General features: G+C 44.9%; 1 protein-coding gene, 2 long non-coding RNA genes and 1 pseudogene across 5 annotated transcripts; 3 read left to right on the top strand and 1 right to left on the bottom strand.

Annotated features, from left to right (window-relative positions):
* Positions 1 to 15190: 15190 nt before the first annotated feature.
* On the top strand, positions 15191 to 16411 carry LOC311588944. Its single transcript, XR_014776371.1, has 3 exons — positions 15191 to 15336; positions 15644 to 15766; positions 16335 to 16411. It is a non-coding gene; the product is annotated as an uncharacterized lncRNA (long non-coding RNA).
* A 20767-nt stretch (positions 16412 to 37178) lies between these two features.
* LOC311589507 lies at positions 37179 to 40048 on the top strand. Its single transcript, XR_014776572.1, has 3 exons — positions 37179 to 37283; positions 38329 to 38409; positions 39965 to 40048. It is a non-coding gene; the product is annotated as an uncharacterized lncRNA (long non-coding RNA).
* Positions 39771 to 77127, bottom strand: CYSLTR2 (cysteinyl leukotriene receptor 2). Of its 2 annotated transcripts, XM_084768005.1 has the most exons (7): positions 76964 to 77127; positions 76296 to 76514; positions 68472 to 68638; positions 51191 to 51316; positions 45778 to 45941; positions 43993 to 44060; positions 39771 to 41141 (listed from the first exon to the last, which is right to left on the bottom strand). In XM_084768005.1, the coding sequence occupies exon 7, from the start codon at positions 40925 to 40927 to the stop codon at positions 39959 to 39961; it is 969 nt and encodes a 322-aa protein (XP_084624131.1). In that variant the 5' UTR covers positions 40928 to 41141; positions 43993 to 44060; positions 45778 to 45941; positions 51191 to 51316; positions 68472 to 68638; positions 76296 to 76514; positions 76964 to 77127; the 3' UTR covers positions 39771 to 39958. The 2 variants fall into 2 exon arrangements, with proteins under 2 accessions (XP_084624131.1, XP_084624132.1); XM_084768006.1 differs by lacking the exons at positions 68472 to 68638; positions 76296 to 76514.
* A 13313-nt stretch (positions 77128 to 90440) lies between these two features.
* Positions 90441 to 91053, top strand: LOC311589661 (28 kDa heat- and acid-stable phosphoprotein-like; annotated as a pseudogene). The gene has a single exon. The product of its transcript is annotated as a 28 kDa heat- and acid-stable phosphoprotein-like (transcript).
* Positions 91054 to 144179: the final 53126 nt, after the last annotated feature.

Raw genomic sequence — 144179 nt, 5'->3', positions numbered from 1 at the left:
TCTCTATCTAAACATCGAAAAGAATTGCCTGCTGTTAGACTGGTTTCTTTCATCCATTTCCCGGGGGGGGGGGGGGGATTTATAAGATGTGATAATTACAAAGCATGTTACCATAATATTGTACACCTGCTTTCTACTAGAGTGACATTATATTTTGGGCTATTATTTTGTAGCTTGGGTATGTTATAAGTTTAATGTGATTTCCCTCTTTAAAGATATAACCTAAAATTTGTCTTCAGTTTTCCAGTCAAAAGAATAATCTTGCGGCTAAGTCTTCTGCAGACATAGTCAAGTGTTTTTCTTGAGCTAATATATAACGGAATGGGTGGTTTTCAGGGTGTGCATATTTAAGTTCTCCAGGTGACAATTGTGTCTTTTACTACGGAGCCCAGAATGGCTTAAGAACTCATTATATCCCTAATCTGGTCTAAAATTCACTATCCTCCTATCTCTTCCTCCCAAGTACTGGGACCACAGACTCTGGTCTGCCATACTTGGCTGCTGACCCTATCTTCTAAGAATCTGTTGCTCTGTCCAGAAAGTATGTGATTCCAATTCTCAGTAAGGTATCAGGGTAACTCAGGTTGTCACAAAATGGAAAGAGAATGTGATTAGCAGCCAGAAGCCCCATTAAGATTGCCAAACCTACCTCTCATTGGCATGGAAGACTTAATATTTTCAAAGCATAGCATCATATTTATTATTTGCCTCATAAGATGTTTTTTAATCACTAAAAATATTTATAAGGTCTGGTCACATAGGATCACAATAATGCTTACCCCTGTCTAGTCTTCTGATGTGACTTACACGCCCTCTGAATACACCATTTAGTGGTAACTAATTGGCGATAGGTGTTTGTATAGGTGAGGCAGTAGAAAGGCAGGTAAAGACATAGTCTTGGCTCCAAAGATTTTTATCCTAGTAATAGAGATGATGTTTGGTGATGATTTAATCTGTTTTTCTGTCGTCAAAGCAGAAGACCTCAAACTGGGTAGTTTGTAAAAGAAAAGAGGTGTGTTGAGCTCAAGGTTCTGGAGATTTGAAGCCTAGGATTGGGTAGCTGAATCGGGTGGGGCCTCGTCCTTCTCAGGAGACGGCAGAAAAGCAGTTGGCAAGCAACCGTGTGGAAGGTGAAATACGAGCGTGCTATGTCCTTTGTAAACCTTTCAGAAGGGACAGAGAACTAAGGGTATTTCCAGACAAGCAAAAACTAAGCAGTTCATGAGCCACAGAAGAGTAGTCCAGAAGATACGTAAAAGAATTACACACATGGGGTGGGGGAGACTGTCACAGTCCCAAAGGCAAAAGAATCACGTCCAACACAGCTATCCGTCACACTCCTGATAATAATATGGATGAACGTAAAGAGCACAATAAGCCACCAACCAGAAAACAACCAAAATTATAAGAATTAATAAATATGTCTCAATAAAACCTTAAGTATAAGTGGCCCCAACTCATAAAAACATACAGATAGGCTGAAGGGTTTTTTTTTTAATTCGATTCAATTATGTTGCTTCTAAGAGACTTGTTGTACTGGTGAAAACAACCATGGGCTGGGAATCAAAGCGTGCAAAACAATCTGTCCATCAAACAGAAATGTAAAATAAGCTGCCATGGGGATTCTGGTATTTGATAAAAATAACCATTAAGTGAAAATTATTCTCAAGAAATAAGGAAGTCAACATATTAATAAAAGTAAAAATATATCAAAAGGATATAACAAGAATAAATATATATGCATCAAATATTTGAGCTCCTAATTTTACAACACAAATATTGATGAGCAGATAAAATGTGTCATGATAAAATAGTAGTAGATGATCTTAATAGTCCATTTGCATCACTAGGTGCTTTATAGAAACTAAAAAAAATATCAGAGTTAATCACACCATGGATTAAATGTAATTAATGGATATCTGCAGAATATTCAAACCAACAGAAATAGAATACATATTTTAAAACAACCTATAAAACCTTCTCTAAAAGTAGACTACATTTTAAGTCAAAAATAAGCTCTTGCAAATATAAAAGAATCAAAATAATCTCTGTTAACATCAGGTCAAGGTACAATAAAACTAGAAGTCAATATTAAAATCTATAGAAAACACACAAATACAAGAAGACTGAACAATATACTCTTAAATGATCAATCAGTATGTTATTGAAGAAACAAAAAAGGAAGTTAAGATAAACCTATATTCAGATGAAAATGAAAGTGCAAGTTTCCAGCCTTTGAAATACAGCTATGAGAGTTCTAAGAAGAAAGTTTAAAGTTATGAATAGTTAAAAAATTAAAAAGATATAAAATAAATAATCTACCATGCACATCAAAATCCTGGGAAAGGGAGAGTAATCCACACTACAAAGCAGTAAATGACAATTAACAAATATCAGGGCAAAATTTTTAAAAATAAATATGACTGACAACCCCTTAGTCCAACCAACCAACAGAAAGATAAAGAAGATCCAAATGAACAAAACTGGAGATAAAAGGAGGGGGGTACTGCAGGTCCACATGAAATACAGGCAGTCATTAGGGAGGACTTTGAAAACTTAGATTCCACAAAACTGAGGAAATGAATAAATTCTTGGATGCATATGTCCTGCTGAAATTAAATCCAGAAGATATAAACAACTTCAGCAGAGTTATGGCAGTTATGAGATTAAAGCAGTAATAAAATGCATCCCAGCAAAGAAAAGTCCATATCCAGATGGACTTACTGCCAAATTCAATCAATCCTTTGAAGGAGAGTTATCGATGCATCTGAAGTTGTTCCAAAAAATTGAAAGAAACAAGATACTACCAAAGTCACCGTTAAAAGGCCAATATTACCCTGGCACCAAAACCAGATAAGAATGCAACAAAGGAAAAAAAAAACAGCTATAAGCCAGTTTCACTAATGAACATAGATGCAATGATTCTCATAAAATTCTTGTAAGTCCAAGTCAAGAAGATATACTCTCCAAAAGGGCTACCTTCCATGGGTGTGAAAGTGGCTCAGACATTCTGAAACCAATAAATGTAATACAACAGTGAGACTCAAGGACAGAAATCATATGATCATTTTAATTAATACAGAAGACGCCTTTGAGAAAATCTAACATCCTTTCATGATAAAAGCCATGGAGCGGCGGAGGCTCAAAGGACCATACCTCACATAATGAAAAACAACAACAAACTTGCAGCCAACATCACACTAAATAAGGGAAAATGTGAAGTGTTCCCACTAAGACCAGGAACAAGACAAGGGTGTCCTCTCTTGTTCAGTATGGTGCTTGAAATCTTAACTAGAGCAATAACATAACAGAAGAAAATAAAAGGATGCAAATAGGAGATGCAACTGTCAAAGTCTCCCTACTGGCAGATGATATGATTCTACACATAAGTGGCCCCAAAGACACTACCAAAAAACCTCTTAGAGCTCATAAATACTTTGAACAAAGTGACAGGAACCAAAATTAGCGCACATAACTTAGTAGCCTTCTTATATACCCATGACACCAGTCCAAAAAAGAAATCAAGGAAACAATCCCATTTACATAGATACCTTCATATTTACATAAATACTTGCATACAAATCTAATCAAGGACGTGAAAAGGAAAACACTGAAGGAAAAAAACTGAAGGAAACGCTAGAAGATGGAAAGATTCCATGCTCATTGATCAGAAGAATCAACGTTGCAAAGCCAGCCATCCTACCAAAAGTGACCTACAGACTCAATAAACCTCAAGTTTACATACGTGCATGATTTTAAATTTCAGTTCCACGTCTAAGAAAAAACACAGTGTGTTCATTTTTCTGAGCCTGGCTTATTTTGCTTAACGCAATGACTCCCAGTTGCAAATGTCTTTATAAGTGCATAAAATTCCACCGTGTATACGCATCACCTGTTCTTTACCCATTCATCTGTTGATGGACATCTCAGCCGCTTCCATCTCTTGTTATTGTGAACAGTATAGCTATAGACATGACATGCAGATATGTATGTTGACTTAGGATCCTTTGGTTTATACTGGGGTGATACAGTTGGATCATTTGGATCCTGTGGTAGTTTGATTTCCATTTTATCTTGAGGAACCTCCATACTGATTTCCACAGGGTCCACAAAGGTTACAGTCTCACCAGCAGTGAATAACGGTTCCCAGCTCTGCACATCTTCACCAGCACTTCTTGATGACAGCCACTCTGAGTGGGATGAGATGACTTCTTGAGGCAATTTTCATTGCATTTACCTGATATACATTAATATATAATATTATATATCATATACTAACATTCTATAAAATGTAAAATGTTTATATGTAATACTTTGTTACTTGTGTTTGTAGGTCACAAAACTAGAAAGGTGGTCACGAGTGGGGAGAAGAGATCTCTAGGGGATGTGGTCAAAATGGGGCACTAGAGTTCCTGTGAAAGTCAGACTCCACTCTCCACTCAACTATGAAGAATGTCCTGTCCATTGGCAAGATCTCAGAAGGGATTCGAAGTTTATTGCATGTATTGTCCTTGACTGGTGCCATAGTTTGAGCAGGACCCCTGGGCCCAAATCTGCCTATCATAATGTTCTTCTTGTAGGTTTCTAGGACCCTCTGGATCCTTCTACTTTGCCATTCTCCCATGCTTCTCTCATCTAAAGTCCCAATAGGATGTCCTCCCCTCTGTCCCAGTTTCCTGGTAAGTGAAGATTTTCATGGGACATGCCCCTTGGGCTAGTGTGAGACCTGGTGGCACTCAGAGGAAGGATAGCAGGCTACCAAGAAGAGACTTGATACCCTATGAGCATATACAAGGGGAGGAAGTCCCCCTCAGTCACAGTCATAGGGGAGGGGAATAAGGGGAAAATGGGAGGGAGGGAGGAATGGGAGGATACAAGGGATGGGATAACCATTGAGATGTAATATGAATAAATTAATTTAAAAAACTCAAGTGACAGCAAAAAAAAAAGAGATCTCAAGGGGCATGGAAAACAGACATGGGGTACATGTAATAAGAAAACAGAAAGGACAAAGTTGGGTAAGAAAGGGAACCATCTGGAGTAGGAAAGGAGAGATCCATGAAGAAGAACAAATAAGACCAAACCATAGTGACACAGAGGTGTGAGGATTCAGTGGTGACACCATTACCTCTAAAAAAAGAACCAAGGACCAGACCAGGCTCAAAAGACCAATGCAAACAAGAATAACAAACATCACATCCAGAACCCACCCTTATCAACCTGGGAACATCTTAGGAGTACCACTGTGTTTCCAAGGATGCGACTGAGTTCTCCAGGCAGGAAGAAGAGCAGGTGAACAAGACAGGAGGTGAGCTGCAGTTTAGTGCCATGAGCTCATCTCATTTCCTTTCAGATGCCGAACAGGGCAGCTCACAGCATCTCTTTCAGCTGACATCTGCATTCAATGTTGAGGGTACTGGCCCATCAAAGAAGCCAGGGGCTATCAGTGCTTTTAGTATAGTGGAAATCAGAGAACCAGAAATGAGCTGGATATGCAAGTCTACCCACCAAAAATATTTAGCTTCTACTTTTTTTCAGGGAGTACTATGCAAATTATCGCGATGCTCTCTGGCTGAGAATGAGCACCACCTGTCGCTCTTGTTCATAAGAGATTTTCCTCTCTAGAGTCACATCATTTGACTTGATTTCAAAAAGCTGTGCTCAGGTGCTGGCTGGGTAGATGTTACTGGCAATAATAAATAATAATTCTTCTTTTAAATAGAGGAAATGGCCTTGTGAGCACAAAAATCTGCCTTTTGTGTCCATTTAACTAAAGAAAATTTCAGCTGGGTCTGGTAGCTAGCAATACTAACTACTTAGGAAGCAAAAGGCAGAAATGCTTCAGATTTTAAAACCTGCCTAGATCCCAGACCGAGTTCAAAGCCACACTGGGTAAGTTAGTGAGACTCTATCTTAAAATAATAAGTAAACTGGGGGTTGGGAATACAGGTACACGACACACCCACATGGCACACGTGAAGTGCTAGTTCAATCCCAGCACTGAAGAAAGAAAATTCCAGGGTATGAGGCAGCTTTGTCATTAGAAGTGGTCATTCCCAAATACAGTTCTTCTTTCTTTTGTACTCTTTTATAAATCACAGGCATCTGCAGCTGCTGCTGCTGCTGCTGGAACTGGAGTGTTTATATACAGGGAGAGGGGCGAGAGCATGAGAGAAAAAAAGCAGGCTGAACCATTTAAAAGAAAACCACAAGATGGAAAAAAGGCACAATCACAACCCACTCCCGCACCATCTTTTAAAGTACTTCAGTCCAGTTGGTACTAGGCATGCCCGGGGCTGCATATGAAAACACCAAGAGAAATTATACAGAAGTGGTGGGCAGCAAGACTGTTTTACATAATTCTCATCCTCATGCCAAGGGCTATTCAAAAGCTCATGAAATTAGCCAGTGATAGAAGTACCCCAGTTTTCAGATGTCAGGCAAGGTGCAGGAAGCTTTTCCAGATAAGCACAGTGACAGCTGGGGAATTAGGAAGATATCGTAGACCATATCCTCCTATCCAGAGCTCGAGGAGCCGGGCTCAGCCACGTGTGGAGATAGGTGGTATCTAAGGATGCTCTGATCACATCACTGGGATGACTTCAAAAGAGCAATGTGGAGATTGAGAGCGACTCTCCACCTGGAGTTACAGACAGTTGTTAGCTGCCCTAGGCACGTGCGCGTGCTGGGAATTGAACACGGATCCTCTGCAAGAACAATACGCACTTCTAACCACTGAGCCACTCCTCCAGTCCCTGGAATCAAGTTTTTTAAAAATGTCTTTTATTAATTTATTCATATTACATCCCAATTGTTATCCCATCCCTTGTATCCTCCCATTCCCCCCTCCCTCCCATTTTCCCCTTACTCTTCTCTCCTATGACTAAGACTGAGGGGGACCTCCTCCCCCTGTATGTGCTCATAGGGTATCAAGTCTCTTCTTGGTAGCCTGCTATCCTTCCTCTGAGTGTCCCCAGAGGTCCTGCTCAAACTATGGCACCAGCCAAGGACAATACGTGCAGTAAACTTCAAACCCCTACCCAGATCTAGCCAATGGACAGGACATTCTCCACAGTTTTGTGGAGAGTAGGGAACTCTGGTGCCCCCAAATTTGACTACGTCCCCTGGATGGAATCAAGTTTTAAGAAAAGCCCATCCTCCCTTTGTAAATGCTAATGGTTTGCAAAGTTTGACAAACACTGATGGACACCTATAGGTATTAGAATTGGAACACAAAGAGCTCAGAGTGCAAGACAATCAGGGCTGCCACACAGCTCGGCTCAGGAGCTCCTGTCCAAAGGTGGTCCATGGGAACGGTGCTTGCAAGACCATAAATCAAAGTGTAGGCACCTGTGAGGGATCTGCTGTGCTCTCCATCCCCTCCGTGGGGGACTTGTGGGTTGTTGTTCAAGTCCTGAACGTTAACTCATGTTCTTTTATTATGGTTGTATATCCCTAACCATCTAAGCCTACAAATCACCCAGAGAAGAGTAAGATGGACGAAGGTCATCTGCTAGAAACACATGTCAGAAACCATTTGCTACTGACCAGTCTGTGAGTAAGCCAAGTAGCCACCCCAGGCCACCATAAAAGGAACATGTGGCCTTGGCCATTGAGGAAGCAGAGCTCTGGATATGCAGCGTACCCCCTCCCCCAGGAAGACACCTCAAACACTGTGCTTGGCAGCCAACAAATCCTATCAGCAAGAGTGACCATGGGATTAATTGTCTTAAGCTAGAACCCTTCTGATAGCAAGAGGGTAATAGTCACAATGACATGGAGACAGGAGGCGTGCACCGGAACAGTGCAGACCAAGTGTTACCAAGTGTCACTTAAAGCCACCTGGTTAGGATTGACATTTAGTAAAAGAAAGAGAAAGGCGCTGAGCTAAAACTTTCAAAACCTGATAGCTTGGCTTTTATTGCTAGGGTAAACACCAGGACCAAAAGCCACTTGAGAAGGAAGTGGTTTGTTCCCCCCCCCCCCCTTGCAGCTCACAGTCCATTATAAAGGGAAGTGAGCACAGGAACTCAAGCAGGGCAAGAAGCTGGGAGCCAGAACTAACACAGGAGCCCCATTGGAAATCGACCTCAACGGTGCAGCAAACGGGCTCATGGGGAGCCAAGACCCAGGTTATCTTCAGGTTCCGCTTGAGTGAAGCTGAAAAGAGAATCAGCTCAATTCCAAACCTCCGTATTGCCCCACACGAAGCTCTTTCCTGTGTAGTGCTGCTTCATGCACCGTCTCACAGTGGCAGCCTGCAGCACTGTTGTTCTCAGGCTAGATGGAAGGAAAGTCCCTATGCCTAAATAGACCAAGGAACTAGACATGACCAGTGTCTTAAATGAACTGAGACTCATCCCTTGTAGCTGAGATGGGGCCAATCCAATCTAGACTGCATGCCTGGTGCTCAAGATGCTGTTGAGAGGAAATGTGGTGAGGATGCTGAACACACAGCCAGCACAGCAGAACCACTGAGGGTAGCATGAAGAACGAAAATGCGATGCTGACAGCTAAAAGAAATGTTCATACCGCTATGCACTGTACACTAAGTATGTTTGCAACCACTCTGAAAAATACTATCACTAGTTTCATTTTTCAGAATGGAAAACAGTGATGGCTTATCTAAAGACACACCTAGTGTCTTAGTTAAGGTTACTATCACTATGATGAAACGCTATGACCAAAAGCAACTCGGGGAGGAAAGGGTTTATTAACCTATGCCTCCACATCACTTTTCAGCATCGAAGGAAGTCAGGACATGAACTCAAACAGGGCTGGAACCGGGAGGCAGGAGTGGATGAGGCCATGGAAGGGTGCTGCTTACTGGCTTGCTCCCCAGGGCTTGCTCAGCCTGCTTTCTTAGAACCCAGGACTATCAGGCCAAAGTTGACACCACCCTCAATGAACTGGGCCTTCCCCCATAAATAACTAATTAAGAAAAATGCCCTACAGGTCTGTCTACAACCCAGTCTTATGGAGATATTTTCATAACTGAGGCTCCCTCCTCTCTGATGACTATAGCTTGTGTTAAGTTGACATAAAAACTAGCCAGTCCACCTATGAAGTGGGAATGTGGAGTTTAACGTCTGATGTTGTCTTTTGGTTTAACATGGAATCTTATCATGTAATCCTTGAGCCCAGCCTCCCAAGTGTTTTTATGACAGGCATGAACTTTCTTATCTAGCTTACTTTCAGCTATGTTTCTGGGGCAATTATGTGCACGTGTATGTGTGCGTGTGTGCATGAGCGTGTGTGTGTGTGTGTGTGTGTGTGTGTGTGTGTGTGTGTGTGTGTGTGTGTGTGTGTGTTGGAGAATAAGGTGGGTGCAGAGGAATGAGGAGGGGAGGAACACAGTTCACGGTAGCAGTGAATAGACAGCTCAATATGTTCAGAGTAAAGAAAGTGAGAAGCTGAACTCAAAGCGGCAGAGATGGGCTATGACTGGGTCAAAAAGAACAAACATGCCTTGGAGAGAGCATGTGCAGGGACCGAAAAGGAATCCATGATGAGCTCCAGGTTTCTGACTTGAATGACTCCGCCTACTAACGGCCATTAGCTGAAACTGTGACAAGAGCCTGCGTTCATCAAGTACTTAATTCACACCATGCACTTCGCAAGGACTTGCTCATTTAAGTGTTGCATTGTCCCTGATCATGGTACATAATAAACAGCCACAAAAATCCAAAAAGCACTTAGCAACATTCATTTATTTGGGCAACGATGGGGCGGTGGGGCTGGAGGAGGTGAGGGTTGATGGAGGCACAGCTGAGCAGGCCTGGCTCTGTCTATTACCTCCTTCTTTGGATTAGCAGATGGGAGGGATCTCTCTTATCAGATAACACTTAGTGCAAAGGTGTTTCTGATCTAAGGTAAAGACATTAGCTCAAGGTTAGATGAGCCAACCGATGAAATTTTAAAAAGCTAGAGAGGGTATGAAGAGATAGAAACACTGTCATTGGTAGTGACAAAATAAATCAATACAAGAAATTGAGAGGGCAAATTGGCACTATTTAGTAAAATTTCAAAAGTCTATGGCCTATGACAAACCAAGTCCACTTGATTTTGCAGTGAGGAGGATACTAGAGATGGCAACTCCATCTAAGAGAAAGATGTCTTTGTGAACCATGGAAGAATAACTGTCACCAGCAAATGGCAGTAGGGATAATGACATTAGGCTATGACCATGTGCTGGCAGGAAATACAGATTACAGGTAGGTCAAAAAGATTTCAGGGAGATTGATTCTAAGGATTATTTTTATGATAATCTCTCATGGCCTTGGCGATAGATTCCTCACAAAGCTCCTAAGTCACTTTGCATATTAAAATTCAAGGCACTGCTCAAGAACAAAGTGAAACCTTACAGTTCAAACTCAAAGATATATTAATTTTACCATGAGCAGTTTGGTCACAATTGAAAAGTCTGATACTATCAAGTTGGCAAGGATCAAAACTCTTGATCTTAAAGTTAGTGAGATGGAGAGCCAGGCACGAGGCAGGCAAAGTCTTTGTACCCGTGCTGAAGTCACCAGGCAATGAGCCCAGCATGGTTGAAGAGACACCAGGCTCTGAGGTGATTGACAGCAGAAAGGCAATGAGTTGTTATTGGCCAAGAGAGAAATGAAATTTTAGAAAATTGAACAGAATGAGAGAGTACAGTGTTTGTTCCAGAGGGCTCGGGTCCAAGTGTGCAGTGAGTACAGCTGCAGAGGGAGAGAGCCATGGCTTAAAAATTAAGAGAGAACTTCAGGAAAAATACACTGCACACTCTTGTTTTAGTATCTTAGACATATGTACACAGCAAAGAAAAGGAGGAGAGAGGAGAAGAGAAAAGAGGGAGAGGGAAAGAGAGAGAGAGCATCATACTACAGAGTGGTAGGGGAGGAAAATAGAGGGCATGCAAAGATTCAAAAATACAATTAATACTGGACCTATCGGTGAGCAGAATCACAGTCCAATAGACAGGACTCTTGAGGTCCTCAAAATACACAGGTGCTAAGAAAATCCTCTCTCCCCATCATTCAACAGCAACAGTAATGAGAAGCCATTTTTAAAAGCCCTTTACTGAGTCAACTACTACATGGCACTACTAAGCCAGAGACAGGCAAAGGCCCCTGGGAGCCCTGGATATGTATGGCTTAGTTCCTGTTCTGTTGCTCTGAAGAGACCCCCATCACCAAGATGGCTCTTAAAAAATAAAGCGCTTTAACTGGGACTTGCTTACAGTTTTAGAGGGCCAGTCCAGGAATACCATGGCAGCATGCAGGCAAACATGGTGCTGGAGCAGTCACTGGGAGCTACATCCTGATTATCAGGCAGCAGGCAGAAAGAGAGAGACACTGGGCCTGGCATGGCCTTTTGAAACCTCAAAGCCTACCCTCAGTAACACACCTAACACTGCCACACCTGCTCCAACAAGGCAACAGCTCCTAATCCTCCCTAAACAATGCCACTAACAGGGGGCCAAGCATCCTAGCAGGTGAACCTATGGGGGTTATTTTCCTTTAAACCACCACATTGTGTGTGTGTTGGGGTGGGAGGAAGGCTGTACTTTTAAGAGCTAGCTTGTGGAATCCCCTTTCTTTCTAGCTAAAGGTGGGGCCTTTGAGTCAGAAATGGCAGTATTCCATGTGTTAGGATTTAGTATGAGCCACAGACTGGAGCAACACTCATTTTCTGGAGAGGGACAGGCAGTGTCTAAAAATTTAAGATGCCAGTGGAAAGTGTGCCTACTGAGTCCTTGGGGACATAAAGACAACCAAGCAAAAGAGCTAACACCGATCCTTCTCATGCCATTCCATAAATTTGAAGAAAAAGTGAAAATTACCAAAGTCAGTTGGCACTGCCACTGTTACCATGGAGACAAAACTAGACAAGGATACAACAGAATTAAGACAAAAGAATAGGCTGTATTAGTTACTTTTCTGTTACTGTAATAAAAACACCATGACCAAGGCAACTTACAGACAGCGGGGGAGGGGGGAAAGAGTTCATTTTGGGCTTATGGTTCTAAAGAAATGAGAGTCCGTTACGGTAGAGAGGCATGGCAGTGGACCAGGAAGCTGAGACCTCACATTTTCAAATTCAAACACAAATCAGACAGAAGGAACTACAAGGGGCACAAAGCTTTTAACCTCAAAGCCCACCTGCCACGACACACTCTTCCACAAAGCCAAACCTTCTCAAGCAGTGCTGCCGACTAGAAGCCAAGTGCTCAAATGTCTGCGCCTATGGGGTAGAGACAGGGAGCAGTCCCATTCAAGGCACTACATAGGCCACTGACCCTAAGGAATGTGGATGCTAAAAGTCTTCATAAAATACTTGCAAACCAAACTCAACAACATGTTGGGACCATTTGCCACAAAGAGAGAGGGGAGGGGGCTTCATGCTGGGCATAAAAATAGGTTTTGACACTTGAAAAACAACAAGAGTTATACATAGTATATAAAGAGAGGACAGAAACCACATGATCATCTCCACGGATGCAGAGAGGCACCGTTGCTGAAATCCGCACCCTGTCATGATGAAAGCCCTGAAGAAATTGCAGAGAAAACAATGGCAGATAATCAAATGTCACTAACCACACTGGGCAGATGAGATCTCATTTGTTCCAGTTTTGTAGAGTGAACAAATCCTGTCCCTGCCTCTCTGTGCTGGTATTAAAGGTGTGCACACAGCAGCTGGCTTCTTCTGCTGTTCTGTGGGGTCTGAGCCCATGTCCCCAGGGTTCATGGTAGACATATTACCCACAGAGGCACGTCCCGAGTCCTCATCAATATTTTCAATTCCCCAAAGTAATATTACTAAGTGAACAAAATGTACAGAGTTACAAGTGTAGGAGGATTTATTTCTATATCAGATTAGTTAAATGAAAAGTTGTATCTATTTATAATTCCATATCAAGGTAGCCAACGTTTTAAAACACTGGGGACAGCAGAAATCAACATTTAAATAGTAGATAGAAGCTTCTGGAAGTTAATTATAATAAAATAGAGAGAGGGAGGGAGGGAGGGAGGGAGGGAGGGAAGGAGGGAGGGAGCGTGACAGAGAGAGGGGAATTGTGGATCTTGCTTTCCTTATAGAAATCCTCTAGTGTGTCTCTCTAATTTTTATCTTTGAAAAATAATTTGGGACACTATACTGAAAGATTAACATGTGACAAAACTGGATGGTAGGGAGGAGGCCTTCACTGTGCTATTCCCTCTGGTCTCCCAGAAGCAGAAAATTTATCCTCAGTATTCATTTGAGACCTCTAGAGACACAGGACTGAAAACGTGCATTTCGTTTTGCCATTGTAGGAGACTTGATAGTAACTAGCGCTGAGCTTGCGGGGAGGAGCTCTCGGTAGAGGGCAATGGCTGATTGAGATGAGCTTGCTGCTGCTGTGGTGGTGGTTTGTTCCTATAGAGAACTCTAGACTGATACTCCGAGCGAGCATCGTGGTGACACTGGAATGCTGTATCAGTATAGGTTTGGAAATGTGCAGGCTTAGAAGAGCTGGGGCGAGCTTGAACCGTGCCGCTACAGGAAAACAAATGGCCTGAGAGCCATCTGTGACCAATACAAACCTGTGTTGGCTGCCCCTCTCTTAGGAGGAATTGTACCTATTGCTTAGCACTAGAGGAAGTAGTGCAATGGCAGCTGGGGTGGGGGTGGGGTCTGTATTCATGTCAGCTTGATATTAACAGGGACCTTCAGGTGAACAGCCACAGGTTCCCAAGGAAGCTGAGAGGGTCCTCTCTCTCTCTCTCTCTCTCTCTCTCTCTCTCTCTCTCTCTCTCTCTCTCTCTCTCTCTCTCTCTCTCTTCTCTCTTTCTTCCCTTCTTGTTTGTTTGTTTTCAAGACAAGGTTTCCCTGTGCAGCCTTGGCTGTCCTGGACTCAATCTGTAGACCAGGCTGCCCTTGAACTCACAGAGATCCTCCTGCCTCTGTCTCCCCAAGTGCTGGGATTAAAGTCATGAGCCACCACGCCTGGCTCCCACACTTTCTTTTTAACAGCTGAAGCAATGGTTAAGTGTATCCCAGACTGCTGTTCTGTCTCAGTTGTAGCTGCTTATGAGTCGGTTCCCAAAGCGTGGGTGAGACCGGAAGCCAATACTGCAAGCGCCTGCTCCTGCTGTAAATACAAATCCGGTGGCTTGGGGCATTCCTCCCTCTACCCTGCAAGTAAACAAGGTATCTAAGAATCTTTTCACTCAGTAGAAAGGTCCTGAGTACCCTTTTGCACCTGGCACTGGGCAGGACTGGAAAGGGCCAGCTCAGATCCTTGGGGAACGCCAGGCCAACAAACAGGAAGAGAAGTTATTTGGTGATGTTTTCAGCATCCTCTGGGATACTGAAGCGAACGTATAAACGTCTGGTGGTGACCAGAATGGTTCTGCAAAGGAGCCAATGTCTAGGCTAACTTCAAAAGGCGTATGCGTCATGGTGACTAGTGGCTAAGGGGATATCCCCCAAATCCTTGGGGTGCAGGAAGCCATGAAGGCCCCCCAGGAGGCTCCCTCAAAATAATGAAATGAGGCTACTGTTTATCCTTTGGTGGCCCCATCTTCAGTGCAAGCTTAGGGGGCACCTCAGCACCTGCAGCCCCCAGGCCAGCCCACAATGCCGCTCCACTGCAGCCTAGTTAGGACATCAAGAGGCCTAGGTGAGTCAAAGAAGGCTCCAAAACACGTGCCGAGTCCTACTGACCGCTTCGGGTTTCTTCCTGCTCCCGTAGGTCTGAGTCAGACTGCAGAGATTTGAATCCTGGCTAGGGAACCGCGCCTCGAATTTCCTAGTCGTCAAATATGAATTACTGCTGCCTCGCAGTGGGGTTGGAAGAGCGAATGAGGGAGGCAGCGTCTAAGGCAGACAGTGCTATGCTCAGTCAATGTTCAGTAAACGTCGCTATCACGGCCATTGCGGCAACGGCCCTGTTTCTGTTACCTGTGTGGAAAAGAAAAATGACCTTGAATACTTTGCCTTCTGTCCTCTGTAGCTCTCCAAAAGCCAAATTCCACTGAGAGTCACTTTCCTGCGTTGGTATTACAAACAGGCCGGGTGTGGTGGCTCATGCCTTTAATACCAGCACTCGGGAGGCAGAGGCAGGAAGATCGCTGTGAGTTCGAGGCCAGCCTGGTCTAAAAAGTGAGTCCAGGACAGCCAAAGGCTAACACAGAGAAACCCTATCTCAAAAACAAAACAAAACCAAAATAGAGAGGGAGAGAGAGAGAGAGAGAGAGAGAGAGAGAGAGAGAGAGAGAGAAGAGAAGAGAAGAGAAGAGAAGAGAAGAGAAGAGAAGAGAAGAAAGAAACAAGGAGGAAGTGTGCGGAATGGATTGGTCCTCCCTAGAGGTATCTGGCACCAGATTGCCCTCCCCTCCTGCCTGCCCACCCCCATACTAATTGAGAAACCCGTGGTGCTCATTGCAGGCCTTTGTGCAAAGGAGAAGCGTGACGATATGAGACTTCTTTATCTTGGGACTTGATTTATCATAAAGACTTAAGTAGTTTATAAGCTTGTGTGTCTTCATTTGTCAGCAGCCCTAATTCTCTTATTTCTGTGGAAATTGCTCTCGGGCTTCCAGCTATGTCTCGCTGCTCAGGCTCCAGGGATGTTATATTTCAGTTGCTGTTGAAATCAGTGCTTGTCATTTTCCAGGCTGACACTCACTGGGTGAGTCAGATGTTTGGGTACAACAGCAAAGCCTCCCTCCGGGTGCAGCTGCCAAAAGGGTGTGTTTGCTTTCACTTCCGGGGACCCGCTCTCGGCTGCCACCTAGCGGTGAGTTTTATGGCGGTAAAAGCCATTCATAGGCACTGCTCCTGGTAAAGGGACTCTCTGACTCGGGGAGTCACGCCAGTGGCGGTGTGAAAAATATGTAGTCATCTGTGTAAACGTCTCTGCATGCTTCGGGGATATTAGAGTCTGCTTTTTAAAAGAAAAAAATTCCACTTTATAGTTATCAAATAAGAACTGTAGGATTTTCTAAATGTAGTAATAACTTGTTTCTTCAAAATGTACCTCAGAGGAGAAAGAATTAGGCTGGCAACCAAGGGGGCAGTGAGAATATTTTTAATATTAGCTCAGCCTTTAGAACGTGCCCAATTCTAGTTTAAATAATTACACTGTCTCACTTCTCTATTTCAGATACTCTATGACATATCTATAATAATATCAAATTATCTTTCAAGGTTGTTATTTCGCAAGTGGGGTAATTAAGGTCTACAATAGTCTAATTCCATTTAACTGACAAGTGACAGGACCGGAATTATAGCCCAGCTCCCTGACACCGGCCATGTCCTTGACCAGTCCTTCCTAAAGGATTCTCTTTACTTCTGTGTTCCTTCAGGATCCCAGCATCTGCTCAGTTTTCACACATCTGTGAAGGCCCAGGATTTGCCCCATTGGCCAGCAAGGATCTGTGCAGGCTGCCTTCCCCTGTGAGGTACGTGGATACTCTAGGGGAGGCCAAAGGAAAGCAAAACAAGAACGTGTGTGTTCATCGATCTGCACAGGGTTGAGTTCGTGGTGCTAAGGGTCATACAGGAGCAAACAGGCTTGATTCCCTGGAGAGAGGAGCAGTTATCTCTATGAGATGGATGGGTATTAGGCAGGCCCAAGGGAGAAGGGGCTGTGTCAAGACCTTCCATGTACGATAAGCAGCAGACACAAGACACTCCAGGTCCCAGAGTGGTCCAGAATCTTGGGACACTATTCAGTCACTAGTTTTAAGTAGGAACCAAGACGATACTTTGTTTGGGCACCAACTTCGCCACTGTGCCTAGAAGGCTGCTGAGTGACTAACATCTGAAGAGCACTGCTTTGCCGAGGAGACTCCTGAAGAAGACTCCTGAGAAAAAGAGAAGCCTTTCTTCCCTTGGAGACCTGGAGTACACATGGAATGCTGTCTGTCTGTCCTGGGCTCGGGTGGGAAGGAGATCTGGATGGTCGCACGTCCTCGCTCTAGGCTCAGCTATCCCTCAGAGCCTCACAGCATCACCCGCGTAACTTGATGAATCTGAAAAGCGTAGGGCAGCAGGTGCCAGCCTATAGGTCGTGACCCCACAGGAGTTGGGTATCAGATATCCTGCATATCAGATATTTATATTACAGTGTACAACAGTAGCAGAATTACAGTTATAAAATAGCAATGGATAATTGTATGGCTGGGTGGGGGGGGGCGGGGTCGCCACAACATGTATTTAAGGACTACGGCATTTAGAAGGATGAGAGCCACTGATCTGGAGCGTGAATCTTACTGCCCCATTAATGACAGAGGCAGAAACAAAGGCATAGATGAAGGGCAGTGGCTGTTATGCCTTCCCGTTAAGTGCCGGTGGTATCTTCTAAACACAGTGCAAAGGGAATCAGGGCCTCTTCTCTAAAGTGTATGTGGCCCTGGGAAGGCCACTTTTTTCGTTCTCCCATGTACCTCCCAAAGCCACCGCTTCTCTACTTGAAAAGGCTTCATTGAAAAAGCCATTTCACCAAATTATGAGACCCATGCAGACGGGGCACGCAGCACACACCTCGCATGATGCTGGATGGCTGCTTGGTGGTTTTCATCTCCTCCGCTGGGTACCAGCCTAATTGTACCACGCACCCCCTGGGAGCTGAGGGTGCTTTAGACTTTCTTGTTAGCCTTCCCAGTACTTACCCCTTCGGTTTGGGTTGTAACGGTTGTTCTAGAAGTGGGTCCCAGACTGGTGATTCTTCAGCAGTTCGTTCTGTCTTTTCATCAGATTTCCCTGTAGCTCCTCAAGGGGAAATTCTCCCTCAGCGGTTGTGGCATTCCTCTCTTTATGCATTTCTTGTAAGTTGCTAAAATGGGGATTGTTCTGTCTTGGTGTCAGGGGTCACAGGCAGGCCATGGAATCTGGAGGGACTTGGCACCTGTCTTTTTATCTTCTCCTGGAGTGTTCCATCCTCTTAAGCTTCCTTTAAAGTATAGTAGTGACTAGGATCTTAAAGATTCTGCACTGGCCATTGAATAACACTGGATAATTTCCTTAGCCATCTTGTGCCTCATCTTCTTTGCCTATACAATGTTATCAATACAGAATAGGCTCATTAGGTTGTCCTTGGGATTGGTAAGACAGAGGTCACATGACACCAAGAACAAGACCTAGCCATCTACACGACTTTGCTTTCTTTGAACAACAACTACTATCCCTATTCTTAACTGCTCTTTGAAGTCTTTTCGACCATGATTAAATAACTATTTATTCACGCCCCCGCCCCCGTGTCATGTTTGAATAATATTTTCCTATAGAAATGCTTTGTAGCATCAGGTGGATATTTTTGTTTTTGTTTTTGTTTTGTTTGTTTGCTGGTTGGTTGCTTGCTTGTTTGTTTACTTGCTTTTGTGGTTTGTTTGGTCTGTTTAGGGTTTTGGGGGGAGAGTTGGTTTTTGTTTTTCAAGACAGGGTTTCTCTGTGTAGCTCTGGCTATCCTGGAACTCATTCTGTAGACCAGGCTGGCATTGAGCTCACAGAGACCCCCTGCCTCTGCCTTCCAAGTGCTGGTATTAAAGGCATGCGCCACCACCACCACCCAGCTGGACATCCAGTGGAGGGAGGGGGACACCAACCCCCCCCATAAACTCTTCAACCTAAAATTTGTCCTGCCTACAAGAAGTGTAGGAATAAAGATGGAGCAGAGATTGAGGGAATGGTGAACCAATGACTAGCCCAACTTGAGATCCACCCCATGGGAGAGAGCCAACCCCTGACACTATTAACGATATTCTGTTATACTTGCAGATAGGAGCCTAGCATAACTGTCTTCTAAAAGGTTTCATTCAGCAGCTGATGAAAAAAAAAAAAAAAGATGGAGAGACCCACAGTCAAATAGTAGGTGGAGCTTAAGGAGTTTTCTAGAAGAGTGGAAAGAAGGATTGAGTGAGCCAGAGGGGTCAAGGACACCACAAAAAGACCTACAGAGGAAACTAACTTGAGCTCATGGGGTCTCATAGAGACTGAACCACCAACCAGAAAACAAGCATGGGCTGGACCTAGACCCCGCCCCCCCATACATGTGCAGCAGATTTGCAGCTTGGTCATCACATGGATCCCCTAACAATGGGAGTAGGACTATCACTGACTCTATTGCCTGCCTTTGGATCCATTTCTCCTAACTAGGCTGCCTTATCTGGCCTCAGTGAGAAAGGATACACTTAGTCCTACTGAGACTTGAGGTGCCAGCGTGGATTGGTACCACTGGGGCCTTCCCTTCTCTGAGGAAAAAGGGGAGAGTGCGTGAGGGTGGGACTGAGAGAAGAGGGTCAGGCTGTAAAGTGATTAAATAAATAAATAGGAAAATTCATAGTACTAGTTTGAGGAGTAGCATTCCTTCACAGTAACTTTTGAAAGGGTTGAGAATGTACACACAGGAAGGAACTGAGGACACCTCCCCCACCCCCACCCCATTCCCCGCTACCCCACCTCCCGCTACACCCCCCCCCACCTTGCTCCTCCTACTCCAAACAGCATTCTGAGTTTTTCTCAGGGTCTTTATGCCAATCACCCAGCTGAGGACAGTTCTAGCTCCCGAGCCACTTCCTCCCACATGAGTCACGAATCCTCTTCACTCGTCCTCAGCTGTAGGTGTAACTGCTTACATGAGGTAGCTTCCTTTTAAAATGTATAGCTTGTGCTAATGGAAGGCAATGTTCTGCTGTGTCCCCGCTTATGCTCTGGGGTCTTGAAGTTTGCTTTGGGGTTTCTGAGTTGCGTGTGGGTAACTGTCTGCCTCGGTGTCTTTCGGCACGTGCCGCAAGCCTGGATGAACACCTGACGCAGCAATCACAGGCACCTCTTTCTCTTCTCATTAGGAACAGCTCTGCGCAGCGATAAAGCTCTGCTGCTTCAGTCATTTGCCTGTGATGGAAGAGACAAATGTTTACCCTGCTGGAGAAAGAGCTTGTTTGCCTTTAAAACAAAAGTCATTTCTTATAAGCGTAATAAAATTCTATTTGTTTTATTCTTCATGGGTGTTACACTTTCATCTTTGTTTTTCTGAGTTCTGATACAGCTTTATCATGGGAAAGGTGGGAAGCCAATATGAAATATGTCAGTTCAGCTCTGCTTTTACATATGCAAAAACTGTAAGAGAGGGAATGACTTGCAAACTGAATCCAAGAACACATCAAAATAATTGGCCAAGCGGTGGTGGTGCATGCCTTTAATCCCAGCACTCAGGAGGCAGAGGCAGGAGATCGCTGTGAGTTTGAGGCCAGCCTGGTCCACAAAGCGCATCCAGGATGGCCGACGCTACACAGAGAAACCCTGTTTTGAAAAACAAAAAAACAAAACAAAACCTCTCCACCATGGTCAAGTAGGTTTCATTCCAGAACTTGCTGTACAGGCAAATGAGGAAGAAAGACAGCAATGGTCTTTTCTCAGGTTTACCTGCTACAACATCAACTTACCAGGCAAGAAGGCCTCACCGGTGCAATAGTGGCATAGCTACTATGAGGACAACCAACTGATTTATGATTGGGTCTGAAGCACACGCTATTGGAGGGAGTTATGTCTGCTCATGACTGGGGCATTCATGGGTAATTTGGGGGTGACCTACTACTTTTGCAGGACATGTTGTCAAACTTCCTCTTAAATATTTATGCTTATTATAGACCTGTACTGTGCTCATCCTGGATCAAACTTCTCTTTTCAGCAAATGGTACTTAATTCATGGACTGGAGGCTGAGAACAATCGACAGTTAGGTACCCAGCATTAAACAGAACACCAACATCACCCCCTCCAAGAGAACATCACGGAAGAGAGGGCGGAAGGAATGTTAGAACTGAATGTGGGCAGTGAAACGCTGTCTCCTCGGCGCGGCACTCATGACATCCGCAGTTGCCTGCAGAGGGCCTACACAGGCTGATCAGTGAACATTTCATCATAGATGAGGATGGGGGGCCCCACCCTCCCCAGGGGACTAAGGGCGGTCAAGGGCTTCGGGAGGAGATGCAGCCAGGGGATAGCTTCACACCCATGGCCACAAGAGCAGCCCTAGTGAAACCAGTGAGTCACGAAGACAAAACATAAACAAAACAAAAAGTCAGGAAAGCAGGATATGGGTGATGGAAGCAGGGCAGGGAGTTAGTAGGGATGTGTAAAGGGACCAGTGTGACTAGAATATATTAAATACACATGTGATATCGTAAAAGAATACATTCATTTTTAAGGACAGCCCAGAGGACATGAAGCACACATTTCACCAAGGTGATACACAAATGACAAAATAAAAAATGAATTTGAAAATTTGTCCTAATTGTGAGCCATTAGAGAAATACAAATTAAATATCACCATGTAGCTGTTAAAACGGAAGCTAATGTTAATGCCAAATCTTGATATGAATGTTAAGAACTTTGACTACGGTATAGTGCTGGTGAGCAGATGAAGTAGTTCAGACACTCTGGAAAAGAACTTGCCAGCCTATACAAGGGATATGATGAAAAATATTGTATGGAATCCTCAGAGAATAACTAAAAACATTATTAAAATGAACAAAGCACGCAGTCCTAACTCAGCAGTGTAATTCTTGGCCATCTGTACCAGAGAAATGAAAAATTATGTGCGCATTTAAATGTGCACACAAGTGTTCCTAGCAGCATGATTAGTAAGAACGAAAGCTTCCCCATATGAGCATAACCTATATGTCCCTCATGCTTAAACAAACAGCTACAGAATGAAATGAGTTGTTGATGCATGCAATAACTTGAACAAATTGAAAATTAGCCATGCTGAATGAGATCAAGAGCTGTTCAGAAGGCCTTACCTACTGATTCCACTCATGAATCAGTCTCAAAATGGCATGCTGATAGAGACGGACAAGAGGGTACTGGTTGCCAGAAACACAGCAGATGGGCTCAGGGGCCTAGCCCAGGCTGGACCAATGTACAATCCTCTTGCCTCAGCCTCCTTGAGCGCTGAGATGACTAGCATGTCTCACTACATGTGGTGGGGTCTAATCTTCTGAATACAGTGTCCTAACCCTACTGGCCTGCTTGGATGCCCAAAGCAATGTCATTCCAAACCAGTGTTGACAATGTCAAATCAACCTTCTCGGAAGGCCAGCCTCACAGACAAAAGACTACTCAGCCATCTTTTCCAGCCATAACTACCTTCCCCTCCCTGTACCCCTAACTCCATCCTGACACTAGAGGTCCAGTGTTCCTCACTACAGAACCCTCTTTCCATACCAAGGCCCCTCCTATTTTTTCAGCTTTGCTCCTTTAATACCCCTTGGTCCACTTAGAGTTTCCCATAGGCCCTAAAGCACCTCTCTCTCTCTCTCTCTCTCTCTCTCTCTCTCTCTCTCTCTCTCTCACACACACACACACACACACACACACACACACACACACACACACACACATACACACACACACAAAAAGAGGACCTGAAGAAAAGCCACTTCAGATGTTTGTCCTATGCAAAAGCTATCCAGACCATCTTTGTTGTCTTATTCAGCCCCTTCTGTTGGCTGTCCCGCAGCTCCCCAGCCATCACTTGCTGGCCTCTTGCTAGCCTTCATGCTTGACATGTTTGACTTGCAAACGAGCTCCATTGTTCCTCCAGCAGCCAGCACTGGGCATCCACGTCTGCTTGCTCTCCACTCACGTATTGTCTCTTCCACTCTACCAATATCCTAGCTCAGGTCCTTAGGATTCTGTGTGGAGTCATGGCAACAGTCCTAGAGGAACTCTTTCTCCCTCTGGCCCTTCTGTTGCTTCTTGCTGAGTTCCCTGCATATGCCAATGGTCATCATCATTTCCCACCATCACCCCCTTCTATGCACCCTTTGTTTGTTCAAAAGCTTCCCAAGGACTGTTCTGTCTAAAGGATGAAGCCCAAACTCCCATCATACCTTCCCAACCAAGCCTACTCTTCAGAAGGCAATTACAGAATAAAATACAGAACCCAAACAGGTTGCCTGGTGCTCATGCACCTAAACACATACACCAGGCCAACTCCCACCTTTAGATGAGTTATTCCTTCTGCCTAAAGGTCTTTCTGTTGAATTTCCTGTTTCCCCCATTTCTATAGATCCTCCAATGACTCTCACTTAATTCAGCTGTGAGTAACCTCCCTGCAGCTGCATATCCACTGATTTACCTCATGTTTTGTTTGTTTCTAAGGCTGTCCAAATTTGCTTTCTGTGTGTGTGTGTGTGTGTGTGTGTGTGTGTGTGTGTGTGTGTATCTTCTTGTGGGGCAGGTGAGTCATGTGACCAGGAAGGCTGGTCAAGATATGTCCACACCCAGAAAATCTTGTTTTGAGACTGGCAGAAGTAGGACTGCTTCCTCCCTGCTCTCTTGGGCCTACATGTCACAGAGCATGTAGCCTTGCAATACTCACCTCTGCCGCCACCCTTGAGGTAGGCTACGTGACCTGGTGGCCAGGTTGCAGGCTAAACTTCCTCTCTCCTTAGGAGGACATGTCCAACAGGAACCTGGAATTCCTCTTTATGCAAATGAAGCATTTCCAGCACCTCAGCCCCGGCCAATGATGTTCACTCACCCCCCCCCAAAGCCCCTATGCACTCCCCAAAGTTTATATAGCTCTTGCCTGTCCCCGCCGCCCACCCCACCCACCCCCAATAAAGAAAACTGTTTCACTGAAAACTGTCTCCAGAGAAGACTGCTTCTCCTGCACTCACACCAATGGACCTGTCTGCGCCCACCTGCTCCAGCTAAGCCTCCCTCCCTCCAGTCCAGCCTGGGGCACAATGTGCTTGGATACCCCAGCGGGGAGAGGCAGACCCAGGGCAGCAGCTCCTTGCATTCTGTCTCTTCTAACACCGGATCCAAAGTAGCCCATATTGAAAACCACAGAAAACTGGGTAGTAAGTGATGAGTACTCCTGCTTGCTGGCTGCTGCTTCCCGGCATCATTTAGAAGGAAGTGTGAGGGTTCGGCTGAGTGGGGGCCTTTTCTGTCTAGACTGAGAAGCCAGCAGCTGGAGCTCACATTGCCAGGGGATGCCAAGCCTTTTATGGAAATCACTCTGATAACAAAACAAGACTTTAATGGTGCAGTCAGTGGCTGAAGAAAGGAAGACAAAGAAGACAGTACTCTTGGTTTGGGAGCAAGGAGACATTTCAGTAAAGACAGTAAGAGGGAACCTACCAGAGTAGAGGTCCACAGAATGTGACAGACACACACTCTGCTGGGACCTCATGTGGGGACAACTCCCTGGTCCCCTGTAGGGAGAAATGGGAGTTTGCTGGCAGAATCCTGCAGAGCTCACTTCACAAGTGTCTGAGTACCACATGCATGTGGCTTTGGCCATTCCTTCCTACAACACCTGCCTTTGCCATCTTTAATGGCATAAATGCCCAGGTGGGAGAGGCTGCCTGGGCAGCATCTGATGAAGGACCCAGAGGAGCCTGCAAAGCTGTCAAGGTTTCTCTATCCAGAGCCTGCTGCTGATAGGATTCACTTTTGCCTGCGCAGCTGTGATACATCCCTCACCAAATGTAAGCCTGAGACAGGGAAGAAAACAGACAGGCATCAAATGCGTGGATCCCATGAGGTGTTCCCTGGGCATTGTCTACTGTCCTCACAACCCCCTCACACAATAAGGACACTGAGGCTTGCAGGGGAGCCACGTTGACTGACAGGAGAGTGGGGAAGCTATGAAGCTTCATTCCATATGCTGCCAATCCTGCGCTCAGTTCCCAGGGACAAGCAGCAGCTCACTGCTCACACTCACCTCCCCAGGGGCCTGCCGCTTGCACCCACTCTAAAGAGGTTTTTCAGTGAGGAGACTCCTGCAGGAGGGGCCCAGAAAAGCACTCTGGAGGTAGCTTACCATTCCTAGTAGTAACCCAGCTCTCCCCAGATGAACCCCCCTCCCCCCTGGGATACTGAAGCTGTGTTCCTGCGATCTATCTTTCATAGATACTCAGAAGGCTGCTCCTCTCTCTCTCTCTCTCTCTCTCTCTCTCTCTCTCTCTCTCTCTCTCTCTCTTTCTCTCTCTCTCTCTCTCTCTCTCTCTCTCTCTCTCTCTCTCTCTCAGCTCTGTCCCATCTGGTCCTCATGACTGGACATGTTTTAGAACTGGAGCAAGTCCCTTCATTCTATAGTACCGTTGTCTTAAATGTTGACTAAAGGGGACGTGACTAAGAGGCAGCCCCACTGAGTGAAGGACCATGAGCTTAGAAGTCAGATAGAGCTGAGTTAAAGCTTGACTTCAGCAGATGTGAGACCGTGCGAGTTTACTGAGTAGCTATGATGAGCACAGATTCCTCGTCAACAAAATGAGCATTAGGTCGTTTACCACGAAAAGAGCCCATAGAGGATGTGCGAGAAGCACCTAGTTCAGCGATAGGCACTTCTTTTATAATCATCACAGCGCGTCAATGTTTTCACTCCTAAAATACAATGCACAGAAGACACAGCAATGTCCCTTGGAAAGATCTGCTTGGCCTGAGCACCATCTACTTAGGAGCTCTGTAGTCTTGGGCACTATGTTGGCTGTTCTTCCTGTTGCTGTAAGGAAATATCTAACAAATGTAATTAAAGGACCAGAGGGAGGGGAGAGGGGAGGAGTTCTCTGGGCTCATGGTTTGAAGATGACAGGAAGGTGCGGTGAAGAGAAGGAGACCGGCTCCCTCGGGCCGCTGGTCACGCTGCATCCGGTCCCCAAGGAGGTGAGTGAATCTGCTCAGCCTTTCTCCTTCTTAGCAGTCCAGGGCCCCCAGCCAGTGGAGATGGTACCGCCCACATTCAAAGGGGCCCTTTCTTCTTCAGTAAAACCTGTCTGGAAACCCCCTTGGAGGTGTTTCCATGGTGATTCTAAATCCAGTCAACTTGACAATGATGATTAACCTTTACAGACCCCCTGAGCCCGGGACTTCTCAGTCTGAAGCTGCGCCATTGTAAGGAGTAAGCCAAGTGTTAATTCATGAGAATGCCTTATGAACTGTGCAGCTTATATCAACATGCTGGGCCATAGATACTGGGGAGCAGAACGCTACCGTATGATTAGAATGACAGCATCATTGATCTGATCATAGGTTGTGGAGTGTTAATTGAACAAAGTACAAAGATATTCACACCTGATGCCTTGCCTGGGCTAGTGTGTATGTGTAAATAAATTCTGAAGTGCGTGTATATGTTTGCATGTGTGTATGTGTTTGTACATGTGTATATTTGTTTTTGTGCTTGTGTATGTTTGTATATTTATGTGTGTGTCTTGGTGTGTGTGCACATGTGTGTGCTCATGTCCATGTGTGTTTGTGTATGTGCCTTTATATGTGTTTGTGCTTATGTATAGGATGTATATTTGTGTATATGCATGTTCATGTGTGTTTGTATGTGGTGTGTGTGTGTGTATGCATGTTTGAGTGTATGTGTCTTTTGCTGGGAGTTGAAAGCCGGAATCTGGCACACACTGGGCACATGCAAGCTCTCTGTAGTGAGCGTCGGTTTTGAACACTTTATAGCACTACTCTTCTGCCAATCCAGGAAGAAATGCTACTTGTTGACATAATGATGTATGAACAATAAACTATAAACCCTTGGGCCAGGGCCCAAACATCCAGATACAGCCTGAGGTCCCAGCTAGTCCCCCAAAAAGGTGCAAGCGAGGCCTGGAGGTTTGAAGTGGCCAGAATTGATATAAAAAGAACCTCAGACACATGCTTCCCTTAAGACACTGGAAAACGAACATGGAAAATTCATTTGCGAGGTTGCCTAGACACTGAAGGGACTCTAGCCTGCTGGAGCATGTGGCTCTGGCAGGCCTTGCCCTGCTCCTGTTTCCTCTGCCTTGCTAAAAGCCATTAGGTTGCAACCCTAAAGCCAGCCACCAAGGTCTATCCCCTTATTTGGCCACTTTCTTCTCCTGAAGCTGCCTACCAAGGTCTGGCTATCAAAGTATTGAAATCCAGCAATCAAAAGGCCCCTTGGGCTCACGAATTAACATACCCAGTTAAAATTAAACACCTCATCCTAACACATGCTTTCCCCCTTTACCTTTATAATCTGCCATTTTCCTATGTGCCATGTCTGCTCCTCTCTATCCAGAGGCTGTCCTTTGTCCTCCAGGACCCCTTCCCCTCTTCCCTCTCCCCTTCCCTTCCCCTTCTCCCTCTTCCTCTGTCTGCTGTCTTTGTCTCTTATTCCCTGCTCTCTGTCTCTTGAGGGGGGGGGCAAATAAATCTACTTCCGGGGTTCCTGTGATCTCGAAAAGACACGTAAGCAAGACGATGGCTAGACGCCATACAAAGGGCCTTCTAACGTGATGAGACTGCTGGAAAGGTATCTACTTGTGCTCTAGGGTCCAGCCCAGACCACTTTCCAGAACGTGAGGACAAGAAAGACGCCTCCTGCCTGAAACACCGTCTCCCTTCCGTCTTCCTCAACCTGTTCTCGGTGCTCATCTGTGAGCCACAAATCCTTGCCTTGTGTTTTACTGACAGACTCTCCTTCGGCCAGAGGATTCCTCAGCGTGGCCTGGCATACGTATCAATTTACTCCAGAGGAATACGTGCGGCCTTTCAGGATATCAGAGGAAAGACGCTGATTTTTTTTTTTCCTCTCCAGAAGCTGCTGGCAAAGTAGATATGGTTAACAGCTATCGAGCTCTTGAAATATGAAAATCAATTAAATTCAATTTGGTGAATGAGAATCATCACTTCAAATAAGGATAATGGTGTAAATAATCCCTTGAGTAAGGAAAACAATCCTCACCAAGCCTCCAGGGCCTCATTTAGAGGATTGCTGAAATGCAAACAAACAAACAAAAAGTTTATGAAGCAAACAGTATTAGTGTCAGTGACAAACCAGTCTCTGGCTCTAACACAACCCAGCAAGGGATGGAGGCCAAGATCTACGGAGTTTGTCTCAGGAGCCTCTGCCCAAAGCCTCTCTGAGTGAAATGAGAAGAGCCTGAATACCCCACAGCTCCCCCTGGCGCTAGTTTCTGGTATACCACCTGAACCCAGCCTTCTCCTGTAATTAGCAAACTTGTGATTCTTTCTCTTTCAGCGCCAGTATCCAAACACTGCATTATCCAGCCTCAGGATCCTCTAACTCCTCTTCGCTGAGAGTCTTTTTATTCCACGACAGTTGTCTTAAAACAAAAGAGGAGGAGGAGACGATGAATAGACGGACCAGCCCAAGAAACCAAGATCTGGGGAAGGGACTGTGATTAAGAACCCCTTATTTAAGGAAAACAATCCTCTCCGCGCCTCAGGTGCCTCATTTTTTGAGGATTGCTGTAATGCAAACAACAACAAGCTGTCGGTAGAGCACTTGTCTAACAAGGCGCAACATAAACCAGGTGGTGGTGGCACATGCCTAAAATCCCGCGGCCGGGTGGTGAAAGCCAGGACGGTCAGGAAGGACGTCATCCTCAGCCACATACTGAATTTGAAGACAGCCTAAGCTGGACAAGACTCTGCCATAAACTACTGAGTGAATGAATGAATTAATTAATCAATTAAATGTCTTATTTGCTAGTTTTTGTGGATGGGGGCAAATTAACCTCCGGAAACTTTAGCATCTGGAGTAAGACCCCTGCGGCTGCCTCATAGACCCAGGAAGATTCAATACGATCCGATCCGCCAGCGGTGCAGCACACAATGGGGAACCTTGGCCACTGTTTCTGGCTCCTTCAACTCCTGTAGTAGCCAGTGGAATCCTCTCTCTTCTTGTGAACTTACTGACACTCTCTGCCCCTCCCAGAGGACTCCGGGGTCCCTCTACTCTTTGCTTTTCTTGTTTCTACACTCCATCCCACTACTGCTCAGTAGAAAGGCTTCACCTGGCCCACGGTTGCTGGCACTGTGTTTCCTCCTATGTGGCCACCAAGCTAACCAAAGTGGCGCCAAATGTGTCATCCCACAGTCTAAGTAATGGTGAGGAGGCCTTCAGCGGCCTAGGTGCAGCTCAGCTGACACACTTTCTGCTGCCCAGAAGGTGTACCAGCAGGGTTCCTGGGTCTCAACCCCTGCTCCAGGTGTGTTCCTTAATGCATACCACTTACCAAAGTTAAATCAAGGCCAGATAAACAATTTAAGCAGACTAATAGCGCCTATGGAAATAAATCAGTCATTAAAAAGTCTCCCAATTAAAAAAAAAAAAGCCGAGGGCCTGATGGGTTTAGCATAGAATTCTACCAGACCTTCAAAGAAGAGCTAGTACCAATACTCCTCAAAGTATTCCACAAAATAGAAACAGAAACAGAAGGAACATTGCCAAACTCATTCTATGAGGCCACTGTCACCCTAATACCTATACCTCACAAAGACTCAAAAGGGGGAGAGAGAGAGAGAGAGAGAGAGAGAGAGAGAGAGAGAGAGAGAGAGAGAGAGAGAGAGAGAGAGGAAGGGAGGGAGGGAGAATTTCAGGCCAATTTCCTTTATGAGCATTGATGGAAATATACTCAAAATACTCTGTTGTCTTCCTTTGGACTGCTTTCCCCTAACTGGGCCGCCTTGTCTAGGCTCAGTGGGAGAAGATGTGCGTAGTCCTACTGCAACTCGGTAAGCCAAGGCAGGTTGATATCTACTGAGGCATCTCTTTCTCTGAGAAAAAGGGGAGGGGGAGAGAGAGGGGAGACTGGGAAGAGAGGAAGGAGAGAAGCTGTGATCCGGATGTAAAGTAAATAAATACATTAATAAAATAAATACTTAAAAAATTAAGTGAAGGAAAGGGGAGTTAAAGAAAGAATGAATGAATGAAGAAAGAAAGGTTTTGGAGACCACACCTGCACTGAGGGAGCCGAAAAACCAGGGCTGTGATGAGGACTCTTGTAGTCCAAGACTGAGGGCAGTAGCAATGACTTCTTGAAGCCCAAGGCCCACAGGTAGCAGCTTCTTGGCAGAACAGAAAGAGAGAAGGAAAACAACAACAACAACATAAGCCAGCACCTAAGTGATTCTGTGACATCTCATTTCTCTCCTGATAACCCAGGAGACAAATATTAATATTTCCATTTTAAAACACACAGAAGAACGGGACCCTTGAGGTTAACCAAACTCTCAATTTGTAGGTCCAATGGCCTGGATCCATATTTAGATTTTTTTTCCCTCCTCTGATAATAGGAGCAAGGAAGGGTGAGTCTTAATGTGAGTACCAAACTCTAGAAGTGAAAAAGTGTGACGGAGGGTGGTGGAAGCGTACTGGGTGGGTGGGAATAGAGCTGCAAACCAGGTGAAGCCCCCAGGGAGGGCTGGCTGTTGAAAGCGACCTTGTGTAGTTATTTAAAAGCCTAGCTGCCACCTGAGGAATTCCCCAAAGCCTGGTAAGATGGAGGCGGCACTGGAGCGCCCTCAGTCTAAAGGTCAGGCTGGACCAATCAGAGACCAGCAAAGAGGCGAGCAGTAGATGGCACTGTGCAGACGTGACTGGCCCAGTTTTCCCCATCCCCACCCACTTGCTGATGCTCACTGCAACCAGGATGCCCAGGACTGAATCGGGAGACCCAAAAGTCTCTCTTTTTTTTTTTTTTTTTTTTTTTTTTTTTAGCTAAGTCGCTTTCCTTCCATGTTAGCATGTCTATTCTCCAGGACTTATGTAGGCAGCCATGTTGTTGAGAATTCACAGGTGTAGCTTCCCTGTTATTTCTGGGAGACACAATCTCACAACAGACTTCATGATCCTCTACCTCTTAAAATCTTTCCACTCCCCAATTCTACAAAGTTTCCTAAGGCTTCGGTGTAGGAGTTGTGTTGTAGATGAATCGGTTGGGACTGGCACCACGTGATCACTTGCTCTCTGCATTTTGATAAAGCTGTGGGGTTTTTATCTCTATCTCTTGCAAAAAGATATTCTTTGTTGAGGGGGTGAGATCTACACATGTCTGTGGGCATAATGATTAATGCTTAGAGTGAGGAGTTATGCTGGTTTAGTAAAATGGAGACTGTAGGCTGCCCTCCAAGATCCATGACCTCCGTAGCCCCAGGTATTTTGCTAGGGTTTCAGTACCAGGAGTGAGCTGCCTCTTGTTCAGCAGGCCTTAACTTTAATAGAGAGCGGTTGGTTACCACCAAGGTATGCGCGCCACTACTGCATCCTTAGGGTTATCATGCCATGGTGGTCACTGCTGTAGTTCATAAGGCATCATAGCTAGGTCCTCCCCCTTGGAAATGGGCATGACTTTCTGGTGCCAGAAAAGCTGCTGGTCCTTAGGGAGGAAACTTCCAGGTCAGACCCAGATGGAATACTCCAGGTCCTGTGTCTGAAGTGCATAGTATCTTTAGCAATAGGAACTTATCTAAAACCCATGGGAGAAGACTGAGGGCAATGGTGGTAGCCTACAATGTCTGAGGAGTCTCCTCAACTCCCCTGCCTACAGTTCATAAGGGACTTCTAATGCCTGGTTTGGGGTGGGGTTGATAGATAGTCTATGGCTCTTAGGGGGAGCATTGCCATCCCTGGTGGAAAAATTCCACCTCAGCTGTATATGTATAGTAAGGATGTCTGAAAAACACATTTTAAGGGGGGAAAAAAATCTGTCTTCAATGTTAAAAATGCATAAGTGACAGTGTTTCATTTTTGCATGTTAATGTTTACCTCTATGTCAAATATTTGGCGAGATGGCTCAGCAGGTAAAAGCAACTGCCTCCAAGTCTGACGACCTGAGTTCGAGTCCCAGTACCCACACAGTGGCAGGAAAGAACCCACTCATGTAAGTTATCCTTTGATACCCCCACATGCATACACACAGTGACGAGTGTTCACTCACATACAAATAAATACGGAAACACAAATGCAATTAGTGTTTGGCTGCATGCAGGAATTGTGCATGTGTCACGGCTCGCAGCCTGCGATGACCCCACACATCACAGAGGCCCCAGAAAACCCCAGCACGCGTACAGGAAGGGGTGGGAGTAAACGATGCAAATAGCATTCTACTACGTTATGAAAATAGTTGTGACCCAGATATGCAGTACGTGGTAGTGATTCCACAGTTTCCTGTGGGCATGTGGGAGATGCTGGGGTCTGATGGCGGCTGCGTCTCATCCTGATTTCCTAGGCAGCAATTACAGCCTGTAACACAGGAAGATGGCCCACAGAGGAGGCAGCTCATGCTCACGGAAAGCATCCACTCACGGAAAGTATCACAGAAAGACTCTGCTTGGCATTCAAGTCGTCAACAAAGGGAATCAGACACCGCACAGCTGGAGTGAGGCTGACATATAAAACCCTATGCCAAGGTGGTACCAATCCCCAACATCCAAAATCAGCTAAGAGAACAGTTGTTTAATTAAACACTTCATTTTGAATTAACATAAAATCTGCCTTTCAGTGGCTCCCCGACTGTTTTCATTTCTTTTCCTCGTTTCAGATGACGGGAAGTGTTTGCTACGCTTCCATCTCCTACCCAGCAGGTATCCGCATCCAAACCTGATGAGTCCTGTGTTGACAAACAGTTGCATCTTGCTGGGACCCGGGCATCTTCCTTGGGGCTGAGCTATCCTGAGCCTGCCCAGCACAGCTGCAGGTATCAGGACATATAAGAGCATCCCTAGGCCTTCTGTGGAGCAATAAGTCCACCCACTGAGCCAGCCTTTCAGCCACAGTGTCTGGGCCTTTGTCAAGGTCTATCACAGGCCTCTGTTGTGTGCAGTTCTCCTTCTGTGCTGTGCATCCCCCCACCGTCCCCTGTTACAAAGCCTCTTCTCCTGTTAATCCTCATTTCTCCACTCGTTTCAGCTTCAACCGGGAAGCAGAAAGGAAGGAGTGCTGCTACTTATCTCACACCTTTTTATTCGGTCCAGGACTCCAGGCCACAGGATGGTATCACACACGTTTAAGATGGACCATCCCACCTGTAGACTCCCTCACAGAAATCCACAGAGGTTTATTCATGCTGCCTCTAAGTCCCATCAAGTAGACCATCAAGATTAGGCATTGCACCCACCTCTCCGCCTAAGTCATCATCATCATCATCATCATCATCATCATCATCATCATCATCACCATCACCACCACCACCACCACCATCATCATCATCACCATCACCACCACCACCATCATCATCATCACCACCATCATCATCATCATCACCATCACCACCACCACCACCATCATCATCATCATCACCATCACCACCACCACCATCATCATCATCACCATCACCACCACCACCATCATCATCATCACCATCACCACCACCATCATCATCATCACCATCACCACCATCATCATCATCATCATCATCACCATCCATCCTCTCTCCTCTGCACACTATGTCATATCCCAGGGCCATACATGTTACTGAAATGTAATTTTAAAAAGTCAGTAGCATTCTATGCACTTTTCTCAGGTGAGAAGAATAAGACACAGAGGAATACACACTTGTCCTGGGACCCCCTGGCCGTTCCACGGAACCAGGGCCTGACCCCACAGCTGTCTGTCTTCTTACCCTGCTAATAACATCTCTTTTTACATAGATTCTTCACTTGACACTGTGCTGTCCACTGGCTTCCCTTTGATTGGTCTTGTCGTGGGTTAGTCACTTGAGAAGACTGCTCCGACATAGGCTTAAGGCAATAGAAAGTCTTTATTAGCCAGCCTGTGGCTACACTGGGTGTATCCCCGAGTCTTTCTCGGGGTGAAATTTTAAGCATCGAAACCATGTTCTGGGTTGACATACTTCAGTTAACAAGAACAGTTATCCAGAAGCAAAACTACAGGAGCCAAAAAAAACAAAAAACAAACAAACAAAAAAAACAAAGTTAGTGCATTTAGAGATGCTCCCACAACTGTAGACTTCGATGGATTAGGTCTTTGTTTTCGTTTCGGCTGGTGGTGCTGTCCATGTGCTGAGTTTTATGACCTGAATGGTACTTCCATCATGGAGTCAATTGTGTTAAGGTCTGGGGGCCTACAAAGTCTGGGGCGCTGTTACAGGTCTCACCTAACCACCCTCTCCACCCCACCCCACCCCCCGACAGTGTGTCTGAAATGTGCCTTCTGGCTGACTGGGTACCTGTAACACACCAGGAGCCTCACCGCAGCACTAGGGAAAGCCAGCCTTATCTCAGAGAGCTCTCAATCCCCTCCCATCCACACCGACAATGGCCTTGTTCAGACTCCTTCGCGTCGTCTGCTGCCTTCTGTCTTTACCCCAGGAACACTTTTATCTTGAGCAGATGGGGGCTAGACAACGCTTTCCTTTGTTGTGTTGTCGTGTGCCCCGCTCCCAGCCTCTCCTCCCGCAGGGTCATGCCCCTGCCGTTCTTCATTGTGTTCTGAGCCATTAGAATGTTATCTGGCCAGGAGCCACTCTGTCCTTCCATCCTTGTCACCACCTGAGAAAGCCATGCGGATGTGGAAGAAGCTGCCTTTCTGGCATCTCACACACGCCGGACCTTTCCCCACCCCACCCCCAGTGTCAACGGTCTGCGAAAAGCTAAGAATACAGGAGAGGGCATCCAACTGCGTACCTGGCTAAGGCCTCTCCAGAAATTAACCCTGACGATGCTTGGATCTTGGCCTTCTGGCCATCAAAATTAGAAGAAAATAAGCACCTATTGTTAAAACTCTGCATCTGTGGTGGTGGTAGTGATGATAGCGGGGGTGGAGGTGGGGGTGTCCCAATCCAAGAAGACTAATCTACAATCCAGCAAGGACCTTCTGTTTCCTGTTGCTTACAGCATCACTGGGCCTCTTGCAAGCTTGGCAAGCTTGCACTAGACTAGACTAGAAGGGGGGTTCCCTCTGACTTCCAAAATGTTTCAGAGGCATTGAGCGAGGCGCCTTAAATGGTGTTCTCTGATTCTTTGTACTAAACATGGGAGAGATGACACCAGCATTTGGGCTAAAGTTCTAAATTTTAAAAAATCAACTCAATAAATAATTGCTGACATCATATGCATATGATATGGGGGAGGAGAACCAAAATGTGAATGTGTACATATCCCATATGGGAAGGAAATATTTGTATAATATTGACAATCACGTTATCTAATTGGTGAAAATGTACTAATATTGTTAAAATATTCTAGTTAGTGTGTCTTTTTTATTTGGGATTTTGCAGTTTCGGTGGTTGTAAATTTGGGAGGTTTGTTTTGGTTTTGGTTTTGGGTTTGGGTTTTTCGAGACAGGATTTCTCTGTGTAGCCCTTGCTGTCCTGGCGTCACTCTATAGACCAGGCTGGTTTGAACTCAGGGATCTTCCTTGTCTCTGCCTCCTGAATGCTCAGATTAAGACCTGTACCACCAGTGCAAAGCAAGGGAGTTTAATTTTTAGCCAGGCTGACTCTAATTATCTATGTAGCTGAAGATAACTCCAAGGTGGGATTACAGGCATGCACTCTTATACCCAGTTATAGAATGCTGGTAACCTACCTAGGGTTTTCTTGAATGTTGGGTAAGCGGTTTATCAGCTGAACAACAGCCCCAGTTCATTTATAATTTCTCTTAAGACCCTTAAACTTTTATAATAAGACAATACATTTATGAATGTAATGGGACATTTAGAAGTGGTGAGTTAAGACAAAAATATTAAATACCGACACATTTTCTATAGAGATGTATTATGTGTGGTGGTTTGATTAAGACTGGCCCCAAACTCAGGGATCCCGCTCAAACTAAGGCACCAGCCAAGGACAATACAGGTGGTAAACCTTAAACCCCTATCCAGATCTAGCCAATGGACAGAACACTCTCCACAGTTGAGTGGAGAGTAAGGTATGACTTTCTCACGTACTCTGGTGCCTCATATTTGACCATGTCCCCTGGAGGGGGAGCCCTGGTGGCACTCAGAGGAAGGATAGCAGGTTACCAGGAAGAGACTTGATACCCTATGAACATATACAGGGGGAGGTAATCCCCCTCAGGAACAGTCATAGGGGAGGGGAATAAGGGGAAAATGGGAGGGAGGGAAGAATGGGAGGATACAAGGGATGGGATAACCATTGAGATGTAACAAGAATAAATTAATAAAGGAGAAAAATCAAAAAAAAAAAAAAAAAAAAGACTGGCCCCAGCAATAGGAGTGACTTTACCTGAGACTCCGAGTAGCGATAGTCATGGAGACAGAAGAGGCCACCCTCTAACTAGGCAGGACTCCTAGAGAATGGAGGGAAATACCAGCCCACCCACAAAAACTTCAACCCAAAATCAATCCTGCCTACAAGATGCACAGGAATAAAGATAGAGCAGAGATTGAAGGAATGTCCAACCAATGCCTGGCCCAACCTGAGACCCACCCCATGGGAGAGAGCCGACCCCTGACACTAGTAAGATACTCTGCTATGCTTACAGACAGGAGCCTAGAACAGCTGTCCTCTGAGAGGCCCCACCCAGCACTGCATCAAAACAGATGCTGAGATCCACAGCCAAACATCGGGCAGAGCGCAGGGAGTCTTGAGGAAGAGTTGAGGGGAGGATAGAAGGACCTGGAGGGGACAGGAACTCCACAAGAAGACCAACAGGGCAACTAACCAGGGCACAGGGGGTTTTACAGAAACTGAAGCACCAACCAAGGACCATGCATGGACTGGACCTAGGTCTCCTACACAGATGTAGCCAATGGAAGCTTAGTTTTCATGTGGGTCCTCCAGTAAGGGGAGCAGAGGCTGTCTCTGACATGGACTCTGCTGCCTGCTTTTCGATTACTTCCCCCTGGCGGGGCTGCCTTGCCAGGCCACAGGGAAAGAGGATGCAGGCAGTCTTGATGTGACTTGAAGTGGTGAGGTAGACTGTTGGTGGAGGCTTCCCTTTTCGGAGGACCAGGAGTGCAGATAGGAGGAAGAGAGACAAGGTAGAGAGCTACAGTCAGGATGTAAACTGAATGAATGAATGAATGAATGAATGATAAATAAATAAATGGCTCCCGTAGGCCATTCATATATTTGAAGGTTTGGTTCCCAGTTGGTGCGCTGTTTAGGAAAGATTAAGATGTGGCCTTGCTGCAGGAGGTGTGTCACTGGAGGGTGGGCTTTGAAGTTTCAAAAGTCCGTGCCAGGCCTAGTCTCTCACTCTGTTCCCATCTTTCCGATCAAATGCGAGCTCTCAGCTACTGCTCCAGAGCCAAGCCTGCCTGGCTGCCACCAGCACCCTCCCCAGCGTGGTTGTGGACTCACCACCTGGAACTGTAAACAAGCCCCAATTAAACGTTTCCTGTTATACACTGCCTTTGTCTCGGTGCCTCTTCACAGCCATAAAACGGGACATTGTGTAAGCAGTTTGAGGATGTTGGTAATCATTTCGTACAGAGCAGACTGGGAGCCAGGAGGCCAGGTCCTACCAGGGACCTGAATGTGGAACAGAGGTCAGGACTGGGAGTGCCAAGGAGGGAGAGAGACCCTGGGACAGCCACTGGGTAAGTAGGAGATAACGACAAAGAGGACTGGGGCAAGTCCCTCTTCTGGTCTATGTTGAGAGAATTATTCTCAACGCACAGTGGTGGTGTACACCTTTAATCCCAGCACTTAAGGGGGAGAGGGAAGAGGCAAGGGGACCTCTGTGAGCAGCCATGGTTGCACAGAGAAAGGAGACGGAGAGGGGGGGGGCAGGGAGAGAGGGAGGGAAGGAGGGAGGGAGGGAGGGGGAGGGGGAGAGGGAGAGGCCTTTTATGTGAAAGACTGTAGTAAGATATTCTAACTGCTGGTAACCAGTCTTTGGCTCCTGAGCTACGTTTCTTTTAATGAGAAGCCATATTATGACTGGACCACAAAACTGCCCGTCTTTATAGAAATAAATGTGCAAAGGAATCCATGAAGTTATTAAAAATGAATCATTTATCTTATATCATCCCAATAGACCCAAAGGCTTCCCTCCTCAAACATTTCTTCTTACCTTTTCTTTTCTTTTATTTTGAAAATAGATTCTTTTCTCAGCCAGCTTGCTTCTTAGGTCCGTTTTCTTGGAATATCTTTTTCTAACCCTTTATCCTGAGGTAACGTCTATCCTTGATGTTGAGGTGTGTCTAAGCTTGCTTCCCTAGGATGATGTAACTGTCCCACAGAAGACACTAAAAAAGGGACACTTCAATTGACCTTAAAAAAAAAAATTGGGATTTCCCTGGGAGTCTCATGCCAGGAAGGAAAGGGCTGGAGTTCTGATAACAGCCTGAAGGGGACTTTGTCTCTAAGAAGGAGATTTCATACAGAACAGACTGAGAGCCAGGAGGTCAGACAATAATAGTGCATCGGCTCTCAGCAGGATGACTGTCCGGATCTGCTTACTCATACACACGCTGACCTTTGTTTAACCCCAAATCTTAAGTTAGACAGCCTCGACATGGCTCAGTAGGCCTCCTTGTTTGTCCCTCTTCCCAGTGTGGGCAAACTGAATTCCTTTTTTTTTTTTTTTCTTTCTGTACTTTTCACTATTGCATGTGTCGTTAATTGGACTGTGGAGAACAGGTGGTGGCAACTAGCTTGCTGGGCCTGCCAGAACCCAACACTATGACAACAATTATGGCTTTCCTCTCATATTTCTAGAAGGTACGTAAATGTGTTGAGGTAAGAAGCTGTTTATAGCCTTCTGCATTTAAGGGCAAGCTAAGAAAGCCCAGAGAGCTTTGAGTCATGGAGACCTTGACTTCCATGACGTCACTCCTTTACACAGGATGGTTGAAGTCATTTGTTCCAGAAGCCCCGAGGATCACCTGTAGCAGTTCCAACAGGCCTGCTTCCCTCATGCCCAGATGAACGCAGACCTCTGAGCTCCTTTCCATCACGGTCTGCATCACAGTCAGTGCAATCACTGTGGCCTCTTAAGTGAGAACACTGGCACGGGCTATTTTTAGAACACTAAAAACTGCAAAATTCAAGGAAGCAGCAATCAGGAAAGGTCTCTAAGCACAAAATGACTGTTTGCTTTAGGTAAAATTTCTCTAATGATTTCATTTTATGTGGCAATGTCCCCAAAGCCATTTAAAATGTAGTGTGGATAATAAAATCCTAATGTTTTCTTTTACAAAGTATCATCGAGTAATGTTTACTAGTTTGCATTCTTTAGATTTTTTCCAATATATGTTAATATGTGCTTTGTCTTCATAACTACTTTTTGAGAGGGGGCCGTGCACTATTATTTCCCCTTATGAATTAGACATACAGGTTTGGGAAAGGACCAGACAAGTAGCCTTTAGAAATGTTCCTTCTTAGGAAAGACAGCCCTAAAACCATGGGGTTCATGACTAAACCCTAAAGTGAGAGAGCAGAAGAATGGACAGCTCATCAAAGCAGAAGGGTCATGACTGAGCCACCAGAAAAGGGAGCAGAAAGGACATCAGGAGGACATTAGGAGAGACCACTTAAGGCAAAAGAGGAGGAGAGGTGGCCGTCACAGATAGCATGGTGGGACACCAGTCTATTAGAAAAGGCTCCTGGAAAAGTATTCTGACTCTTACATCTTGAAGGGGCCTGGTTTCTAGTAACTGAGCCCTAGAAGTATGTAACCCAGCACCCAGGAGGCTGAGGCGGGAACATTCAAAGTTCAAGGGCAGCCTCAGCTGCACTGCACAAATCTGCCTCAGACAAACAAAACACACAGACAATCTCTGGGTTCTGTCTCAGGGGAGCGCATAAGTCTGAACAAGCCACTTTCTTTTAAGAAAAATGTCGTTTGAAGTGAAGTCAAGTGAGTTGACAGCCTGACTCAGCCCTCTGTCACTTAGCAGCTACGTGACCTCAGCAAGGACTATTTTCCCTTCTGTCCTAGTTTTCTGTCACTGAAGGACGTTAGAGCATGGGTCTGTAGCCTGAAGGCGTCAGTCAGTCAGTCGAAGAGACCAGATCTGCAGCCCAGAGAAACCAGGGCATAGCCCCTCTACAGTTTGTTCAACCACTAAAAGTAGATCTAGTGAAATTTCTGAAATAGGCTTTATTGGCAAAAGTTACAGTCAATTAGATGTTGGGAACCAAGACTTGTTGGTCACTGATGCAAATACAAATTAATTTGGAGAAGGTCATGGGTGAGAGAGGGTGGGACTTCAAGATTCATGAGCAAGCCTACGTAACAGCTCTCTCTACTCTCAATTCTGTTCCTCCGCTACAGACAAAAAGGAAGATTGCACTTTGCCTTTACTTTCCGCAGACGATCTTGGCTGAATATATCCCGTAATCGATCTTTAAAATTCTCCCCAGCAAAATAATAGAGAAAAGGATTGAAGCAGCTGTTGGCTGCAGCCAAGGCCAGTGTGATGACCATGGCCTTATGTAACTCATCTCCGCACGAATCCGGACTCCATGTGAGCAAGTGGAGGGTCCGCAGCGCGTGGTAAGGCAGGAAACAGAGGAGGAAGATGATCATGGTAATGATGATGGTGGTCAGCGCCTTCCTATGAGAAACCCGCAGACCCGATTCCGGAATCTCCACCTTTACCAAGGCCCGGATGATCAGCAGGTAGCAGACGGTGAGTGTGAGAAACGGAAGCAGGAAGCCTGCCACTAACGCAACGTGGTTCATGATCAGAAGGCTGTTCACCTTCTGGGTATTGAGCTCCAAGCACGATGTAATGTTGTTCTTCGTCTCGCAACCATGCCTCAGAAGCATCACTGAGGAAGCCATGATAAAAACCCATATCATCCCACAGAGGATCCAGGCGCTCCTGACGCTGGTGACGTGGAGCAGCTGGAAGGGGTGGACCGTGGCCAGGAAACGCACAACGCTCAGCACGGTTAGGAAATAAATGCTGGTGTACATGTTGACATACAAGGAATAAGACATAATTCTGCAGGCCAGGTCCCCAAAGATCCAGTTGGAGCCCCTGAAGTAATAGTCTGCCCTGAAGGGCAGGGTGCTTATGAACAGGAAATCTGAAATGGCCAGGTTGAGCATGAAAACATTCACAGATGTGGACTTCTTGTAAGTCTGTAGGAAAACATATATGGAAAAGCCATTTCCCAAGGCTCCCCAGACAAATATTATCAGGTATATGATAGGATAAAATTCCTTCTTGAAGTTTTCTATTGTGCAGTTTCCGCCACTGTTATTGGTTAAGGCCCCCGTTGCTTCCATTTCTTCTATGGAGTTGGGCAGAGGCTATGACATAAGTTTTCTGTCTAGATTGGGTTAAAAAAAATAAATACAAAAAAATTTACTTTGCACAATTCCACGTCTCTTCCTGATTACTGAACAAACAGTTGCCATGTTCAGCCTCACGTGGAGCTAATCAAGTTTCTCCAACACCCTCTTCTGGCCTCTGTTGGCGTCAGGCATACATATAGTGGACCTGCAGGCATGCAGACAGAACATCCACAAATAAAAGCAACCTTAGAATATCAGAAAAGCAGAAAGGAGAAAAGCTAAAGGGTACAAGGACGGCAGGTTCCTGCCAGGGATTGATCTGGTGCTATGCATTCAAGTGGTAAAATACTGGCCCCCAAGATCTGACTGCAGTCCAGAGACATACTCACATACGCCAAGTGATGGTGTGCAAACTTTGCTCACCAGTATTTTCTGACTGGTTAAATAATGTTGTTGACAGCCTGTCGTGGGGCAGAAGAGAAGTAGGCGGAGCATAGGTGCCCAGCCTTGGCTTCAGTTAGGGACCACAAGGCAGGAGAAGCAGGAAAAGAAGCCAGAGAGAAGGAAGTTGCCATGGGGCAGTATGGACCACCAGCATGGGGCCATGAGGGCCGGCCTGATGGATCCGAAGCAGCCCAGACAGGAACGGTTTTGGCAAGTAACTTGTGGTGTGTAGCTAGAAAAGAGCAAAATCACTTAAAGAATTGATATCTGCCCAGTTACTGTGCCTTAAAGCTTTTATAATTCTAAAAGGTCTCTCTCTTGGTTATTTGGGAACTAATTGGGGTAGAGAAGCCCTCCAGAGTATAATATCCTTTCCACAACAGATTCCCTTTTCCTTTTCAAGTCTAAGTTATAGTTGATGCTTGAAACAAACCTATATCACGGTCTGATGTGGTTTTAAATGGATGTAGAGAAGGTACTAACTAGTGCATTATACATGAAGGGAAATAAAAGTACATAAAGGGGATAAGATCCTATAGCATATTTGAACTGACAAAATGCTAAGAGATTGTAATAAGAATTTTTATATAATATAACAGCATAAACTGAAAAAACTATACAAAAATATATACTTAAAAACTAACCAAATGTGAACCAATGTGAAGGCAGGGAAAAGGAAACAAATAATATAACCAGGGTGTGGGGGGGGCGGAAGGATTTATAACCCCAATATATTAATAAGTGCACTAAAATTTAATGGTCTAAATACACAAATAAAAACATGGATTAGACAATTGAAATGTAAAAACAAAAGACCTACGTATATGCTGCCCACAAGAAACTCACTTCTCTTGGGGTACATCGTGTGAAGGTGTGTCTCTGTATATTCAACTAAACCAGCAAAGAGCTAAGTACTAGCTAGATCTTGGTATTGTTGTTTCTGTGGTCCATCACCGGTCTTATATTTTGTAAACACTCAGTCTTCCTCACCTGCCTATTGGTTGTAATGAAGAATCTGAATGCCAACATCTGGGCAGGAAGTGGAAGGTAGAAGTTCCGAGAGAGGGATGAGGTGCAGAAGACTCGCCAGTGGAGACAGAGGTGAATGGATGGACCGCAGCATAGCAGAGAGGAAGAGCAGGCACATGGTGGGACTGTTGGTCAGGCTAAGCAAGAAAGCTAGCTGGAGACTGCCCAGCAAATGTCCCAAGCTTTAAACTATATTAAAAGACTCCCTGACATTATTTTACCGCTGCTGCGTCAGAGAAAGTCTGACTCTACACCTCAGATAGCATCACTGGCTACAAAGTTAAGTTACTCAAATCAAAACAAGTTACAAATGGCTCCAGAGTTAAGATCAAAGAAAATTACCAGAAAACAGAAAATAAAAGAAATAGTCTCTACCAATAACTTCTCCACTCTGAAGACATACAAGTTCCAAGAGAGAGGCACCAAGCAACAGAGCTGTAAATATGTGCAGCAAAACTGACAGAACTAGGGAGACAAACCCGTTAGTGGTCATATGGTCCCCTCTCAGGGACCGATAAACAGCAAGTATACAGACACTTAGGAAGGATGCTAAGAAACTAAAAGCCACAACTGGAGCTGGCATCTAGAGAACAGTTCACTGGGCAGTAGCAGAATATACACTCTTCTCAAGTACCCACAGAGCACACACATCACCCCCGCACCTGCTCTGCCTGCATTAACGTCTTGTCTTTTGTTTTGATAACCACTGGTTTTAACTGGGATGTTTGTATGACCACTGGTTTTAAATGATCCATTAAAACCTGGTGGGTACACAACTGGCAACAACTACCTCACCTCGAGAATGCATCTGTTCATCAGAGAGGCTAGGGCCAGGAGCCCCTGCAGGACCTGTGGCTGGCTGTTGACAAAGCCGGCCTCATGTAGGCCCTGTGCACCCAACCACAGCTGCTTTGAGCTGGTGTTCCCATCATGAACATGGCCCCAGGCCCCGAGCTCTTTCTTCTCCCTAGTTCTCCCCCTGAGCTTTAAGCAGGATGCTACAGTATCCTATTTGGGGCTGAACACTCAGCTGGGACTTACTCCCAGTACGTTAAATAGCCATGGATCTCTGTTTTCACTGCAAAGAGACTCAACATAAGGATGAGATTAGCATCTCTGTCCAGCTCAGGTGGCTGGCAGGGCAGGGGAAGCATGCCAAAGACTTTTAAAATACTAGCTATTTCCATATATGTATACATTTGATATATTTAATACAGGCATACTAATAAAAGACCTATTAGAGATTGTTATACAAGCGTTACACAAAACAAGTAAAATTAAAATTTGGGGTTTTGTCTAAAATAATTATTATTTCATGCCCATGAGTAATTTTTGTCAACAAAATATAGTTATTTTTGTCTTCTTAAATATCCTTTTAAGCCATTTTTAGAAAAATCCCCTGCTTTCCCAAAAATCAAAGGTATGCTCCTAGTAACTATTGGTTGTTGTGGTTTTTACAATACTGCCAATAGCTATTTCTTGACTGTAGATATGTAGGGCTTAGATCTTGTCTTTTGAACAACTATTCTTTATTCTTCCTTTTCCAAATTCAGTCCCCCAAGTCAGAATTAAAGGCCCTTTACCTGTCTTTTGGAGCTCAAATTGTGTTCATGTTGCTACCAGTGGCTTCTAACAGATCATCTTCCTCACCCTGTGACAAGAAAGACAACACGGATAATCAGACTGCTAAATATTCTGTAAATTGTAATTAACTTAAAACTCATATGAGCACTCTTTTATTTATTGAACTTAGTCATAAAATGTTGATAAATGAAAATAAAACTTTTTGCATAGTTAACTATAATTAAGTAAAACATGCTATTAAAAATACATTCCAAGGGTTATGGTTTTGTGTTTGGTTCTTAAAAGCATGCTTATTGGGTAGAGAAAAAGCTCACAAGGCCCGACCCCCTAGCTAAGAGTTATTGGCAGCTGATGGATTGGAAAAGAGTGCCCAGCTTTCTTTCTAGGCTCCTCCTAAGTTGCCCAAACCCCAATGATTGTCCTTACCCACATGCACATGCAGACGGTACTAACTACACTTAATGGGCTGTAAAAAAAAAAAAACAGAATATGAGCTTGGGTGGGAGATGGGAAACTTCTGGGAGGAGCTGACAAGGAATGGCGGGTCTGTATATGTCCATAAAACTCTAAAAGAGCAGATAATTAAAGTTAAATACCAAAAGAACTAATAGAAGCAGGCTTATGTTTAAACACCAAACTTACTGTAACGCCTATGTGCCAGAAGATTTTTTTTTTCTTGTAAGAGTCTAGGCTCACAACATCACTTTTCTTTTCATCCAGACAAAGTCTGAACAAGCCTGCAAGAGTGCCAACTAAGCTACAGACAACACATCAGAGACCCATTTTGGTATTCTGGTCTTTCCTTAGGTCTACTGGCCCCTGTGTTCCTGTCTTGGCTAAGTCATATGGGGCAGCAGAGCTTTTAGAAGCCTTAAGCCAACTTGACAGTGTTAGCTCTAGGGCCCTAACTAAACTTAGTAATTTCCCTGCTTCTTCTATTGGTCACGGGAGGGAACACTCAGTCACTTTCCTCCAGGCATATCTACAACACTGTACACTCTGTAAGCATGCCACCTCAGGGTTAGAAAAAGATCTGGTACCTCTATTAGGAAATTACTATACCCTCATGGGCCTTCTAGTGTCTCCTCTGGTACACTCCTAACTTAAATTGATTTGTTACTGGCCCATGAGTAAAAAAGAAAAACAAGAAATTGCTAGGGTTATACTGTCACTGACTTGAATTTGTTCTTGATATATAAATTTCTTCTAGAAATAAAATGTCAGGAGGGCTGAATAAACTGTCCTCAGATAGACCTTCAAGCTGAGAAAAAAATAAAAGATATTTATGCTGATACAAACTGTGTGAATTTGGATGAGTTCATGAATTAAAAATGTTTAGGAATAAGATCTTTTAGGGTAAAATGGGCTGTACATCCAACCCTACACTCAGGAGGCTGAAATGGGATAATTTCAAGTTTGAGGCTGACCAGGGCTACATAGTGAGGTAGTAGAAAGAGCTATAGGGAGAGGAAAGAAGCTCTTCAGACATTCTATGTACCACTATAAAACAGTCAACGAACTGAAGAGCCAGGAGTTAGCTTGCTATTACAGAAGGAGCTATAATAAAAGTTACATTTGGCAAAACTCATCCACGAAATTTCCACAACAGCATTGGGGAGTTAGCATGATGTTAAGCCAGGACTGATGGGGTAATTTGAAGGATTTCCTATGAATGCCCCATGCCTGTAGCAACACCTCTCTCATACAGCCATAAGAGCAGACCACGGACAGCCAAAGCCTTGACATCTTCTGAGCATCTGTCTCCTAAAGATCTGTACACTTACCCTGATCTTTGTTTCTATCCAGATTGCAATAATCCTTGTCTTTGCTGGAGAGATCAGTCTGTAACAATGGAGGGGCGCGCCGAGGAGTTGCTTACTTTTATCTTTCCAATTCAGGGAGTTCCAAGTCTTCTCTGTAGCCAGAGACACATCCTACCCCGGTACCACTGTTTAAGAAACAACACAGTTTTGTCTGTCACACAGGAAACTTCTTTTTCATCATCATCCACAACATCAGCAAAGACGGTAATAAGAAGAAGCAAGGGAAGTCCAAACCCCTCAACCTGCCACTATCCCCTGCTGCTGTGAACGGAAATGTCCCTCACCCGCACTCACCACGGGATGACACTATTAGGAGGTGTGGCCTTGTCGGAGGAAGTGTGTCACTGCGGATGGGCTTTCAGGTTTCAGACGCTCAAGCCAGGCCCAGTGGCTCAACCCTCTCTTCCTGTTGCGTTTGGTTCCAGATGTAGACCCCTCAGTTTCTCTCCAGCACCGTGTCTGCCTACATGCTGTCATGTTTCCCGCCATGATGATAACGGACTAAACCTCTGAATTAAATGTTTTCCTTTATAAGAGTTGCCATGGCCACGGAGTCTCTTCCCAGCAATAGAGCACTGACTAAGACACCTGCCCTGCCACTGACTGGCTTTCTCGCATCACCAATCACCTCCCTATGAGTTTCTAAGCAGGGGTGCTTGGGGGTTGCTTCTGGTCCTGCATTCTATTCCTTTATGCCCCAATGGGAGAACTAAAAAGAAAAAAAACAAAAAAATAAAATAAAAACTGGCACCTTTAAAAAGATCCTCAGGGCAGCCTCCATGTGGTGTGAATGCTAGATATTTCGTCTTTTGGAAATGATGGTATCGGAGAAAAATTCATGAGCCTCCATGGAAAAGACCTCAGGAGGGCCTTGAGAAATAAATACTACCAAAATTCATCGATATTTTAACTTTGCATCATGATCAACAACTAAAAAGACACTTGTAGCCAAATTCTAGGAGTGTGTTACTTGAATCCTCACTCTGAATGTTTATGGAAATTCCCCAGCTTTTGGGTGTCAGAAGTGGGGCGGCCTCTGGTGCAATCTGTGGGACGGGCTGCTGACTGTAGAAACAGGCAGATTTACACAAGACAGAACAGAACGCACGCTCTGACCTTCCTCAGTCTCTCTTGTCTTATGCACTGCTGCATTGCAGCCACCTCTATTTCCTGACACAATGTCCCTTCTTTCCCTCTGTCGTTTTTGAACTAACCATGGTCTTTTGATGGTCAAAGGGAAGAAAGCAAATTTTTTTTTTGTAATTTTTAAAAATATGGCTCATAGATACTGTTTTGAATTTTACTAATTGCTCACAAAGTTTAATAGCTTTTAGGGGGGAAAGCACTCCAAAATCAAATTTTCTTCCCATATCCCAACAATGCTTAAGTTTGTGTTGCATAATTAATTCCAGACATCGGTCTTTTAATTTTTTCATTATATTAATTCCTTGCATGTGCACGCAAGTGTACATGAGTGAAGACATGTACAACTGTCCATACACACACACACATTCACACACACACACACACACACACACACACACATGCACACGCACACGCACACACACACACACACACACATACACACACAAAGGTCATACTGCATGTGTGTAAGTCAAAAGACATCCTGAGGGAGTTTGCTCTATCTTTCTACCATGTGGATCCCAGGGATCAAACTTGGGTGCTTGGAATTTGCTGGAATCACCTATACCTACTGAGCCATATTACCAGCCATAGACATCATCTTATTGATTGATTGATTGATTCTGCAATCTGACTGCAATTTCCCTTCCCTTTTCTCCTCCCAGTCTCTCCCCATACCTCCCTTTTTCCCAAGATCCACTTGTCTTCCATTGCCCTTTAGAAAAGAGCAGGCCTCCCAGGGATATCAACCAAACATGGCACAACGATAACTCTAGGCATATACTTCATATCAAGGCTGGATGAAGCAACCCAGTAGGAAGAAAAGAGTTCCAGAAGCAGGCAAAAAATTCAGAGACACCCCTTCCCACTGTTGGGAGTCCCACAAGAACATAAACATAGGTCAGACTTATATAAGCTCCCTGATTGGGACTTCAGTCTCTGTGAGCCCCTATGAGCTCTGCTTAGTTGATTCTGAAGACCTTGCTCTTGTGGTGTCCTTGACCGCTCTGGCTCCTATAATTATTCCTCTCCCTTTTCCACAGGATTCCCCAAGCTCCATCTAGTGCTTGGTTATGGCAGACACCATCTCATAAACATCATACATTGGCTTCTCATCAACACGCTTCTGCTGAGGTCTTTATACATACCAGAAAAAAAAAACCTAGCTCTTTAGAAATGACAACAAAAAAATTAATCCTTTATAGCATTAAAAAAAGTCATTTTATTTCAACAATTACCCCACAAGGCTCACTCCTGTCATAATCAATGATTGTTACATTTCCATAATAATGCGGTCTGCCCCACTGGGACAGTCCTTATGATGCACATGAACTTGTCCTGTGAGTTAGAAAAGTACAGATGCTCTAACTACAACCCCTTTCATGAATCAAATTCCCTCCTCATCCCCAAAAGGAGTCAGAGGAATCTCCCAAGCCAGCAAGCACAGGACACTTGAGCAAAGCCATGGAGGAAGACTCAGAGCCCTTATATTATATGTGCCAGGAGCAGCGGTTAGCTTTGCCAGGGTGCTAGAATTAGGGATGACTTTCCAAAATTTGTGTCTAACCCCAGAAAAAGGTTAGATTGTTTTTGTTCTGGTTTTAATTTTGAGTTCATTAAGTGGAGCTGTCACAAGTAATCATGTTGTCCTTAGCTTTTTCTTAGCTAAGAGTAAAAACTTTTGGCTGCACCTGCATAAATACCACAGAGCAGTCCCTGAGTGTGGAAAGGCCCCCTGAATAACTAGAAAGAACACACACACACACACACAGAGAGAGAGAGAGAGAGAGAGAGAGAGAGAGAGAGAGAGAGAGAGAGAGAGAATTTGAGCAATGTATTCTTAGGTATTAGTTTCCCTGTTTCCAGAATCTAGTACAGAACTAATGACCACGTTTATTTCTGCAAACTCTGTCTTCTTTTAAATCTGTTCTCAGATGACTTCACAGCAGCGTGAAGCCTATAATAATTCCTTTCTAACACTTCCTTGCCGAGATACTCATATTCCAGCTGTTTAAATGGAAGATGGAAGCACCCCTTCTACAATTAGGAGAGACACAAGATAGAAGTAAAAAGATGTTACTTACAGTTCCTGGCAGGTACAGAGCTTGGCTAGAAGCCACACACACCCAAGTCAGAAGGTAAGGGTAGGGAGAGAGAGGAACTCAACAGCGGAGCTAAGGAAAGCAGACACAAGACCCATAAGTAGCACTGTCTATCTTCACAGTGCACATGGGATACAGTGGCCGGTGAGGACAGCCAAGTAGGGTGTATTAACTGCCCTACAGGAAGCCGTCATCAGGAGATGGGAGGCTGCGGCAGCCATTGGGTCAATCACACTGAAGACCTCTCTGTGAGGTGAAAGAATCAAACTCTCAAGAGTTATTGAGTCCTTAGTCTGATATGAAAAAAATTAAATATGTATATTTATTTTTACTAGTTTATGTATTGGGGGCAGTGGGGGGGGGGGTGTGCACATGAGTGCTCAAAGAAACCAGAGGCATCAGATCACCCAAAGTTGGAGTTACTAGCAATCGTAAGCCAGCATGGGTGCTATGAACCTAACTCTGATCCTACTGTTTTTTATAAACAGTAGATACTTTTAACCATTGAGTCATCTCTCTAACCTTTACAATTAAATTTAAAATAAACTCTTAGGCAACATAAAATTATAGAAATTCACCTTGCCAATAATGTACACTCTCTTAATATAAATCCATTAACAATTTTATTCAATTATAGGCATTTTCATAATGACTTTTGACTGAGAGTCCCTGAGAGCCCACATAATAATCCAAAGAATAAAATAACATATAGGAAAAGCATGAGTTTAAACTACCCAGAGATATCAAAACTAATTTCAGATGTAGCAAGAATGTTTTCCAATTTCCCTTCAGACACTCATGTAAAAATGTGACTCACAAAAATAGTTGGTTTATTATTTTTTTAGAAGCATACAATATGCTTGAAATAAATTATATTTATGAAACTCGTCACCATGTGCAATGAATAAACACCATTAAAGTTGTTACATCCTAAGAAAATTATGTGGTATGAATACAATGTAAAAAAATGGTTTTGATTATTTAATTCTGCACTTCCCAAAGGACTTTTGACAGAACACGAATCCCATGAGATGCTTTGTCAAAGGAAAGACTCCCATGGTCAAGTCAGCCTGAGAAATACAGCAATCTCTAGCCACCATCCCTTTTGGGAATTCACTCCCAATTCACAATGCTCCACAAGGCCCAGTAGAAGCAGAAACCTGATCTAGACAGTTTCTCTTCTATTTTGTTTTGTTTTGACTTTTCCTATGAAATATTTTTTAAACATTTACACATTCTTCTATCCCACAGAACTGCTTGTGTTATTGTACAACTTATCTAGAGTTTGACTTTCCCTGCTGGAAGCACTCACTATCAGGTAAATTAGCATTTCTAAGCCTTGAGACTGAGTTGGCTTTTTAGGGTTATTCTAGCAAAGTACCATAAGCTTGGTGTCTCAAAACACCAGAACTTATTCTTATTCTCTTTTATTCCTGGAGGTATTCAAGTTGTCAAAGGGGCTATGCATTCTTCAAATACTGGAAGGAGAAATTTTTTTTGTGTGTGGCTATCTAACCTCTGGTGGATACCAACAATCTTTGGCAATTCTTGATTCACAGATGTCATTCCAATCTGTGTGGTCAGGGGCTTTGTTTGTTACTGTTTTTCTGTGTCTTTGCATCATCTTTCTGTATGTGTCTGTGCCTCTGACTCTTCTCTTCGTTGAGAGGCCTTGGTCATATTGAGCTTAGGACCTAGTATGACTTTGTCCTAACATATATTGACAGTGGCTCTATCTCCAAATAAGGTCCATTTATAGATAAAGGGAATTAAATATTTATGAGTGCTGTTTTGCAGGAAATAACTCACCCACAATGGACATTTATTCCATCTACCTCAAGAAATGATTTAAGGAATATACAAGAGACAGAAACAATGTGCTGCAAATGGCTCTTGGCCCTAGGTTAAGTTCCATCCCTGTCATCATTGGTCACACGGATGAAATGATCTACTCTCACAATGGCTTGAGGTGTTTAGAGTTGGGTTTTCTTGGTGTTTTTTTTTTAGAAAGGTGTACATCATAAAAACACTGATTATTCTCAGGGTTTGGAACAATACATTGGAACAAACTTTCACTACACTGTCAATAAAAATAAAGAGGAGAAAAAAATGAGTGTGAGGGGACTTGCCTGATAGATGTGACTGTAGATGATGACGATGATGATGATGGTGGTGGTGATGATGATGATGATGATGATGATGATGATGATGATGATGGAGAGGAGGAGAAGGCAGTCCAACAAAGTGACAGGAAGCTGGGAAATACATGAAGAAGTAAATGGAAGAGAACTTGGGGGATCACTTGGCAACATAATTTCCACTGTGTCACTGAAGAAGAGGAGGGAGAGCAGGACTAACATACTCTACTGAGAGACGAACTGAGAACTAAGAAAGAGTAAGTCTGCCTCCCACGGCCTTATTGCTAATTTAAGAACAAAGAGAAACTGGACACAAGGGCAGCAGATGGTGATGCCGTCTATGAGTCAGGAAAGCAATCGGACATTGTGGGTGGCCAGTTAAATGCTGAAGGGATGGGTAGCTTACAGAGGCGATAAGGGCATTCCTATAATTCTAGCAAAGCTGCAACTGTTCAAATGCTCATAGAAATTACTTTTGTTTATAGTTAGTATTGTAAAATGTCCAGAAAAAAAGCCACATCTCTATTAAAGATTCTACAGAGTGAATTGGGCTGATTGGAACTTAGTGATTGGAAGGAATTGGAGTATCACAGATCTAGAGTCAAGATTGCCTTGGGCAGTCTTTACTCCCTTTATTAGCTTCATTGTTCACCCCTGTGTCTGACATAAAATCCTTTTGAGGATCAGGTAAAATTTTCTTGACTATGTTAAATTTACAGACCACAGCATCCCACCTACCCAGACTCAAGAATGTCATCAGATAGCATCCGAGGCCAGCAGCGGAGACTCTCTCACTCTGCTGTATCCGCCTACAGACTTGGACTATCCCTCGAATTGTGACTTCTTCTCTTCTATAGCTACCAAATTTCACGAAAGCATTTTCATGTTGGAATACGTTGCTTGAGGCAACATGAGCCCATGTTCTTGGCCATGGTTACCCAAATTTACCTCATAAAATTACTCTACTTCTCTAAGGTGAGATCTGTGAGTTTTGTCAGCAATTTGAGAAAATTTTACTTTGATGCATGTAACTAGAATATGAAAAAGCTTGGAACTTTGCCTTAGGAAAGCCATTGAGTGGCCAAAGTAGAACTTAAATGGGCCATTCAGATGGAAGTGTTTGGAGACAGTGTTTGGAGACACTGGAACAGGGGTCATGTGATACTTCAGTGAAGAAGTGTTTCATTAAAGGTGATGGACTGGTTTATTTGTTTATTTTGCAGAAAACATTTCAAGACAGTAGAGCATTCAGCCTGGTGCTGAAGAAGCAGCTAAAACCAGCAGAGAAATCAACATGACTAGAGAGGCCTCCTGCATTACACTGGGGCAACAAAGGAGTGTTTCCTCAGGGTCAGTATGTGTGTAGGTCTGTGTGTGTGTGTGTGTGTGTGTGTGTGTGTGTGTGTGTGTGTGTGTGTAAGTCTGTCTGTCTGTGTGCATGCATATGTGTATATGTATGTGTGCTCACACATATGTGCATGTGTGCATACAGCTATATAATACAAACATTTTTAGGATAATTTTTTGACTGATTACAAACTGTTGGGCAGGAGGGGGGTAGTCAGGATCTTTTCTTAGCCAATCCAAAATAAGATAAGTTTAAAACTTATTTGGCTCTAAGAAGAAAAACTGTTATTTTAAAACCTTCTTAGTCTTCTTAAAGGCTTATAAAAAAAAACTTTAGGTTTATAGGTAATCCCAATAGACATTAGATCATTTTGTTTTTACAATGTATTTAAGACAATAATGTATCTCTACCCCTTCAGCTTTAAATAGGGGTAAAATAACTTTGGAAAGTATTCCCTAAACAATTCCCATGGTTACTACCAAGGCAAGGAGGTCATTCAAAAGTAAAGGAAAGATTTGTGAAAGGTAGGACAGGAATATGTGATTCTCATCCTGATTGTAGTTGTCTTCTAAAACCCTATTTCAGAAAAGCAACTGATGGGTGTCTCTTATAATAAACACATGATTAACTTAAATTTGTTAAAAGAATACCTGTCACTGTGTTTTGATTATATTTATAATTATACAATGTTAAAGATATAATGTGCTACTTTCAGCTTCCTGAGTTTTAATTTTGGAGTGCAGTTATCTTGTCAAGACTGAAAAACAAAACAAAACAAAAAACAAAAAAACAAAAAAACAAAACAAAAAAAACACTGTCTCCTGGAAATTTTCTGCAAAAATAAGACAAGAGACCTCAATCAAGGAAAGCAACAGAGAGGGTACAGATAGAAAGTATGTTTTCAGTTACAGACAGCTAATGAAAAATGCAATGCTTTTCAATGAGAAAGAATTTTTGTGTGAAAAAATAAAATTCTGTTCCAAGATAAAGGATTGTTCTAAAATGAAAAATAAAAGATGATGACAAGACAAGAAGGCTATAGTATGCCACCAAAGGTGTGTGAAAGTTGAAATATAAAGAAAAAATGGCACATGTGTCACTAAGTTGCTATGACAGGTTAGTAAAAATTTCCATGGTCACAGTTTGACATTCTGAGGTAAAATTGTTTACAATGAGAAAGTTCTTTCCCAAAAAATAGTTGTATTAATTATTTTGGAATTTCATACAATGCACACAGATCACACTTGCTTCCCATTCCTCCCAAGTTCACCCTCCCACCCATGTGCCCTCTTCCACCAAAAGTCTAATTTGTGTTGCCCCTGCACTCACTGGAGTATGGTTAAACACCCAGTGGCCAGCCCCTTAAAGAAAACTAAGACATCCCCCACCCAACACACACACACACACACACACACACACACACACACACACACACACACACACCTGCCCGGAGCCATCAACTATAAAGAGAAAGCTACATTTCACCATCTTTATCACAATTTTTAAGGGCTTTCTTCAACTCCTGTCCAGGCCATTTATTAGAGGAGGGGCACAGGGGCAGTTGTCACAGAAGCCTTCAATGTCTCTCATTATCAATTATGAGTCTTCACTCATCGATATCACTACAAAACAAGCTTCCTTGACCATAGCAGTCGGCAGCAGCATAGGTCACAGACATCTATAATGGCCTCCTGTGTCAGCACAAACCACGGACATCAACATAGCTTTTGGCAGAAGCATGAATCATAGACATCAATCAACATGGCTTCTGGTGGCTGCAGGGACCAGGGAAGTCCTTCGAGGAGACTTAATTCAGAAAGTGAATCATTCTTCATCTCAGATATTTTGTTGTTGCTCAGAGTTATCATGTCCAGAGGCAGGACCTATGAGTGCTCCAGACTGCTATACGTCACCTGTCCCTGGGCACTGGCTGCCCTGCCAGCACTCTGTGCTTGACCACTGTGCTTACAGCCTCTGGGCACTTCCACACCCCTGCACTCTCCTCCCAGCAGCAAGTTGAGCAACATAAACAACAGCATCGGTGTCCCAGCAGGTAGTGACAAGGCAGGGTGGGCCTGGTGAGGACCCATGCCTTCCAGGGGCCAGAGGGCCAGCCCCTCTAGTTAACAACGTGCTCCTTTCCGAATGTTTTCTTAAATATTGATTTTTCTCTTAGTAATATTTATTTAAAAAAACTAGATCAGAGAATAAGATATTATGTTTTATCTTTTTACCAAATAAGCAGTTAGAACCTGATGATGAAAGTCAATGAAAAGCCAGACTTGTGTGGTTTTTGCACTGGGTACAGCTTCATTTACTGGGTAGCTACTGCCTGAATATACAGTGGGGGGAAATCCTACTGAAAGAATTGTCACTATTTGTGGCATTCTTGCTATATTAAATAATATTTATAAGCATAATTTAGTGTAGATAGTAACATCTATTTGCAAAATACATCCCATTGTAGAAACTGTCTGCTGTGCCAAGGTCATCCGTTCTATGCTGGTTAAGCAAACAAATGACACTGACTGTCAAAGTTGACTGAAGCTTAGACCTGGGACACTTCCGTCAGTTCTTCTAAGTCTATGACTTGTCCCTTTTGGCACACATCAAGTGCCTCCCTATAAAATAAACATGAGGCTTCCTATTAAAATGGACAGAGGAGAGCTAAAGAGATGGCTCAGCGGTTGAGAGCACTTGCTGCTCTTGCAGAAGACACCTACCTGGTGACTCCCAACCATCTATAACTCCAGTTCCAGAGGGTGCAATGCCCTCTTTTGGGTGCATGGACATATAAATATGTAGGCAAAACACTCATATGCCAGGGACCAAAAGGCCTGAGGCCGACTCCCACCCATTCAGTATTTGCAGCAAACATCCTGCTGGGCCACTCATTAGGTATGCAAGGCATCCGGCTTAGTCCTGAGAAGACAGCGATCTGATCCTAAGATATTCACAGAGACATCCTGCTTTGTCTCACCTGGAAGACCCCTCCCCTTGCAAATGTTCCCGGGGCTCAACCCAGAAGATTTTGTACTTTTCCACTACTCCCTTGCGTACCCCGCCCGCCCTAAAGCAGGTTTTAAAAAGCCTGCCCTTACCTTTAATAAACGAGCTCTTGACAAGCAATTGTTCGCTTGAGCTACTGTCTCTCTCCCGCCCATGTCTTTATGTACAGGTTGCGACCCCCCTCGATCCCCCAATAACTGACCAGCTGGACTGGTTGGTGGACTAATTATCGTTACATGGATTAATTTCATCTGGCGACCACGAAGGGACTCGAGGTGCGGGTTTCTCCCCGAACGGATTAAGGGACCGGTCCACAGGAGTTTTCATGACCAGCCGAGCTCGCCCGGCCGGCTTCGTCATTAGGTGAGTCATCCGTTCGCATATCTCAAGAATGGGCCATTCGCTGTCCAAGGAAGCAAAGTTCATAAAAGGCTTAAAGGACGTACTCAGAGAGAGAGGTATTAGGGTAAAAAAGAAACATTTGATTGAGTTTTTTGTTTTTATTGACCAGACCTGTCCCTGGTTCATGATTGATGGACCTACTATTCATTCTGAAAAGTGGCAGAAGGTGGGGCGTGAGCTTAATGCACTTATTAAAAAAGATGGTAATACAGCGGTGTCGAACAGTATTTTTTCTTATTGGGGCCTTATACGGGACATAATTGAGTCCGGCGAAAACGAAAGCGGAGAGAGGCAGCTCCTCTCCGTGGCTGAACTCTGCCTGCGCGAATCTCTCCCTCCTTCTCGTGTTCCTTCCTGTTCCTCTTTGCAGGGTTCCTCTCTTCCTACATCCTCAGAGCCCTTAAAAAATCTTTCCCCTGCGCCTGCGTCCAAGCCTTCCCCTTCCTCCCGCCGTCTCTATCCGTCGCTTCCTCCCACCCATGAGGACCCCATTTCCGCTATGGAACGCGGGTGTTCACCACTTTGTGCCCCTGTTTTTCCCCCAAAAAGGGCACCCTCTGTCCGATCCGGTCCGCCAGCCTCTCCTGTTCCTTCTCCGTCGGCCGCCCCTTCACGCGCCTCCCGCCATTCCGCCATTCTCCTTTCTCAGGCCCCAGATGAGCCCTTGGATCCGGATGCTGCTGCCACCCTTGAGGAGGAGGCTGCTCGACATCATTCCGATGATGGCCTCCTCCGCGCGGCGCCAACCTTTCCCTCCTCTACCTTGCTCACTCTTCCCCCTCCCCTTACTAAGCCCTACCCTGCCTCCCGGCTCCCGCCACCTTGTTCCCTCCCAAACTGCTTTTGCCAGACGGAGGCTCATCTCCAACACCAGATCTCCCATGCGACGAAGATTCTTCAGCTTCAACAACGGCTTTCGCTTTTAACAACGCGCATTTCCTCCACAGCTCCGTTTATTTTCCCTGTCACCCGTTCCCAGAGCCAGCCCGCCCTGAGCGGGGCGAAAACTGAGGCCATTGATTCAGGCGCTGCTTTGGGAGACCCACCTGCCCCTACACCCTCCCAGTCGTCCGCGGCCCTTGTAGATTCTGATAGTGAGCATGATTCCTCAGGTTCGGAGGGAGAACAGAAAGGTGGTGGAACGGCTCCTGACCCTACCCCCACTGCTTATCATAAACTCAAATTTAAAAAGCTAGAAAAACTTAACACGGCTGTCCGTAGTTACGGACCTAATGCGCCGTTCACACTCTCCCTCCTTGATGATTTGGCAGATGGAGGTCATCTAACGCCCAACGAGTGGATCACCACTGCACAGACTGTCCTCACTCGAGGACAGTTCCTTTCTTGGAGGGCGGACTGGGCTGATCGTTGCCGTGACCTTATCCGAAAAAACGTACAGCAGGGACATCGCGAGACCCGTGAATGGTCTCTTGACAAACTCCTTGGCCAGGGCAAATATGCCACTGACGAAAAACAGCGTGCACTCCCCTTTTCCTTACTTTCACATTCTAGTTCTGCCGCTCTCGCTGCTTGGAGAACTATTGCTTCCACGGGCTCCGCCCTGTCCCCTATTACCAAGATTCTTCAGGGACCTCAGGAGCCCTTCAGCGACTTCGCTGCGCGCCTCCTGGAGGCTTCAGAAAGATCCCTTGGTCCTGGCCAGACAGACAGTAAATTTCTTACACAATTGGCCTTTGAAAATGCCAACTCAGCCTGTAAGGCAGTTCTTAGACACAAATATAAGGGCAGGGATCTTGATGAGATGATTCAGCTTTGCCGAGAGGTTGATCCCCTAACTGATAAGTTTACCAAGGCCATTATGGCCGTCGGAGCCCTCCCTAGCGGGGCCTCCTGTTACCGGTGCGGCCAACCGGGACATTTTGCCCGCGCCTGCCCAAATGAGCGTAACCGCCCACCCTCACAGGCTGGACAGCCGCCGGTCGTTCCGCCACCCACTGGATCCCGGGGACCTGTGGCCCGGCCCCCCCCTACTACGCTCTGCCCTCGTTGCCGTAGAGGTCGTCATTGGGCGAACACCTGCCGTTCCACTGTTGATGCCATGGGTAACCCTCTCCCCCCGCGTTCGGGAAACTCCTCTGGGGGCCAGTCCCGGGCCCCTCACCCTATCCAATTCCAGCCTGCGTCGGGACCGGTGTCACAGGCTCCCCCCAATTTACAGACCCGCTTCCATCCACAGACCTCCTACCCCACCTCCCAAACCCAACCTCCTCCCATTCCAGCGGCGGCCCCTTGCCCTCCCCCACAGGATTGGACTTCCGTGCCACCACCTCTACAATACTGACGCCCGAGGATGGAACCTTGTCCTTGCCTGTCGCCCTCTTTGGAAACCCTCCCCCTCTTCCCCTCCTGGTCCTCGGCCGTGCCTCTTCTGCCCTTATCGGGCTACTCATCTATCCCCTCGTTTTAAAACACCCGCTCCCTTCTCCTACGCTCCTCCTTGCCGCCGCTACCCAGGGCCCTCTCTCCATCTCTCCTGGTCAGATTCTGGCCTGGGCCCTTCCGTTAACCCTGGCTGACTCTGTTGTCTCTCCTCCCGCCACCCCGACTCCCTCCCTGCCCCCCTCCGCTTTTTGGGTCCAACGCTTAACTTCTGATAGACCCCATCTTACACTAAGGCTTGATGGCCGCCCCTTTGAAGGCATCATTGATTCCGGGGCAGATTCGACGGTCCTGTCCCAATCTTCTTGGCCCTCGTCTTGGCCCTGTCAGCCCTCCCTTACTCACCTTCAGGGCATCGGAATATCTACCAATACCCTTCAAAGTTCTAAGGTCCTTCGCTGGACTGACCCTGATGGCCAGACAGGGACGGTGCAACCGTTCATTGTCCCAGGGTTACCCGTTAATCTGTGGGGCCGGGACATACTCTCTCAGATGGGGGTCTTTATCTATAGCCCCTCCTCTCCTGTCACGCATCAGCTTTTGGATCAAGGCTATTTGCCAGGCCAGGGCCTCGGCAAGCTGGGACAGGGGCGTCTCGAGCCCATTGTCCCTATGCCTAGGATTAGTCGCCAAGGGCTGGGATATGAACAAAATTTTTTATAAGGGCCACTTCTCCCCCTGCACTCCAGGCCGATAAAATTACTTGGAGAACTGATTCTCCTGTCTGGATCGATCAGTGGCCCCTTCCTTCCCGTAAACTGGCCGCAGCCTCAAGGCTGGTGCAGGAGCAACTTGATGCAGGCCATGTTGAGCCCTCTACTTCCCCCTGGAACACCCCCATTTTTGTCATCCAAAAAAAGAATGGTGCCTGGCGACTCCTCCAGGACCTCAGGGAAATTAACAAGACCATGATGCCCATGGGAGCTCTGCAGCCTGGTCTCCCCTCTCCTGTAGCTATCCCTAAAGGATTTCATAAACTTGTTCTCGACCTTAAAGATTGCTTCTTTTGCATTCCCCTACACCCTGACGATTCCAAACGTTTTGCCTTTAGCCTCCCTGTTGTTAATCATGTTGGGCCCTCACCCAGATTTCAATGGCGGGTACTTCCTCAGGGCATGGCCAACAGTCCCACTCTTTGTCAAAAATATGTAGCCCAGGCCATCGACCCGCTACGCCTTAGGTACCCACATTTATATATTATTCATTATATGGATGACATCTTACTTGCTGGCCCTAACACGGCTGAGCTCTCTCTCGTCACCCAGGAACTTGTTAAGAGTTTGGGTCATCTGGGACTTAAAATTGCCCCAGACAAAATACAACTACACCCCCCTTTTCTTTTTCTGGGCTATGAACTTGGGACCTCTTCAGTCAGGACCCAAAAGGTCCAGCTCCGCCGAGACACCCTTAAAACACTTCATGACTTCCAGCAGCTTTTGGGGGACATAAACTGGCTGCGCCCCTACCTTAAGCTCACTACTGGAGAGCTTAAACCCCTTTTTGATATTTTAAAAGGCAACTCTGACCCTTCTTCACCACGCAGTCTCACTGCTGAAGCTTCAGTGGCCCTACAAAAGGTCGAAGACGCCATCTTCCACCAGTCCATCTCCTATTATGACCCTACCCAGCCTTTCGCGCTCATAATTTTTCCTTCCCTCTTTGCCCCCACAGGACTGCTCTGGCAACGGACCCCTCTCTTTTGGCTTCATCTCCCCTCCTCCTCCACTAAGGTCCTTCCTACCTATCCTACTCTGGTTGCGTCTCTCATTCGACAGGGGCGGGAAGCGGCCACCAGGCTTTTCGGAAGGGACCCTCACTCTATTATCACGCCTTACTCGGCCACACAAATAAGGTGGCTTTTTCAAAATTCAGATGATTGGGCGGTCTCCTGTATTTCTTTTTGCGGCCTATTAGATAATCATTATCCCCCAGATAAACTAATTCAATTCCTGCAGCGACAACCTGTCATCTTCCCGAGAGTCACCCGCTCCAGACCCCTCCCCCAAGCTTCCCTGGTTTTTACTGATGGCTCCTCTACCGGGGTTGCTGCCCTTTCTGTGGACGGAGCTATCCTGCAAAAACAAACCCCCCATACCTCTGCTCAGCTTGTTGAGCTGGAAGCTGTTGCACACGCCTTTACATTGCTTCCCCATACTCCCTTTAATCTATATACTGATAGTGCCTATGTAGCATCCTCTGTTCCACTCCTCGAGACGGTTCCTCGTATTAAGCCTGCTACTAATGCCTCTCCTCTCTTCTCCCGTATCCAACAGCTTATTCTTTTGCGCTCTCAGCCTTTTTTCGTTGGTCATATTCGCGCTCACTCTACCCTGCCAGGGCCTCTGACTACACTTAATGCCCAGGTGGACTCAGCCACGCGCCCCCTGCATTCAGGGCTGGCCGTTCCATCCGCCAGTGACCCCGTTGCTATGGCCAGGGAGGCTCACGCCCTCCACCACCTTAATTCCCAAAGCCTCCGCCACATGTTCTCCATCACTCGGGAACAAGCCCGGGCTATTGTTAAAGAATGCCAGGCATGTGTCACCTTTCTTCCCGAGCCACATACGGGAGTCAACCCTCGTGGCCTCATGCCTGGACAGGTCTGGCAAATGGATGTTACTCATTTCTCCTCTTTTAAGAAACTTAAGTATATTCATGTGTCTATAGATACTTTTAGTGGATTTATTTGCGCCTCTCCGCACGCTGGAGAGGCTACTAGAGATGTTATTGATCATGTTTTATATTGCCTTACTGTTGCCCCCAAACCCTATACCTTAAAGACTGATAACGGCCCTGGGTATACAAGCTCTGCCTTCAAGTCCTTCTGTGCCCAACTACAGATTAAACATGTTACGGGGATACCTTACAATCCCCAAGGACAAGGAATTGTCGAGAGGGCCCATCAGACACTTAAAGCAATGCTTAATAAATTACAGTTTTCCAAAGGAATCCTATATCCCTCTACAGCAGGGCCTCGCCTGCTTCTCAATCATGCATTGTTCATCCTAAATTTTCTACAAAAGGATGATCTTGGCCATTCGGCGGCCGATCGCCTTTGGCACTCCTCCACCTCCTCCACCTATGCCAAGGCTCTGTGGAAGGATCCACTGACCCACCGATGGCATGGACCCGACCCAGTCCTTATTTGGGGCAAAGGTCATGCCTGCATTTATGATCAGAAAGAACAAAATGCGCGCTGGTTACCTGAGCGCCTAGTCAAACCTTTTAACCCCCCTCTCCCAGGGAACTCCCCTGAGGAAAAGATGTAATTGTGCTCTTTTTTAGGATAAAAAAGATACCGCCGATGCATCACGTTGCTACTCACCACGTCGCTCCTTTGCCTCTGCCTCCCTGAAGTGATTCTCGCCGCATTTCTGCGCCAACCTCAGCCTTATACAATCTATAATTTTATCTGGGTCATTATTAACCAAGCGGGAGATATTGTTAGTTCCTCCTCCTCTCAGGGCATTAATCCCCAGTGGCTCGATTTACAGGTTGACCTCTGTGCCCTGGCCCTGGGAGGCCCCTCTTCTTGGGGCGTGGAAGACATTTTTTTTCTCTCGCTCGGTTGGTGGTCCCAGTCCCGGCTGCTGTAATGACCTGGAGTGCATCATGCTCCACAAAACCTTACACCAAGATGGGATTGCTTGGGCCGGAGGGCTCTATGTTTTCCCGGGACCCTCTCATCGCTGTGGTGGGGCCCAAGATTTTTACTGTGCCTCTTGGGGGTGTGAGACCACTCATATACATAAAATATGACATTTCTATCCTCCCTACCCCCCAAAAGGACTGTATAAGCAATCTCTGCTAAAGAATAGCATTATGCACAATCATAAGGAACTTTTAAACATGATGTTTACAAAATCAGCTTTGCTTATGCCCATTACAGTCTTCCTGTGAGTTCCCAGGTGATAAGGAAATAGAGGAGCCACAACTAAATGCAGATGATTTCACCAGCTAGAAAATGAGTCTTTCATTGGAAAGACTCAGCCCAGCTTGGAGGGGAAGGCCCCAGGCGGTGCCACTAACCACTACCTGCCTTACAGAACCTCAGAAGACAAACTTGAATCAACACTTCTTATCTCACATTTAGTAACTTCTAAGAACACAGTACACAGACCCCCGGAAAACCAGATGGTGCTCATCTCAGCTACATCAACCATGGAACATACCAAGTAACAAAACTTAGGACCCCTCTCACACGTGTCCACTAGCTCTTACTTTTTATATTAGATTTTTTAAAAAAAAATCACTTAAGATATCAGGAACTCTCTTTGTCATATTTTTAAATGATAAGAATAATGCTAGTCTTGGGCTTAATGAGGCATAAATATAGATGATAATACGCACTTTCACGAACCGTGTTTTTGTTTATTGAGACCACCTACTTCACTTGAGTCTTCATATTTTAAAAGATTCAAGCATCTTACCTGTATTTGTTATTCACTACAGTTTGGATTGCTAGAAAGACAGCTTCTAAATTGACATAGATTTGTTTTAAATCTTCAAAGAAACTGTTTTGAGGACATTTCTATTTTAAGCACAAAACAAAATTTTTCCTACTTAAAAAAAAAGAAGAAGAATATTAACTGAGTTTAACTGATAATGTTATCATGTTTCTTTTCTCCTCCTCCTCTTCCTCTTCCTCCTCCTCCTCCTCCTCCTCCTCCTCCTCCTCCTTCTCTCCTCCCCTTTTTGGTAGTGTTGGTATCTAACTTGAGGCATCCTGAATACTGGGTCTTCTATCCTGCCACTGAGCTACTTCCCATCTGGATTACTAGTTCTTGTTTATATTTAAAATGCTAATACAAAACTAATCAAATCTCTAACAAGCCCTGTAGCATACTCAAATGTTGACGATCTTAAAATGATTTTAACTGAGCCTAGTATAGTGGTGCACACCTTTAACCCTAGCACTTGGGAAATAGAGGCAGGCGGATCTCTGTGAGTTTGAGGCCAGCCTGGTCTACATAGCAAACTATGGGACAGCCAGAACTACATTGCCGGGAAACCAAGCCTGATTTTCCATCCCTCTCCTGCCTGGGTCAAGGGCACAATTGGCACACTGTCCAGGTGACCTTGGTTAGCTCTTCCTGAGGGACGGTGCATCTGAAGAGGTATCTTAGAGGCAGATGGACAGTAGCTGCTTCTAGGAGAGAAGCGGGTACCCCGGGGGGAGGCAAGCTCTTCAAGGTGATCAAGGAAAATCAGAGGAAAGAAGTCCCAGTCCTACATCACCATGTCCAGCATGACTTACCGTCTCTACTACTGATAGTATCTGTGGTTCCCTCCACCACTACCTCAGAATTGTTGGCATCCTCCCCTCCAGGATGGCGATGCTGGAAGATGAGGTTATGGAAGATGATCAGTTCATATGAGCCAAGCCTTCATGCACAGAATTGGAGCCTTATTTAAAAAAAAAAGCCCCAGGGACCTCCTATGCCCCTTCCCCATGTGAGGACACCATGGGAGGTCTGTTGTCTACAAACCAGCAAGCAAATCTGCAAACCTGTACTGAATCAACCACCTCCAGAACTGTGAGGCTAAACTTACATTATTTTTAATCTACCAGTCTGTGGGTATTTTATAGTAATAGCCAAGACAGAGTATGACTTTCTGGGCCCCTGTGATCCCTGTGAAATAATGATAACATCTGACACCAGGTCACCTGCCTCACCCACGGAAGGGTTCCCTGATCCCCACAGGTGAGGGGTCTCAATCTATAGCCACTCACCTACAAGCCTCTCTCAACGGCCAGTGAAGGATACCAGAAACCACCATACAGAGCTAAACAGAGAATTCTCAACCGAGGAATAGCGAATGGCCAAGACACACTTAAAGAAATGCTCAATGCCTTGCTGGTGGGAGTGCAAACTTGCACAACCACTTTGGAAATCAATCTGGTGCTTTCTCAGAGCGTTGGGAATAGTGCTACCTTAAGGCCCAGCTATACCACTCCTGGGCATATATGCAAAAGACGCTCCACATACAACAAGGACATCTGCTCAACTATGTTCTTAGTAGCTTTAGCTGTAGTAGCCACAATCTAGAAACAACCTAGATGTCCCTCAACCGAAGAATGGATAAAGAAACTGTGGTGCATTTACACAACGGAATACTATTCAGCTATTAAAAGCAAAGAAATCTTGAAATTTTCAGGCAAATGGATGGAATCAGAGTGAGGTAAGCCAGATCTAGAAAGACACTCATGGTAGTATATAATCACTTATAAGTGGATATTAGCCCATCATAGATGTCTCCTAGCCAGGGATTGGGACAGATGCTGGGACTCACAACCAGGCTCTAGGAGGAGCTGCATGGAAGAATGGGGACCTGGAAAGACCCAGAGGAGTCAGCCCAATAGATCCAGGGGGACCTGTACAAGCTCATGCACCAACCAAGGACAATGCATGCAGAAAACCTAGACGCCCTGATCAGGGACAGCCAATGAACAGCTCATTCTCCGTGGTTTGGGGGCGAGGAGACTGCCTCTGACATGAACACTGTTGCTCAGGATTCAATCCACTTGGCAGGGAGGCCCTGCAGGTACACAGAGAAAGGGGGGTGCAGGCTATCCAGTGGGACCTGGTAGGCTGTGGTCGGATGGTGGCGGAGGAGCCCCCTCCCCTGGTCATAGGTCTAGGGGAGGGGAAATAGGGCAAAAGAGGGAGGGAGGGTGGGAACAGGAAGATACAAGTAAGGGCATAATTAGGATGTAATATTTTAAAAATTATAATAAATTTTTTAAAAATGGGGGAAAAGAGGAAAAAAAACAGATCTAGATCATGAGGCTGAGGAGTTTTTAGTGATCCAGGGATATTTATTCCTTACTGGTCTTACCAATTATTTCTCTGTCCTAAAGGCTCATTTGCTATCTACTTGGCTTCATCTTTATCAGATTCCAAAAAAAGGCAAAGGATGTACAGCATCATGGCCTCCACGTGCACATGATGCGCTGTCTGGCCAACAGCAGAACTATAAACCAGAAGCTATTCCTGCTGTCTTGGCTACCTTTCCTGTTGCTATGACAGAACATCCTCGCAAGAGCAATTACAGAGTGAAAGGGTTTGTTTTAGCTAATAGTTCGAGGGGACATCCTGATGGCGAGAGTTTATGCAGCTGGTCACAACTGCATCTGCAGTCGGGAAGCAGAGAGCAAGAAACACCCCTGCTCAGTAACATCTATATTCAGTCCAGGGTCCAGCCCGTGAAATGGCCCTGCCCATCTTTCTACCTCAGTTACACTAATCAAGGAAATCCTTCACAGGCATCCCCAGAAAGCAACCTTACCAACATAATTCCTCACTGACACAGGCACAGAGAGGCTCCTTTCCTAGTTGAGTCTAGGACCTGGCAAATTGAAAATAAATAGATCATAGCCATGTTTTAGACTCTGTAAGACTGGTTAACTGCATGTAACCCAACCTGTTGTTTTCACAAATATATTTTAAGTGCCTTGAATTATGACTCTGTTTTGTTCTCTTACTATAAAAATCTTCACCAAACACATTGAAATATGGTATTTGGGGGGGGGGGTGCGTAAAACCTGGATCTATGTTTCCCAGGCTCTGGTCACTCACACTTGGCTCCAGAATAAACTGCCTCATAGTCTCTTTGAAGTGGGAGCTGTGATTCTTTGTTAATGCCAAAAAACCCCAAAAACAAAAGACCTGGACAGCCTGAATGTGTCAGCCATTCTTACGGCTTCTCGCTTCCAACCAAGCAGGATTCCCTGCCCAGGGGGCTCTGGCAAATTGCATTTCCTCTACAAGTCATTTCTATGCCTCAGCCCCAGACTCATCATGTAACGGGGAAGTGGGGGGGGGGGAGGGAGATGGGGGGGGAGCTGTACCATGCTTACCACACGTCTGGACCTCGGCCAAGCTTTGCCAAGCTCCACGTAGTATAAACTCAACCCCTAGTAGCCACTGGTAGTCTTACTTGATAGCAGTTCTGGATGCTCTGGTTTGGTCATTTTATAGATAAGATCATAACCCAGAGACATAGACTAGCTAAGAGGCTCACGTTCACTCTCCAGTTAATGACAGGATGAGGGTTTGACCCAGCTACCGGTCTCAACCACACCCTCATCCCGTCCCACTCTGAACTGTATATTCTATGCACTGTGCACACTACAGTAAAGAAAATGCCTTCTCTAACCTGTAGGCGCCTCCGGAGCGGTGAATGAGTCAGACACGTTAACCGACAGAGCTGTGAAGTGAGAAGAGGCAGAGGAAGGAAATGTTGAGTGCCTTGATAGCGTGTCAGAAGAGAGGCAGCCAGCCTGGGTGTGAGGGGCTGATGACGGAGTGTTTCTCTGATATCCAACACATTGGCTAGGAAGAAAGGGTCAAGGATTCCAGACAGAAGGACAGTATGAAATTCCAAAGCCAAAAACACAAGGTGATTGTGGGGGAAATGTGAGCCATATACTCCCATCCAGGAGAGGCATAGGAAGACAAGGTAGACAGCGAACCAACCATTCAAGAGGAATCTGTGCCCATAATAGGAAGTCTGGGTTTTATCGTCTGGGCAATGAGAGCCCTCCAGTAGGTGGGAGCAGATGTATACTTTAGAGAGATGCTCCTGGTCGTAGACAGAGGAAAGTGTTGGGGATGGGTGGAAGGCTGAGTCAGAGAGCTGACAGAGGAGCAGCCACTGAAAATGTGACTAGAGTAAGCGGAGCAGGTCCTCTTTAGTTCTGCAAAGGCTGCCAAGGATTTTCTGCTGACAGCAGCTGAGTCATGGAGGGCAGGCCATACCCTCTTTCTGAAGACACCTAGACCGGTAATCTCATGGCGCTCAGTGACTAGCAGGAAGGTAGCTTATATAGCATGCGCTCAACCGAGGGAAGATTCAAGGGAGAGGTCATCATCTTGCTCAAAACATTTTAGTATTTGAAACTTGGGGATCGTTTCTGAATTTTCCAATTCATGTTTTTGAGCGACAGTTGAGTACAAATGATTTCAAGCCATGGATAAGAAAAGACTTCCATACCTCTTCCTTGAAATTCAGTAGGGCTGGTTTGACTCCCAGCCCTATGTATTCTGTTCATATAGTCTTTACCCTCTAAGTTTGGGTTTCTACTTTTAAAATGAAGCTAATTAAGTCAGCTGTGTAGGACTGTTTGGGGTTTAAAAAATAATGTGTTAGTTCTACATTGCGGGTACCTAACCAAATGTTAGTTTCTCTCTTTCAACAGTTCTGTGACCTGTTGTACACAACACACACACACACACACACACACACACACACACACACACACACTCCCAAAGCTCAAGGTTAGCTTTCCACATGCGTTATTAGACATCTTAGGCAGATGCATCACGCTGGCCTTAGAAAAACAGCCCCCTGCAGGCTGCACACTCAGTTCTGCCAGGTGCTGCTTGAGAGATCTTGTTTAACCCCATCATTAACCAATGGATGTTGCCATCCTACATCCTTAAGGCATGTGTGTAGGATTCGATGGTCCAGGAGAATCTGCAGCCCCTGTTGGGTCTCTCCTTCCCCCTCCCTTACACCTAATCAGCTTGGATTTGATTCCTCTGCAGTAAGAGGCATTGGCTCTAATAGTGCCCTTCAGTTCAAAACTCACCTCACAACTTTGCTTTTCATTTTTCTCCCCAAACTGCAGAACATAACTGGCTAAGCTCCCACAGGCACTGCACCCTGAGGATCCTCCCATTTCACGGTCCTTACAAGCTGTATCACTTACTGTTCTTGCTGTGACAAAAACGCTTGACACAAAGCAACGTAAGCATGGGAGGGTGTGTTGGGGCCACGATTTAAAGACATCTAGTCCATCATGGCAAGGAAAGCATGACAGCATGAACACAGGTGACTGCTGACATTCAGTCAACCCAGTCAGAAAGCAGAGAGCAAGCAAGAAATGAAGCCCATATGAAGGCTCTGCCCCAGTGACCCAATCCCTCTAGCAAGACTCTAGCCACAAAAGTTTTTATGAACCTCCCAAGCAAGTCCACTAGCAGGAACCCAAATGCAAACACATGAGCCCATAGAGGACGTTTTATACTGAGCCTACAGCTGGAATATTCAAAAGAAAAGGCTTTTGAAAGTAACAGAGCCAAGGCAGCACCTTAGTGGGTGAGGTACCTTGAACAAGTGGCTTGTCTTCTCTGGGTCTTGGTTTCTGTATCTGCAAACGTCGTAGTGGGTGTCACAATTGGCAGGAGGCGGAGGCTTCAGTGGCATTCGCTAACATTTTCCGTTTCCGATGTATGACTTAGGAAAAGTATTCAGTGCCCTCTAAGTAAACAGGTCTGAAACACAGAGGGCAAGAACACACTCACCCCACCGCCACCTGGAGGATGGACCCATCCTGACTACTATCGAATTGCATGGCTACATATTAGCCAAGACCAAGCCCCTACCCAGAGAAAAAGTGACCACTGTGACGTGGCCTACGTCATGTATGCTCCGCTCCCATATCTATTAGGGTAGCATGAACTAAACCTGTTTCCTCAAAATGCAAGACTTCCTCTTTCCTCTGAAGCCCCTAAGAGGAAACTCTTGCTTAATCTGGCAGGGCTGAAGTTATGGGCACCAGACTCCCACCGTACTTTTTTCTTCAGCATTACTAAATCTCTTGCCTGAGGAATGAGTCAACTCTGCGCAGCTGGCTAGCTAGCCCAAAACTCTTTCCTATCCCTCTCCCCAGGTCTAATATTAACGAGGCAAATTTTTCTCACGCATTGCTATAAATATAAAAGCAAAGACAGACAGGTTACACGATGATTTAGATTGTGGAAGCTGTGCTATTTGTTGCCCTATGCAGTTAGATGCAGCTAGAGGCAGTTAAAGAGACAGAGAGGAAAGCGCACACTCAGGCTTGAATTTTGCCCTTTCATTTACCAGTTCTATGGCATGGGGCAGGTAGTTTTATCTCTTGCCTCAGTTTCTCATCAATGAAATGGGAGTGGTGACAATAGTCTGTACATCATGTATTTGCTAAAAGGCTGCATATGAGTGACACTTAGGCCAGCACTTGGGTCATAGGAAACACCAGAGAAAGGTTCAATGTGGCTGTAGTCTCTGTAGTCGCTGCACAGGCTCCCAAAAGTAGTCCCCTGTTATGCAGAGGGAATGTGGCCCTCCTCCAGAGAAGAAAAATCCACAAACATATCCGTCTCTCCAAACTCCAAACTGCAGAGTACTGAACTAATATGCCCTTCAAAGCCAGAAAGTAGCACTGCGACTCTCCCTGAAGTCTAAGCTGTTAGGTACAGCTGAGCTGCAGAAGACACAAACGTCATCGTGGAGAAAAAACACAAAGTTCCATAGACCCTTCAGATTTTCTTTTTCAAAGTATTGAAGTGAATTAAGCTTTTGGAGACTGCCACGGACCGTCTCAGTCGTGTATAGGTCCTTGGGAATGGGAGTTCTCGAAGCGTCGGCGGACAATGATAGGGGAAGTGAAAAACAGAGTCAAACACAGGGAAGTGTTATTGCTCCCACAGGCCAATGTCCCTGTGTGGCTTCAAATGCCCCGGGCAATTTCTTTCTTTCTTATGGTTGCCATATGTAAGCAGTTGCTCGTATGTAAATTTCTATCCACCTTTCTCAAGAAGGGACTCCTCAGGAATCCATCAGGTTTGATGGAAAGGATACTCTGAAGGTTGCGAGAGATGTTGGGTCAGCTGACCATCATTCGGAGCACAGTCCAGTATGATGGTGACCTAAGAGAACTCAAAAACCCACCCAAAATAATGTCCGAGTTTCACCATCTTGGCTTCATATTTTAGTTCTAATGACCAGGAATGTCAACTTGTATAGCATTACGCTTCCTACTTCAAGTGGTTTCTAAAGTCATAGTAGTTGGGTGGTTAAGGTCGGTGAGCTCTTCCAGCTACTGACCTGCGTTTGCCCTTCAGCTCTGTCTGCCTCTCTCTGCCTTTCTCTAACCCACGAGAACGTGTAGCTGCCAGCAGACCCTTCCTTGCCTAAGATGGTCTTCTTGACTACAGCCACTAGGCTCAGGTTGTGTGGAAGGCTTTGACTCATACACTGCAGGGTGTCTGTCTTCCACTAAAAGGAAAAGTTAAGTCACAGAACTCGTACATGACACCCACTGCAGGATATAAAGCAGATACAGACAGAAGAGGAGACACCCCAAGGAGATGCATATTGCCAGAGCTACCTTTGAGTCAAAGGTCCATGAGTGGGGCCTTTGAGATGCTCAGCGAGTAAAGACACTTTCAGCCTAGCCTTAAGAACCCGACTTGGACCCCTAAGATGCATATTGTGGAAGAAGAGAACCAGCTAGCGTCCCTCCAGCTTCTACACACATGCTATGGCATACACACACATATACACACACATATGAAATAAATGTAATAAAAAGTTTAACTTTAAAAAAACATGCATGGGTGAAAGAATACACTTAGAATATATTGGCCCAAAATGTAATATCCCATAATTATCCACCTTGTATTGGTACTGTAACAGTAGCTGCTCTTACAGTAGCAAGGGAATGGGACCAGGAGGGAGTGGAGGTGGGAAGGAACCAGGAGGAGTAGAAGGAGGGAAAGCCATAATCAGGGTAGAGGTGTGAGAAAAGAATCCATTTTCAATAAAAGAAAAAGAAACAGCGGTTCTTTTCGCTTCTTTTACAGAATACACACACGCATGTGCACACACACACTAAGAGTACATTTTTGAAACCTGAACTTCCTTGTTTTCTGATGCACTTCAGTGCATTAAGGGAGACTGGAGCTAGCTATTAGCATCCAGCCTAAGTAAGGCTGTGGAGTTATTCTGCAGTAATGGTCTGACTCCCGAGGAGGCCGAAGGCAGAAGATCAGCAAACGCTCTCTGAGAGGAGAATGCTGTGCTTAGCTGGATTAGATGAGTGCTTAGCTGGAATGAGAAGGGGACTGGTGAAGAGGAGGATGGGGGGCAGGGGAAGAGAGAGGAGGAGAGGAGACAGATAGGCAGGCAGGCAGAGGGATTTCTTGCTTTTGAAGTTATCCCAAAGGGTCCCAGTGGCCTCTGTGGTGTCCAGTGACCAGAATGCCTGCTGTATGCCCTCTGTAGGCCTAGGACAGCACCTGACACACAAATGTGCCGAGGCAGATGACCTCTGAGCCATTGCTTCCTTGTCTTGTCTCCTAATGAATATTTGGGGAGAGCAGATTCCAAGTTTCTTTTTGCAATGAAATTCTGCTGGTGTGTTTTTCCTTATTAAAAACAAAAACAATATTTTTCTTCCAAATTCGCGTTGAAGATCTGTGAATAAGAATGCGAAGTCAGTGACAAGCTTTGGTGTGTGTTCTAGAAGTAAGAGCTGCTTTTCTTCATGCATTTTCTTTAAAATGTCTTACTGCGTTGGAAAGCAGTTGGTCAAACACCTTAAAATCTATTTTTTTTTTTTTTAGTGAGATGGTGGTGGCAGGTGGATCTCTGTGAGTTCAAGGCCAGCCTGGTCTATGGAATTACAAACAAACAAACAAACTGAAATCTCCCTAGTAAGGTTAGCTTTGCTTTTCTCCTTAAATCTGAGTGCTTCTCATGTCACCGAGTGGGACCACTACAGATGTGTTTAAAAGATGTGCCTAGACCATATAAGAAATCACCTTCTTAATGATGCATACAACAGAACTCACTGTGGATAGATATGTGTGTCAAGTTAGAGTACTGCAGTTTTACATCCATTATTTGGAGGCTTTATTGTAATCTCATGTACAGATTAAGTGAAGTTTTAAAATGTAACTGATGAGTCTGTATTTGATCAATGGTTGTCTTGATATTTTATTTTCGATTTTTTATTTGGGGGAGTTTATTAAATTGTATATTTTGAATCATTTTTTAAAGCTGGGAGAACTGGTTGGATGTTTTTTCCTGAAGGGATTTTTAAGGTAAAGCTTCACCACCGTCTGTAAACTTGGCACGTATGTAGGTTTTATACTTCTTGTTGCATTTGAAAACTTTGTATTTTGTAAAAAATGGTTTTATACTAAATAGTAGAAATTGTATAATTTACAATCATAATTAAAATGTCAAAAAAAAAAAAGAACGCAAAGTCAGGAGGCTGGAACCTGGCTCAGTGTAGAACTAGCCTAGCATGTGTGAGGTCATGCATTCAGTTCCTAACACCATCAAAGGGTAAGCAGGACTCTAAGGCCGCTGACGTAGGGCCCAGGGCAGAGGTTCTGTAGGAAATGATGCCATTGCACCCAGGCCAGCAAATGATCTGTCTGACTCTGTACCAACCGGATCCCAGACAGAGATCAGTGCCTATGTGAATTAACAAGGTGAGCCACTTCCAAATCTTAGGATCTTCCAGGCAGCAGAGTTCCTGTCAAGGCAGTAGTGGCTTACTGTGACGAGACTGTCCTCTGTAACAGGGTGCAGGAGAGGTGGCCTCTACAGGCTCACTGGAGAAGACTTAGGTGGGAAAGTCTTCTTTTTTTCTTTCAAGAAAAAAAACTATAGAAATAATAGTAACAATAGAAAAATAATTCTGTAATAAACTCTTACATTTTCTCAGTTTAATTAGTATTTAAGTTTCCAGAATGGACAGCCTCCCTCTTGTGTATCCTCCCTTCTTTTTATCCTCTGGTTGGCTCCCAACCCGTTTACTTATCTACCTATTTTTGAGTCAGTGTTTCAAGTTGCCCAGGCCAAAGATAACCTAGAACTCCTGGTCCTCCCCCTGAGGAGTGGAATTGGGCTTGTACCACCATAACCCAGTTTATGCGGCACTGTGGATCAAACTCCCAGCTTCCCGCATCCTAGGCAAGCACTCTACAAGCCAAAGTACACACACACACACACACACCAGCCCACTATACCCACTTCAGTCTCCTTCAGAGACCTGAGATTTTATACCAAAGATAGAAAAGGTTCTGCTGTCTGGGCTGCCTCTTCCTATGAACTTTCCAGTTTTGGGGTTCATTAATCCACTGCTCACGCTCCTCATGGACCCCTTGGGTCAAAGAAGCAAGTCGTCAATTCAATGAGAATTTTCCTCTAGCTATTGTCAAATATGATATTTTCTCCATGGGTCAATTAACAGAAGTTAATAAGTTAAGGTCAACGGTGATGAGCATAAGCTGTGAATTACTTTATGTATACCTTCCCATTTTTTCTCAGTGGAGTCCCACAACTGAGCACAATGCCAAGACTCCATCTTCAGATTCTTCATGCAGTACAAAGGACTAGAACACATGTGACTCACTCCTGTACAAGGAGGCGGGTAGTACATGTGCTCAGGTAGGCATGCACAGTACAGCGGGTCTCACAGGCTCTCTAGCAAGGATGAGCAATCACAGCAAAGTGCATCTCTTCCTTTGTGTTATCCAGCCTACCGCTGCTGCTGCACTAGCCAAGGTTCTGAGTAGCTGCATGATCCTTTCTGAGTCTTTTCTCTCCTATAAACTTAGTTTTGGGGACCAGCATGTCTTTGACGCCTGTTGTTCAGGACAAACGAGAAAAGCAGAAGGGGTCCTTGAGTCTGGAGTACACAGGGGATACTAGGCATTAACAGTTTTTGAGGGGAAGGAGTCCCCATCATCCTTTGTCCACAAAAGTGGCTTAGTGGAGGGAGTTCGCCTTAGGGCTCAGGTAGACAGGGTCAGAAGAGACCCAAGTTCAAGTCTCGGCTCTGTTTCCCAATCACATTATTCCATCCCTCTGCGTTCCAAATCCCTCATCTGCTGAGAGGGAATGAGATAAATAAAGAAATTAGGAGTGGCCTGATCAGCTTGGTTCCTGACATGCTCAGTGCTTAGTCTACACTAGCCACAACCACAGCACAACCTGTGACAGCCGTGGACAAATATCACAACTGAATACAAGGTTTCTTTCTGGCCAACTAGAAAAAAAACAAAAAAGAGTTGGGCCATTTTTGCTGGAGAATGAACCAGACAGGCACAGCCAATTCTATTCAGTTCTATGTAATTTATGTTTTGTTTGGTGGGAGGAAAAAGATAATAAGCTAACTCATGCATGGATGACAAATCTGATCAGCCAGACAAGTCTGTACATATTTTTTCCTTTTCTCTGTCTCCAAATACAGATAACTGTTTTGAACAAAAGAGGCCGCTTATTACACCACTGTTTTGTATCCTGCTTCTCCTTGCCACTGAGACATGGTGACCTCTTTTTTTCCAAGTAATACCAGCGCCATCGTTTAACTAGCTAATAACATACAGTTATAACAAAGTTCACGTATTTACTGTCATAAAAGAGTGGTTGTTTGGGTTGTAAGTACATAGCCCCAGACTCTGGGCTCACCAATGTGGTCCTACCTTGAGAAATAGCATGTGATCCAAGGGCTTCATGTTTGCCATCTCTACCTTGAGAACCATACTCACTATAAAGGCTGCTGTATAGGTCAAATGAGCAGATATATGAAAACGCGTTTCTATATAGTAAAGTGCTACATAAATGCTTATGCTCATCAAGGATGCTAAAGAGACACTCTTTTCCAGGGAATGAAAACAAGAGGAAATTTGTCTGTTTTGCTGTTGACCAAAGTAAGTTCAAGCATATTCCTGCTGGAAGCTCAGAATAAAGCCGGGACTGACTCACCTGGGCTAAGTTGCCTTTATCTGTCTACTCTTTCGGAGGGAAGAAACCAGAAACAGTTCTGATATAAATTCAGTACGTGTTTTCCTTAGAGGGACATGAGATCCAGAGAAAGTAATTTCTCTTGGAAAACAGAGTGAGCCATTAGGTTCAGCCTTAGCCATCTGCTGTACCTGTGCTATAACGGAGTAAGACATTCGTTTCAGCCTTAGCCATCCTCTGTACCTGTGGTAGGTTTGTGAGAGCCAGACATTAAATGTCCATTTCTTGAATGACCTTGAAAGGTTATAAAAGAAAGGAAATATGGCAGCCTTGGCAGGTGCTAGCATACCCTGAGCTTAATGTTAATGTATTTAGAACCTTCTAGAGTCTCATCTCCTCTAGCTCCTACCTTCCCAAGCCACGGAAACAAATCTACTTCCTTCAAGCACTAACGAATTGAAGCTTTCAAGGAGGGTCTCATCTTAGGAGTTGAAGTGGTTGATTTGAGATAGATGACAGAAATTTTCTAAAGTTTTTATAGGACCCACAAATTAACTCTATAACTTAAATTATTTACATAGTTAAAGAGAGATTTGTCTTTAATGGCATCTTCTTACTTCTTCATTCATATTACTCTCGGGTATGTGTTAGAGACTAGAAAGTATTTCAAACAATTTGTTTGTTTGTTTGTTTGTTTGTTTTTAACTGGCCATTCATTAACATCACCTGGGAAATAACAGCAAACAAAACACATTAAAGTCTAGTTAACACCACAAAATCAGTTTTTAGTTATTTGAGGGGTTATTTTCTAGTCTCCTGAGATGCAAGTGGTTCTGACTCCAATGGGTGCTCCAAAACTAACTGGTTCTGGGCGACAGCCCAGCACACAGGGTCACTCTCACCGCAGCTCTCGGCCACACCACTGAACTACACCTTCTCAGATAGAACCTTCTCTCTTGTCTGAGTACGAAAATAAAAAGCCTTATGGAATAAAATGCCCTGATGGGTGCAAAATAGGTAAGATTCTATATGGCTCAGAGCAGGGCAAAATTTAATGCCTTATACAGCGTGGATAAAGCACAAGATCTAAAGGAAGGAATGAATAAAAAATTGACCTTATTTTATAGAAACAACTATGACAGAAAGCTAACATGATAGGTACAAACAACAGCTACAAAAGAAGGAAGGAAATGCCCCAACTGCCAATCAAGTCTGTCTTTTCTTCTACATTTTTTTTTTTTACATATTTTGGTACTTTTTCTTCTTCTTTTTTTAGTTTACCACAAAATGTGGCGGGACCAATATGCTGCTGGTTGAACAAATTAAGCTTGCTTTCCACTGTTCCATTCCTCTAGGGACAGTCAAAGCAGAACTCTCAACAACGAATGAACAAACATGAAAACTTACCTGTGTGTGTGTGCGTCTGCCTTCAGCTGCCCCGGCGTATTACTCTGCACTGACTCCTGCCTTTCTCCCCCACCTCACACAGCTTGCTCATTAAGAACAAAAGTGAAACAGCCTACTCTGTTTTATGAACAGTGTGAGCCAATAGGAAGAAAAGAAGGAACTTGGGTCATCAAGTCCTCGGCTTCGTAGCGCTGTCGTGGGGTGGGTGCTGGCTTCTGGCTTTAGAAGGCAGAGAATTTCCAGTTAGTGACTGTCTCTGTCTTACCAAGTGACTAATGACTGGTTTTTTTTGTTGGGACTTTTCTTTTCTTTCTTTCTTTCTTTCTTTCTTTCTTTCTTTCTCTCAGCATCTTCACAAGACATGATGGGCAAGGAGCTGAGGGGAGGGGCTTAAGTGGCTTTTATTTCCCTGAAAGCTTGTTTCCGTGCCAAGCCCATGAGTGCAGCCCTTCACACCCAGCTCTGCAGGCTGCTCTAGAACACTCTCATGCCCTCTGACTTTCTCAGGCTCTCAGGCTCTCAGGCAAAAAAGCCTTACTCGCTCTGCTGAAAAGTCTCTCTGAAGATCACCGCTGGTCTCACTGCTCACGGAACATGTTCTTTCTCTGATTTCCTTTTCCTCTCCCTCTTCTTGAATGGTTACCTGTGGACATTTGTTTGCAACCTACCTGGCTCTTTTTCCAACTTTGAGATCAACTCTTCCATGCCTCCTGTGACTGCTTGAATGAGAAATGTGGCCCCAAGCCTCGGGGTATTTGTACACTGGGTCTCCAGTCAGTGGTGCAGCCTCTCAGGAGGAAGCATGACACCGGAGATGAGCTCTGAGGGTTTATAGCCTCACTCCAGTTGTAATTTGCTCTCTCTGCTTCGCATCTGTACTTAAAGATGGGATCTCTCAGCCTCCTGCTCTGGCCACCAGCCACCATGCCTCCCTGGTCATATTCTCCGCCCCCCCCCTCCCCCCTTCCCCCCCCCCTCCTTCCCCCTCCTCTTTCTCCCTCCCCCTTCTCTTCTCTCTTCTCTCTCTTCTCTCTCTCTCTCTCTCTCTTTCTCTCTCTCTCTCTTTCTCTCTCTCTCTCTCCCTCTCTCTCTCTCTCTCTCTCTCTCTCTCTCTCTCTCTCTCTCTCTCTCTCTCTCTCCCTTCTCCTCCTCCTCCTCTTCCTCCTCCTCTCCTCTCCTCTCTTCTCCCTGGAATCATAAAATCCCAACAAACTCCTTCTACCTTAAATTGCCTTTGGTCATGACACTTTATTATAGCAACAGAATTGTACCTAAGACACTTTCTTTTCAGATTTCTCTTTTCCTATTAATTTTCCAGGTGTGAGCTTTTCCTAAGATTTGTCTTCTGACCTCTTTGTTTCCTCTTGCCCATGTATAACTTATCCTCAGCCAAATCCATTTCAGAATCCATGAAGTATCTAAAGTGGCCTCTGAATGCCCAATAAAATCTTGCAACAAAGCAATCAAACTAGAAGTCTCAAACTTCCTAATCTCAAAACAATACAATACTATAGCAATTATAACATTGTAGTCAATATAGTTGCAAATACATAGACCAATGAAATAGAATACAGTGTCCCCAAATTAACCCTCCCATGCATAGTTAAATCATTTTAATCAAGGTGTCATAACCATCTAATGGGAGAGGACAGTATTTTAAATTCTAGGTATAATCCATATACCAAACAATGAAGTGAGGGCCATTACTCAGCACTGTATACCCATATACAAAATATAACTCAAATTGGACAAAAGGCCTAACTGTAAGAGCTAAAACTATAAAGATCTTAGAAAATTTTTAAAAGAAAAATTTATGATTTGGAATTTGACAGTGATTTCTTGGTTATGACACTGAAGTCACAGTCAAGGAAATACATATGCAAATTCAGTATTATCTCAAAGAAAACCGTATGGATTAATAGTTACTAATAAGCTGGGGTGGGCATGTAGTTCATGGTACACTGCTTGTTCAAGCATGTGAAAAGGCCTGGGTTCGATGCCACAACACACATCTAACATCATAGACACTAACATCATAGAAAAAAAGATAGTCCACAAAAGGGAGAAAATATTTGCAACTTATATTTTATAAGGAAGTATTATACAGTATGTATAGAAAACTCCTCCAATTTTTCTCACGTCTAAGTGTGAAAACACTTAAATAGCTAATCCCCCCCCAAAATCATATAAATATAGCCTATAAAAAGGATGCCATTCAGTCCAGATTATGGTCCAGCTAGTTCAACAATGGCTACCAACCAACCCCAGGTCCAAGAATCCAGTAGTTATCAATCCACAAGGCTGGGTGTCTCAGCTGGTCTTCAGTATATGCCAGAACCCTGAAGAAGTAGGCTCTAATGCTAATGAAGAAATGAAGTTAGTAGCAACAGTAAGATCAAGAAAGCAAAAAGAGAGCAAGATTCTGTCCTCGATGTCCTTTATATAGGCTTTCCAGTAGGCAGTATGGTCCAGGTTAAAGGTGAGTCTTCCTTTACTCCTGATGTTTTGAAAGAATCTGGACTAGCCAGGTATAGTCATGCAGGCTCTAATCCTGGAACTTGGGAGACAGAGGCAGGTACAGCTCTGGGAGTTCAAAGTCAGCCTGGACCACATAGTGAGTTCTAGGACAGCTAGGACTATGTAGAGAAGCTCAGTCAAAATAATCAATAAATAAAAATTTAAAAGTCTGGAGTAAAGATATACCTTACCACTTTAAAGATCTAGGACTCCACACTTCAAATGATTTAATTTTTTTAAAAAAATCCATCACAGGTGTATACAGCCATTTGGATTTCAATTCATTCCAACTAGACATTGCTTGTCACCAAATGAAACTTCCAATACTGGGAATGGGTTACATCTAATGGAGTTGTCTGTCAAAGGGGTCCAATGGGAGCTCCTAAACCACCCAAGCTATTGTCAATATTATAGGTTGCTCTCCAAAAACTGATTACAAGGCCCTACTAATGAAAACAACACCTACGCAACTCATTGAACATGGCAGAGTTGATATGGTGCCTACATACAGACTTCACCCCTACGAGCTAGAATCTTTGATACGGGAAGGTACTCTGCACATTACCAAAAGAGAAAGGTAAACACCAACCCACCTATAAACTCTTTGATCTACTCTGGTGTCCTGCCTGAGAGATATACTAACTCAGTGGTGGCACCAGCTTATGGGAGCAACCACCAATGTCTGATTTGACTTAAGGCCCACTTCATGGATTAGAACCTATACTTGACACTGCTTGGATGAAGAACCTGAGACTAGATAGCCCAGGGGCCTAGGGTAAAACCAAATACTACTGTTCTACTAAAATAACATAACAATAGAATGATCATTGCTTTATTCTGCCACCACCAGAGATGATTCCTCCTGTAGCAGATGGGAACAAATAAGGAACCCCACACTCCGACAGTATCCAGAGAGCGGGAGGCATTGGTACATTCAGCCCTAAATGGGTTGTCTCCATCAATTCCCTACCCACAGGGCTCAGAAAATTATCCAGAAGAAAAGGCAGAAAAAGTGTAAGAGACAGAGGGGATGTAGGACACAAAGGAAACAAGACCCTCCAAATCAACAGAATAGATACACATACAAACTCAACAGAGACTGAGGCAACACGCACAAGGTCTGTACACATCTGCACCAAACAGGTCCCTAGAGCTGAAAGGAGAAGTGGACACATGTCCACATCCCCAACCAAGAATCAGTCTACAATTGATAATCACTTGCAAATGAAATTTTAGTTTCCTTCAAGACAGTCTCACTAGGGAAACAAACTACTCTCAAGGGTAGGCTGCATACACACCAGTAGATGTTAACAGCAAACAGACTCAGTGGCATCATTGGAGGTTCCTTAGCTCATAATGTTTTACTGGGGTTTATTTTATTTTATTTATATCTTTTTCCCTCTTTTTACCCTACAGATTCTATGTATATAGATTATGGCTTCCAGTCTTGGGGTTTTTGTTGGTGGGTTTTGTTGTTGTTTCTTTGTTTGGGGGGGTTGTTATTGTTGTTGTTATTGTTGTTGTTTTTCTAGAGATAGGGTTTCTCTGTGTAGCCCTGGCTGTCCTGAAAGTCAGCCTGTAGACCAGGCTGGCCTTGAACTCACAGATTTGCTTATTTCTGCCTCCCCGAGTGCTGGGATTAAAGGTGTGTGCCACCACCATTGTCCAACACATTTACTGTTTTTATAGGATTCTCGAGTGATGGAACAAGTGGTTCTCTGCATCTATATGTTTCTTGTTTCTTTTCTTGAGCTCTTTCCCTTCTGTTGACATGTTTTGCCCTAATCGCAATGTGTTTGTCTTTGTCTTATCATAATGTATTATGCTTTATTATTATTCCTTACAAATCTATCTGATTTCAAATGAGAGAGCAGAAAGCAAGTAGATCACAGTAGGAGGGAAGGTGGGGAAGAACTGGGAGGAGTAAAGGGAAAAGAAACCAGAATCAGGGTATCATATCTGAGGGAAAAAAATCTATTTTTCAATAGAAGAGGTTACCATTGTCAGTTACTTCCTTGTCACTGATTACCAGGGAACTGCAAACCAAACTACAAAGAGGTACAACTACCTTCTACCCACTGACTATTACTTTAAAAATATCAAAATACCAAGTGTTGGCAAGTAAAAGAACTGGAGCTTTTTCTCACTGGTACATCATAAGGCAGCTTACTGAGCACAGGACAGTGATTTCTTTTTTTTTAAAATTAATTTATTCGTATTACATCTCGATTGTTAGCTCTTCCCCTGTTTCCTCCCATTCTTCCCTCCCTCCCACTTCCCCCCTTCTCCCCTCCCTTATGTCTGTGTTTGAGGGAGACCTTCTCCCCCTATATATGCTCTTAGAATATTGAGTCTCTTCTTGGTAACTTGCTATCCCTCCTCTGAGTGCTGCCAGGCCTCCCCATCCAGGGGACGTGGTCAGAAAAGGGGCACCAGAGTTTGTGTGAGAGTCAGATCTCACTCTCCACTCAACGGTGGAGAATATCATGTTCGTCGGCTAGGTCTTGGTAGGGGTTCGAAGTTTACTGCCTATATTCTCCTTGGCTGGTGCCTTAGTTTGAGGAGGACCCCAGGACCCAGATCTGCCTGTCATAAAGTTCTTCTTGTAGGTTTCCAGGACCCTGTGGGTCCTACTATTTCCCCATTCTTCCATGCTACTCTCGCCTAAAGTCTCAATAGGATGTCCTCTCCTCTGACCCATTTTCCTGGTAAGTAAAGTTTTTCATGGTATGTCTCCCTTGGACTAGTGTTTTGATATAAGTGAGTATATACCGTTTGCAGGACAGTAATTTCTTACATGGAAAATAAGTAACTGTATTATCTCTGTGGACTGTTAAGACCCATGGACAGAAGGGGGACAGATGAGAACCCCCACAGGGCCCCCCAAAGGCTTTGCTCCAGATTAGGCCCAAGTCTGAGAGCAGCTCTGTGCCAAGTGAGACTATTAATTTCTTTCCAAAAAAACTAAAAACACTATTTTTAGGCCTGAGAGAGGACAAAAACAGAACATCAAAGAGTTCGGCTGTATTGAGTAGACCTTAGCAAGCGCTTACTTAGAAAATAAACCTAAAAGACTTTGTTTGCTTTGCTTCTTGCAGCTTCCTCATGAGAACCAGACCAGGACAGCAACATCAAGGCCCCCAACCTCTCTTCACAGGAAGTCTAACAAAATGGTCATGCAACCACCGGACCAGTTCATGCAAATGCGATGTCACTGCAGGCCTAGAACTCAGGGCAGTGACTGAAAGGCTCTCTCTCTCCCACAGGCTACCAATACTGCCACTTGCCCCCACTGTCCTCAACTTCAGCTCTGGCTCCACCCTGACCAGCCCCATCCATTCCCAGTGAGGGCTGCCAAGAATGGAAGGAAAGAAGCCTTACTCACCCCACCTGTAGCTCCCTCGACTGCTCGGAGTCTTGAAAGTTGGGAAAATGAAAAGACATCTCTTTGAAAGTTGAGGGATGCTACTGCCATAATGGTGGAGAATGAGGAGGTTCCTGGAAACATAACGAACATGTCTCAATGGTGTCTGGTGATGGTTATGGCATGACAAGGCAGGGGCTTCCCAGAACCATGTACCTACCTAGTGCAGCCTCTGTCAAGGGACTGGAGCCAAGGCTGCCGCTCAGGGAACAAAGTCCTCCATGGACCTAGGGACTCTAACAGCTATTTATCTCATTAGGAAACTCATAGTGCATGCATTTACAACATTAGGAGGCTTACCAGTAAGAGGGAGCAGGAATGGGATGGCAACCAATTTTTTAAAGAAATATTTAATTCTGTAATAATCACTAGGCTAGATAGAGGCTTTTATTCCTGTAATAAAAGTCCAGTAAACTGACTGGTGCTCATCAGAGCAGAATAAAGTAGGGGGAAAATTGCAGCTCTCACTCCCCAGACCTCCCTCCTGTACAAGAGGTCATATGTGCTGCCTGTGTGAGAATGTGGTAGGCCTAGTTATGCACACCTGTGATCCCAGATTCACAGAAGCCTGAGGCAGGAGAATCAAGAGTTTTGGTCTCTGGGCCACATAGTAAGACCCTATTCAAACAAGAAAAAAAAAGGTTTATAAGAAAGATAAAGAGGGAAATATCCCCTTTCCCTTCCCTCTGCTGTAAGGCCAGGACAAGGTGAAGTCCTTCTTGCATAGATGACCACTGACCTCTGACTCATGGTTGTTTACTTTTTTAAATTTTTATTTTATTTTATTAATTTATTCAGATTACAACTCAATTGTTATCCCATCACTTGTATCCTCCCATTCCTCCCTCCCTCCCGCTTTCACCCTATTCCCCTCCCCTAGGTCTAAGACTGAGGGAGACCTCCTCCCCCACTATATAGTCATAGGCTATCTTGGTAACTTGCTTATTCTTTCTTTGAGTGCCATCAGGCCTCCCCACCACAGGGAAGTGGTCAAATATGGAGCACCAGAGCTCATGTCAGTGTCAGTCCCCACTCTCCACATAACTGTGGAGAACGTCCTGTCCATTGGCTACATCAGAGTAAGGGTTTGATGTTTACTACTTGTATTATCCTTGGTTAGCACAATACTTTGAGCAGACCCCCTGGGCCCTGATCCACCCTTCACGATGTTCTTTTTTCTTTTCTTCTTTTGTTTTTTTTTTCTTCCCCCCCTCCAAGACAGGGTTTTTCTGTGTAGTCCTGGATGTCCTAGACTTCGCTCTGTAGACCAGGCTGGCCTGGAACTCAAGAGATCCACCTGCCTCTGCCTCTAAGAGTGCCAGCATGCCTGGCTGTTAATGCTGGTCTACAATGATGCAAATGGGAGATGTATTCGCTAGAAGCTGAAATTGGAATTTTGAATTTTGTCTTCCTTGACCTATTCATCCGCTGGGAACCTTCCCTTCTCTAGAAATGGGGAGGAAACATGAGCACAGGGATAATTAAGACCAGTTCCTGGAGTCAAGGGATTTCTAGGACAAACTTCCTTTCTTTGCATGAAAACTAATCATAGTAGAATGCCCTGAAGGACAACACGAGGGTTCATCTCCCTGTAGATGCTTTGATGTGCTGACACTCGTTCATTTATTGCTTCCTCTGTTTGACATAAATTTTCATGCCGCTTTTCCCTCCTACATTGTAACACAAACATTTCCCATGTCATCATAAATATTTTAATGAATTACATATTCGAACAAAGACATGCTGAAGTTAGGAAAATAAACTGCTTTCATTGTTAAATTTTCCCCATACATAAAGCTTACCCCGAATTCAGGGTAATGGGGTGTGTGGATGGCTCTGGGCTGCCTTTACTAATAGAAAGCAAGCAGTATTGCGGAACATGGCAGCTGAAAGAAGAGCTCAGGAGGAATAATAGCAAATGAGCTGTGCCTCAAACCCGAAAGTCACCTCTCATCACTACGGCCAAGTTCCCAATGTAAACTCACAGGAGGAAAGACACTGATGATCTGAGTTTTCAGTTCCTCACGCCCCACCCCTGTGTCCAGACCACAGCCCATGAGATGTGCCACCCACACCCAGGACGAGTCCTTCCTCCTGTGAACCCATTCACACACCCAGAGATGCGCTTCAATCTAGGTGGTTCAAAAATCCGGTCAAGCTGAAGGTGGAGCTTAACAACCCAGGATTCTTCATGCTCTGCTTTCTCTCCGTTAGGATTGAGTTTGGAACCGGGGTTTTAAGGATGAGTGGCCCAACATTCGGGAGTCAGAGGCAGGCAGATCTCGGTGAGTTCAAGGCCAGCCTGGCTTTTGCCTTGTGGCAAGTCCAGGACAGCCAGGGCTACACAGAGAAACCCTGTCTCTAAACAAACAAAAAGGATGCATACAGGTGACACAGGAAGAGGTCCCTTTCCAAAACATACCCAATAGCCAATCTTGACCCCAAAGCACTCCAGGTCTCTCAAAACAGCCTTCCAGGGACTTCCTCCCAGCCATGGGCAGAGAACGTGTGGGCCACATTGCCAACAGGCTCCCCCTGGGTTCCAGTCTGCTAATATGAATGGACACAATCATCACAGTGGCAGCAGGGATGATGGCAGGGGCACTGCACTTCCTGTGCCATCCCCTGATATCTATAGGCAGGGTGAGCCGAAAATCTGGGCACTGGGAAACATAGGGAGGCATGGGGAAAATTAGGGACATGGGCAAACGGGGGATGGACTGGAAACAAAATGCCACCCTGAATGAAGACTTTCCACCCCAAAAGGACTTCATTTGGTACTTCTCCCCAAAAGAGGGGAGGGGCCCAGAGCCTGGGTCTGCTTGCTATCAGCTTCCTTCTGCACCTCTCCCTCTCCTTTATCTCTCTCTCTCTCCATCCCCGCCCCCCAGATAAGGTAGGGGACACCCCTGAAGGTCACACTCTCATATTGACTCAGACTCTCTAGATGTACTGAGCATAGGTGGGAGGAGAGAAGTAAAAGGGAAAAAATGAGCAAAACACAGAGCATTTCTCTCCATTGGCTCTGATGACAACATTGCTGGGGACATTTGTGTGTCCTCTGTGGCTCCGAGTCCTGCCTAGATGGTCACCGTGGTCGTGGTGACCAATCATCTCCTGGGGGGAAAAGCTGTATCCCCTTTCAGTCTCCCTGTGGCCCAAGCACAGTAATGGCTTCTGCTTTGCTCATCTCTGGCCCTGGCTGCTCTCTCGGCTCTTCTATCATTTGTGTGAGCCACCGCCATTTAAATTTGCTGAGTGAATCTATGATCTGCGGGAGCCGAGGAGCAGGATGCTCTGATGTGTTCCCAGTCATGCTCAACACAGTCAAACACTCCAGCAACCACCGGGTGCCTATGTGTACCAGCCCCATGCTGAGCACTTTCTGCGTACCTTGTTATGTGTGTTATCATGCCATGGGCACTATATAGTGTCCTGTTTGGCAATGTGTAAATAATGAAGAGCCTTCACATGTTTGTCACAAGAGTATACATCTTAGGTGCAACAGATAGATATGATTCTATAGAAAGATAAGGTAGGATAGTTAGATAAGGTCTTCAAAAACCTCAGAGACATGCAGAATATGGCATTTAAAAATGCTTTATTTTAAAGATTCACTGACAATGAGACAGGTTAACTTCTGCAACACCCAGCCTACCTCAAGGAGGATGATGAGCATCAAAGAACCTCCTTATGGAGATGGCTTCATGTGGCAAACAAGCCACTGGACAAAATGTCCTCATTTCTACCACAAACAGAATTCTGCCTAAAAAAGGGCAAGCTTGGATGCAGGCAGACTCAAGGACCAAACTCTTCCAAGACAGGGTAAGCAAGTCCTCAATAGTTCCTGCCTCACAAATATGTCTGTCAGATATATTGGGCCAGAAAGCTGAAGATTTTCCAATATAATAGAGAGTTTTGGGTGACTATTCAGGTAGAAAACTGTTTCTGTCATCTTCTCATTTGGAAAGCTACTAACCTGCACTCCCAGCGTACTCAGGTAACAAAGTTTATGCCTTCTCAAGTCTCTGATGGAATTGAAGACCAGGTAGCTTAGTTTTACAATGAAGCTTAGTTGTTTAGGGGTTAAGATGTTTTTAGGTCTTGATAGATGTTTTAAGTTGATAATGACAAGATGTGATGGAGATTGACTTACATTCAGAATTTTAGATGCACCAAGATAGGACAGATGTTTTCTTCAAGGCTGTCAAATACAAATAGCCAAAACACTAAGAATGTAACATTTATATAATTCCTGATTGTGTTGTGGTTCTTCTTGCTGTAGGTAGTTAATTGTATATACGTGTAATAATATAAATGTATCTGTGAAAAATAAAAATGTTTAATTATTTTAAAAAAGCACCTACATATGTGAAATGGCTTCTGTCATTAGAAAACACTAATGGCATAAACCGTAGATCCCAATAGCATTAAGTACTCCATCTCACTGCATTAGGAAATTTCTCCTTACTGGAAAAGAGAAAACAAAACTATGGCTCCTCTCAGCATTTCTGAGCATTTATATAATGTTTGGCACCAATTTGACACTCTCCATTGTGCCATAGCCAAGTTAATCTCTGAAACAGCGACGGTGGATCCTTCTTAAACTGGGTGTGTGCAATACAACGCCCCCACCCCTACAATCCAAGAAAACAATATCAGAAAATATATCATGCATTTGAGGTTTAAACATTTTTTTTTTTTTTGGTATTGGCCTTAATAGCTGGAAGACTCACCTATCCATAGAAGTCAGGAAATTGCATTATTGCTCCCAAGTCACTAGGGAGGTCCAAGCACCAAACCACTTAGGGACCATGCAGGCAAACCAGTTCGCTGTGCTCTTCAGAGATGAGCCATGAGACTCCGGCTAGGTGCGGAGCAGGGTGCACTTAGTGCCGCCATGTGCTCCAGAGGGGAGGGGGACAGGTGCTGCAGGTGAAGGGGGCTTTGTCTGGTAGGCCAGGCTGGGCTCTGTTTGGTGGGGTACAGCAAGTGCTACACACAAAACAGCGATTGTCATGTTGCAGCTCCGTCACCCTGACATCTTGGTTTCCCATACTACTCCAGGGATGACAGTGCTTCTCACTTCTTTCCTCTGGTGCACACCAAAACGCCCTTCTGTTTTCAGCACGCTGACTCATTAGGGGCCTAGAAGCACTAAACCCCAGAGAACTCGAAGGTGTTTCAAGAAGCTAGCTTAGTGTAGTTTTATATAGTTTTTGAATCATGTATCTTCCTTTTCTGTATAAAGTGATAGGAAAATTTTTTTTCCTTAAGTGCCAGAACTAAAACATCTTGTGTGTCTTTTTTTTTTTCAAGATAGGGTTTCTCTGTGTAGCCTTGACTGTCCTGGACTCAATTTGTAGACCAGGCTGGCCTCGAACTCACAAAGATCCACCTGCCTCTGCCTCCTGAGTGCTGGGATTAATGGCATGCGCCACCACTGCCCAGTTATCACTGTGACTTATGCATAGTACGTGCTCAGTAAATATTATTGTGAATAAATAAGAGAATGAAATAATTTTTCAACCTCAAGAGATACACAGAGGGTCCTCTCTTCCTTCATTCCTCCTTCTACGCATTTGCTTGACAGACATAAAGTAGAGGTGTACTGGTACCACACTAGACAAGGGTAGACATTAACACTGAAGACCCTTAGAAGGTCACTACCTGGTAGAGAGAGGCAGAAGGTGGTCCTTCCTAAACTCTTGTTACAGAGGATACTGGAAGGATGGTCATTCTCAGGACACAGAATAACCTGCAGGTGCCTTGTGGGAAAAGTCCCTGTAATCATTAGAATCACAGCCACCTGGTCCTTGGCCCCTAGCAGCCCTTGGCAGGCCTCATCGATTGCCAGGAAATTAGGGCTGATTTTCCATCCCTCTCCTGCCTGGGTCAAGGGCACAATTGGCACACTGTCCAGGTGACCTTGGTTAGCTCTTCCTGAGGGACGGTGCATCTGAAGAGGTATCTTAGAGGCAGATGGACAGTAGCTGCTTCTAGGAGAGAAGCGGGTACCCCGGGTGGAGGCAAGCTCTTCAAGGTGATCAAGGAAAAATCAGAGGAAAGAAGTCCTAGTCCTACATCACCATGTCCAGCATGACTTACCCTCTCTACTACTGATAGTATCTGTGGTTTCCTCCACCACTACCCCAGAGCTGTTGGCATCCTCCCCTCCAGGATGGCGATGCTAGAAGATGAGGTTATGGAAGATGATCAGCTCATACGAGTCAAGCCTTCATGCACAGAATTGGAGCCTTATTTTAAAAAAAAGCCCCAGGGACCTCCTATGCCCCTTCCCCATGTGAGGACACCATGGGAGGTCTGTTGTCTACAAACCAGTAAGCAAATCTGCAACCTGTACTGAATCAACCACCTCCAGAACTGTGAGGCTAAACTTCCATTGTATTTTTTAATATTTTATTTAATCTTTAATTTATGTGAATTGGTGTGAGGATATCAGATCTTAGAGTTACAGACAGTTGTGAGTTGCCATGTGGGTGTTGGGAATTGAACCTGGGTCCTTTGGAAGAGTAGGCATTGCCCTTAACCACTGAGCCATCCTCCAACCCCAACTTCCATTATTTTTAATCTACCGGTCTGTGGGTATTTTGTGGTAATAGCCAAGACGGAGTATGACTTTCCGGGCCCCTTTGATCCCTGTGAAATGATGATAACAATTATACCATGTGATAATCATTACAGCACAACAAGCAACGAGGCTGCCCTGAAGGTCAAGCAAATTTGCTCGTGAACTGCTCAGCACCTGCCTCATAATATAAATTGTAAGATTGGAGGTAGAAGACGAAGAGAAATTCGAAGTAAAGTTTCCCCCCAAAAAAAGCTATAATCCTTTTTATAAAAAGTATTGTTGTTCCCATTTTATATCTAGAGAATTGTCAAATATTTGTTTAAAGTTATTTTAAGGGGTGGGTCATGGCGGAGGTCAAGCTTGGTAAGTAAGCCCTGAGCACACACGCCCTGGCCTGCCCTGCTCTGCTTCAGCAAAACACAGCTTCCAAGTTAGTGGCCTGTAGCTGTCCTTCCTGGGTAATTTTCAGAGAGCGGGATTCAAAACACTTTAAGACAATGAAATTGCTTAGAAGTTTGAGCAGAGAAACCTCAGGAGTGAGGACAGCTGAAGCAGAGAAAGCCGCCTATGGCTTCAGCCAGTCTGATGAATGGAAAAAAAAAAAAAAAGAGGTGGCCTGCGGCATCAGCCTGGGCCTCCTGAAAGCAGCCCTGAGCACAGGCCGCAGGCCCAGCTCCTGCCTGGTCTGCACCGCACTGAACAGTGGACCCTGGCAGGGAAAGACAAGCAACTGCCCTGTGTCCGCACATCCCTTTTTAATTTAAGACCTTGCAGGCTAACCAACGTGTAGCCAACACAGTGGAGAGGCTCGAGGGGTCAAATTGAGCCCGGAGAAGAGGCAGAAAGGCCATGACTACACAAGCCTTAGAGAGAAAAGCCCTCTCCTCTGTGGTGAGGTCAGAGGCCTTGCTGGCTTTCTGGGCAGTCTCGGGGACACTGTAGTCACTACAAGTTCCTCACAGAGGAGGTTGCCCGAGAGTGTAGAGAAAAGCTACGTGGAGTTTGGGGGAAAGCTGATGCAGGGTGAAGAAGAAGCTGAGAAGTAGAGAGCTGACATCCAAGAAGAGAGAACGCCCCGCAAGAGGCAACCACAGCATGTTTGAATAGTGCTTGACCGCTGCGAGGCATGGAGGACTCTGAGCGGGGGAAACGAGCTGCGAAAGCCGAAGGGACGAAGGCGCTCTGAAGAGCTTGGTAGAATCTGAACACAGGACTCAGCTCGGATCTACAGAATGAGTTGCCAGAGTGGGTGAAGAAAGGGTAGCAGATGTGGGGTTCGTGCCATGGGAAAGAGCCAGATCTGAACACTGAAGAAGCCAAAAAGCTTCCCCCCACGGAGTGCTGGAGAGCGTTTTGAGATCCTGATCTGAGGGGTGCCAGAGTTTTAAGATGCCTGACGCTCCTGACGTCCCGTGACACTGCCTCCAAGAAACAAGCCAAGTATTGTCGTTTCTCAGGAGCAGAGAAAAAGAAGAGATGCATATAAATGGATAACGAATTATGCACAGCAGCTCGAGAATTGCCATGAGGGTGTCCCCGGGGAAGCTAGTTGTCATCACATCAGGGAAACACTGGCAGAAAGTGGTGATAAGAAAACGGCCTGGGAATCCGAGATGCCTAAAGGAGGCAGGAAGGGAGGCCACGGAGGCCGGGTGAGGCAGTACACAAGCCCTGAGGAGATCGGTGGCCGGCTGCAGGCTGAGAAGCAGAAGGCCAACGAAGAAGATGAACAAGAAGAAGATGGAGACCCGGCTTCAGGTGACCCCCAAAAGGAGAAGTCTCTAGATTCAGATGAGAGTGAAGATGAAGATGAAGACTACCAGCAAACGCGAAAAGGTGTTGAAGGGCTCGTTGACACTGAGAACCCCAACCGGGTGGCACAGACAACCTAGGTCACACAACTGGATATGGAGGGGCCAAAGGATCTTTCAAGGAGAGAACGAGAAGAAATAGAGAGACAGAAAGTAAAAGAGCGCTACATGAAGATGCATCTGGCTGGGAAGACAGAGCAGGCCAAGGCTGATCTTACCCAGCTAGCAATCACCCGGAAACAGCGGGAGGAGGCAGCAAGAAAGAAAGAAGAAGAGAGGAAAGCAAAAGATGACGCAACCTAGTCAGGAAAACGATTGCAATCGCTCTCCCTGAATAAGTAAGCTGGCCTGTGGGAGGAGATGCTGAGGAAGTGAACCCTGCCGCCAAGACCTCTGGCATGTCTCACCTACCCTGTACCCGGCGCCGCTGCAGCAGTCCCTTATGGCCCCTAATGCCTGGGGACTCCTCTTCATTTTGGCACAGAAGTCGTTCAGGGGATGTGCGGGGTAGCGGGGGGTGGGGGGAGAGGGACAGCTGCTATCTTTGAGACAGAAATATGCAGGACAGCATTTCATATGTAACCATTTGAATGTTTTTGCTGTTTTTAGAATTTGAAACCCTGGTTGTGGGGGCGTGCCTGGAAAGTGAGAGATTCCACTTATCCAGTAGATTGCACATTAGTAGGGAGCCAGGTAGTGTGAGCAGGCAGCTGCTATGGGGGTCAATGACAACTAGCCCAGATTGTCATCTGGGGGCTCACTCAGAGGGGCTGTCCGGGAGTCTGTGCCACTAAGGGTCCAAGATCTGTGCCTGGCCAGTTCTGTGTGATGAGACCTCTCCTCTCTGACCTTCTCTGCCCCCTTCTCACCCACCTGGTCAGGGCTAGTGCCCATTTTTAACCCTACCCATTGGTCATTTCAAGAAACCTCCGGTTACTCTGCATCACCCAGACAAGACGTGCTCCTCAAATCCAACTTGTATATTTGGCAGATTAAACAACATTATCACAAAAAAAAAAAAAAAAAAGAAAAGAAAAGAAAAAGAAAGAAAGAAAAAAATTTTCCTGACTTCCCGGGTTAAGTACCAGAAGGTGCTTCAAGTCCAAGGCTACCACTGGAGTTAGAAGACACACAACTCACCAGCCTGGATAAGGCTGCTAGTCTCTAGAGCTGTGGAGTAAACTTGAATACAGTGCTTTATGGGTGGTTCCTGCCATCTATATTCCCTTGCTGTTGACATCATCATCATCAGTATTCCTCTCTGTCACATTTGGGGTTTTCCTGGACTGTGTCACTAGAGTGATCACACCTTACATTTCAAACCACAGTAGCTCATCTATAAATCCTCCCCATGTTCCTTTCCACATTTGAATTCTCTATAGCGTTCAGAGCCCAAGGTACCATGTTGGCCAAGCCCTTAAACTCTTCCCACTTGTGTGCAGGTCCTCTGGCCACGGGGAGCCTGCCCCATACCTGACCTGGGTGCTAACTGAATGATGTTTTCCCTGTTGTCGCTAGCCTTTGCATCTGAACATCCTTCGCTTGTAACCACAACATACGCATCTCCCCGTGCTACCTTTTTGGCTCTGTTTATTAACAATTAAACTTTATTATACAACCCAACTAGCATATACAAGAAGGAAAAAAAGGTTAAAGGGACAGAAGAGTAAACCTCTTGGAATCCGTCTGCAGGACGGGTCCTTAGGTGTCTCTGTCCCACGAGCTGGTCCGGTCCCTTCCTCTCTCTGCGCCTTGCTCGCCTTCCCCTTCTCTACCTCTTGTTTTTCTCCTCACTACCTTCCCAGTCATATGCAAAGGGCGGTCTCCTTCTCCCTTCGAGGGTCAATTAGGAAAACAATAGCCACGGTGGGGTTCCCAGGTCGGCTTCCTGAATTCCAAGCCCAGGAAGGCTCCATACAGTCTCTCACAAAGTATTCATGGTGTGCCCCAAGGGTAAAGCCTGCCAAGACTGCTTCCACCTGTGACAAAGCTTAATCTTTCCCACATACCTTCTTCCCAATGTCTTGCTTTCTCAGGGGAGAATATTAATTCATCACTTCTGATCCCCCCCAGTGGCTGATTTCTAGTTAAGAGACTATGCTGAGTTAGTACCCACATCTCCCCCAAACCTTTTTTCCCCTCTCCCTCTTTCCCTTTCTCTCTGGTACTTGAGTCGTGGTCTCTTATCTGTGAGACCATGCCCAGCCTGTGAGGTGGTGGCTGGGATCTGAACCCAGGTCCTCATGGTTAGTCAGCAACCACTCTTAGTCCTTGAGCCATCTTTCTACCCACTCCTTTACTTTAAGAAATGAAATTACTAGATTGAAAGATCACAGATCTGGGGCTGTTGTTATTGTTGTTGTTGTTGTTTTTAAGCCAAATAATGAACCAATATTGCTGTTTAGTAAAAAGTGTGCTTCTTCAAAATGTAGACAAGTAACTAAAATGGCCTCTCAGAATCTGTTCTGAAGCTTGTGCTGTTTTCTATTCCTACCTTCATCTCACCCCCTGGCATGTTAGGATCCAGGTTTGACTCTGGCAGATATAAAGGCAAAGAGCCCGCATCTTCTTCTTATATGTGTTCTGAGGAAAAGAAAAAAGAAAAAAGAAACAGAGCTTAGTATCAAGAAGCTTCAAGTCTACAGTTCAGGAAGACATGTGCATAACTGCCGTGCTTCTGGCACAGCCAAAGTTCCACAGAGTTTTTCATGTTGATGGCCTTACAAGCAGGAAGGATGCTTAGTTTTTATATGTCAATTAAGGAATGGGGCCCAGCTCCTTGCCCCAACAGCAATAGCAATTGAAAACATGTCAGCCAGACATGGCAGTGCATAGCTTTAGTCCCAGCATTCAGAAGCAGAGGCAGGCAGATCTCTGTGAGTTCGAGGCCAGTCTGGTTTACAAAGTGAGTCCAGGACAGCCAAGGCTACACAGAGAAACCTATTCAGGTGAGGGGGAAAAAAACAAAACAACCAAAAGAAAGTGCATGTCAAATATCTAAGCCAGAGGCTTTACACAGCAGAGATCCCTCTCTAATGGGCATGAGCGTCATCCAACTGGTCAAAGGTCTTGAGAACAATGGCTGAGGTTTTCCAACGTAGGAGTTGGCAAGACTATGGCTCAAAGATGGAGTCTAGTGCCCATGGGATTTGAACTCAAGAGAGCAGCATCCACTTTCACCAGAATGTTCAACTCGCCAGTATGCCTTATGCTTGTTTGCCTGTTTAACTTGCCAGCTTCCATGTTGCATGAATAGTTCCTTAAAGAAATCTGTCTGGAAGGTTGGGGACAGAGATACTGAGGCTAATTATCAAATGATGCCACTTCAGAAATGCTTGCCCTGAGCAGGCCGTAGCCAACTGCAGTTACTTTGTGGCGGTTGGAAGCTGCCTGGGGTTGTTATGTTGCTTTTCGTTTTCTCTCTAGCCTCATCGTATGCTTCCCCTCATGGCTCTCAGCACCTAGCCTTGCCATTTGAGATGCAGTAAGTGCCCAATAGTTAAACTGGCATGAGTTGCCCTATGTTCACATTGCTCCATTAGAAGATGCTAAGCCACACCCACAAAAAAGGAGCATCCTTGGCTGACCCCAGGGACAGAGATGATAGAGAGACTGCTCACACCCTTTCTACTTCTTCCTTCCTCTCCTTCCATTAAATCTTATTCCTGTTTCTTGTTCTCTCTGCAGCTGGCCTGGATTGACATTTACCAACAATTATAAAGGACAAACTGCATGAAGAGCCCTGTGTTCAGTGCTGGGTGGAGAAAAAAGAAACCTCCAGGCCCTTGGTTGCTTTGTCTCCAGCTCCAGTGACCACTTTCTCTACCCACCTCAGTCATCTGTCCTTGTGTCTGTCTTCACGGACACCCACACCATCTCTGGGATTTCTCTTCCCATCAGCCACTTGTTCTCAGCCACCACTTCCTCACTTGGAGCCCAGTGTCCTTTGCTCTAGGCCTTTTCTGTACCTTGAGTCTTCTGTCATGTCTTTTCTGCCATTAAACTTACCTGGGACTTTTCCCAGGAACTCACAACGCCACATCTGCCTCCTTAGTGCTTGTTTCAGTGCAGTCACTGAAACGAGATGAAAATCAAATGTTTCTCCCATGGGTTACTTTAAATTCATGACATTTCCTAAACCAGCACGATATTTTCCTGGCAAACCTAATCCTTCTCCCTAGGGTAACTGTTTAGGCCACTTCTCCTCCTTCCTCATTCCTCCAACAGCTTTCTTTCCTTGCTTTCAAGATCTCATGTATAATTTCCAGGAAGAAAAAATCACTTGTAAGTAGATACGCACTTTTATGACCACCGCCTGTGTCTTGACAGGACTTCAGAGTAAAGAACCTTGCTCCTTGCCAAAGCCAACCTCTCTCCACCCAGCCATCTTTCTCAAGTCAAGTTCTTGCCCACCCCCCAGCATAATGTCTCCATTGCTGGATCATCAATTAGTATAGTCATATGTCTGCACGTGACACTTAAGTGCATTCCTTGTCCTCATGACCCTTTTCAGCAAGTTTGTCCATTTCTCTGTCCCTCCTTGACTCTCTTCTTCTTTTCTGCCACTTCTGTTCTCTTCACAATATCTCTACCTTGTCAACCAACCAAGTGATCTTAATAACATCACCAATAACTCATTCCCAGCCCTGTAGAAGACCACTCATGGGGGAGGCGGCCTTCCTTCTCTGTCTCCACTCCCTAGGGATGCCCCACACCGTAACAGGACCCAGCCTCCCTCACCCCACCACTTTGTGTCAGCTGCCAGTACCTGAAGGCACTCTCTACCTGGGAAGCCGATGGGTCATCTTCACTCTCCTTCCTCTCCTCCATCTCAAACTTCCTCGTCTCATCCCAGCCCTCTCTGGCTCCACTCTCCACGAAATCCATAGAGTCTTGTCGCAGATCTAGCTTTCTGCCTTCCTATGGGCCCTCACAGCCCTTGCCTTCCAGCCATGTTGCTTTTTGTCAGGCCCTATAACCAAGAAACACATTCTTCCTGGACCACTAGAGGTCGGACTTTGTAGCAATGCAGAAGCACTTCCTGTCAGGAAACCTACACCCAACACACACTCCTAAAATCCAGAAAAGACTATAGAAATCAAGAAACAGAAAACTCACCCAACAAGGAAAAAAACAGACATAAACACCTAAAATTATATCATCATCCCAAGGCCAGATGACTAAATGCCAGCATAAAAACACAATCAATTACAGCCAGAACAATATGTCTCCACTAGTGTCCAACAACCTTACCATAGTAGGCCCTGAGAATTCCAACATAGCTGAAGAACAGGACAAAGATCTTAAAATGGCCATTATGAATATGATACAGGTCCTTAAAGGGAAAAATTAATAATTCCCTTAAAGAAATCTATGAAAACAAAAACAAACAGTGGAATGAAATAAAGAAAATGGTTCAGAACTTGCAAATGGAAATTGAATTAATAAAGAACATTCTAACTGAGAGAAAATTAGAAATGAAAAATTTAGAAACTCAAACAGAAACCTCAGGGGCAACCCTCACTAACAGAGCACACACACACACACACACACACACACACACACACACACACACACACACACGGAAGAGTTACTCTCAAGCATTGAAAAAAAGAGGAAATGCTCAGTCGAATAAATTATTAAATCTAAAAATATCCAGGCACAAAATATCCAAGAAATTGGGGACACTACAAAAAGACCAATTCTGTGAATAATAGGAACAGAGAAAGGAGAAGAATCCAGGTTAAAGGCACAGAAAATATTTTCAACAAAATCATAGAAGAAAATTTCTGTAACCTGACAAAGGAGATGCCTATCAACATATAAGAAGTATACACAATGCCAAACATACTGGACCAGAAAAACAAATTCCATTCAGCACATAATATTCAAAACACTAAACATACAGAACAAAGAAAGAATATTAAAAACTGCAAGGGGAAAAGGAAATACTTTAAAACCCTGTACACCACAAAACTGAAAAGCATAAAAGAAATATATGCCACCTACTAAAGTTAAATCAAGATAAGATAAGCAATTTAAACAGACTTATGCTCCCTAGTGAAATAGAAGCAGACATTAAGTTTCCCAACCATAAAAAAAACTCAAGCCCAGACTGTTTTAGTGCAAAATTCTATCAGATTTTCAAATGGAAGGAACTTTGCCCTTCATTTTACAGGCTACAGTTATCCTGATAGCCAGCAGAAAAAGAGAATTGCAGGCCAACCTCCCTTCCAAACATAGATGTAAAATTGCTCAATAAATACTTGCAAACTTTCAACGTTTAAACAGTGTTGAGACTATGAAAAACTATAGGGACTTTTGAAGTTAAACTAAATGTGTTTTGTGTTTGATATGACTATAAGCCTATAGGGGCCAGGGAGTGAAAGGTGGTGGTTTTGAATAAGCATGGCCCCCATAGGCTTATACACTTGAATGCTTAGTCACCAGGGAGTGATACTATTTGAAAAGAACTAGGAGGTGGCCTTGTTGGAGTAGGTGTGGCCTTGTTGGAGTAGGTGTGGCCTTGTTGGAGTAGGTGTGGCCTTGTTGGAGTAGGTGTGGCCTTGTTGGAGGAAGTGTGTCACTGGCTGAGCTTTGAGGTGTCAAGATTCCATGTAAGGCCCAGTCTGTCTCTGTCTTTTTCTCTTTCTCTATCTCTGTCCCCACCCCCCTCACCCCCACCCCCACTCCTCTCCCCTCCCCCACCCTTCACCTACCCCTCACACCTCACTCCTGCCTTATCTTTCTGCCAAATCTAATACCTTTCTTCCCCGAGATAACTACTGTATTTGGTGGATAGTTTGGGTCCCTGTCAACCTCCAGACTTCCCCAACAATACAAGTTACTAAATTCCATAGTGTTCAAGCCACTTTGGATTGTCTGCTACTCAGTGTTGAATGACATAAACATTCTTGGATATGTCCAGCTCTTTTGGGACTAGTCACTAAGCACTAGAGGCGTTGGGTACTGAACTTTGTGGGTTCGAGCAGAGACCCGGAGAATAGTGCATCTAATTGTATATTCTATCAGAACAGCACCCCCAAAATGCTGTTTGTACCTCCAGTACTTTAAGTTCTACAATAAAGTCATTGTTTCTGGCGGTATTTAGAGTCCACTTCATTTCCACCTCTCACCTCTCCCTCTGTCCCTCCGTTAGACCAGGACATGGAAGATGAATTTCCAGGACAGACACACAGTGTACATCCTCATGACTGTAGCTGGCCTTGCCAGGCCTTTAGCACAGGTCAATGTGAAGGAGTTTGTCAAGGCCCTGGGGGATCAAACTTACAGTGCACCTGTCCTACCAGGCCTCTGAACTTGACCTGCAGTGGTAGGTAAGACTTAGGATCCTGCTAAGTGCTGAGCCCTGTGGTGTGAGAGCATTATTCGCTCTATCATCATAAATACAGAGGCCAAAGCTTGGAAATTTTGAGAGATTTGCTCAAAGGTTCATAGTGATGCCTTGATAACTTTAAATGGTACATATTCCAGTTTGGTGGCTATATGGAAGAGAAACACATGACTGATGACACTTTGCATTGCTCTGCTTTCTTCTCTTCTACTTGTGTCCTGGATGAATGGGGTAGCGTGTCTACAGTCACATATGTATGAGCCAGAGGAAGTTGAAGAAGATGGCCACAAAGCCAAGGTGAGGAACACTTCAGCCTTTGCCCGTTGGGATGTGCCTGGATTGGGGAGTCTTCACGGTGAGAGAAAACTCTGCCTCTCCAAAAATAGTTTGTGTCCTGTTTATCCAGTACAATCTGTAATTTTAGGTTACCAAGGAAATGACAAGGCAAATTCCCAATGTCTCAGTGTCTTCTCTGGAACTTGCAATGCGTGCCTCCTGCTTAGTCTGGTGGTTTGTTTTGCTTTTTATTGCTTTTCTTGGAAACCTGCCTTCTTGTCCAAAATGGGGCAAAATTCCCCATTTGAAAAAAAGGACGAGGACCAGGACCAGCAGTTGATGCTACAACATGGATTCCACCAAGAGAACAGCCACTCTTCCCATTTGTTCATTACTGATTTTGAAGGTAGGCAAGAAGAAGAACAATCAAGTTAAGGGTCAGTCACACTGGAATGTTCTTTTCCCAACTCCTTGAAGTGTGGACTTGTTTGTTTGTGTGTGTGTGTGTGTGTGTGTGTGTGTGTTTGTGTGTTGTTTTGTTTGTTTGTTTGTTTTTTGTTCTTTATATCTCAGTTCAAGTGTCACCTGCTTGGAGCAGCCTGTCCCATCTGCTCTGACCCGCTGTGACAATTTTCTACCAACACCTGCCTGAGCCCAGATATTCGGTCAACTGTTACACTGGATCTTGCTGTGAGAATCTTTGTGGGAAAGGTTTTCATTTAAACCTGTAGACTTTTAAGTAATGCACACTAAGTAATTCCTTAGTGTGCATGAGCTGCATCCAGTCAGGTATAAACACTAAATAAATGTCTGGCCTCCCTCTGAGCAAGGCAAAATTCCCCAAAAGATGCTCTTCAAACTCCATCTGAGACACAGGCTTCTCCTTTTTCCACAATAGAATGCCTTTGCCAACTGTGCCTCTTCCCCAGCCCTCAGCCTCCAGCCTTTCCCAGGAGACTGCGGGTCCCCAGAGCCTCCATAATCACTGCACTAATTCATATATGTATGTACAGGCCACTGAGCCCACGTCTCTGGAAACACCCATTAGCATCATTCCTTATCTTTGCCCTTGTTCTTCAGAGACTCACTCGTTCCCACGCACCAGCATTTTACTCACGTTTCCTCTGTGATCAGACATAACGTCTATAAGGCCAGGTGTCTGACTTGCTCTTTCTGCTTCGTCTCTGCTGGTATAGTTTCCATCCTAAATGTTAAAAGCTTGGTCTCCGGCTTGGCACTAGTGGAAGATGATGGAAAGTTCAAAGTGGGCGCTGGCGGGATATCTTTAGGTCATCTGTGGTATGTCCTATGTCCTCAAAGGGATCTATGAACCTCTGGTCTCTTCCGCTGTCTCTCTTTAGCGTGAGCAGCTTTAGTGTGTGTACTGTACTGATGCACTCCCACCAAGGCCACAGGGTCAACTGTGAACCAAAATATGTCTTTCGCCCCTTTTATTGTTATTGTGTTTGTTGTTGTGTTTGTGGCTGTTGTTGGAGACACGGTGTCTTAGCCACCTCCCACAAGAACTTAGAGTGTGTCCTCATGCTCAGGTAACCTTTCTCTTAATAAGCTGGTTGCATTTGTCTGTAATAGTAATGAAAAGGCAGCTAATACCCCAGCCCATCCTAGAAGTGTCGGGCACCTAGAAAAGCTGGTGGAGCTTAGTGGAGTGGCAAAAGTTCTCCAAGAGTCTATGAAGTGGGGGGTTCCTATGTGCAAACGCGTGTTCTGGTGAGCGTGAGAACACAGCGTTAAACATTCATAGCCCAGTCAGTGAGATTGGCTCAGTGGGTAAGCAAGCTGGTTGCCAAGCCTGACAGCCTAAGAGCCTGAGTCCAATGCCCAGGATGGTAACAGATGTGATACAGATGTAGGTAGAAGGAACAAACCAACTACCTTAAGCTGTCCTCTGATCTCTACACGGCATGCAGCTCCCCCACATACATACATATACACAGTACATAAATGTAATAAGAAAATTGTTTCTTCACAGTCATCATGAGATACTACTTACATCCAGTAACAGGGCTGGAATCACATACAGGAACACACACTGGCACATTAACACAAAGCGAGGCAAAAATAATGAACAAAAGTAACAAGTGTTGGTAAGGATGTAGAGAAATTGGAAGCTCACATGTTGCTGATGGGAACCATAAAATGCTACAGCTACAATGGAATACAACTTCATAGTTTCTTTTTTAAAAATGTACCTTATATAATCAACCTATGATCCAGCAATTCTACCAGTAAATATGGACTCAAAATGAATACATCTGTCCTCATGAAACTATAACTGAATGCTCATAACAGCTCCTTTTATAGTGCCCAAACGCCAGTCACAGTCTAAATGGTAATGAACTGATGAACAAAAAAGACAGAATGCGGCATTTCCATACCATGGCATGTTATCCAATAAGCAAAGGGGAAAATAGTGATATGTGCTACAGTGTGGCTAACCCTTGAAAGGACAGTGCTAAGTGAAAGAAGCCAAACACACAAGGCTACATGCTACATGATTCTGTTTATACAAAATGCAAATCCATTTAGATCAAGTAGATTGGTGGCTCCCAAGAGCTGAGGGGCTGCTCACAGGTTAGGGTCACTGAGGGCGGGGGTGGGGGGAGTGAAAAAATGTTTTAGAATTATATATTAGCAATGGTTACATAACTTTGTAAACATGCTAAAGCCATGGAACTGTATACTCCACTGAAGAGACTCCACCACTTGTATGGAGTGTGGTCATTGTCACAGGCTTCTGGTATGCTTTTTGGCATGTAAGCACATTCTCAGAAGACTGGAACCACGGAATGTTTTATGATTTTTATGGGACTTGCCCTTTCCACATGTCACAGACCTCAACTGAGAAATCACGGTCCCAAGACACCCACCCACCCCTCCACTTCCTTGTGAAAGTTTTATCCATGTCTGGTTGCAAAATGGCACACATCGCTGCTACAAAAGTTTAAACCGCCTACTCTTCCGTCTGCTGGGGCAGCACTAAGGACAGCCCTCAACCACAAAAGCTCCTCTTTCCTCGGCCTTTACAGACATGCGCACTGGCTCATAGTTTCACTTCTGTCTCTGACACCGGCTCCAGGCATCTCTCAAAGATAGCTGAGTAAAAACCAATCCCTAGACATCTTGGGCAGTCCCAAGCAAAGCCGTTGGCATGTCTCTCTCTAAGGACACCCTCTACACTCTCTACACTTGAGGAAGAGAGAACAGAAATTCCTTGGCAGGTTTTCCACTTGAGACTGTGTTTTATTTTTTCCCAGGCCAAGAGACCTTGAACTCTGAGACCTGCTGTGGAGTTGTGAAGTCCCTGGAGGTTAGGCGGGGTGGCCAGGCTGGAGTCTTGTTTGAGTCAGAGCTGCCCAAAGCACTTGGCCCACCTAAAGAATGATGAACCTTGGTGTGATGGGAAGAAGGTGTCTACTCTTTCAAGTAAGAACTTTTCAAAGAAAAGAAGTAAAGGATGACCTGGCTTCCATCTCACAGGCCCTATGTGAGATCACTAGGAGCCCCCAGAGCCCCCTCACAGAGGAAGGTCACAGTAGTGTGATATAGGAGAAGTCCCCAGGTGCCAGGGTAGGCACAGACCACTGAAGCCCACCACACGAATAGGGTCATGAGTCCCAGATATCTATGTCAGAAAGATAGCATATTCTTTTGAAATGGATAAAGATCAGTAACTGCTGTTTATCACTCCTTACCAAGGAATGAAATGGTGAGTCCTAAATACCCATTTTGGATATTATTTGGAGCAGGCAGCAGAAGCCCTGGATTTTGTGAGCAAATTAATCTTACGTCAACGTCTGAAGTATGAATGGGGCAGTGCATTACCAGAACGGTGTGCGGGAGGGTGGCCAGACGCATCAGAAATATTCCTGAAAAACCAGGGAACGTCAATAGACCTCCAATCCCACCAGACGCCGTTAGCAGTTTCTTCTCTTTGAGGTTGCGGTCCTTCCAGTCCAGAGAGCCATTCTGAGCTCGGCATTAGGTGCAGCACTCCCTCTCCCCAGCAGGGCCTCCTCATCTCTGCCTGACTCCATCTGGAGAGTGTCTTTAGACATAGATGCTCCTAAATATATATGGCCTTTGACACAGCTTTCTCCTCCCTGGACCTATAGGATAATTAGGTACTGTGTTCCTGTTCATATGATAGGAGCGTGCTGCCTAGTGCAAATCAAGCATGATTAAAGTGCCTAATTTCAATTATGTATAGCTATACTGAAAGCCCCCCACCCACTCCCCAAGAGCTATACAGCCTTTGTTCTCCAAGACTAAAGTTGAGCCAGCTCCCTGAAGTGGTTCCAGAGTGGTCAATCTCTGCCATGCTCACAGCCTTCTAAGCTCTGCACCTCACCTTCTGCTCCTCCTGCCTTTGTGCACTGGTGGCCAACAGCCCCCCAGGGAGAAGGAGAACCACAAATGACCAGCCAAACTCAGGCTTAGGGACAGTCAACAAACACACTGGCCTACACTCCTCAAACAAATGAACACACAAGTAGGTCTTTATCACAACGTACAAAAGCAAACCCAGCAGAGACTGGATTAGTGGCCAAAGAGACAACAGAGGCCAACACCTGGTCTTAATTTCCTTTTGCTACAAACTCTACTACAGTGTCCACTACAAATACACATCCATAAAATACTTGTAGGTTAGAAAATAATGTAGTACCAATGTGACTATCCTGATTGCAGTAATTGTGTAAGAAAAATTACTTGGTTTTAGACAGCACATGCTGAAATACTTAAAAGTTAAGGATAGCATACCAATACCTTACTCTAAGGATGGAGGATGGAGTCTGCCATGAAATAAAATCAAGACTGAGCTACTGAGGAGAGAGGGAAGGATACCAGACCACAAAGAAAGCACAGAGACATTCATAAAAACATCTCAATAAACACTCCTTTCCCAACATAAAATGGCTTAAAGTCGCCCATGGAAAATGTAGGTATGTTAGTGGCAATGAGGGCCAGAGGGGAACTGAAAGTTAAGGACAACAAACAGAGCGGAGTTTGCAGGAGTGAAGGGCAGACATGGGGGGACAGAATGATGAGCAGGGCTGGGGTACATGATGCGAAATTTACAAAGAATCAATAAAAAGTTTTTTTTAACAGAACAAGCAGCTCTATGATGGTTGGTTCTAGAAGGGCTGTAGGAATCTTGGGGGTGATTATAGCAATGCCCCCTCCAGAATGAGAAATATTTTTCTTGGATGGATAGAACTTATTAATAAGGACATTTTGGGCTTAGATCACACACTGGCTAATGTCTCTGACCCTGCTGCCGGAGGAGCACAGGACGGACTCTCCTCTGTAGAAGTTGGATGTCTCTAGACCTGACGGCTTCAAAATGAGGTTTTGCTCTTTGTGATGTCGGGACAACCATAGTCCCAACCTCAGGAGCTTTTGTAAGTAGGAAGTGAAAGAACGCGTTAGATGGGCCTAGCAGGCAGCTGGCTGTTGGCTGCTGTCCTGGGGGACCAAGTTTCATTATCGTGTCCACTTCCTGTGAAAAGGAAGGTGACTTTGGGGCTTATGCTAAGAACAGTGACAGACTTTTTAAAAAGTCTTTTTCAAGGTCAGAATTCTTTCCAGATGCCCATATGTTCATGTAAATCTCTTTGTGATGACGTGTCTATAGCAAAACCGCAAATACACGCACCATTTATATACCCAGGACTCCCAGTTGTACAATCAAAGAACCTTGCCCTTAGCTTACTCAGACATCAGAGCGGGTCAGGGTACAGCTAATGTTCTCTATCTATCTATCTATCTATCTATCTATCTATCCATCTATCTTTTTCTGTGTCCAATCACCTCTCTCCTTTCATCCATGGATAAATCCTGAGCAAACTCTACCTTCACTTGCTCTCAGTTGACGAAAAGACCACAAGTTTGGAAGTCTCCCACTGGGCAGTACATTACTAATTTCCCCCCTACTGGACAGAGTGCACAAGGGCTGGCATGAGAGTTGCCAAGATTACTTTTTGGGGACCTGAAGGCTGCTTTTGCTAAAAGCATCAACTCTCCCCCCTGGGCCCGCAGACATTTCATGGGTGAGTGAAATGAGGAGACTTCACATATCTCTACCTGCAAGTTGTGTCTGCCCCCTTTGAGCTTGAACCTTTGCTGAGCATGTAGACGTGTTGAACATAATAAAGGGGTTAACTTCACCCAAACTTGCTCAACATCTCTCTCAAGCCAGGGATAAAGATACCTACCAACTCCCATGACTGAAAACACCAGATGGTAAAAACGTTGAGAAGATGTTCTACCTGAACTTCTAGATCTCCAAAAACATACAAATGCCTCGCCCACTAATCACACTACTTTTTCCTTCCTTGTTCCTACCCTGTATCAGTAAGCCCTCAGTCTGCCCTCCTGGAGGTAAAGAGGCTGATTTATAATCGAAACTCCCAATTGTTCCATCATTTGACCTGAGTAAGGCTTTTCCTTCTTCCCCACATTCATTTCTTGGAAGTGGATATTTCTAGAGGATGAAGCTATCTTCCTAACCTGGATCCAGTGATGCAGCATCTACATGCCAGACAATCCCTCGAAATGTCACACGTTGCTCTAAGTTTCTCTCCATTTAATTTGATGTTGGCTATAGGCTTGATGCTAGCTATCGGCTTGCTGTATACTGCCTTTGGCTTGCTGTATACTGCCTTTACTGTGTTTAGGTATGTGTCTTGTATCCCTGATCTCTCTAAGACTTTTAACATGAAGGGGTGTTGGATTTTGTCAAAGGCCTTCTCAACATCTAATGAGATAATCATATGGGATTTTTTCCTTCAGTTTTTTATATGCTAGATTACATTGATAGATTTTCATATATTGAACCATCCCTGCATCCCTGGAGGAAGTCTACTTGATCATGGTGGATGATGCTTTTGATGTGCTCTTGGATTCAGTTTGTAAATGTTTTATTGAGTATTTTTGCATCAATGTTCGTAAGGGAAATTAGTCTGAAATTCTTTTTTTTGTTGTTGAGTCTTTGTTCGGTTTAGTTATCAGAGTGACAGTGGCCTTATAGAATTAGTTTAGCAATGTTCTTTCTGTTTTTATTTTGTGGAATAGTTTGGAGAGTATTGGTATTAACTCTTCTTTGAAAGTCTGGTAGAATTCTGTACTAAAACCATCTGGCCCTGGGTTATGTGTGTGTGTGTGTGTGTGTGTGTGTGTGTGTGTGTGTGTGTGTGTGTGTGTGTGTTTTGTTGTTTTGTTTTGTTTTGTTTTTTCTTGTTTTGTTTGTTTGGTTGGTTGGTTGTTTTGGTTGGGAGACTTTTAATGACTGCATCTATTTCCTTAGGTGTTATAGGTCTATTTAAATTGTTTACCTGACCTTGATTTAACAATGCTAGTGGTATCTATCAAGAAAGTAATTCATTTTATTTAGATTTTCCAATTTTGTCGAGTCCAGGCTTTTGAAGTAAGATCTAATGATTCTTTGGATTTCTTCAATGTCTGTTGTTATGTCCCCCTTTTCATTTCTGATTTTGTTAATTAGAATACTGTGTATCTGCTTTTAGTTAGTTTGGCTAAGGGTTTGTCCATCTTACTGATTTTCTCAAAGAACCAGCTCTTGGCTTTGTTGATTCTTTTATTGTTCTCTTTGTTTCTAATTTAATGATTTCATCCCTGAGTTGGATTGTTTCCTGCCATCTACTCCTCTTGGGTGTGTTTGCTTCTTTTTGTTCTAGAGCTTTCAGGTGTACTTTTAAATTGCTAGTATGAGATCTCTCCAAGTTCTTTATGAAGGCACTTAGTGCTAGGAGCTTTCCTCTCAGCACTGCTTTCAGTGTGTCCCATAAGTTTGGGTATGTTGTGCCTTCATTTTCACTGAATTATAGAAAGTCTTTAATTTCTTTCTTTATTTCTTCCTTAATCCATTTGTTATTGAGTAGAGAGTTGTTCAGTTTCCATGAGTTTATAGGATTTCTGTTATTTCTGTTGTTTTTGTTGAAGTCCAGCTTAAATCCACAGCGGTCTGATAAGATACAAAAGGTTATTTCAGTTTTCTTTTATCTGTTAAGTCTTGCTTCATGTTTGAATATATGGTCAATTTTAGAGAAGGTTCCATGTGGTGCTGAAAAGAAGGTATATTCTTTTGTGTTTAGGTGAAAAGTTCTGTAGATATCTGTTAGGTCCATTTGATTCATAACATCTGTTAGATTCTTTATTTCTCTGTTTAGTTTCTCTCTCTTTGACCTATCCATTGGTGGGAGTAGGGTGTTGAAGTCTCCCACTATTAAAGTGTGTGGGTTCAATGTATGATTTAAGCTTTAGTAATGTTTCTTTTACAAATGTGGGTACCCTTGCATTTGGGGCATAGATATGCAGAATTGAGACGTACTTTGGTGGATTTTTCCTTTGATGAGTATAAGGTGTCCTTCTCCATCTCTTCTAGTTTTAGTTAAAAAGTCTATTTTCTTAGATATTAGAATGGCTACTCCACCTTGCTTCTTGGGTCTGTTGGCTTGTAAAATCTTTTTCCAGCCCTTTACTCTGAGGTAATGTATGTCTTTGTTGCTGAGGTGTGTTTCTTATATGCAGCAGAATGATAGATTCTGGTTTTGCATCCATTCTGTTAGCCTATGTCTTTTTATTAGGAAATTGAGTCCATTGATGTTGAGAGATATTAATGACCAATGACTGTTAATTCCTGTTTTTTGATGGTGGTGGTGGTAGTGTGTGTGTGTGTGTGTGTGTGTGTGTAGGGTTTATTTTCTGTGTTTTCTTGGGAGTAGTTAAACCTCCTTGTGTTGGAGTTTATTTTCTAGCATCCTCTGTGGGACTGCATTTGTGGAAAGATGTTGTTTAAATTTTGTTTTGTCATGTATACATGGATTGTTTCACACCTGTCATCACCATGTAAATATCTTTTTTAAGTGTCTGGAACATGTTCAAAATCAAACTCCTAAATAATTCCCAGGCATGGTCTTCCTGCAGCCTTCCCCACCCCAGTCAGTGGGATCTATAACTTCCAATGCCCAGGTAAACAACAATGAGATGTCTGTGATGCCTCCTTTTCTCTCACACACCCCGTCTGGTGAGAGCTGTTACTGATGCAGATCTGAAAACACACACACACACAGCGAGACTATATCTCATTGCTCTTTGGCTACAATTTAGGTCTAAGCTGCCAATTTCTCTCACCTGATATCCCCGCTTCTATTTTTGCTCCTTATTATAAGCTGGAATGTGTCCCCCAAAATATTTGGGTACCGTCTCTCTGCCTTTTAGCTAGTTTGGCTAAGGGTTTGCCTCTCTTGTTGATTTTTTTCTCAAAGAACCAGCTCTTGGTTTTGTTGGTTATTTTTTTTTTAATTTTTAATTTTTTAAATTTTTACTTATACTTTACTTACACTTTACACTTACACTTACACTTTACTTACACTTTACATCCCAGTTGTAATGCCCTCCCTCCCTCATACCCTCTCCCTCCCTCCTCAAGTCCTCATAAAGGGGAGCACTCCGAAGCTTATCAAGTCTCATCTGTACTACCTGTATCCTCTTTCTCCGTGGCCTGTCAAGGCCGCCACACCAGTGGCAAGTGATCAACATGGGGGCGGGGGGACCAGAGTCCATGTCAGAAGTAGTCCCTACTCCCCATATTATGGGACCCACATGGAGACTCGCTGCCTATCTACTACATCTGAGCAGAGGAGCTAGATCCACATCATACATGGTCCTTGGTTGTTGCATCAGCCTCTGTATTGCAGTGTGGTTATCCTGGAATATGTGGCTAACATCCACTTATGAGGGAATATATACCGTGTTGTTCTCCTTGTTTCTAAATGCATTGATGTCAACCCTGAGTTTGAGTATTTCCTGCTGTCTACTCCTCCTGGGTATTGAAGACCTGAAAAACAAGATCTCATTTGAAAATAGAGTATCTGCAGGTACAATTGAGATGAAAAGGTAAACTGAGAGGCAAAGCCTGCTAGCCAGTGCCTGGTGTCTTTCCACAGAAGGAGAGCGTTAGAGACACTGGGGAAAGACTATGTGGGGATGGAGACTTATCTGACCATGAACCAGGGATTACCTAGTGAAGCTGTAAGTGGCCAGTGGAGTCTCTTCCAGAGTCTTCAGAGAGAGCATAGCGCTACCAACACATGGATTTAAAAATTATAACCCCCAGGATAAAGAACACACTTCTAACATTTTAAGCTCCTTATTAGTGATCATATGTTACAATAGCCATAGACAATCACTATACCTGTCTATAATCTGTGCCATGTCATCAAACCAAGAGTAATCTTTTTTTTCTTTTGTAGACAAGAGTTTCATGTATCTCAAGCTACCTCAAACTCTTTGTAGCTGAAGGTGCCCTTGAACTCTTGATCTTTTTATTTCCACCTCTTAAGTGCTGCCGTTACAGGCATACACTGCCATGCCCAATTTATATGGTGCTGAGAAATGAATCCAGGGCTTCGTGCATGCTAGACAAGACCTCTATCAAGAGAGCACATCCCAGCCTCACAAGAGCAGTCTTTTTTTTCTTTTTTTTCTCCTTTATTAATTTATTCTTGTTACATCTCAATGGTTATCCCATCCCTTGTATCCTCCCATTCCTCCCTCCCTCCCATTTTCCCCTTATTCCCCTCCCCTATGACTGTTCCTGAGGGGGATTACCTCCCCCTGTATATGCTCATAGGGTATCAAGTCTCTTCTTGGTAACCTAAGAGCAGTCTTTTTACAATGTAATTCTGGTCTTGTTTATGGTCCAGAACCTACCAATATCAAAGCCCTTCCAGCGGCTAATGAACTTCCTTTGATCTCTTTCTGTCTTCCCTTCACCTATTTCTTAGTAGTCACCCCATGTCTTTGCTGCCCCTTGAGCAAGCTAAGCAGTCTCTTACAGTGAATCTTTGCCTCTACCTGGAAGGCTCTTTCTCTGCTGTTCATGTGAGCTCTCCCTCAGCTGCTTCTGCTTTTTCTCACTGTCACCTTCTACGTGAGGTCTACCTTGACACCGTCACCTTCTATGTGAGGTCTACCTTGACACTGTCACCTTCTATGTGAGGTCTACCTTGACACCGTCACCTTCTACGTGAGGTCTACCTTGACACCGTCACCTTCTACGTGAGGTCTACCTTGACACTGTCACCTTCTACGTGAGGTCTACCTTGACACTGTCACCTTCTACGTGAGGTCTACCTTGACACTGTCACCTTCTACGTGAGGTCTACCTTGACACTGTCACCTTCTACGTGAGGTCTACCTTGACACTGCCACCTTCTATGTGAGGTCTACCTTGACACTGTCACCTTCTATGTGAGGTCTACCTTGACACTGTCACCTTCTATGTGAGGTCTACCTTGACACTGTCACCTTCTATGTGAGGTCTACCTTGACACTGTCACCTTCTATGTGAGGTCTACCTTGACACTGTCACCTTCTATGTGAGGTCTACCTTGACACTGTCACCTTCTATGTGAGGTCTACCTTGACACTGTCACCTTCTATGTGAGGTCTACCTTGACACTGTCACCTTCTATGTGAGGTCTACCTTGACACTGTCACCTTCTACGTGAGGTCTACCTTGACACTGTCACCTTCTACGTGAGGTCTACCTTGACACTGTCACCTTCTACGTGAGGTCTACCTTGACACTGCCACCTTCTATGTGAGGTCTACCTTGACACTGTCACCTTCTATGTGAGGTCTACCTTGACACTGTCACCTTCTATGTGAGGTCTACCTTGACACTGTCACCTTCTATGTGAGGTCTACCTTGACACTGTCACCTTCTATGTGAGGTCTACCTTGACACTGTCACCTTCTATGTGAGGTCTACCTTGACACTTTCCTAAGATCACAATCATTCTCTGCACTATTAAAACCTTTCACCCAGCTGTAGTTTTCACACACATTGGTGCCCAGTCTTAGACCAAACAGCTTACCAATCACTTATGCCTTTTCACAAAGCTAAAACATAACCTGTACACAGTAGAAATTTCTTTCTTGGCCATTAAAAAGGGCCAATAGGAGGCACCCAGGAAATATCTGTTGACTGAAGAGATGACAGTGAGTGAAAAGGATTCTGTCAAAGCAAAACTGGTTTCTTAGCATTAGGCATCTTTTAGGGGGAAATAATTCTCTTTCCAGTGGCTTGTGAATTCTGAATTCCATGGTCAATTTATTTTCAGACCATAGTCTCCAAATCCAATTTAAGCTGGGATCTTCCCAAGTCAATTAGATGAGGCTTAAATTAGAAAATGTATGTAAATTCAGCTGACACTGCTGCTGGCACAGCCCAGGTGCCTGATAAATTATTTCTCCTCTTCTTTGCAATAAGTAGAAGATTGACTATCCTGAAAGAGTGGGTTGAAGAGTTCTCTCATGTGAGTTTACATATATATATATATATATATGTGTGTGTGTGTGTGTGTGTGTGTGTGTGTGTGTGTGTGTGTGTCAAAGACAAGTGGTCTAGGGCTCCATGCACCTACACAAGAAGCTGCTCTTTCAGACTTGTGGGTAAGTAATGACATAGCAACACGGTGACCTTATGGAGTGGCAGTGTTATAGCAATGAGTGACAATTTTCTGCCTTCTGCAGCCAACAATCCTCTCTCCGTTTGAGCAATATTTGTAACTATTGATGTCTTTGTGCTTGCTTCTCAGCATCCTCTGGAAATCTGTATCACTAAACCACATCAGAAGACCCAGAGGAAATCAAAACTAGACTGTGTTCGCCATCACTTACTGGCGCCACCGCGTACTCACAGGTTGACTCAATCTTATCATAGGAGCTTAGCTTTCTAGATTCCAATGACGTTGCTCGGCAGTGTCTACCCTTAGCGCAAAGGCACATATATTTCTTAAAGCAGAACCTGGGTGCTGACATTTGCTCCTACTCAGACTTCCCTTCTCTTACTATTTTCCATTGAAATCATAACACATTTCTCTGCAGGGCACCTTCCAGTAAGCACGTGGCTGCAATGTCAGTAAAATACAAGCCACACCCTGGAGCCTGTAGGAGAAGTAAGAGCACATTTGACATTGTCTGGAAGTGGGAATGGAGATGGCTCAGGGTATAAACTGCTGCCAGAGCAAGCATGCAGACCTGGGTTTGGATCACCAGTACCCATAGAAAAGCTGACAACAGGAGGGCACCCACTGCACAGGCAGGTTCCAGGAGTCTCTGGCCCAGTAAAGCCAAAACAGCGAGGTCCAGGTTCAATGCACCCACCCACCCACCCTGTGTCTTTGTCATGTGGAAGACACCCTAACATCAAACTCTGGCCTCATGAGCACCTGTGCAGGCAAGCATCCTGACACACACACACACACACACACACACACACACACACACACACGAGGTGGACACACACATACATGCACACATAAAAAGATATTGCAAGCGAGAGGTCTCCTACTCTTCTGTACACATTATCTCATCTTATCCCCTTGGGATGTGGGTATCACAATGCTGTAGATGAGAAAACTATGGACAACATCCATTCAGAAAGTAAAGCTAAATCACTGTGTCCGCCATGGCAAATTCCCACAAACCTGCCTTAAAGAGACAGAAAGTCATCCTCTTGCCCTTCTAGAAAACAGAAGTCTGAAGTCACAGGACAGGTCTAAGTCCTAGCATCAAAGTTTTGTCTCAACAGAATCATTCATTTATTTAACAAATATTTACTGAACACCTTCCATGCATCATGGGGACTGGAAGCTTCTGGGGACTCCTGAAAGAGTCTTCCCTTACTAGTCACTAGCCAGCAATCTGTGTCCTGTGGCTTATAGATTTATAGTCACCCCAATCTCAGCCTTCCTTTGTGTGTTTCTGTACATCCCATCCTCCCCTCCGTTATCCTTTTATGATACTACTCAGTGAACTTAGAGTCTAAATATAACTCTAGGCTGATCATATCTGTGCTGGTTGTTTTTTTTTTTTTCAGGAGTGTAAGCTAGCATCAGCTGGGAAGAAGAACCTCAACTGAAAAAAAGGCATCCATTAGATTGACCTGTGGGCATGGCCATGGGTCATTTTCTTGGTTAATGAGTGTTGGTGGCATCCCTGGGCTGATGGTCCTGGGTTCTACAAGAAATCAGGCTGAGAAAGCCATGAATAGCAAGTCAGGGAGTGGCACTCCTCTATGGTCTCTGTTTCAGTTCCTGCCTCCAGGTTCCTGCCTCCAGGTTCCCGCCCTGACTTCTCTCGGAGATGGAGCAAAACCTAAAGTTTGAAACATGAATTAAAATAAGCCATTTCTTCCTCTAAGCTGGTTTTGGTCAGTGTTTTACCATAGCAATAGGAAACAAATGATGACAACACCTCCAGATCTTTGACTTACTTATATCCCCAAAGTCTCTATTTCCTAATAAGGTTTCGTCCTCAGGGTAAGAATTCTGACATGTCCTGGAACCATACCACCCACTGCAGTCACTAAGAAGGTGGGAATGCCAGAGCTCAGACCAAGCTCTCAGTGTAGCATTCTAAATGTATGCGGCCTTCCCTGAGTTTCTCCAGCAGGAGTAGGACAAACCACTCTGGAGGTGTCACTATCATGGAAACAAGTGCTTTTTCCCCGTCATTTTCCCATGAGAGAAAAGACTGGTTTTCCAAAGTTGACCTAGATTCAAATGGAACGTAAAAGGCCCATTGTGAACTTCCTTGGGAAGAGTATGGGCAGCCATCCTAATGCACTGTCACTCTTCCTATGCTAAGTTGAAGCTTTCCTGAGAATTGTCACACCCTGCATCAGAGCTTCCAGGAACAGCAGCCAGAAACACATTGCATTTATAAGGACAATGTTCAGAAGTGTGTGCTATACTGACCCATAATGCCAGCCTCCTCTTTAACTGTGAGAATGTTACGGAGTGCTATGCAGTAAGGACTAACCTAGCAAGTCTGGCTTGTCAAGCCCTGGACATATCAGAGAAAACGTCTGTCCCTCTTCTTTTCCCGGCAGATGACAATGAAACCCGTACACTGTGTCTGGAAAGTGTCTGTTTACCTGGGAGCCTGGAGCCCCCAAATACTTGATGCTAAGAATGTGATTGATGCTTGGAGCCTTGGACCGTGAGTTCACCATGATGTCTAGAGGGGATGAGTTAGGGCAACCACATTAGTAATCTGCCATATCTGAACACCCCTTACCTTTAAAAAAAATTCTGTGAGCTAGAGAAATGGTTCAGTGGGTAAGAGCACTTACTGCTCATACAGAGGACCCAAGTTCAGTTGCTAGCACCCACACCAGGCAGCACACAACCTCTTGGAACTCTGGCTCCATGAGACGTGATGCCCTCTTAGGGCTTCCGTGGGTGCTGTACTCGTAGGCACACACTCACAGCCACACACACATAGACACATAATTAAAAACACCTTTTTAAGGACAATCTGGAGACTGTGGCTCAGGTGAACTTCCCTCTTGTCAATGCTTTCCGTGTCATCATACATTGTTGCTGGGAGAATTAAGCCTTGTCCACATTTCTTCACTAAAGAATAAGCAGCAACCTTTTTTCTGTTGCTGATATTAATTGGGTTTTTTTCCACTCTAATAAATCACAACCACGGTGCTGGGGTAACCAACTACTTTCTGATGGGATCCCAGGAGGCCGTTCCTGTCTAGTACTGTAAACCTGGCCAAAACCCCATGTCTGGGGAGGACATAGAGCCCAGGAAAGAACCTATTCCTTCTATTTCACTAAATGGCCATGTTGTCAAATTACCTTCCGAACATTTATGTTTATACCCGTAGATTTGTGCTGCTCTCAACCTTGGTCAGAGAAGTATCTTTTGTAGTGAGCAACAATTAATACAGAAACTTCTCTGTGGTGGTTTGAATGAAAATGGCCCTGAGAGGCTCACAGGGGGACACTCATAGGAGGGTCATTATTGGAGGTATGGCCTTGTTGGAGAAAGTGTTTTGTTGTGGAGGATGGGAGGGTGGGCTCTAAGGTCTCAGATGCTCAAGCTAGACCCAGTGTCACTCTCTCTTCCTGCTGCCTGCTGATCCAGATGTAGAACTCTCAGCTCCTTCTCCAGCACCGTGTCTGCCTGCATGTTGCCATGCTTCCTGCCAGGAAAAATGGACTAAACCTCTGAACCTATAAGCCACCCCAGTTAAATATTTTCCTTTATAAGAGTTTCTGTGGCAGGAATGAGGAAGAGATGCCCTCCTACCCTCCCTCATCCCTTGCCGTCTATGACAAGGCAGGAAAGCTGGCTCCAGGGCCATGAGAGCGGGAGAACTGGCCATGTGCCTCACCAGCTGCAACACTCAGGAATGTGGGCCCTGCACCTCGCCTGGGCAGCAGGGCAGGGCTGGCCCTGGTTGAGGGGGTTGCTGATGAGCCAGCCCCAAGGGCACAAGAGCAGGAGAGCTAGCAGGCTGACCATCTCAGTTACCTCTCAGGCTCAGATTCAAGGCTTTGAATTGACCCACCCAAACATCTACGCCATCTACGAACTGCTAGAGTGCATGAAGGAGCTGGTCTTACAGATCCAAAACTACAGGACCTCCATGACACAGGGCAACAACAGGACATCTGAGAGGAGTCCCAGTGAGGGTGCAGTATTGAGAGAGTAGCAGAAGCCAGAGGCCTCGTACCAGACCCATGAGTCATTGCGATGAACACCTGCAGGCAGAGAAGTGTGGGCATAGGTAGATGCCATGGCACACACCATAGCTTTCCTACTGAGCTTTCTTTGCGCTGTTGGGGGTAGGTTGTAAGGATGGAGCGTGGGTACAAGAGAAGGGTGAGATGAGTGGGATTGGGGTGCGTGCTAAGAAATCCACAAAGAACCAATTAAAAGGTTTAAAAAATATAATCTTAAAAAGAGTCGCCATGGCCATGGTGTCTCTTCGTAGCCATAGAACACTTATTAAGATACTTATTAAGTACCAGGTCAAAATGCAAGGAAAACCAATGAAGATGGGGGTGCTCGGCCCTAAGAAGGACATCTATATCAATCATCCCTCCTCCCCCAGGCTCAGAGACCATCACAGAAGACGGACCAGAAGGAACATAAGAGCCAAAGGATGTAATGGCAAACCTCTACTCATAGACCAGTGCCTTGTTCAGCCATCATCAGAGAAGCTTCCTCCTACAGCAGACGGGAACAAACACAGAGATCCGCAGCCAGACATCATGCAGAGTGAGAGACCTTGGAACATTCAAGCGCTAGACAGAATGTCTCCCTCAAACCCCCTAACCCCCACCCAGAGCTCAGGGAACTCCTAGGAAGAGGAGGCAGAAAGCGTGTAAGAGCCAGAGGGGATGAAGGACACCAGGAAAACAAGGTCCTCTAAATCAACCTGAGCAAAGCGCCTATGAACTCAGAGAGACTGAGGCAGCACGCACAGGGCCTGTGTGGGTCTGCACCAGGTTCTCTGTGCATATATAATGACTTCCAGTTTGGTGTTTTTATGGGATTTCTGAATGGGCAAATGAGTAGGTCTCTGACTCTTGTACCTTCTCTGAGACTCTTTCCCTTCTGTTTGTTTTGTCCAATTTTGATGTGTTAGGTTTTGTTTGGTCTTTCTTATTTTATTGTTATCCCTTGGAAACTTGTTTATTTTGTAATGAGAGAAAGGGAGTGGATCTAGGTGGGAGGTGTAGTAGGGAGGGGGAGCTGGAAGGAGAAAAACCATAGTAAGAATGTATTATGTGAGAAAAAAATCTCAATAAAAAGACAGAGGACAGAGGGGAGTGCTGTGAGGCTTTGCTTCTGGACACGAGGTGGCTATTTGACCCTTGAACTCCCAGAAGCTGTGACATCAGTCAGCGTCCAGCATAGATCAGGAGGAGAATAAGAGGCCCCAGGCCCAGCTGAGGAACTGTTGGCCGTTGAGGAAGATGAGTGACAGGTATTCGATCTGGCCACTGGTTGGTTGCCATGGTCACCGGATCCTGCGGTTAGCCACTCACATGTACATATACACAGCATCATTTGAACTCAGCCCATTAGGAGAAGGAGAAGGGGGGAGAGGCTGTGTTGGGGAGATCCAACAGAAGTAAGAGAGGAGAGTTGGAGATAGAGCCTCAAAATAGATCATCTGCATGTGTGGAATTGTTAGAGACTAATAAGAATGTCTTAGTTAATGTTTTCATTGCTGCTGTGAAATGCCTTAACGAACTTGGGAAAGAAATGGATTTTTTCAGCTTACAGTTCTCAGCTCATGCTCAATTGTGGAGAGGAGCCAGGACAGGAACTCAAACCGGGCAGGAACCTGGAGGCAGGAACTGATGCAGAGGCCATGGAGGAGTGCTGCTTACTGGCTTGCTCCTCATGACTTGCTCAGCCTGTTCTCTTACAGAACTCAGGAGCACCAGCTCTGGGATGGCACCACCCATCGTGAGCTAGGTCTTCCCACATCAATCATCAAGTTGACATAAGTCTAGCCAGCATATTAGGCAAATAAATCACAACCATGATTGTAACTGCTTCGCTGAATTCCATGACTCCTTCCAATGAACCACTGAAACTGAGGGTGACATTGGGGAACCCCCTCCAACACATGAGCTATTTTCTTTTTTTCTTTTTTTTTTTTTCTTTTTTTTGTTTTTGTTTTTCAGGACAGGGTTTCTCTGTGTAGCCTTGGCTGTTCTGGACTCACTTTGTAGACCAGGCTGGCCTCGAACTCACAGCAATCCACCTGCCTCTGCCTCCCAAGTACTGGGATTAAAGGCATGTGCCACCATACTCAGCTGCCCTTTTCTTTAATAGAAGTTCATATATTTGTTTTAACAATGCATGGTTCCTTCAGTGTTGAATTCTTGCAAAGTCTTGCTGAGTTATAAAGTCTATTCCAATGAGGATGGTGCCTTTCTGTGTTCATCTTTATAGCTCTCTCCCAAAACACAATGCAGACCATCATGTGTGCACTGGATTCTCTACAAAGATCAAATGGGAATGGAGTTGAATTCTGAGAGTATGGCGTGACATCACCTATATCCAGGGCTTCTTGCTACTTTCTCTCAGGCCTAGATGAGAGTTTCTCAAAATAACTGCGGCAAAAAGGATTCTGCCATGGCACTCTGCCTCACCCACTCAGTACAGAGCAACTGAGGTGGAGTGGTACACGCCCCATTTGATGGACTTAAGATGAAAGCTCTTCTAGGCTTTCTCTTTAAAACTGAGCTCACTGCTGCAGTGGGACTGGTGCTGATGTGTCTGGGTTGTGGACAGCACATATTCCTTCTTCCCTCTCATCAGCAGGAGATCCTGGGCCATCTGCATTGGTGGACAGTGTGTCACAGCTTCTGTGACTTCTGACAGGTGTTGGTTGTAGTGCCATGGCATTGTAAGGGGCCATCTCCCTGCATTGGGAGTTTCCATGTAAGGCAAATTTGCAGCTGGACAACTCCTGGGGTTAGTCTTGAAACAGATGCCATGACCCTACGTGACAAATCGTAGGTTGTTTATTCATACCTAGAAGGAACATTGCCAAACTCATTCTATGAGACCACCATCATCCTGATAACTAAACCATACAACGGCTCAACAAAAAGAGAATTTCAGATCAATTTCCCTTATGAACATTGATGCAAAAATACTCAATAAAATATTCACAAATCGAATCCAAGAATAAAGACAATATGCAGATGCCACAGATGCCACAGAAAAACAGGACCTGGAATTTAGCGAGGTCTTAATAAATAAGTTGATTTAATGAGCAAGCAAAACATTGCATTGGCTGTGATGCCAGGGGGAGGACACAACAGGACAGAAAGGCCAATCTTAGGAAGTCAGACTTCTTAAAAAAAAAAAAAAAAAGACTTCTCACTCACTGCACTGCCTTTAGAAAAGTGGAACTTCAAGGCAACAGTGACTAGAGATATACATGCATTTATGAAGAGGGAGTTTTTCTTTTATACCACGTGCCAAGAATGTAATTCTAGCCTCAGGAAGGGGAGCAGAAAAGCTCCAGAGGACATAGACTTAGGACACTTTCTGCCTGGGGTCCTGCTGAGCTCATGCTGCACCTTAGAAACTGAAAGGTCTTAGCTAGCATAGAGGACAGAGACAGAGATTTTTCTTTGGGGCCATGAGACTTATTTAATACTATGGACAGATAGACAGACAGACAGACAGGCAACAGCATGTGAGGGCTCTGAGGAAAGGAATCAGGGTACACATAGCAGTGGTAGGGGTCTCTTCTTGTACCTTTCTGGGGATGAGGAAGGTTTCACAGTACAAGCCTACAGCCAGACTCTCTGATTGCCAGGCAGAAGGCAGGATGTGACCACCAATACCCTCCTTTGTTATAAACTCACTTCTCAGGAAGTCTATCACCTACGGACTCGCATGCCTCAGTAGATGCCAGCTGGTATCTGTGAACGGGGAAAGCGTTGCTGTAAGGCATTGTGGCCTGAGTAACAGCTAGATTCTAACACCATGTTTTTATAGAAAAAATGTATTGCCAAACCCTAAATGTTGTACTTGGTTTATCTTAATGCACCCATCATCTCACACGTTCAGCGTTGTTGACAAAAGCACTCCCTGACAAGCCCCTGCACAGTTGCCCGCTTGTGCTATTGGCAAAGGTGAGAAAGAGCCCATGCATGCAGCCATTTCCCAAGTTTTGTTGCATGCGTCCTACCTTTCCTCCCTTTCCCTGCCAACTGCAGACCATTCCTCCTCATAGTTATGCTCCCAAGAGCCCTACCACACACACCCTGCTACTGAAGCCAAGAGCCAGTCACTCACCAGCAATCTGGGTGGAGAAAGAGGCCATGTTTTTTTCTCATGAACACAGAAGCCTGTGTTTAAGTCTGAAGAGGAATTTGAACCCAGCACTTAGCAAGCTGAGGCAGGAGGATCCTAAGTTCAAAGCTACCCTGAGCCCACATACAAGGACCCTATATAAAAATAATTAAGAAATAAATACATGAGTGCCTTGCCGTTATGCACATGCTATATAAGAATATGGTTGTGGGTGGCTAACATGTCTCTGTTGAGGTCAGAAAGAAAGAAAGGTGAAGGAAGCTGTTTGGGGCTGACATAGCTAAAGAAATTAATTTTAGTACTTGGCAGGGCCTAGCCAGGTTGTTTGAATCTGGGGGCCGAGTCTTTACAGTACACTCAACTGAGTGTTGGGAGGACCTCAAGTTAACCAAACTCGTGGGGGACCAGAGTACAATTAATTAACACACAATGTGCTAATGGGGCTGGATATTTGAATTTGCTCATTAACCAGTTTCCCCTCTGGAATAATCTAATTGGAACGCCACCGAAATTACCTACGTATCTCTAGAGAGCCAGGCTAACTCTTTTGACAGTCGCATTGGTCTCTACCACAGTGAATTATCACTCAGAAGACAGGCTCCATGACAGCAAGCAGTTTTGTTTGTCTTGTATACTGCTGTATCTTTGGCAAGTTAAAAGAGTTTGGCGAGGGCTGGAGAGATGGCTTAGTGGTTAAGAGTGCCACCTGCTCTTCCAAAGGTCCTGAGTTCAAGTCCCAGCAACCACATGGTGATTCACAACCATCCGTAATGTAACCTGATGCCCTCTTCTGGCATACAGGTGTATATGCAGGCAGAATACTGCATACATAATAATAAATAAATAAATCTTTTTTTTTAAAAAGAGTTTGGCGAAGGGATGTCTGTGCGAAATACCAGTGCATGCATGTGCTCACATAACCGTGTCTGTGTCCATATAAATGGAAGTCAGAGAACAGCCTCAGGCATCATTCCTCAGACACTGTGCATGGCGTTGTTTTGTGTTTGTCTGTGTTATGTTTTATGAGACAGTATCTTTCCCCGGCATGGAGCTTGCCAAGTAGACAAAGCTGACTAACCAGTGAGTCCCTGGGTTCTGTTTGTTTCTACTTCCTCAGTCCTGGGATTACATCCTATGCCACCATGCTCAGTGGGCCCAGGGGATCAAACTCAGCCTCCCATGATCACAAGGCAAGTACTTTCCCTACTGATCCCTCTCCCTATGTCATAAAGCACTTTTTTTTTATTAACATAGTTTTAGAACATAGACATTTTTCTTGCTGTCCCCTTGGATTCGGTAGGCTGATGTGAACAGATACAGCCATCATTTAAGAGAGTCCAGCTGCCTAGTGGAGGTCTTATTCCATCACCATCCTCCAGCTGGCACCTTCTTCACTCGGTGGTTCTGAAGACACCACCACCTCGCTAAAAATTGGTGAGTTTCAAAGCCCACTGAAAGATGATGCCAGAAGCTTCTCTTAGATTTTCCTCTGTGACTCTACCAGCACTCAGTTCTATTCTTTCACTGTCGCTCTAACACCGATGTGACACCTTACAATTTACCAGCGCTTGCTATTATAGGTAGTCAATCTTGATCTCGTGTTCATCATAACCACCTGTTATAAGTTGAGCAGAACATAATAAAGACATTGTGCATGGAAGGATGTGATAACACTGAGCCAGGCCCACTAATCAAATACAGATGTCTTAGCTAGGCTTTCTATTGCTGTGATGAAACACCATGACTAAAGTGACTTGGAGAGGACAGAGTTTAATTGGCTTATACTCCCATATCACTGTTCATCACCAAAGGAAGCCAGGACAGAAACACAAAAATGGCAGGAGCCTGGAGGCAGGAACTGATGCAGAGGCCATGGAGGGGTACTGATTACTAGCTTGTTCCTCACAGCTTGCTCAGTCTGATTTCTTATAGAACCTAGACCACCAGCCCTTGCATGGCACCACCGGCCATGGGCTGTACAACTCCCCTATTAATTACTATTTCAGAAAATGTCCTACAGCTGGATCTCATGGAGGCACTTCCTTGATTGGGTTTCCCTCCTTTGCTTAACTCCAATTTGTGTCCAGTTGACATAAAACTAGCCAGCACACAAGCCAAGTCTAATTTATGCTGTCTGTAGATGCATTGATGTAGACCATCCGATGGAGTGTGGTCAGTCTACCAGGAGCCACAGAATACTGACTCTGCTTCTACCAGCAGCTATCAACTGTCCGTAGCCCCTCAACGTGGGGTGGAGGACTTCAGAGCCCCTCAACGTGGGGTGGAGGACTCCAGAGCCCCTCAACGTGGGGTGGAGGACTCCAGAGCCCCTCAACATGGGGTAGAGGACTCCAGAACCCCTCAACATGGGGTGGAGGACTCCAGAGCCCCTCCCCTATGATATAACTTGACTGGCCTGACTTTGAGCAGGCGACCAAGGCTGCTGCAGGTGCAGAGGTACCGCAGTCCTGCTTCGGTGCAGTCCTCCCTGGCCTCTGATTCCTACAACCTTTCTGCCTCCTCCTCTGTAATAGCCCTTGAGTCTTTGCAGAGGGAAAAGTATAAGTAATACAAATGTCCCATTTGTGACACAAATCCTATTTCTGCCAGTACCCACCAAGTTAAGCACCAAGCATAAACCCACATGTATAATGAAATACAAATGGAAAGAAAGAAAGAATGAAAGAAAGAAAGAAAGAAAGAAAGAAAGAAAGAAAGAAAGAAAGACAAAGTCTGGATATGTTGGTACTCACGATGAGGCTGAGGCAGGAAGATCACAAGTCCCAGGCCAATGCTGACTACCCAGGGAGATCCTGTCTCAGTAAACCAAAAAAGGAACCAAAAAGAAAGAAAAATGCAAGAGGAATTAATGCTGAACAAAGCTGACCCAGTTTGAGCAGAGGATAACATTGTCAATCAGGGGCTTTTTGTTCAAGAGAACTTAGAAGTTAAAGGTCATCTGACAGACGTGTAGCCGGGGAGGGAAGAAACTTAGATCAAACCAGGTGGCAAAATGAGGGGAAATGAAGGAAAGAACTTTTCTTTTACTGAAAGTATTTTTTCATACAATACATTCAGATCACAGCTTCCCTCTCTCATTTCCTCCCAGATCCTGCCTACCTTGTCCCCATCCAACTCAACCATATCTTTCTCTCTCTCTAGAACACAAACAGGCAAAAAGGAAAAATCACAGAAAACACACACACATGTATACACAAAACCAAAACCCATACAATCACAAAATCAGAAACTATAATATACAAGAAAAATATCAGCAAGATCAGTTTTTTGCATTTTTTTACTTTTTTTATTTTTTACACATACATATATATTATTACACATATATACAGCAAACTACTTATGTCAAGAAGAGCCATGAAACACTCAGGAATTATATAAATGTTACATTCTTAGTGTTTTGGCTATTTGTATTTGGCAGCCTTGAAAAAACATCTTTCCTATCCTGAATGAAAGTCAATATCTATCATACCTCATCATTATCAACTTAAAACATATATATAGACCTAAAAACATCTTAACCCCTAAACAATTGAGTTTAATTCTAAAACTAAACTATCTGGTCTTCAACCCCATCAGAGATTTGAGAAGGAATAAAATTAATTACCTGAGTATACAGAGGGTGCAGGTTAGCAGCTTCCCAAAGGAGAAGATGACATAGACAATTTGCTACCTGAGCAATCATGCAAAATTCTCTATAATGTTGGAGCATCATCTTTAGCCTTCTGGCCCAGTATATCTAACAGACATATTTGTGAGGCAGGAACTATTGAGGACTTGCTTACCATGTCTTGGCAGAGTCTGGCCATCAACTCTGCCTACATCCCAGCTTGCCCAGAATTCTGTCTGTGGTAGAAATGAGGAGATACAGGTTGAAAACAAAAAAGGGGAATATAGAAATATATAGGGAACAAAAAGTAGATTAGTGAATCTACTCCTCAAAGTAATGCCTTATTTGTCACTCACAAGATTTTTTTTTAATTCAGTGATATAGAATTTTGTATACAGATGCAAAATAAGTTTAATTTTAAATACAGTGGTATAGAATTCAAATTTAAGATTATTCTTCACACACATTATACATATTTTTACTCTAATATTCAGTATTGTACCCATATAACTCAATTATAATACAAGGTTTACTTCCAATACTTTAAAAGTGCTATTGCAGGCTGTTTAGGATAAGTAAGTTATACAAGTTAATTGTTAGTTGATCAAATCATGGTCATATCAATTACTAGTCTATTTTAATCACAAGAATATACATCTTAGGTGCAACAGATAGATATGATTCTATAAAAAGATAAGGTAAAATAGTTAGATAAGGTCTTCAAAAACCTCAGAGACATACAAAATATGACATTTAAAATGTTTTTTATTATTATTTTAAAGATTCACTGACAATGAGACAGGTTAACTCGTGGTAATACCCAGCCTACCTCAAAGAGGATGATGAGCATGAAAGACCCTCCTTATGGAGATGGCTTCAAATGTGGCAAACCAGCCACTGGAAAAAATGTCCTCGTTTCTACCACAAGATTTTTTATGCCCAAACAAAGCATTATGAGAAATTACCAATGAGATCCTTTTGCACTGGCCATCTCCTGCTGGCCATGGGTTGCCCTTGGGCATGGTTCATATACCTAGTGAGACTCCATTGCAAAGAGCCGTGTTTTCTTCTCCAAGAGATTGTCAACCGGAGATAGCTCCTGGCTTAGAGATGGGGGCTTGAGTCCAAAAGACAGTTTAAAGAAAGAACAGAAGAACATTAGGGAGAAACCCAGCCAATTGCCAATACAATGAAGAATAAGAGCCCACCCTGGGCACCTAGTAAATGAAACCCCAGAACTCCTGAGAGCATCCTACAAGCTTCCACCAAGGAAACACAACCACATATAAGAAATTGAAATGACCGTGACTTTGGACTTTGAACTTCTCGGCAGTGTGGTAAGCTAGCATACAATGGTGGAGCACTTCAAAACGGAACGTGGATAGGAAACAAATCCGCAGGTTAAACACATGGAATTAAGCCATTTTCAGAAGCATGGTGACTAAAGAAAGATTGTTTCCTTTGTATGTTCTCTCAGGAAGCGTCCATGGGATGCACTTAGTCAAAAATTTAAATATATGGAAGAAAACATACAGGAAGGAAAAAACCACCACAATAAATACAAGAAGCTAGAGTCCCCGGAGACTGGCAAGGAGAGACCCAGGTCAGGCTAGAAGTGGTGCCCACCTGTGGAACTGGGACACCCATAGCATCCAGCAGGAAGGATGAAGGTGCTAATAGAAAGTTTCATAGATTCAGCTTTCATCATGTTTTACAGATTCCATGGGGCATTTAGGAAGGGAAAGTGCGATTGGTACCAAAAAAGAAAGATAAGTGAATTTTCAAAGGGAGACAAATATTAAACTTCTGGGCAGCTGAAATATATAAAAAAGGGAATACAACTGTTAGTGTGTGGCTCAACACTAGCGTTTCTGGAGCAAGGGGGGAAATGAATAAGCCCTATAGTGTCTATTGCTTTTAGTAGCCTGCTTTTCTCACTGGCTTCAGGGTTGATGTACGTAAGGCATGCACTTTGCTATAGGTCACACCGTGAACTAAAACTTCCTAGAGGCAAAAAGCCAAAGCTACATTAAATATCATTCAAGTCTGATTAACTGGGCAGATCGTCTGTGACTGTAGAGAAGTGTTATCATAGGCCATTGTTAGTCCTCTTAAAAGCTATTCAGGGTCCACAGCTGTGTCTAGCCTCTCGCCTTTGGGACTATTAGATAAACCCCTTCCAAATGTACCGACAAGACCACTAATATCCACTAGCCCCGTCGTTAAGAATGACGTCAGAGCCGGGCAAAGATGGCGCACGCCTTTAATCCCAGCACTCAGGAGGCAGAGGCAGGCGGATCACTGTGAGTTCGAGGCCAGCCTGGTCTACAAAGTGAGTCCAGGACAGCCAAGGCTATACAGAGAAACCCTGTCTCGAAAAACCAAACAGAAAAAAAAAGAAAGAAAGAAAGAAAGAAAAGAAAAGAAAAAAGAATGACGTCAGATAGCATGTCCCTGACAACAGAGGTTTTCCCACTGGGGTCTCTGCCTACTACTCAATGTTTCTACCAGTATATTTGAAAAGTACGTGGATGTAAGACAATCTTAATATGGAACTCACGACGCTGTGTGTGCTCTGGTCCTTTGTATTTGCTAATTGCTTGTCACCCACACCCCCAAGATTCTCACTGCAGACTGTCATGGAAGCCAGGATTGCTGTGTAACCTTGCCTCCCTGTCTGACTAACAAAGAAAGCCAACACCAGGGCAGGGCCAGAGGAAGGTAGACATGGTGAGGGTTTTGGGGCTTTTGGGACAGAGAGGATCTTGGGAAGGAGAAGCAGGCAGTGCCGGAGGGAGGAGGAGGAGGAGAACCGCCACGGATAGGCAAGAGCCGTGTGGGCCCAGAGGAAGAACTCTGAAGTGCCACGTGGAAAGAAATGGCCCATATGAACAATCTTAGAAAGTGTTTTGGCATTATGGCTGGGAGGTAGCCCAAACAGAAATTATTAAAAGCAGATGGAATGGGACAGAGACTGGAGTATAACTGAAGATAGCTTAGGAGGTACCGTCTGCCTTGCCCCAGGTGAAAATAGGCTATTCTAAAATACACCCGGTCTCTGGGTCTTTATTGATTGTAAAAGCGGGTTAGATAATCCCGCCGTAATAATTATAAGCCTAATAATGAACATTTATTAGGCCATACCATTAAATTAACAGCAATACTATTGCCACACTGGAACATGGCAATAGGGAAACTTGAATCCATGTTTCCAGGCCTTGGTCACCCATACCTGGATCCAGAATGAAATAACCGTACTCTCTTTTGAGGCAAGAGCTGTGTTTTCAGACAGACGGCACCTCTGAGGTATATTGGCAGCTATGTAAATTGCCTAAGGGTTTGCCTCAAAGAGCAGAAATGGAATAAAAATATTGAAATGTCAATCAAGGAGCCACCATTATTCATTGGGGAAAGAAAAATAATGTTGACTCTAATTTCTCTTGTAACAACATTTGCTCCTTTGGGGACTGACCTGGAAAGAATTGTTTTTGGGGTGCCCCCTCACCGGGCCCCTGGTCTAGCTTTGTAACCTCTAGAGAAAGGCGAGAGAGAGACAGAGACATGAACTGTTAAGTAACAGTTCTGGAGGTTTTCAGGGCACAAAATATCTGGTGACATCATCAAAATGTTCCACCCCTTTTTTTAATTCTTAGAGTGAGCATCATCAGCTAACACAAAGCAATGGGGATTGCTACAGTGTTCATCCAACAGAGCGACATACGGTCAAAGACATAAAGGTCTACAGTGATGTTCTAGCCAGAAGGAGAAAAAAGACACACACCCTGGAAGTCCATGGCCCCACTAAGCATACAGCCTTCCTGCCCATTGCCCCCTGATAGTATTTCCCTCCCTGTAAAAGCCCATTGGGTTGCAGGCTTCTCCAAGATGGTGCATCTTCTTAGGGTGCTGGCGTGAATAGAACTGATTTCCTTCCCACCGACTCTAGTCTCCCCAGTTGTTTACCACTCTAGCTGGTGCTTGGACCCAGGAGAGAGGAGCTGATAAACCAGGTGCACTAAAGTCTCACACCATAGGCAACTTTTTTCAGAGCCTCAGACAATTGACACTCTGACGGTTAAGAAAAGTCACCTGCGTAAAAAGTGCAATCACAAGGACAGGCTACATGTGGCCAAGAAAACGTGTTTTCCCACTGGAGGTATTTAAACAAATAGCGACAGCCAGTTGTAATGAGTAATCTGAAATAAACTCACTCCTATCCGCGACACCTGGGGAGCACAAACCCACATGCCAAGAACAATTTTAAAGAAACCGAGGTCACAAGACTCTTGGTTTCTTGGAGTCTCCTCAGAAGCACTCAGGATTCCTGCACCACTCCATTCTTGGTCTGTGTTTTGACACCCAGTATTGGCTCTTTATTGGCGAGCAGCTAGACCTAGGTCTGGTAATGTGAATTCTCCTTGGGATATAAGGCTCTACCAAATGAAAAGAGAAAAACAAACAAACAGATTCTTCTTTCGTGATAATGCTATACCTCAAGTATGATTACGTAGGAGACACTCAGGAAATAAGCAAATTGTAACAGACGTTTCAAGAGGTGTCTCTGACCCCATAAAAGTGGGGGGGGGATGTGAGAAAAGCTAGTTTCAAAGTTGCATATAGGAAGAACACGGCCAGTGGTGGGGAGGTCATGCAGAGTAAGTGTAGGACTTCTCCAGCCTTGCTCTCCAGGTTCTTAGCCCCGCCTCGTTGTGGTAAAGACTGAGAAACATCTTCGCAAATGGCGTCCTTTACACGGAGAAATTTCCTTTACTAAAGAGTGACTTATCCTCTTGTTTTCAGAGCTACGTGCAGCTTCTCAAAATAATCAGCTCAAAATATCTCTATGGCAAGGAGGTATATTGAGGGGAGGCACATGTCTGATCTCCTACGGTCATATTTCAGGGTAGCGTGTCCTGAACCCATAATTTGTCTAAAACCTTTTAGATGTGTGAGTGTGTATATGCATGTGTGTGTACATACAAAGAACACACACACACACACACATATATATATATACAATGGTATCCACATATTCCATTGAAAGGTTAGATGATATAATAATGTATTGTAAGTAGATTTGTAGAGGTGAAAAAGAGAAAGATCTCTTTTCCTTTACCCACCGGTAAAGGCCACTTCATGGCCTACAAAAATCTCCAAACCAAAAGACAGTTAACACTAGAGAAAACGGTAGCACTGGTTTTTCTACATGTTGTTTTACATAACACAGGAGCCTAGGTGATGAAAACCCAAGACCTGAGAATGAGTCCTGATTCTGTGCTCAGCCTGGTGACAGAGACAGCCAAACAGAACCCTGATGAGAGGAGGGTAGGAAGTCACAGCACACCTGGGATGCAGGAGGGAGCCAGGAAGGCCTGTTTGTCCGGGGGCTCCATGACCTCTCAGTTGCAGCATCTCTCCCCACCCAGGCCTGAGGCAGGAGGACCCCTGTGGACTCAGAATCCAAGTCACTGTAGCCAGATCCTCAGCAGTGAAGCTTGGGCAAGTTAAAGGTATAATGCGCACCTTTGTGGCTGGCTTTGGGAAGAGTGAAAGTTGAAAGGGCAAGAGAAAGCCAGAGAGAATGTTTGCACTGAGCCTACTTACTAGGTTTCACTTTGGGGTGGTTTTTTTTTTTCTGATTCCCAACATAATTTAAGGTGGAGGCCCCAGCTCTTCCCATCCGCCTGCTGTGGGTACCCTTACCCCACCCGACCTGTGTGTGGCTTCCCTTTAGACATTACCTGAGCAAACCGAGGCAAGCGGTAGCCCAGGCTGCCAACCCATTCTTCAAAATCCAGCCCAGAGCCTGCCTGGGGAAACTGTCACTTTCACATATAGAAGGCAGTTTTGCCTTCGTGGCCCCTTCTCAAATTAAAAATTAAAAATTGTACTTGTCAACTATATTGATCCAAGATTAATATAAAGCAGACTGGGCTTGTTGTTGCGTATTTACTTATTAATACTACTCGGTTCTTTCTGATTTTAAAAGAAATTAAGACCCATGCAATGGGCCAGGCTCTGGGCGCTGTGCAGTAGGTAGAAGGAAAACTGACGCTGAGAACGTCAAGCAGGAAGAAGGAACAGGCAAAGGGAGTGCTCTGCCGCCCTCTGCTGGTTATTGTAGGAAACTGTTACAAACCAGGAAACTATGAAGTCATTGGAGGCCAAGCATATTTACAGCACTTGCTGCTCTTTGTCCTGAGCACTTCAGTGCTTTAGAAATATGTCTGTCTTGCTGAGTTTCCACAGGCTGCCTAAGTCTGTGGATTTCCTGGAAGGCCAGGCTTTATTTTCACTCATATCCAATAGTCCTGGAGATTAGGTTTTATACCCACGTTCACCCAAGCTGACATTGGTAACCCAGGAACCCACGAACTCTAAGCCTGGCATTTCCCTGCCCCAGTCAACAGGATCAGACCTGCAGCCATTGTGGCCTGGATGGGAACGGCACCTGCTTCCTGTCACAGTTCCACTGCCTCTTTCATATTCTACCTTGCCTGGAAAGTAAACATTGATAACCAAAAAATGTGACGTTAGGATCCAACGTGTTTCCACAAACGCATGCTGTTTTGTAGTACAGACATCCGAGGTTTTGTGGCTTCTTTCCCTTCCCGTTGGTAGTTTATTCGGGCTGCTGTAACTAGAAACACCATGAAATGAGCGGCTTGTAAACTTCAGAAATGTGTTACTCCCACTTCCGGAGACTGGAAGTCCAGCATCAAGATGCCTGCAGATCCAGTGTCCGATGAGGGACATCTTCCTGATTCAGAAATGATGACTTGGTGATCTATCCACACACAGCAGAGAGGCAAAACTGTTCCGGGGTCCTGATTCCATCACGAATGATCTGCTCATCAGGGGGCGGGGCCTAATTGGAGAAAGTAGGACGCTGGGGAGATGCCCTTGAAGAATATTTTGGGTCTGGGCTTCCTGCCGCCTCCTCCTCCCATCACCGTGGGGTTGGTACCAGTGAACGCACATGGTTCTCTTCTGCAAATCTTTTTAGCCTTGGAGATAAAAAAAAAAAAAATCTTAAAATCACTCCAAAGGAAACTCAAGGACAATTTTGTTACAGTTGGAGAGAAAACCAAGGGAGGCTACGCAATGGACTTGCATAGAGACAGAGGGGTTCAGAGACAGAGACAGAGACAGAGACAGAGACAGAGACAGAGACAGAGAGACATAGGATGCCCAGAAGGTCCAGGCAAGCAGGTTTAGGGTTTTAGCTGACATATTTAAAAAAAAAAAAAAGATAGGGAAAAGAAAAGTTTTGTGGGCTAGAATTCAGAAAGCAGAAGTTTCACAGTGACTCCAGGGAGGGCGGGACTTCCTGTGTACCTCAGTTTTAACAGGTACTCAGCGGCATCGGCTTTCATGAGGTACAGCCTCCTGGCCAGGTGATTGGCATGCCCATTTGGATTAACTCTTAAGAGAGCGGCCCATAGTATAGGACCTTATAATCTTTAGGGTAGCTTCCAAAATCACATCTCCACCTACGGACAGAGGTTCAGCTCGGATCCAGTCCTTTTGCTAAAGCCTCATGAAACAGAGTAGATTTAAAAGAACCAAAGAGGGGCTGGAAAGACGACTTAGAGGTTAAGAGCACCGACCGTTCTTCCAGAGGACCAGGGTTCAATTCCCAGCACCCACATGGTACCTCTGAACTGTCTGTAACTTCAAGATCTGACACCCTCACACAGAGATAAATACAGTTGAAACACCAATGCACATAAAATAAATACATTTTAAAAAATAAAAAAAACAAACAGATCCGGGTGTGGTGGTGCACACCTTTAATCCCAGCACTTGGGAGGCAGGGGCAGGCAGTTCTCTGTGAGTTCAAGGCCAGCCTGGTCTACATAGTGAGTCTAGGACAGCCAGGGCTACACAGAGAAACCCTGTCTAAAAAAAGAAAGAAGGAAAGGAAGAGAAAAACAACAACAAAAAATAAAGAAAAAAATAAAATCTATGAAATCAGTGTGTTTTCCTAGAAGGAAATAGGCCTCTTTTGATGGGCCTCCACAAAGCCTAGCTGCCTTCCATCTTTTTCCCTTCATGTGAGTTACTTTAAATCTTAAGGGGGAGCAGTTGTGATACTTTCTCCCTTCGTGTGGCCTTTTACTTTTTAGGAGGGGAACTGTGATACTACACACACACACACACACAGACTCCTCACCCCTTGCTTAAGATGGGTATGCAAGCAGAGACACAGGAAAAGAGGTCCAAAGCTGACATGGGCAGGAAAGGACCCAGGCTTGACCTTCCGGCCTGCTGTGTGACTACCCGCTGGACTACTTAGCAAGGTGGAAAGCTTTGCCTGAACATGGGCCTTCCTGCCGCGACACTCTACCCTACCACAGGTCCAGAACTGATGGGCCCAAGTGACCATAGACAGTTCTGAATCCTGAGCTCAAAACACATCTTTTTCAGGTACCTTCTCACTAGTGATGAAAGATTCTCTCTCTACACACCCATCGCTTGGGGGTTAGGCTACACATATCCGTTTGTGAGGCACACAAATACTCATCACAGCCTTTGCGAAGGCTGAACTGTGAGCGTGACATTCACACAGCGTGGTCCCATCCCTGCATCCCAGGATCCAAATTCAGATGAAGCCACAGCCTTGGATTCCTTAAGTTGTACCTGAGAGGGAGTTGATGGGTTGAGGGAAAGTGACATTTGCATTTATATAGAGCCCCCCCCCCCCCCTGCTTTCCATTAATTAAGTAAAGCATTAAGCCACCTTGACAAATCCTTCAGGGAAAGCTTCGCATGCTAAACCCTGGCACACTCGGTTTGGAAGAATGATTTCAGATGAGGCAAACTCTGGCATCCAGCCCTGTAAAGCACACCACCTTCTATCTCTGTGATAGGAGACATTTGCACAGAAAGGCTGTCCATTTATTCCAGTGTGGATGTTTCCTTCCCTCCTTCTCCCCTTTAAGGTACCAGATGCACTCCAAGACCAGAGCACTGCATGACTAACAGGAAAGAAAAGGCTCAAGGGGGAAAAAAGGATGCTTTCTGAAGTAATCAAAAACATCAAAAAAAAGTACATAAAGGATGGATTGACTACCCATGCCATTGGCTGACTGGGACAGAGTGCCAGTCCAGGACAGAGGACTTGACTTAGCATCTGAGACACTTGCAATCATGACAACACCTTCTGGATTCCTCGTGACATACACTGGGAAGCCAAGAGGAACCCGCCCTGGTAAGGGAAAGAAAGGCTTACTGCAAAAAAGTATAGAAGAGACTCGAGTAGTTGATAAATAATATAAATAGGAGTGGACCCCAAACTGTCCACCGAATAGATGGATAGAGCGAAGGAAAGTGTTAGGTTTGCCAGAAAGATAGGCAGGGGACATACAGAGAGGGGAGCGGGGAGAAGAGAGAGACCGAGGAGGGAGGGTGAGGAGGGGGGGAACACCCTGAGTTGAATACACTTCGAGCAAGCCACATGGCAGGCACCTAAATGACTTTGGGCCCACAAGACAGCATGAGGAATCTGTTCCCCAAGGTTTCCAGGGGAAGGGGCTGGAGAGCAGAAGTGGAGAGCCTAGAGGTAAGAGCACTACCTGCTCTCCCAAAGGTCATGATCAATGCCCTGCAGCAGGACCTAAAGGTGGATTCCAGTACCCACATCAGGCACCTCTCAGCCACCAGTAGATCTAGCTCCAAGCCCATCTGACCCCTCTCTCTCCTCTCTCTCTCTCTCTCTCTCTCTCTCTCTCTCTCTCTCTCTCTCTCTCACACACACACACACACACACACACACACACACACACACACACACACGGCCATGAGATGATATGGTAAGGTATAAAGGTAATAATAAGGTACCAGATACCTAGCCGGGTGTGGTAGCACACGCCTTTAATCCCAGCACTCTGGAGGCAGAGGCAGGCGGATCGCTGTGAGTTCCAGGTCAGCCTGGTCTACAAAGTGAGTCCAGGACAGCCAGGGTGACACAGAGAAACCCTGTCTCAAAAAACAAAACAAAAACAAATGCAAACAAACAAAAAAGGTACCAGATGCCAGATATTATGTTATAGAGGAGTTTATTAAATGAGCATGGGGAGAGAGGAGGGGAGGGGTACCCCAGAGAGACACAAACAGAGACAGAAAGAGTAAGAAGAAGAGAGAGTAGAGTAAGTGGGAGTAGAGAAGAGGCCACGTGGATCGTTTGTCCTTTTATATGGCCCTGGGCAGGGCCACGCTCCCGTGGCAGGTAAGCAATGACATCACAGGTAGGCAGACTGAAGCAGAATACACACACACACACACACACACACACACACACACACACACACATGCAATTAAATATTTTTAAAATGAAAACAAAATAGGCTTAGCTCGCTTCCTAGACTTATACTATGTGGCTGAGGCAGGGAAGTGGGTTTGTGTAGAGGGACGGGATACTATGTGACTCAGATCACGTGATCGGAGTCAGGCTATCTTGAGCCCTTGGTTGCCAAGGGGCCTGGGTTTGTTCCTGCCCTGGCCACAGCAGCCCCACTCCCCATCATCCTACCCTACCCACTCCCATCCCCACCCCACCCCCTACCCATTTAGGGCGTGGTCTAACAAGACTGCTGTACTTGCTTTCTGCACTTTATATTCTTTGAGAAGTTTGACGTATTAAAGAGCACACACACAAAAGAATTACAAAACAAATTTTTATGTTCATCTAATATATATATAAAGTCCCCAACTCAGCTTTCTAAGCCTCAGATTCTTAAAGTGAAAACTGGAAGAAAATTTACTCATCTGCTGTGACACCCTTCCCCCAAGAGTTTAAATGAAATGCCGCTGCGTACTGCTAAGCCCTAACTAACTTTATGGGACCACAGAAGCTTGGGTACCACCTTTCCAAACAATCTGCCTCGGAACTTTAAGCGACACTGTTTCCTAGACAGCTTCAGAACTGTTTGTTGCTTACGTCCTCTGGCCAACCAGCCTACACGATGGCAGACATTACTCCAAGCCACTATATACCTTTGTCTCTTACTCCCTTGGGGAGCATGGCTGGGCGGTTTGTGGGTTACGCCACGGCTGCCAGTCTGTGTGTGGCAGGCTGGGTGGGAAGGGGCGTGCATACTCACCCAACTGCCAGCCATTCAGAGCCATAAAGAAAGCCTTGGGCTGGGGCAGTCTAGTAGAGGGAGTTCCGTGTAGACAGAACTGGAGAAGAAGAGGCCTTCCATCTGGGGGTGTGAACGCCTGGTGGGTGAAAAGATGAAGTTCTCCAGGTCTGGGTGTGGTCTACAGGAGGGGACTGGGGCTGGGAACACAAGGGCATCCTAACTGGAGACCTTAGGTCATAGGTAGTTGTGATGGGACTGTTTCTTCCTCTGGGTCCTCTTCCAGGCCACCTGTTAAATTAGGACCATTTGTAGACTTGATATCCTCTTTCTGAAGGGTTAATGCAAGATCATTTGTACAATTAGTATTCTGGTTCTAAAGGGCTCTTCTTACCTAGCCTGTGTCTATGACCTCTTGGCCAATTGTACCCCCTCACCTTTTAGGTCTGGTGACCCTATGTCTAACACTTACCACTGCCTAGTTGGTTACTGGTTGCTTTGATATTTGATGTGCACCCAAGTAATTCGTACTTTATTTCATTAAAAGGTTGACTTACCACCCTCATTACCCAATATGCTCCTCTCTGGTGGCACAGAGTTTAGACCTTCCTACTGTGTCTTTTCGCACAGTTCAACAGAAACACACATACCTTGGGTAGTCACCCACCCTGGCCCTCTATAATTTAGTGCCCTGTTGCTCCCTCTCATCGAGGGGCCAGCTTGGCTCGAATGACCCAGGCCTCAGCAGCAGCTTCCACTGGACTAGGGAGTAGACACTGACCCAACTCCAAATAAAGCACCACAAGCTTCTGTGGACCTAAGAACAGGTTTGGGGGTGGGCGGGTCAACGACAGCTGTGACAGCAGTCAAGACAGAAGCCCCTGAGGGGGAGGGCTGAGGCCTTTGTTGTTATGCTGAAAGGACTCCCCCCCCCAAAAAAAAAACTACAGAGATCACCGTGGCAACCCAAATCATTCATCTGAAAGCAGAGTCCTCTTTAATTTACAAAAGTGACACTTAGTGACAGGGTAGGCGAGGCAACTGCTCTGTTACCAGAGTTCGAACTCAGGCCACTCACTCTGCAACCCACAGAGCGAAAGGATCTTGGCACAGCTGTTCTTCCCTCACATGTCAATGTTCAAATACAGGGTTTCCTGCTCCTCTGGAGGAATGGGAGACAAGTGGCAACAGGTGGCCATGAAAAGATAGGGACAGAAAGACAAACCAGGATGGTGGTTAATGAAAAGTGCATTTAGTCTAAGTTATTGGTAACTTTCGTAGAGGACAAGTACATGTTCCTTTTAGAGTAGGTAGGTGGTTTTAAATGGGGCCATATTTCCTGAGATAAGGAATAAATAAAGGGAGCAAACATCCCAGTGCAAGCGAATTAGGGCATTTGCATCTCTTGTGAGAGTTGCCTGGTAACACGCAGGACACACCGTTCTACCTCTTTTCAGAAATACAACTATCTGTCAGCATAAATAAGTCCCACGTGTTGTATATTTTTAAACTATTCATTATTTGAAATTCGAATTGACCTAGACTTTTTGTATTTTCATTTACTAAACCTGATGCCCCCATTATCTTTAGAGGAATGGAAAATGAAAATTCTTACAGAATTGGGATCAAGATGGGGGCCAGGACATAAGGAGAGGTTGCTGGGAAGCCATCGAGTGAGCACCACTGAGGATGTTTATAGAGAAAAGAGTTGGGAGTCTTTTAACTCATAGAGCATGCGCGAGAAAGTCAGCCTTTACACCTAAAGCTATGGCACAAACCAAAAGTGAACCAGGAGACATGCAAGAGGAACGTGCTTCTTCAAAAGTACTTTAGCTAGTAGAGAGTAAAACTTGAAGAACGTTGAACTTTTCAGATTCTTTGTGTATTCGTCAGCCTGCTCTTCGAACAGCTAGAGTTGAAATTCCAGTTTTGCTCTGCAGGGGGCAGCATTGCCAAAAATGTAATCAAGCTATTAAAAGGGGGGCACGCGCGCTCGCCCCCGCCCCCCCTCCCCCCCGCCCCCCTCCCTCCCCCCCCCCCCCCGCTCCACCGCGCAAAGGGATCATTTAGGCTAAATTTCCCCCCTTAAATCTCCAAGAAATTTGCATAAAAACAAACCAGCGTTTGTGGCCTGGAAAGGGGGAGAGCTACAAGAGTAGAACAAAAATTGTGCAGGGCAAAACTATTGTTTCGACGCAACTGCCCCACCTGGCTTTGTTTTGTTTTTAAACGAACTTTGCTTTCCACCTTCTAAAAAGACGAGTCAGTGTTCAAACACTGTCTCAGCGGGGGAGGCGTGGAAGAAGCTATGCTATTTTGAGCTGTGGGCCATTTCTGGTTAGATACATGAGAAAATTGCATGTCTCCAAGACTCCCAAGACACAGCTCACCCACTTGCCTGAAGCCCTATTTCCTGGCTAACTGTGATGGCGCTGGGCTCAGCTCTCTCCAGAAGGCCCCATCTACAACTGAAAAGGACTTTGGTACTAGTTGGCACAAAATGCCGGGGTGTCACAGACACCCACATCTGATTGCAGCCTTTTACAGGGCTTATAGGGTTCAGAGATTATCTGGTGCCACGCAGTTAAGAAAAGCATTTGGTTTCCTCACAGTTAATGATTGCCAGGCTCTGAATAAGTGGCCCAACCTTTGTATTTAAAGCGCAGGTGATGCACACAGACAGATAAACCCTGGAGGCACTGAGTACGGCAGCGGAGGCCGCCGGAAACCAAAAGCAAAGACAAGAAGAGCAAAGGGCTCGGGTTGTCTGTTTGTTTGTTTGTTTGTTTGTTTGTTTGTTTTAAAACTCTCTTTTTCCAAGAGAGTGCTGCCTCCAGAAAGGCACCTGCAGCTCCCCAGACCCCAAAGGGGTTACCGGCTTCGCTTGCTTTGCTTCTTCAGGCAAAAGCTATCTTCCAGCAAGTTTGAACTTGTGGGCGCTAATTTCCCACAGCAGGGCGTTTAACCACTAGTCTCCTTTGCCCTGAAATACACACGTTGCCTCCCTTAAAGAGATCTCAGTGGGAGCAGGTATGTCAGGCCCTTCCAGAGGGCGACTTGCTCTGCGGCTGTTGCTGAACTGGACCATGGCCAAGAAGTGTCTGACTTCCTTGGGGTTTCCTCACACAGCGTGGCCTGAAGCCTTGTCGAAATCTGCTGAGCAAAAGCCCTGTGCTTAAACCAACTCCTGTTCCCTACTCCCTGGACTACCCTAGAGCCGTGGTTCCATCAGTGAGTACTGAGCTTAAAAAGAAAAGGAAAATACTTTTTTTTTTTTTTAATAAATAACAATCGCTCAGGAAAGAATAGTGGCAGACTTCTGGAATCCCAGCACTCGGGAATCTACGACAGGAGGATGACTAGTTCAAGGCCAGCCTAGACCACTACATGGAGAGTCCCAGGCTAGTCTGGGATACATAGTGAGACCCTCGGTCAGATGATCATTGTCATTGTCATCCACTGAGGAGCTCTCATCAAAAGATAGAGATATTGGATCCCCCTTGTTCTGTACTAAAATAGCAGTAAGTATAGTATCCATGGCAACGGCTGATGCATATTCCATTTGGCTATTAGAGGAAGGAAAGGAAAGGTGAAACAGAATAGAGAGGACACTCGCTTAAAACGGCCTTTTATACATTTGGCATCTGCTCACCTCTCTCTTCTGCCAAGCAAAAGAAGAGCTTGCCTTGGGGGAGGAGAGTCAAGCCAGTCTCCATCTTCACCGCTAAGAGCAAGTAGCTGCTTCTTTAAAAAGGAAACATGTCAGGCTGGAGAGATGGCTCAGAGGTTAAGGGCACTGACTGCTATTCCAGAGGTCCTGAGTTCAATTCCCAGCAACCACATGGTGGCTCACAAACGTCTATAATGTGATGAGACATTCTCTTCTGGCCTGCAAGTGTACATGCAGGCAGAGCACTGTATACGTAATAATAAACAAATAAATCTAAAAAAAAAAAAAAGAGGAAACATGTCATCTCTGGCAGTGGAGGGAACAAGCCAGCTGTTCCCATCACTGGCCGGAAGGATGCTGAAAAGTGCCCCCCCTTCTCTGTCCCCTAGGATTCTGGCTGGCAGGCTTCCTGGCTAGGCTTTTTCATCCTCATCCTGTCGACCCCCAGAAAAGTTGACACCCAAAGGTGGGACCTTGATGTCCTTCCATCACCAATGAGATGTGGACAAACAGGGCAAGGCAGGGCCTTCTTCGCTTTGTGCTGAGAAGAGACACCATGGCCCCCACATTGGTTGTTCTTTTTGCTGCCCTGACAAACCCCTTAGAAGGAAAGGACAGGTCCAGCAAGGAGCAGAGGAGAGGAGGCCCTTAAAGGAGACAGGAAACACTTCCTGAGCTATAAGCCCTTCCCCCCTGGTATACTAATTTACTCTGTATCCCTTAACTACTTAGATTCCTTTACTCAATCTTCTGACAAATATTTGAGGAAAGCATAGCATATTCCAAGGCCTAGGGAATACAGCATCCCTTCCTTGCCGGAACTTTTAGCCTGCTGGAGAATATAAAAATTACATGTGCAACTGTGGAGGATGCTCAGCAGAGGAGGGCAGGTGCACTTGATGCTGCTCACGCCGTCCCATAAGCTTTAGGATCCAGTTTGACCCTACTTGCTTACACGCTGATACCTTAGCTTGTCATACCTGAGAATCCTGGTCCAAGATCAGAAACAAGGGAAGTTAGTACACATAGCCTCTAAGCAACACATGCAGAGTGTGCTGGCATCATCTCCCCTTTCCCCAAGTTCCACCAGTCCAGATGGTAGCGAGATGGCTGAGGAGGCCTCTGCCTACTTAATAGCACGTGGGAAGGAAGTTTCTGGAAAGGCATCCTTTTCAAAGACCACACCTTGTCTTTAAGCACATTCACAGCAAACACAGATGGGAGAAAGGGCCCAGAGGGGGGATGGGGTGGGGGTGGGTGGGAAGCAAAGGTGGGACGTTGCATTCTTAGAAGACCAGCAAGAAGTTTTGGGGACATTAGGAATAGCTTTTATCTCCATAGCAGCTTTGTTCGAAAGCTTCTCAGACTCATAGCTGGCTCCTCATCCCTTATTCTTGTCTTGCCTTTTTTTTTTTTTTACACTCCAATTTAATGCTTAACCATGCACTGCTTTCCGTTGTCACTTCCTGCACTACATCTACACAAACAATGATTTGAACAATTTTTCATTGTTGTTATTGTTGCTGCTGCTGTGGTTGTTGTTGTTTTGGGTTTTCGAGATAGGGTTTCCTCTGTGTAGCCTTGGCTGTCCTGGACTTGCTTTGTAGACCAGGCTGGCCTCGAACTCTGCCTCAATCCACCTGCCTCTGCCTCCCGAGTTCTGGGATTAAAGGCATGCACCACCACGCGTGCCTTAAACAATACTTCTTAAGGAAAGAAATGCCCGTGTAGCAGCCACTAGAAGGTAAGGACGCAAGAAATGCGATCCCTCCTGCTGGCAAGTGCACTGAGGTGGCCTTGGGTTACTTTCTTCTTTCTGGGATTCCTCACCTGTAAATGGGAGATAATGATATTTTCCTACCTCACCTTCAGAATTAATTAATGGCTGTGCTGCTCTCTGAGTCTACAGATGAAAGGCTTTCATTGAAACAACGCGCATCAGCATTACCTCATCACCGATGTCACATCATCATTAACATCAACTCATCAACGCCGTCATCGTCATCGCTGTTATCGGCGTAGCAGTGAGTCCAGAAGATAAAAGTTACAGAACTCCCACACAAAGTTGCAGAAAGCCTCTCCTTTACCTTTCTAAAGAACAGACCAACTTTCCTCACCTTTGGGGAGGGGGCCTTACTCCCAGGAGCTAAGATCCAGCAATAGTTCTGGAACCCCAGTTTTATACACCCTGACTTTACTGTGCCTTTCTCCCTACAACTGAGCCTGAACACTTAGGACAAACTCCAAAGAAAGTCTATTAAAAAAAAAAAAAGATGGACTAGGAACAGGTAAGGGGCCATTGAGACACTTTCAGAACTCCTCAAGAAAAATAAATAAAATAAAAAGACTCAACCCCAGACTTTTTCACTAAATGATTAAATTATTACATCTTTTCTATTTCCTATGCACAATTGTAGAGAATAGTATTTCCTTTCAATGTCACAGTTTACACCAGAGGTTTTCAGGGTCGCATATCAGACACTTACACTACAATTCATAACAGTAGTAAAAGTACAGTTATGAAGCAGCAACAAAATAATGTGATGGTTGGGAGAGTCTCCACAACACGAGTAGCTATATTAAAGGGTCTCAGCATTAGAGAGGCTGAGAATCACCATTTTACATGACCCTTTCCATCCGTGGGAGCTTGTTACTCTTTGAACTCAGCAAGATGTTGAATTCTGGTGGCAAGTTGCAATCCTCTTCGTGTGTTAGTACATTTTCTGCCAATATCACTGACCACTAGAGGCTAGTGTATCTTTAGCTCATGGTCGTGGAGGCTGAGCCTTAGAGGTCCTTCAAGAGAGTGTGGTTTTTGGGGTTTTGGGGTGTTTTGTTTTGTTTGTTTTGTTTTGTTTTAGTGTCTTCTTACTGACAGGATCTCTGCAGAGTCCCCAGGGCAGACCAAAACATTGCATAGCCAGAGGAGCCCATACAAGAGACAAAGCCAAACTGTTTGTAACAGACCCGCTCTTGGGGTAAGATACTACTCTATTTCAGTAGACCATCAGAATGGCCTGCCCAATGTGACTTGACCGTCTCCTGAAGTTCCCACCTGCTCCTACATCTTCATGAGGGGGATCAACTTTCAACAGGGGCTTTGATAGCATCTGAACAATAGCACCTGATACACCGAGTTAGTGCTCCAGTCGTGTACATGGAAAGGACTCGGTAAGGTGGTGGTGTGCTGCACTCTTGGAATCACTGAGCCTAGGTTAGCCCATACCTTGGTTCCCTTGGGAACCCACCAAAACCAATGGCTTGCTAAGCCTGATTGCTTATGATTCAAGAACCTCTCGGCTCTGGATTTGCATTCAAATGTGAAAGCTGCTGAAAGAGAGAAGAATTAGACTGACTCAGCTACTCCTGAGATGCCGAGCCCCAGTGTGTACGGACAAGTTGCATAAGGACATGAGAGTTGTGGTCTGAGCTTTAGGGGACTTACATATTACCTAGTGGTAATCATTTGTACTTCCTCCTGTGTGCTGGGCATTGTTCTATTCCTTTTGTATCCAAAGACTTATAATCCTCAAACAGCACAAGGAAGCAAATTCCATTATTGCCTCTGCTTTACAGGAAACAAAACAAGATAGAGAGCTTAAATGCCCAGCTTCCTATGGTGGCGGTGCCACTCTGGGTGAAGGGTCCTTCCAGCTAGAAGAAAGCAAGTTGAGAAAGCCACGGGAGAGCAAAACAGTGAGCAGCACTGCGCTGTGGGCTCTGCTTCCATCTCTGCTGCCAAGGTCCCACTTGAGTTCTTGACTTCCCTCAGTGATGGACTGAGATGTGCAAGGGGAAACCAAATAAGTCCCTCTCTCCCCAGGTTGCTGTTGGTGAGTGTTTTATCACAGCAACAAGACCCAGGGCATTGGGTCCTGGGAACTCTCTTAAGAGGTAGGACAAAAGGTTCAACGTGAGACTTGAGAACAAGGTTCTCAACTTGTGGGTTGAGACCCCTTTGCACGAGAGGGGGTCAAACAATCCTTTCACAGGGGCTGCATATCAGATAGTGACATTAGAAATCATAACAGTAACAAAATTACAGTTATGAAGTAGCAACAAAATAATTTTATGCTTGGAGGTCACCACAACATGAGGAACTATATTAAATAAAGGGTCGCAGAATTAGGAAGGTTGAGAACCACTGCTTTATAAACATGTAGACACTTGCATGCAAAATGAATAAAAGACAATTTAGGAGCTGGGTGTGGTGGCACACACCTTTAATCCCAGCGCTCAGGTGGCAGAGACAGGTGGATAGCTGTGAGTTCTAGGCCAGCCTGGTCCAGGACAGCCAAGGCTACACAAAGAAACCCTGTCTTGGGGGATGGGGGGATGGGGGGAGAAAGAAAGAAAGAAAGAAAAAGAAAGAGAGAGAGAGAGAGAAAGAAAGAAAGAAAGAAAGAAAGAAAGAAAGAAAGAAAGAAAGAAAGAAATTTGTCACAAAAGTTAACTCAAAGTAGGTCTGTGACCTGTGTGTAAAAGAAGTACTAATGTTCCTAGAATAAATGAATTTTTAAAAAATCTTAATCATGAGAAATGTGGTGTAACTTTAAGTCCAAGGACAATTTTATTAGAGCTCACAGGAAGCCAGGCAGATGAGCTGTCCATCTGGGAAGCTGCCTAAAGGATGCAGAGATAACTTTTAAAGCCATAACAACCGAAGCAGAATCCAAATCGCTGACTTAAACTTTACTAAGTTTAAAGGTTTTTCCCGAGACAGACAGTGTTAAGAGAATGAAAAGATAATGGATAGTTGAGGGAAACTGTTTACAAAGCACCCGTCTGATAAAGAACTGGTGTCCAAAGAATGCAAAGAACTCTTGAACCTCAACAGGTCATCCAATTAAAAGCCAGAAGGTAGGACTTGACAAACAAGAGATAGCAACGAGCATGTGAAAAGATGCTTAACAGCGTGTCATTAAGGAACTGCAAATTAAAACAACTGCCAGGTGCCACTACACTCCTGTTAAATGGCTGAAATCCAAAATCACCTTACAACTCTAACTCCCGGCAAAGACGCAGGGGTGAAACCTTCAGTGGTTGCCAGGAACAGTAAGAGATAGTACCGCCACTTTAAAAGACAATGGTGTGAGCTGTAGTGGTTAAAAGTTGCTTCACAAACGTGGGGAGCAAGGACCAAGGTTTGGATCCCAGCACATATATGAAAACTGGGTGTAGCTCTTCACACACCTATAACCCCAGCACTGAGAGGGTGGGGCTTCCTAGCTGCTAGCCTAGCTGGAAAACTTGAGCTCCGGGTGCAGCCAGAGACTCTGCCTCAAAGGAACAAAAGTGTGTGTGTGGGGGGGTGTGATAAGGCACTGGACAGCTTTGTCTGGCTTTTGCACATGAGCATAGGCATGCATACACATGTGCACACACCACACATTCATAACCTGTCTCTGTGTGTCTCCCTCTGCCTCTCTGTATCTCTGTCTTTGTCTCTCTGTGTCTCTGTCTCTCTCTCCCTCCCTCCCCCTCCTTCTCTCTGTGTCTGTCTGTCTGTCTGTCTGTCTGTCTCTCTCTCTCTCTCTCTCTCTCTCTCTCTCTCTCTCTCTCTCTCTCTCTCTCACACACACACACACACACACACACACACACACACACACACACACACGTAAATACCTGTGGCGGTCAGAGGACAGCCTAAGATGTCAGTCGTTGCCTCGTCTGTGACAGGACAGGACCTTCACTGTTCACTACTGTGCACACACCACGCTAGCTGGCCTACAAGCTTCCAAGAACTCTCCTGTCTGTGTCTGCTTCCGCCTTGCCATAGAAGCACTTGGGATTGCAGACACAGGTTTCTGTAGCTAAGTTTACCTGGGTTCTAAGAATTTGAACTTGTGTCTTCAAGCTTGTGTGGCAAGGGCTTTGCCCACCGTGCTGGCTAGTTTTATGTCAACTTGACACAAGCTAGAGTTAAATCAAAGGAGGAAGACTCAATTGAGAAATGTTTTCATAAGATCCAACTGTAGGGCAGTTTTTAAAATTAGTGTCTGATGGGGGAAGCCCCAGTCTGTTGTAGCTGGAGCCACTCCTGGGTTCTATAAGAAAGTAGTCTGAGCAAGGCATGGGGAGCAAGCCAGTGAGCAGCACCCCTCCATGGCCTCTGCATCAGTTTCTGCCTTCAGGTTCCTGCCCTGTTTGAGTTCCTGTCCTGATTTCCTTCAGTGATGGACTACTATGTTGAAGTGTAAGCCAAATGAGCCCTTTCCTCCCCAACTTGCTTTTGGTCATGGTGTTTCTTCACAACAATAGAAACCCTAGCCAGGACATCCACTGAGCCATCCCTCCGGCCTGATGACTATGTTTTCTCTTGTGTTTGTGTCTATGCACAAATCCTACAATTAAAACAGGATTGGATTGTCACATTTGCATTTCGCATCTCTCTTCTGTCACTGGGAGTATATGAAAAAGAAATACAAGTCAACATTACTGGCAGGTAAGCAAACTACTGAACAATAGGTAGACACGTGTGTGGCAGAGGGTGACAGAATACATCTCACAGCCAAGTAGAGGCTATCCATGAAAATCTGGTTTGCTCTGGTTCCTGGAGGGAGGAATGTTTTAGGGGCTTTCTTTGTATCTGGTGTGTTCTTTCAGTCCTCACAGGAATAATGAGAGTCAGGATTTTTACTCAGATGTTACAGACAGGGACAGAACCCTGTGGTGCAGAAGCTCACAAGTGCAGGGTCCTGAACATGGTTGCATAATCAACAAAGGCTATTTTAGGCCCAAGCTGTTGTTTTTCACTCTCCCAGCCTGATAACTGAAAATTACCCACAATGCCAAATTCCTCCACCTTCCACAGTCCTC

The sequence above is a fragment of the Acomys minous genome (genome assembly GCF_964271855.1).
Source record: "Acomys minous genome assembly, chromosome: 18".
NCBI lineage: Eukaryota > Metazoa > Chordata > Mammalia > Rodentia > Muridae > Acomys > Acomys minous.
This window is presented reverse-complemented; position numbering and strand designations above follow the sequence as displayed.

What these genes read in the sequence shown, in the direction of transcription:
- CYSLTR2 (XM_084768005.1), bottom strand. Translation starts at nt 40,927, where the DNA reads ATGGAAGCAACGGGGGCCTTAACCAATAACAGTGGCGGAAACTGCACA.